Genomic DNA, 108,169 nt, shown 5'->3' on the forward strand with positions numbered 1-108,169 from the left:
TTCTAACTTTTAAGACCCGATTTGAATATCGACAATTCCCTAATATATTGGTCTGTAATTCGATTTTTCAATCATGACACCGCCTGATGGATTAGAAAAGGGAATCGAATCAAACACGGGTTGTATTCAACTCGGGCGTTTTATTAGTCTCTTAGAGTTATTTATGGGGTGAAAAGGTGGTGTTCAACAAGTGCCCCGCGTTCGGTTTTTTTTTAAGGTGTCATAGATTATTCAATGGTTTTGGCTATTTGTCCGAAAAATTGACGTACACGAGGGAAGAAATATTCCGGTTGTATTTAAAATGAACAGGAAAGATAATGATCAATTATTTATAAAAGTGATCTATTCAAAGTTTATATATTATCAATTATTTCAGGATAGAAATATAATTTCACAAACTTTAGACATTGAAATAATTTAATTTAAAATTGTTTACATTTGTTAGATAAGAGTTTCCAAAGTAATTGGCTAACAACAAAATCCAAACTCCATCAATGTATTAATTAAGCGTAAATTGTTATCGAAACTTTTCGTGACAAAAATAAATTCATATTACACACTCAATGGTTGCATACAATTATTATTAAACATAAATAAGTTTAGTAAAGTTTTGTTATGTTATTTTCTATTATGATTATTGTCAAAATTTTATGTTATACATTTTACATTGAGTTTTTTCAACTTTTTAGTTTAGTTGTGCTAAATTGTTTTAAGTTTTTACTCTCTGAAATCATTACTTTTAATAAAAAATGGTTGATGTAAAGAATGTTCATTTTAAAAGACGAGATACTTTAAGTAGCAGAAGATTTTAAAAATAATTATTCAGAAATCGTGAGATGCGGTCTGGTGTGATGTATGTTTCAGAAAAACATTTTCTTTATCGTGCCAACGTTTCGATCTTTATTGAGATCATCTTCAGGGCCTGAGATTTACAAACATTGTTTACATTTAACCAATACTTTTAGGATGTGGAAAAGTGAATTTATACAATGCAAAATATATTTTTTATATTCAATCATAAAAATTTCTACTCACTCAAACTGTTTGTCTTCTGTGTAGTTGTGCCATTCTTGCGTGTTGTGTTGAGAGTGCCAGTGAGATTTTGCTGTTTTATATACGTTGGATTTTGAAGGGTTTTGGAAAGGAAGTCGGTATAGAAAAGACATTTTTGTATAAGGCGTCGGCTTCTTTCAGGTGAAAAGAGCAGACGAAGGGAAACAATGTGTTGGCAATGGTTCGGCCAGATAATCCTTTCAGGATTATATAGAAAGGGATAAATAGGAAAATGAAATGTAAATTATTAGACAGTTAGACTATGTGAAAAGTATTTGATGTGTGGAATGTAATGTGATGGTATAGGTATGTTATCTGTATTGAATTTGATTAATGATATTGGCGTAGCTGCGACTGAGTTTACATGTGTCTGTTCTGTAATTGATGCTGTGTTTAACTCTGTTGATATAAACCATTTCTAAGAAATTACGTTTATGTTTGTTTTGTTCTATATGTAATATTTTTGTTGTTGGTGAAGTCGAAATTGTGTTGGTGTTCAAAATGGTGGGTAGCGAGTGCTGTAGGATATTGCTTGGGTTTTTTGCAATCATAGATATGTTGCTTTACTCTCTTGTCCAGCCGATTTCTGAATAATTATCGATTAACGGTCACTAATCACCACACATTTTAAAAATATAACAAAACTTGATAACTTAACCCTGACATTAAACACATTTTTGAAGATTGGCGATGATCGACTGAAATGGATCAAAAATATTATTTACTTTCGTGTATCTAGATCATAAACTTAAATCTATAACACATCAATAACAAATACTCAAAGAGATTTAAGCCATTTAAACCAAGTTCCGAGTTTTTAATAAAAATTCGAAATTAATTCTCAGTAAAAAAAAGCTTATTTCTAGTCTCCATTTAAGACCTATTTTTACGCATGCTGCTCTCTATTGGTCATGCACCTGTGCCACAAATCCAGTCACTGTTCACAATGACGGTCCAAAATATTTACCTATTGATCATTAGTTGCTTTTCAACATTGACAGGCTTCATCCATTGCACACTAAGATATCCCTGGTATAGTGAGCAATGTTTAAAAAAAACGTCTATTTCCCAAGTCCAAAATAGGCAAATAGATTATATTGAAAATGTTTACTATCAAAAATACGAAATTAAAGATTTTAAAATTATTTTGACGCATAAATTGCACTGACTATTATGTAAATTCTTGTGTATGAAAAACACACAGGTTTAATAGTTTTTGAAAATTTCTTCTAAAGAGGGTTTTCCCTTGTCTGTTTTTAGTATTATAACAATCAAAATTGTATCTCATTTTTAAAATATACAAAACATTTATTGTGTAGGAGGCATAACGTTTTAGGTTTTGCTTAGCTTAAACCTCAATCCTAGAATAGCAATATTCAAAACAAGTATTTCACCAACAAAGGCTCTCTTTGGTTTGTATATACCTACCGTCTCTATGAAAAGGCAAGTCTCCACAGTTCTATTTGGTGTTTTCTATCTGTTAGAGACTTGTAAATAAACATATACACGAAAGAAAAACGAATAGAGGAAGCAACGATAATATAGAGAAAAGTATCAGTACAATTTTCGTACACATATACCCAGTATCCAAGGAAATTATTAGTTTAGATTTGAATTCCGATTGCGATTTCCTTGAGTCACGAACCTTGAAAAAGTATTGTCATAGTGATCAGCCCTGCTAAGAACTGTCCGTGAAGACATGGTAGTGTATTTAATCCGAAATTTCATGCTGATGGAGCCAAGACCATAGTATCTGGAGAAAATAGCTTCCAGCAAACTTAATATCTCGTAAAAATTGTAAAACGGTGTAATTGATATGTGCTAGAGATTGCGAAATGGAAACACGGTCCATCAAAAGTGATAGGCATCTTTCTTATCTCTACAAAACTTAACGATATAAGACAGCAACATATTCTATTATTATACTAAAAACAAGAATGAAAATGTAGAAACTTGAAAATGTAGAAACTTGAAAATGTAATATTGACCTTCTGGATGATGCACTGGTTGATGGCAGGCATTCTACTCTTACGATGAAAGGCGTCTGACAGACAAAACCAACGAGAATTGGCATAGATCAGAACTGTCGGATAAAATCAATCCAGTAGTTAATGCCCTCTCATATTTTAAAATAACATATATATCATAATATTGTTATAATTTATATCAAATATTGAGGATTTTCGTTTAAGTAAAACGTTGAAACCTCAATCTTTAATGTAACTAATACACATAAAATACGATAAATCGAATGATATGATGAGTTTTTATAGACAAAAGTAATTTGATTTTTTTACTAGATTTTTAATAGAGAACAAGGCCATTTTATAAACTATTCTAATGATATATTTGCCAGTTAAATAGATTAAGCAGATCTGCGATTCTGTCTGTATCAGCAAATTGACTTTGACATGTTGTAGTTAAGATTAATTAAATATGTGCTTGCTTAATTTCCCACCCTATCTATCTACTTGTGTCCAATATTTTTCTTAATTGATATCTTACGTTATTTATTGAAACATTTTATCGCAATGAAGAGTGCGCGGAAATTGAAATTAATTGAAAACCGCGAATCTGGACTTAAACACAATCCGTCAACCAGATTTGACGTTTCATCCATTTGTCAGCTCTCGTGCATAGATTAATCACAATGACGTCGATACTTCTAAAAAGTCGATTTCTTATTTGCATTTGTTACAAGGGTTGTCAATCTGTTTTATTTCAAGGTAGGTTGTGACCAACGTTTTAATGATTTATTGCCATTTTCGATTCAATAAATCCGGATTAATTCAGAACCCTTCACAACTCTCACTAGGAGTATACGGGCTACTATAAAACAAAAAATAAAATATAACTATTGCAATTTATTAATAATTTACTAACACGATAACACATTTCAACCGGAAAAATTTTTCCATATGTATTTACGTTTTTGAATTTTCTTGGATCCTAGTGAGCAGTTTTTACAAAATCACCGAAATGTTTTAACTAATTTGGAAAAAGGTAAATAAACACGAGAATAGCAAAATGACATTTCTTTCATTTTGTTTATGCAGAATTAATATGTTATGTAATAAAAAAACACTAAACTAATGAATTAGATGGCTNACGAAAACTTGGAAGATTAGAAAGACACACATTTAACATAAAAAATTATTGATATATTTAAGAATAATGGGGACCCACTTGTCTCTAGTCAATACATTATTGAACCAACCATTTGCATCAACACACCACGAAACACTGCCATCACATACAAAACATACTTACCGAAGAAATACTTTACTTTTGCTAGCCATCAATTTAAAACGCTTCCTGGAATCCAAATGTGAGAACATAAGTGTAGTGTATAAATTTAACAACAACATTAATAATGTAGTAGATTTTGATCTACCTCCCATTTTCAATATGTGCATAAATATTATTAAACGTCCAAATAATTAAATTAATTAGTTTAATTGTGATTATTTTTATAATAATTTAATAATACTAAGATATTATTCTAATTTTTTTTTAAATCTTATATCTTTAATCACTAATGTACAATTAATTTCTTACAGCATTTACTATTACAATAATTATTTGTGTTATAATTCCCGCTTTTCGCACGTTCAAATTGAGCGCCATTAAAACTCAGCTCCTCATTGGAACGTCGCTTGGCGGGGGTATCGCGGGTTCACTTTTGCAATTCATGACGAGAGACGTGGTTGTAGAAGTCCTTCAACCTGACGATGAACTAAGGGCTCGAAATCCGGATAGTTGGAAAACAACTTACTGTGAGTAGGAACTATATCTAAAAAAAACGTATTTATCAACAGCTACTCATAACTAAAAAGCACATAAAAACATAACATAACATAACATAGGTTAGACACATAGTTCACATTGGTAATGGTGTCCATTTTATCTTGTGAGAAACAGTGAACAAAACTTCTCCTCTTTTCTTTTTTCTTTTTTGATATTGAAGCTGGCAAAATTATCCCCTACTATAGTGCGTAGTGTGGTGCGTACCTTTTTCGTAGAATCCGTCCAGTAAGACACCTGGCCACTTCCAGTTGAACTGAAATAATGTTAGTAGACGTATTTCAATAACTTTATTAAAGTTATGTGCCAATATCAAGCAAATAAAAAAAGTTGAGGTAATATTTTATTTTAACTTTTCTGCCGTTATAACTTTTTGTACACCAATCATGTTGTCATTGAAATAGAACTGCTGTTGGGCAGTACTATGCACTTTTCCTGAGGTTTAGAATATCTTCTGGCCACTTTGACTTTTTCCTAAAAAAAATTTAATAGCTTTAGCCCTGTTTCCCATTGCAAGGAGAACGCGTTTTCTGCGCAGTGGTAGTATATATGTTTATCTCCTTTCATGTTTGTAATATGATTTTGGGCATTTGTTTTTCATTACTACGGCTAGTACCACTATCATAATGTTGTTGTAAGATCTCTGCTAAAAGCTTAGAATTGTTCAAACGTGTGTTGAAGTTCTTCTCTATACTTAAGACCTGACCGACAGGTTAATCATGACTTAATTCTTCCAATACAAATTTAACGTTTTACTTTAACATTAGATTGGTAAAAGTAGCCCTTGTCGGCACCACAATTTTAAACCGCACTTTATATTTTTCATGCAAATTGCTACATCCCCCAGTGTCCTCTGAACTTTATCAACCAAAGTTAGTCAACCTTTTCTACACATGACATGAATCCCGATGGATCGTTTTATGTACCAAGTTGGTCTCGAAACCAGAAGCGACTCAACCTCCCAGAGAGATTATGGTCGGTGGTAAGTATGGTCGGTTAAAGTAGTCGCAGATGGGAAAATTGAATTGCAGATATAGTTTGGAGTCAGTGCCACCCAATCTGCTAGTTATGTATGATGCCAGTGATTGCTATTTATTCTTCAATTCTACTGATGATAACACTCTCAAAAATCTTATTGACCCTGTACTATCTACTTATCGTGTATTTTGCCGGCTTCAATTTAAATATGAGTAGTAAAAATTTTAGTATTTTTATATTGAGGAGTTTGTAAGTAATTATGTACTATATTTGCAATTTCAAAATGTTTATATTGAGGAGTTTGCAAGTAATTATATATTATATTTGCAATTTCAAACATACAATTTTATATCATTTTCTTTTCTAGCAAATTAGTCAGTTCGATAATTTGACAGTCTCTGGAATTCACATTTTACTTAACCAATAATAATAAATTTATTTAAAAGCGGATTCTGACTTTTCAATTTTGACATTATCTAATTTTTTTGATAAACCTACACACCAATTACCACATCATTGATTCTCAAGTATTAGCAGTTTATTAAGATCTAAAAATAACTATTAAATGTTCATATGAAAGACAAAAGCAGACCCTAATGGTTGTAATCATCAAATTTTAAGTATGTTTGTTGAATTCAGAAAACGAAACCAAATTTAACTAGCTAAATGTGCATAATTAAAAATAAAGATAACCCGAAAAATAAATAAAATTAGTTTGTTAAAATCTGTACTTTGTAATGAAATCTTGATTTGATGAAATTGAATTTTTAGTTAGCATTATTTTCCGGACAACCCAATACTAACACGATAACACATTTCAACCGGAAAAATTTTTCCATATGTATTTACGTTTTTGAATTTTCTTGGATCCTAGTGAGCAGTTTTTACAAAATCACCGNAGGACCTCAGTCGTGCACCTGTACTCTGAGCCCTGCCAACTGTAGATTAGGTAATAATTTTCTTAGCGTGAGTGGGTATTGTTAGTGAGCCTGTAAATATTGAAGTATTTTTAACAAACCACGTGTGGGATGTTAGGAACGAGCAACAAGACACTCCTCTGTTTGGTCTGTAGGAAACAAAATTTAAAAAAAAAGAAGAGATATAGTGAATGAGATAAAGTTGAAATGAAACGACGAAAAATGCGAGAAGTTTATGTACGAGAGGTGCCGGCAATGAACCTAGTAGCCGGTCGAAAAATAAAAATAAAATAACAGTTTTGTTTTAACTTAAACAACTACAAAAATAAATGAATTCAAACCTTCAGAAATAGCAAATATTTGTCGAACTTAATGAACAATGTCGATTTATCCGGTCAAGCTTTCCACCGTGTATCTAAATTTTGCAGTTAGGAACGTAAAGGTAAGTTTCTCTCTACATTTTACCTCAGAAGTTGTCTTTGATGTTCCATTCAACGAGGCGGATCTGGAAAGTGTGCTTGTGCAAATTAAGGATAATAAGGTTCCGACCTAGCAGGTTGTAACATCTGCCAGTTCTGTAATTATCGCTTCTAAATTCTCTTCTTGTGCCGGTTTTTAATGCGATCGTAAAATTTCCATGACCGGTAAACTCCATCATTTCACATGTGGACTGTTCGCAGAGCATATTCTAGATACTCGTCTGTTATATAACATTGAGTAACTGAATTGCTGTATAAAATATATTTATGTTACAAGTCGATATTAGCAATGAAAAATTGGGCACTCTCGACACGACACGCAAGAATGACCCAATTACACAGAAGACAAAAACTTTGAGCCCTGAAGATGATCTCAATAATGATCGAAACGTTGGCACGATAAAGAAAATGTTTTTCTGAATCCTACATCACATCAGACCGCATCTCACGATTTCTAAATAAATAATAAAAAATATTTTTTCCATTATAAATTAGTTATTTGAAGCAAGTACTGACTATTACAAATATACTAGGGATATCCTTTTTCGTGCCCTACAGTTTATAATTAAGTTTTTAATTATTTGATTTACCTAATACAAAGCGTATTTCTTTAAATATAATTTTTTGAAAGGACGATATTACATATTTGTGCCAGGTGCCACCATCTCAAGGATCAATAATTTTGTAACAATGTTTTAACATTGAACCCAAACTTATAGCAAAAGATAAAGTGTTGGTTGTCAGCAAAGTTGACTTATTATCTTAAATGACACAAACTGAGGGAAAGAGGAAGGAACTGGTAAATAAGGGGAAATATACAGTTATTTCACGAAAATAATATCATCAAGGGACAGATGTGATTTGGGTATACTATAAATTTTAACCATAATATACAAACGCCAGGAAAAGGGAAACCAGGTGACCCATGGGATATATATAAGTTATTTCACGAAGCTAACTGCTTCAGGTAAAAAAATGTGTTACCCATTTATCACGAAACACTTATAGGCGCCAAGTTTAGGTTTATATACTTTAGGATAAAATAATATCAATCATAAAAAAGAGACATAAAGTATATTTAAAGATTATATTCTAACAACTTAATGAATTAAGCATGAGTTTTCCCTCCTTTTTGCCATTTTTCAATGTGGGGGGGCCAAATCAAAGTGGGGTTAAGATAGGAAGTTGATGTCCGAGTGGATCGGGGTCACGATAGCTCAAGTGGTAGAGCAGCGGCGTAACTAGCCGAAGATCGTGGGTTCGAATCCCGCTCGTGCCATTAACTTTTTTCATCTCAACTAAAAACCTTAATTAATTGTAATGTATTAATTGGTTAAGCGGACCACGAAATTAGTGAATTTAAACACCAATGTTGGCATTGAACGTTATTTGTAAAATGCTATTTATGAAAGTTATAATGATGATATAATTGTGTTTTGTTTATTCCAAAATCATCATGCATAAAAATATTTAATTTAGTAGGGTTTTTATAATTTGTTTGTGTGTTGAAAACAAGTCCAACTCGTTATAACAGGAATGATGCCAATAGTTCGGCAGGATGTAAAAAAATTAGAAATGGGTCCGACAAGGATAAGATTACTCCGAGTATTGTTCTCTGGCCGCAGGAGTACCGCAGGGCAGTATGCTAGGGCCAATCCTCTACATCCTAAATACTGCAGATATTCCCACTAAAACTACCACCCTACTTGCATCCTTCGCCGATGACACAGCTGTACTATCCTCCAATTCCGATCCTGTGGTTGCTTCGGAAGATCTGTAGGAACATATCTCTTGTATAGCAAATTGGTGTGGTTTCATGGAAAATGAAGATAAACGAAAGCAAGAGCGTCCATGTCATATTTACACTTCGAAGCAAACCTCCTCCCACGATATACTACAAAACGTTCCTATCCCCAAATCCGACTGCGTTCGCTACCTTGGGTTTCACCTAGACTCACGACTAACGTGGAATCAACATACACGACTGACACGACAAAACATAAACAGATGGCATGGTCTACTGCAAAGTCTTATAGGACGACAGTCTAAACTATCGACAAAAAACAAACTTACAATTTACAAAAAACCACTACAACCGATCTGGACATACGGAATAGAACTGTGGGGAACCGCTAAACCTTCCATTATCCATCGTCTCCAATCCTTTCAATCTAAAGTCCTCAGATCTATTGTAAATGCTCTTTATTATGTCGCAAATGCTATACTCCACAACGACCTTCAAATTTCTTACATCCAAAAATGTATTACCCAAAAATTTACCAAGTTCCACAAAAAACTCTTCCACCATCCAAATAGTCTTGCCCAAGCCTGTCCAATAGAATCCATCCCTACAACCACATAAGGCGTCTCAAGAGGAAATGGTCCAGCGTCCTCCTTTCTGAGTTAACAGTAAAACAACATAAACAAAGTGAAGAGGTCGGATAACATTGATTATTTGTTACCCTCAATGTAAATAGTTGTATATAAGTTCATGTATCCGCAAATTACATATTGTAAATAATAATTTCAGATTGTAATAAAAAAATTGATTTAAAAAAATGCATTCCTTGTGACCTCTCCATCGGGTAAGAGGATAAGAATTCCTAGAATTGTTGCCTCCTAAAAAACTTTCTTTTTTCTTTCGCTTCACAATCAAATTATATAAATAGGGTTTGAATATTTCAGGTTTTTATTAGTTACAATTACGATTAGTTCAAACAATGAAACTTACCTTTTTTGGGAATGTTATTTGAAACTACCATGCGAGCATTCTTCACAAGAAGTCTTAATATGGAAGGTTCATTGGAAGGTTGCTAATGAATTTAACTCGCTCTTGATACAATTATTAAAGTTTAAAAATTATGACAATAGAGACACAAGGCAGTCAATCAAACGCTCCGAGGAAGAACATAAAACATTCATCCTCTCCAACAAACTTCCTATTCCTCCCTCAAATAATTTATGTGAAAATGCCTTAAATCATTACTCCTAGCAGCTACTGGAATATTGTTTTACTATTTGTTTTACAACCGAAAGAAACATCAATCTTTATCATATAATTTATCACTAATTCAATGAAATACACTTATTTCTCTGCACAAAAATATAAATAGTCTGATGTGTTTTTGAAGTAATTAAATATGAAAAAAACCGAAGCCATACTTTTATAATAAAATATTCCAAGCTTGCCTCACAAAGTGAAATGCTCTTTGTTGTTCGCCTCTATTGAGGGTAAGTACAATTAAAGCGGGAAATTATTGGAAAAAGAGGCCAAGTGAAGAATGTAATTAAATGAATTCAATAAGTTTTATTCAGGGTTAAATGTAAAGAAATTTTATTATATTATTACATAAATTTAGACAATTTGTGTAAGAATCAACTTTGGATAGCTACATTGCTAATATAATCAAAACTCATGCAAATAAGGAATAAAGAATAATCCTTAAGAACCGACAAACTAATTTATAATAATGCTTTGCAAAATACTGCACCACATTCTCACGATGAACGTTTCATTAAATTAAAACTCGGATTCAAGGTGGTTTGGTAAAAAAGAAATTTATAACAACATGAAACTAGGAGGCATCCCGATCTATACATCTACATCTTCATCTATGAAACTAGAAGGGAGAAACATGTACGAAATAATGAATAGAAGGAGAATATTTTTATTTTATTATGTGAAACCAATCTCAGATATTTTATTTTCCCATTCGTATTAAGACTTCACTAATTTTGGAGAGATAAGGACTCACTAGCAAATAATGAGTGAAATAATGTACATTATAATAACAATGAAGATGAAGGCTATCGTGGGTTATAGAATAACAAAAAGTGGACAAAAGACTGTGAGAGAGAAGAAGATACATATATAAATAGAGAGAAAGTGTGTGAATGAGAGGGAAGGAGAGAGAGAGAAAGGAGAAAAAGAGAGAGAGTGAGTGAGAGGTAGGAGAGAAATAAAGCAAGGTAATACACTAATTTTCATGAACGGCGTCGCGTACTACAGTCCTGAAGGACATGGCGGTCGAGACGGTTTACTCTACTCTCTGCATTAAAACTGATACTTATATGAGAATTTTAAAGTAATAGTTATAACTAATCTCTGATGTGTAAAAAAAGTGTGTGTATGCATATATACAAAGATAGATACAACAGTTGATGAAATGAAAGAGGGTGGCAAAAAGGTCCGTTAAATTTTTTTCAGCAGAATGTAAACCTACATCTGGCCAACTTTATGTTAAAACATGATATGTAAGGTTGTAAATCAAAAGGAGGCTTCTAAGAGCGTTTGATATCGCTTCTGTCCATCAATAATTCCATCTAAAACGACATGACCTCTTTTACATTTTGGAGAGACAACACTTTCCGGCGATCTAAAATTCAAAGGGGGGTTATACATATTTTACTTTATTTTCCAGAAATACAATTCAGTTAAATAATATCACAAAATTGTTTTTTTTATTAAGTGAATGTGTATTAAAAAAAATACCTTTTTATATCTAAAAAGTACGCTTTGTAAGAAAAAGTTTACATAACAGCATTCAGTTTAGTTTATTATTAGAATATATATTCTAATAATAAACTAAACTGAACTATATATATATGTACGTACACTTACGCAGAGGAGGTTTTAGGTTCCATTTTAAAATTAAGCATAACTGGGGAAATTCAGCCGCAAATAATTAAGATAAGATAATCACTCAGGAATGAGTCAAAAAGCATAAATTATTCAAACTTTAATGAAATACCAGAGGTTTTCGACGGTTGGATTCTTATCCCGATTAAATTCCGCTTTTCTTTCATTTACGGTTTGCGTTCACGGGGGCATCCGTGGCATGCCAATCACCTTTAGACCTTAACCTCGCCATCTTTTCAACCTCCAAACAAATATCACATGAGGTTATCGAAAATAGAAAGAAATTTCAAAGGGAATTCCATTCCATTGTGGAAATCCAGTAAGGATAAATGATAAATTTATGGTATACATTAATTAAATTGTTTAAAGATTTTTTTATTGACAGCTGTAAATTGTTTCCATGGATCACATCATTTTGGCCAAATTCTATGAAAGATGTAAAAGAATTACGGATAATATGATGGTTTTTATGATTGCAAATGACTCAGAAAAATGTATCCTGTCTTCGGTATTTAACATGTAAATGGCGAATTACACAATAAATTGTGTTGTACTGATAATGCTCCAATTTAACAGCTAATATTTATTTTATTGGATGCTTATTACAATAATTCCCATTTTAAATATGTTAACAAATTGACGTCGGAAGGAAGCGTTCAATTGAGCCTTGAATCTGATATTTTATCCCAAACGGATTTTACCTACATTCAAATTTAATTGAATACTATACATTTAAATGCAAACAGATATAGCAGCTTCATATGATATCTACTTCCAGATATTTGACCTCACATACATCATAATAGCAGACACGTTTAAAACAAAATTTAACATAAAAATTAAAAACTTATGTTGTTCCAAGAGAAAAAAATCTGAAATATATCATTATTTAACTTATGCTATTTATATCTCGGGTGTAAATGTTGACCTGTTCAATATTGAAAAAAAAAAACATGATTAAACCAGTTTTCTTTATAAACGTCCCCAAAGTGTAGACTGTTTTAGTCCGTGTTGGGAATTTAATACCCTTGGAACTGATGCTATAAAACATGGCTTGGTTTACACCGTTCCCAGTAACGACCCTCGATCTCTAGTCGACATTTTATGCCCTTTGGGACGACTAAAGCAAAAAGGGCGATACGCAGGGCAAACATGCCTACGGTTCCGTAGATTGACGTCGAATGAACAAAAGTTACCACTTTCATCATGGTGAATAAAACCTAAAGTGAAAAAATTTGTAGGTCCCTATAAATAAAACTGCTATATAAATGATGTATGATTATCATCTATATAAAAAATTAAATTTAATATACTTAAATGATGGTCTGTTTTGAACGGTTTAAATAATTTCGTTTAACCAAAGATACCAAGCATCCACTTCAAAACAACAAACATGTTAATAATAAATTAAATATAAACATTACTATAATAAAAGTTACACTAATTTGTAATTTTAAGTAACAAGACTGAAAAAGGAGGAAAGTCCCCCGAAATCTATATTGAGAAAATAAAAATAAAGATTTTAATAACAGATGGGAGTAAAAATTTTGGAAGAAAAAACTACTACATCTCGTATAAGTGAAACCAACGTATAATACGTTCTTAATATTGTTCTGTAAAAATAAAAAAGGATGAAGAACATCAAATATAAAATTATCCAAAAAATAAATTTGCCAATTAAATATTAAATGAATTTCCAAATTACGTAAATGATACTGTGATAAAAATATGTTCGAACATTCCAGCTAAATTATTCAGAAATCGGGAGATGCGGTCTGGTATGATGTAGGTTTCAGAAAAACATTTTCTTTATCATGCCAACGTTTCGATCTTTATTGAGATCATCTTCAGGGCCTGGGATTTACAAACATTATTTACATTTAACTTTCTATATAATCCTGAAAGGGTAATCTGGCCGAACCATTACCAACACATTGTTTCCCTTCGTCGACTCTTTTCACCTCAAAGGAACCGACGCCTTATACAAAAATGTCTTTTTTCTATACCGACTTCCTTCCCCACTCCTTCAAAATCAAACGGATATAAACATAAACCAGCAAAATCTCACTGGCACTCTCAACACGACACGCAAGAATGGCAAAATTAAACAGAAGACAAACACTTTGAGTGAGTAGAAATACTTTGATTGAATATAAAAAATATATTTTGCATTGTATAAATTCACTTTTCCACATCCTAAATGTAGTTGTTAAATGTAAACAATGTTTGTAAATCCCAGCCCCTGAAGATGATCTCTATAAAAATCGAAACGTTGGCACGATAAAGAAAATGTTTTTCTGAAACCTACATCACACCAGACGGCATCTCACGATTTCTGAATAATTATCGATTAACGGTCACTAATCACCACACATTCCAGTTAAAATCGTTTCTTTAAAAAATTTTAAGTATGTAATTATTATGTCTAATTATTAATAATTATTAAATTCACTATTTTTCGTGGTCCGCTTGACCAATTAATATCATTCAATTAACTAAGATTTTTTAGTTGAGATAAACAGTCAGTGTCCCGAACGGGATTCGAACCCACGGCCTTCGGCTTGATACGCCGCTACTCTACCACTTGAACTATCGTGACTTCGATCCTCTTGGGCACTAACATCCCATCTCAATTTAAAATTCAAAAAATGGGGTTGGTAAATGAATGATTAATAATTCTGTTTCACTTAATTTTGCCTTTTTTTAAAACGGTGTAATTAGAGGCAGTATGATTTTTGTAGAATGAATTCACAAGAATCATTGTTTCTTAATTGCGGAGCAGTCTGTTTCCGAAGAATTACGACCTTGCAATACGTTGTTAAAATATTTTCCTAGTATATATTACGAAACTAAGGACTACTGCATCAGTGTAAGAATTAGAAATGTATATACCGTAACACCACCACAAAATCCCAGAACCTTTCCGCTTCTGAGCAATTTGTCTGTCTAAGAGATTGTACAAATAAAGTCTTTTCTTTCCTTAAACTTAGCACATGCACATAATATCAAGGCTTTTCACGATTAACCACACTTAGTCAACTTATCCTTCAGAAAACTTACTGTTTCCAGATTTGCTCAATTTTTTGTTATATTGCCTTGCTTACTGAACCCCACGATTAATCTCGATATCATCGGGGTCCAAATGAAAAACAAATTCAATTCTTTTTTTTCCCTTGGATACCAGGGACTAGAGGAGTTTTCTCCTGAGCACTGCAGCTGAGCTGTACAGCTTATTGTACTTTATCCATGGCTCCATATTTTGGGGGAGGGCTCGCAACACAAATGTGAACTCGAGTCCCCGTTGTACCGGTGTTCTTCCATCGAAGAAACTCATTTTTGAAGGGGGTTGGGATTAAATTCAGGGTCTCTGAGATCCGATCCCGCCCCTTCCATTGATGAGTGCCGTGTCAATATCTTTCAATTGCGGCCACCGGTCCGCTTAGGCGTCAGAAAAAGTCCAGAGGCAACGGTGGGGATCGAACCCACGACCGCGGGATCTACTAGCCGAGAGTCTGACGCCCTAACCAGTCGGCTACTGTACATGAAAATGATTTAATTAGAAAAACGAAACTTACCGTGAAATTTGTAACGTGAAAGCTGACAAGGGCAATTGAAAAGTTAATAAAAAAATATAAAAAAGAAAACAAAAGAAAGTTGCTAAACCTAAGAAGTAATGAAAAGAATTTACGAAGGATCCCACACTCATTGTGGAAAGGAATAACAACAGATTGGTCGATAAACACGCGGAATGTGCTTACATTGACAAGAGTGAAAACATAAACTTACAAACAACTCGGTTTCCCTTGTAAATGGACCACCAGTCTATGGAATCCAATCAACGTTCTGCAATCTGTCGAAATGGGTTAATACCAAATGTCAGGCTTTGTGCGAAGACAAATACAATGTCAAGAATTTGATTTCAGTCGTTTGATTTCAAATAGACAGAAAATATATTAATGTAAATGAAAAAAATCTTTTGGTTTTCTTCAATGCTAAATCCCTTATATATTTCCATTTCCTTGAATATAATAATGTACCTTATGTACTATGCCTGGCAAACTGTATGAAAATTTAACAATTTTGATCTGTTCATTGATTTCAGGAATCAACTTTAAAAATGATTAATTAAGGTTTTTAGATGAAATTCGAGCGGGATTCGAACCCACGACCTTCGGCTAGATACGATTTATATCAACTAAAAACCTTAATTACTTGAAAGTTATTAAGTGGTCAAGCGGACCACGAAATTAGTGAATTTAATAAGTTAAAATGAAGTGTATCTTCACTAAAGCTCTCCGTGGCCATTTTATTTGTCGCCGAGAATCAAGTAGATTACACGACATTTGGAAAATGGCAAAAAGGAGGGAAAATTCAAAAGGTGGGATTGAGATGGGAAGTTCGTGTCCGAGTGGATCGAAGTCACGATTGTCCAATTGGTAGAGCATCGGCGTATCAAGCCGAAGGTCGTGTGTTCGAATCCCGCTCGTGACACTGACTTTTTATTTCAACTAAAAACCTTAATTAATTGAATGATATTAATTGGTCAAGTGGACCACGAAAAATAATGAATTTAAAAATAATAACAAACTTTACATGTCCCCCATTATTGCAAGTATAGTAATAAGTGATTTGATTGATTGGGCTTAGTTCGGATCGCTGAAATATTATGCTCAATTGCAAGTATGTGGATGACTTTTTCTGATATTTTTCAATGGCTAATTTAGACAACCTCCTAAACTTTCTTAATTGTTATCACAGGAATATAGAAGTTATGAATGAAGTTAAAAATAATGGTTCATTCCCTATCTCTAAGCGGAACTAATAAGACGTCCCGGCATATCGATGTATTCGATATATTCAAAAGATATTAACTCGTACACATATTTTAATTTTTTTTCTTCTCACTCATTTGGTTAAAAACTGAATTGTGCCGATTATTTGATACAGAGAGTTTTTGGCAGTAAGCAGATCGTTGTTCTGGAGTGAGGTTAAAGAGCGAAGTTTCCGAATTATAGGAATTATAGATTGTTAAATATTCATTCAAGGAAATTAAAAACAGTAACAAACCAATAGAAATACGAACAACCTTTCATTTTTATATCCGAAGTTATATAACGTATTCTAGCTCAAGTTAAAATATTTGATAAAGAAATATAAAGTCGAGATCAATTATTGTTACAGGTATAAGAATAAAATGAATTTTTTTCATAATGAACTCAAGAATAAAGAAAAAAGTCAAACAAAACAGACGAATGAAAATTACAATTTATGATCGTGTTTCTAATAGAACATGCGGTGTTATTGTTTTCCCATCATCAGAAGAAAGCCCGAAACGTGAAGAAAATAAAATACAAAATAAAAACACCACTTGTTTTCTTGCAATATTCCTAACCTTTAAAAATTTTACAAAAGAAGGAAAAAAGTAAATATATTTAATTTACTACAGACGTGGAATTATTACAATCATTCAAGTATGATCATGTTTCGGTTTGGAGTAACCGATCTAGAAATGGCACCAACAGCCGCCATGCACTACTCAAATGTCAGGTAATCGCTCTACTAAATATCGTGGCTACGATTTCTCCAATTGGCTACAACGTCAAAGGAGGGAGCGAGAGTTAGTTAGAGGGGTAAAATCTGTTCATATAGCACAACGACAGCCTCCACGATCTACCGTCTACCCACCTCTTCAGAAAACTAGACAACAATCCAGCTGGTCAGCCCTTCCTCTAGACTACCCGGCTGTTCTAGTTGTTCTTAGTATCAGCATCACAATCACTACACTATCAGACGCCATCCTATGCACAGGAAATGAGGGTGTGTGAACTTCTTTCCGTCTGTCCTGATAAATTCCTCTACTTTATGCATACCCCTCTGGAATGGTAATGGGTTTAACTTTCACAGAGAAGAAGTTGACATACTATGATATGACAAACATATTGACATGGTCTTATAACAGCAATATACTTTACTACCCGACAACGCTCTTAAATGACTGAAACTATACAAAATTCTATCCTAGAGCCGACAACAATACGAATAACATATACATATAATAATTAGGACACACCATTGATGACTAAATGATTCCAAAGCCTAAAAAACCACATAATTGGTTATATTTAATGGAGAAAAGTCTAGAAAAAGTTTTGCTTAAAAACATTCTCCCCATCCTTCATTCTTATAACCCTATCCTTGCCCACCAGTTGGGATTCAGACGTTCTCATTCCATTGTTCAGCAGTGCCATCGCATTATACACATCTTCGCTATGCTCCTGTGTATGTGGAAAATCCTACCTATCTGACAGATACAGCAGATACACAGTGGCCACTTTCAATCAGCCGGGTATCGCGTAGATGCAGAGGTACCGGAAGCAAGTGTCAGGACCCATCCTCTACATGGGTATGTATATGCTCGCCCTCCCATAAACGATCCATACTACCTATGCGAATGATACCGCCATTCTTTGCTCCCAGACGCTGCCTTTTCAACCAGAAACCATGTCACATCCCTTGAACAGAAATTCAAGCGGTGGAAGCTGACGATAAACAACAAAAACTGTCACTTTCACCCTATGGAGAATTACCACTGCTACTATCTTTTCAAGGATCTGGGCACGATGTGAGAGTACTTTGTTCAAAATTTTAATGTGCTGTTATGAACATGAGTTGTAAGTAACAATAACTTGTTTCTAAAAAAAATATGTCTTGAAGTGTTGAAAGGAATATGAAGAATACGCTTGTAATATTTTTCTTTCACTCTTTCGATTTATCTCCAAAGTTTTAGCCCCCTCCACATCAGAACTATGAAAACAAGCTGAAAATGTCAAAGAATTGAACTGCGCGATTTTGGAAGGTAAGAGTTAGAATTGGATGAGACAAAGTTTTGCATAATTTTGGGTTTTGACATGTTGCATTTATTCGCAAAATAGGAAGCCACTTGATTAAATTTTCCAGAGGACGAGAGAGGAACCCACGAATAAACATATGACTTATAAACCGGTAATGGCATATTCTCACAAACAAAACTGTTGACTCTTATTCGTTATGATTTTTGAAATGACACAACAGTAGTTTTAATTATATTTACCTTGAAGCCGGTTATCTTGCAATATTCACTTAGAATTGACCCTCGCTTATTAAACAAAATAATGTTTGAAGTTATTTTATTAAAATTTTGCAGTCCCATGAACAATTTTATAGTTCACTATTTCTTTGCAGGCATAGTGTTCCTTTTTAACATAATTACAACCCATTTAAAATAGTGAAGTCATAAATCATTATTGATGTAATCTGGCTATTTAGAAAATCTTCTACTTTTGGACCTTGTGAAAAAGGTTCAGCAGTTTGATTTTTTTTACATTGCGGCAAGTTATTATACCGGAAATAACAAGACACGCCTTGTAATTTTTTATTGTTCTTTTGTCAAACCTGTCTCGGTTTAACAACTTTTTTAAAAGTTGGTCCGCGATATAACGATTATTCTCCTCGTTATTGTGTGTATGTCATCGTTACAGAATTTCATTGATCCTTAAGGCGAAAAGAGTTTAACAATAGGCCAAAAGCGTGATCAATTTTGATCGAAATTGCTGTCAACCGTTCTTCTTCTCAGGATCTGCCTTACGTATATAATCCTTTGCCTTATAACTTATTTCATTATCACTTGGGGATTTTTTCTATTCTATTGTAAGAATAATTACCCAACTCGCTCTCTCTCTCTCTCTCACTCTCTCTCTCTCTCTCTCTCTCTCTCTCTCTCTCTGTCTCTCTCTCTCCCTCTTTCTTTCTTTTTCTCTTGCGATCACTCCCTTTTTCTCTTGCATCCCTTCTCTCTCACTCTCTCTTTCTTTCTTTCTCTCTCATCTTCTTATTATTCTTTATATTCTTAAATTAAATGGAAAAAAAATTTAAACATCAATGTAACCTGAAATAATTTGTGTAGTTACAATAACAGTAATGTTTTAATAATAATAATAATAAAATTACTACATCAATTTATTCAACATAATAATAAATGAGTTATGTACTTATTTATTTTTTCAAATCCTTAATTTGTAAAACAATTAGTTGTAAAATGTTTCGTTGTTTAATATTCTTAGCGTTAAACTGAAGACGTTAATGAACATTCGCAAATGAAGGAAAGAGTCAACAAAGTGTCGTGTAAAGAAAACAGAAAATTAGATTGTGAGAAGATAATTTCATTTATTCAACTTAAACAATTTTATCTTAACTAATTGGGTTTAATTGCTAAAAGTTAAAATTATTTTGGAGACTTCTGACTGCTAGAAGTCTCGAAATCCTCTCTCTCTCACTCTCTCTCTCTCTCCACCCCTCAGGGTCGCGGGGAAAACTTTGTTCAAAATCAAACTAAGCCTTTATAGAGGATTAAAGAACTGAGTTGTTTAATATTCGAGGTATAAATACAGAATTTGGGCCGCGTATAAACTTCGGACTGGGAACAAATCGCCCGTTCGAAAATAGATTGCCAATGGTTGTCCATTGCTTTCGATACCTAAACCAGAATTAACCAGTTTTAACCATTAGTTGTTCATTATGTTTCATGTAGCAAAGAATATATAAAAAATTTTTTTCCTCGATTCTTGATAATAGATGAAATCTGTTGGTTGACAAATCATTTTAAAAAGGCAGAAACTACCTATTAAAAATGCGATAATAATGATAATTATGATATTCGATTAATATGATGATACTAATTAAACGACTTATAAAATAAATAATTATTTATTTTTGTTTATTAGTTACAAACAACGTAAAAAATAATATTCAATTATCCTAAATGATTAAACACGACATTTGCAATACAATAAGTCGTTATCAAAAACATCAATTAAGTACACAAAAGAATAGAGACCAAAATTATAATAATTTATTTTTGACGGTGTTATACTTGTGTTATACTTTATTGATATATTGATTGATGTAGTGATTTTGTCAAATCCTGATTTTATATAAACTTTTTTTTTGGGGGGGGGGTGTCCGCCAGCTTGGTAATTTCAGCCCCGAGTGCAGGCGAAATATAACAACACATATTCAATACGCATTCACGCAAATAAATGCATTCACACGTATATACATTGCATTAATCCAATTTAGTAGATGGAGTACTCAATATTTATTGAAACTGTTGATTATTATGTTGTACTTATGCACTGGCAAATGCGACTATGGTATCTATTGATATTTGAATAAAAAATCAATTTTCGTCGTTTTTTTTAATCCACCAAGAATAATTATAGTAAGAATAAAATGTTAAAGTAAGAATTAGAATGAGAATAATTTTGTAGAGTTCAAATCTTTTTTAAGGTCTTTACTACGTGAAAGAAAGACAAAAGTGTTGGGATCACCAAGCTTTCGGCAACATTACGTTACCATCATCAGGGCCTATTTATTAAGACCAAAAATATACATAAATAATATAAATTCAACAATCAACAATTAAAACAATAATGCATACTTTCCCAAGAGAGAAGAGAAAAATTCTTATCGGAAAAAACTATTATAAAAGTGCTTTGGTTTAGGTTATGAAGTTGTCTTGTTCACTATGTATAACTGAATGCTGTCCATGTGCTTCATAACCTAAACCAAAGCACTTTTATAATAGTTTTTTCCGATGAGAATTTTTCTCTTCTCTCTTGGGAAAGTATGCATTATTGTTTTAATTGTTGATTGTTGAATTTTTAATAATTATGTGTATTTTTGATCTTAATAAATAGGCCCTGATGATGGCAACGTAATGTTGCCGAAAGCTTGGTGATCCCAACACTTTTGTCTTTCTTTCACCTAGTAAAACCTTAAAGAAGATTTGAACTCTACATTGATTATCTGCAGGTCGATCTACAAACATAATTTCTTGAGAATAATTTTATTAAGAATAATTATTAAATAGCATAAGTTTGTGGTTACGTTCATATATAAATGGCACATAACTTTTTCTATATGTACATATATATAATTATAAATAGATACATTGTAACAAATGACGAAAGGCCACATACATATCCGGATTATAAAGAACGGTTTTTCGAAGCGTTCCTCTTAACTGAAGGGTTTCATTTCTTTGGTTAGACAGAGGTAGGTAGATAGATAAATAGAGAGAGAAAGAAGGAGAGGGGAGTTGGTGGAGCAAGGGCTAGAGAGAAGAAAAAGAGACATACAGAAATACAATCAAAGAGAGAGAGAGAGAGAGAGAGAGTGAGAGAGAGAGAAACAGACAGGGACAGACAAACAGAGGGACAGAGCGAGAAAGTATATAAAAAAGAGGGAAAGCATGAGAATATCTCTAAACATCTAGAGTTAGATATTAATAATAGTTTTAAACTTTAAGTTTAAAATGGAGACGTTATTTGAAATATTATGAATATTTTATTAAACAAATTAAATTAATTTTGGTTTCTATTTACTGTGACATTTGCTGTCTCATGAGTTTACACATAGAGATGAAATTTTTCAAGCATAATTTTTATTGTTTGATTTATCGTTTTATCGGGAACACAGGCATCTCAACGGGTATTGTTTGGAAAGTTCACTTTTGATTATGTGGTCGTGTGGAATTGTCAGCCCCAATAGTTCATATTATTGACTTAATCGTTCCAACACCGTTCCCATCCTTCAGCTCGAATATTCCACATATTTGACGTTTTGCGTATTCAGTAGAAGTCAAACATCTTCCCTATGCCCAAATTAAACGGGGGAAACTCGACGGGAGTGGGCGACACCAAGCCCAGATAATATCGAAACGAAACTTTCTGCTCCGCTTCACGTAGTTTCACTTTCTTGACATTGAATGCGGCGTTGTATCAGAAGATATTATTTACATACCTCTTCTCTAACCAAAAAATGTCAAGTTTACCCTATAGCTAAATATCCTCTACTAAAAAATTGAAAAAGACTTGTCAAAAGAGAATAAGAAACAAATGCGACAAAAGAAAAATAGTCATGTTTTCCAAAAGACCTTTTTCTAAAAATTTAATCTGTTTGGTTCAACAGCGAGTAAAGTTTTCTGATAAACTGCGTTGATTTTATCCATTCTTGTAAGAAAAGTAGTTACATCTCCCTTAAACATCGGATTGAAACTTTCACCAACGTAAACCAGAAGGGATTTCAGATCCGAGTACATGTAATTGAACCCTGTTTAACATTTTGTAAAAAGTCCGTACCAATACAACATTAGAAATTCTTGCAGTAAATGTTATTTTAGTGTGACAAAGGCAAATCGGATTTATACATGTTACAATTATGAAAAGAAAGTATAACTAATGTATAAAATTTATTAGGACAATGAAATAAATTTTCTTCTTCAGAAATAATACTGGAACTAAACACCTATTTCATTGCCTTAATAGCTATGGGGTTTTGAAGCAAAGAAGTGTCATATGAAGACAATCTTATTTAAAAATTGATAACTTGACCAGTAAATACCATTATAAATTTTTACATGCTTGCAATCAAATTAATATTACTAAGATAGAGTAAAATGAGTAAACAAAAGAATATACAGAAATACAGTAATTTAGATAAAAAGGCGGAAGAAAGGTAGAGTTTTTTAATGTATGTTTCGACATGCTGTAATCATGGAATGACTGCATGCTTTGTAATTGCTGCACAATTCTAATTACGATTGAGTCGCTGTTTTATTTTTTTAATTGTTTTTGACATTGCATTTTTTGTGCATACTGTTGGTAATAGTTTTATGTTTGTTCCCCTAAACAGTAAATAATTTTTGATTAATTGAAACGTTTTTCCAAAACATTCAATATCATGTGATGTAGATTAGCGTAGTAAAAGCGCCATTAGAGAGCCATTGTTTTTCTCTTTTTTGTACCTATAGCACACCGGTACTTACTAATTCATCAGTTGGGTTATTAGGCCAGTGGTTAGCTGTTAAAACTTAAAAATTAATATACAACATTTTCGTTTCGTATAATATTAATACAACTTGAACAATTATCTTAAAAGTTCATAAAACAACCAAGAAAAACGTAGCAATTTTAGAAAGCGATCCTCTACAGCCAGCATTCATTATTTGAAACAAAACGCTGAGGCAATCGGGCAAACTTTGAATTCTCCGCTAATTAGGTATAGCTTAATTGAACGCTAAAATCGAGGAACGAGTTCGTAAGCACTTTGTCATTATTTCTACCTTCCCTTGAAGACAACTTTCAATTTAAATATTGTTTTCTTTATTTGTAGTAATAATATACTTGGATACATAAGGTAAAATAATAATTAAATTATGTTAATCCCAAAGTTGAACCATTCAGTTGTACATTACGAGGTTATTCAACAATATTTAACAAAACTCCCAAGGAATGAGGTAATTTTGAATTGTTTAAGAATAGATGCTAATAGAAAACAATTCCAGCAATAATAACGTTTTATGACTAATGTAAACAGCAAAGATATACAAATGAAGGTCTTAGAGAAATTGAAAAATTACACAAGTGATTTATTTACTGCTCAATGAATGAAATAATGTTTATACTCAAGTGAGGCAGTGTTCAGCCTTTCAAGAGGGAAAACAGCGTAGATTTTATAACAATACTGTAATCCAACAAAAGTTCACCTATGCATAATGCAATCTTTCCGATATGAATAGTTTAAAGCAGTTTATCAATTGCTTTTTGTTTGTTTTATCATCAAAACACGATGGGTGTATTTTATTTACATATATTAATTGGTAATAATTTATTGTTATAAACAAGATGTGATGATAAATTATAAAAGCAAGTACAATCGCGCTATTCGTAATAACTAAGTTAATTAAAATTTATAATCGCTGATAAAATATTAAACGATTTATAAATGCATATTACTGTATTACATGTTAAACCTCTTTATTATTTATACACATTAATTTTTCTGTTTTAATATTTTATTAATTTTTCTAATTTAGCTTTCCACTCTAAGATACAATGAGCATTTTTCTTTAATTTTATCCCAGATCATCTTTTATGCTTATTAATTTTTTGAAGTAATATTTTTTAAATTAATTAACGTTTTGAATTGAGATAAAAAAGTGTCACGAGCGGGATTCGGCCGCTACTCTACCACTTGAGCTATCGTGACTTCGATCCACTCGGACACTAACTTCCCATCTCAACCCCACCTTTTGAATTTTCCCTCTGGGCTTGAGATGGGAAGTTCTAGCCGAAGGTCGTGAGTTCGGATCCCGCTCTTGACACTGTCTTTTTTATCTCAACTAAAAACCTTAATTAATTGCAAGATATTAATTGGTCAAACGGACCACGAAAACTAGTGAATTTTTTTAAGTCTTTTACACTCGTAATTTTAAAGTCGAAATTAAATTGATAACTGATTAATATATAACCAATATTTATCCTTACTAATTAATTATTAGTTATCTAAATTAGTTTTAGTATAATGTAGAGAAGGCTGAGATGAAATATTAGTGCTCACGACCGGGACTCGAACCCACGATCATTACCCCGGCGCTTCTACATTTTAGCCAGTCACTTAGGTCCTCGAAACACCAACTCAGCAACCGACTACTTTTAAAAATTTTCCCTCTTTTTAGGCCAAATATCGTACCATCATATAACTGCTCATGACGTTATAAATTAGATAAGGAAATTATTAATAGCTAAATAATATTTAGTGATTAAAATCTTTCCTAATAAAAATATTTTTATTACATGTGGGGTAATTAGTGACCGTTACTCGATGATTATTTGGAGGTCGTGAGATGCGATCTGGTGTGACATAGGTGACGTAGGTTTTAGAAAAATATTTTTTTTATCATGCCAACGTTTCGATCTTTATTGAGATCATCTTAAGGGCCAAGTTTCTACGTATTAAAACCTACGTTACACCAGACCGCATCTCACGACCTCCAAATAATCATCAAGTAACGGTCACTAAACACCACACATTTCTACACGAGAAGAACGAAGGACATGGAATGCTATAAACAAATTTCAACTACATCTGGACACCAAACAAAGAGCATTCTGAAGGACATCGCCAACAATGAGAAAAAACTCCCATCGGCTATCAATCAGAGAATTTTTTGTTGAAATGCAGACAACACAAGATGATCTCAATAAAGGATAAAGAAAATGTTTTTCTAAAACCTACGTCACACCAGATCGCATCTCACGACTTCCAAATAATCATTTATATTACAATTAAACGTATTTGTTTAAGATTTGTATAGCTAACACTTACTTAAGACAATGCCAGTCACATGGCAAATAAAATTAGTTTAAATAAAATTACTTTGAAAAGTCGTTCACAAAATAGAGTATTTTCTCGACCTCATCCCTTCTCCATATTCTTGTGAATGGTATGAGGAAAACGTGCGTGTAAGCCCTCGGAAAGGCTCTTAGTTAGAAAGACCTTCCCTCCTCACGAAGCGTCCTCATAAATTATGCGATTCCGCTGGGACTTTATATGTCTTTATCAAGTTGAATGAAGCCACCACTCAGAGGGGCCCAACCGTCCGGAATCTAAGTCGGCCCACCTGGGTAAGCAGAGAAATGGCAATTTTATAACGATTCCCATCATTCTAAAAGATGTTATAAGCAATAAAGCGTTTGTCCTTTTTGGTTTTCTAAAACTAACTCTTGTATTAAATTGTTTCAACTGGGCATAAATAGGGTTAACTTTTTAAAGAAAATATGTTCAAATCTTTTAATTTAATACATATATTAATTCAAACAAAATTTAATTTTTTTAATTTTTATTGCATATTCACAGTGAACAATCATATTTATTGACGTTTCTAGAATTTAGTGTTTATTGCTGTTCCTTCAAATGCATTTAATGATAAATATTCTTTTTTTTTTTAAAGAAAAAAGGAAAGATCAAGAATAATCAGGAATTTGTTTTATGACACAAAGATTACCCATTGTTCGTTTATTTATAAAACACTAGACATCGGTGGGCCTCATCCATACTAGCTCCACTCTTGGCCTGTTTCGCCATGCTCATTACACTTGTGTCCTGATTGCCCGGTAACCCAGACAAGACATTATAATCACTGATTTCCCCCCAAGGATTTCATGCAACTACATACACAATTTGACTTCACCGCTCATGGGGTAAAATTTTGAGACATTGACTGCCAGACCATCAGACACTCTTCCTAGTGTCAGTGGATTTTCTTTCACTGGTGCAGGGTTTAATTGCAATAATTTACTACTCAAAAAGCGTACTGCCAAGGTTTATGGTTATTCAGTATTTCAGTTCATTCCTTATCTGGTCCTCTTTCTTTTGTGTCGTTAGTGAACCATTTAAAATAATTCTTAAAGAATATTCCTCTGGTTCAGTCTTCCATTTCAGTTATAAATGGCATACTTAATTTTTCAGCCTGTAACGTCTTCCTCAGATTTAGCTGTTCATTGACCCAGTTTTGTGAATAGTTTTCTATGTAAAAACGTATGAGCAGTTGCTGTAGCTACTCGTTGAATGAATTTGTGTAGAGGTGAAATATTGGTTCAAATGTTTTGTTTTTGTAGTTTCAGTAGCACGTACATTTAATTTTCACAGAGCCTGAGATTTCAACATACTTGTGATTCATTAAAGTCGGATTTATTGTTCGTAGTGAATAGGCTTCTCATGCGCTATCGCACTGGGTAGTAAATCTTTGAGACTGTGGATCGCCAAAAGGCCATTCACCTGATGCCGAACTCTTCAAAACCTCCAAACTCAGGTGCCTAATCTCACTGCCAAACACAATTCAGTAATCTGAACCCAGAATCATCAATCGTTCTTACTTTCTGGTTCAGACCAATCTTATACACTTGCTCGGTCAAGTGTTGAACCTTGGATGGCTAGCCCTTGGAAAGCGTGCATGTTTGACCACTCATTGGCCAGGCATCAGGTTGTGCATTTATCTGATGATAAGCCCTAGGGTAATTTTAAGGTTTAATACTTCGCACAGAGGCTTATACACCTTATCTAGGCAATCTTGGTTCTTTATACTATTGCATTTAGATGCTGATTCCATATAAGCCGTTTAGTTTGTCAATCATTTTATGTTGTTTAATTAAACGTCTAATGAGCACCTTTATATCATCGTTTTTAATTAAAATTATACCGCAAGATTAAATAATGCTTCGAGTTAAGACATTACAAATTTACAATCTTATTGGCATGTATTGTGTATGTGTTTGTACGTAGAATGTTAATATTAGCCTTGCCTTAACTATACGGTGATAATATTTTGATAAATGTATCCTAATGCTGGCTGCAGACGGAATTAGATATTGAACAATGTGCCTTACCTGTTCATGAATATTCAAAACTAGCCTTGTTGCGTTTATCTCGAAGCACTCAGAGTACAATTTCAATCAACGCGCTAAAACAATTTAAATATTAATAAAAATAACATCACGCAATTAACAATAATCCTTGTTCATGTTTAATACGATCTTCCTGTTTTAGAAAAGCACGAAATAATGGAGGGTGTTAGAATGTTGATTGGACTTCATATTTCAAGTTCTAATCATCTAAGGAAGCCGCTTTTTACATTGTTTAAAATCTAATTAGCTACTTTATCGAATAATAAATTGAGTTTTGTTTGCGATTATTTATTCTTAAAGATTAGCATCACTTTTATAGTATCAAATTCTTCAATATAGTTCAAGCTTACGTTACGAAAAAATTACAACTAGTCTTTATAAAAAGCAAAGTAATTAAAGCAGTTTTTGCGTTTGGTCGTTTTGCAAGATACGGCATTCATATTTTCAAAATTATTTAAATTCAAAATTAAGAACTAAAAACATAACAACTGTAATTGCTGACAAAGCACTATTAACCATTTACTCCTTTTTTATTATTAAAATCAAAACGTAATTTAAAAATATTTCAGTATTAAAAAGCTCTATTTCTTATAGAAAATAAATACTTTTTTCAATGATGTTGCGATTGCAAATTCATCTTTTCTTGTTTAAAAATTTAAACATACTCATTTAATCAGGTTTATATTTTCATAAGTTTCCTTTCAATATTTGAAATGTCAATAATTTCACGAATCAGCTTTCCAGCTGCCTTTTTTCAAATCTAAGTTCTTGCCATAGAGACTTATATACATGAAGTCAATTTAAAAAAAAATCTTATGTGTGCATCAATAATATCACATAGTCAGGCATCTTTAAATGTTTCCAAACCTATAAGATCAATTTTAAAAACTAGGTAAAAACTGTTTGAATGTTCAATATGATTTTTACCGAACATTTTGATCCGATCCTCGTTCGGTCCGTCTGTCATACACGTTTCGTCATTTCGCTATTTTCAGTGTAGCTGTGAAGTCGAGCTCGTTTGTAAGGTCTAGAAGTATGAGGTTCGGCTTTATCTTTATTTGTCGGTGTGGTCTCATTTTGACCGTTTTGTCACCCAGACCATAGTGAAATACCGAAAGTCCGACAGACCAACTGTAAGGCAAGGGAGATAGACATTCTAAAATTATCAGTAATTACAAAATTGATGCAAATTGATTTGCTGATGTGGTCTTGCAAAAAGACAACATTAAGCCGGAAAAGGTTAATTCAAGATGAAAGCCTGAACAACTGCGATGTTTGTAAGGTGATGTAGCAAAAGGGCGAGACACGATTGTCAAAAAACACACAGACTGAACTACTTGACATAATAAAATGCCACCTTGCATATCAAATATGCCGTAACTTTCATTTCTTTATGTTGAAACAGTAATCTCATGGGTAAAGCATGAAAGATCGTCATAATTTATTTCTTAAAAATAGTTAAAATGATATAATTTTTTCTAGATTTGTAATTGAACGATAATGCGTTCAACGTCTTCACTTAAAATGTATGCTGTGGCATTTCTGGAAAACACTCCCAAAAATTCTGGGATGTATAAATGGCTTTGCGATAAGGCGAGTCCCAGGTCATAAGGGAATTCCAAGCAATGATTCTGAAGACATCCCAGCTATAAAAAAAAGAAACCTCGGAACAACACTTAGGCCCAGGTCCATTTTCTGTCATAAACTATTTCGACATTAAAAAATAATTGAAATCTTACGTAATTAAAGGACAAATGAAATATTGGTTACGTATGCCAGGCTGAGAAGCAAAACTCGGAGAAGAGTCCAATGGAAGAGGAAGGATATTCTCAAAGGAAAGGAACTAAAAATCCTGACAAGTATATTACCAGGGCGTTTTACAATAAAATGTCACTTTACAAAAATTGGACTATAAGCAATGTCTACTGTCAAATATATCAAGTGGAGAGAGAGAGAGAGAGAGAGAAAGAGAGAGAGAGAGAGAGGGAGAGAGAGAGAGAGAGAGAGAAAGAGAGAGGGGCAAGGCAATGGAGTATGCTAATTACAATAGTACTGAACTATGAATACAAAATACAAAAGTAGGTCTTGAAAGCTAGAATTGATTTTAAAAAAAAATACAACTAACGGAAAATATCAAGTAGAGAGGAAAATGAGTGAAATTAAAACTCTTATTTCCCTGCGTGGAGTGTGTAAATTAAATAAAGTATTGATAATATATGTCGAATAACGCAAAGTCTGAAAAATTTAAGTTACAAATGTCGATTGAATTGTGTGAATGCTTTAATTATTTGCTGCTTTCTCGGTGCTGGCGTTTAAATACAAATGGGAAAAAATAAACAACCATTGGCTAGATTAATGAGCTTCATCCTAAATACAATTACAGCAATGAAAAGAAAGCGTGAGAGTGATGCTTTTTCGGATGTTTTTGCTTTCACATAAAACGTTTGTATTATTTAAACGGACGATTTTAACGTCTATCTGAGATATTAAAAAACAAAAGACTTTATTTAGTACAACATGTAAATGTTTGATTTTTTCCTTTAAAATTTTAAAGTGCTGTTTGTTTATTAATATTACTAATTGTCCTTTCATTTGATTGTCTGTTTTTAAATAATATTCGTTATTTTCTTAATTACTTTTAATTAAATATTAACTTATTTATACTTTTAAACTTCCTTATATTGTTTAAATACATTTAAACTGATGCTGTCTTATCTTGGTAAATAAAACAAATATTATTAACATAGTTGAAATGAGTTTTAAAATTAAATAATCAAACTGTTTTACTACTTTGTACAAAAAAATGTTTATTAGATATGGAACAATATTAAAAAATAAAAATAAAAATGTGAAATAAATATTTGTTCGGTTTATTGTGTTAAAATTTTCTATTAATTTCTCCCAAAAGTAACAATTGCATATTAATTGTCTTGGACGTTCCAACTTTTTCAAGTATGAAAACTGGGGGCACTATGAAGCCTTTACTGTCAACATCTTGGTGAACTTCTTGTCTCAACTTGGTTTACCATTAGTGGACAAATCATATCAACTCGGTTCCTCCCAGTGGCGCTCCCCAGCCTCCTCGGTTGCTTACCAATCCCAAATTCAATTTTCTATCTGACTTCCATGGAGTTTTCTCTATGTACTACAATCATTGTCCCATCACTTCCGATTCTGCTTCGAACCGTCTTTTGGGATTAAGTCAATATTTGATACGCCCTTGGGTCACGATAACAAGAGAAGCGTACCCAAGATGGTGTCCCAAGTTATTAACTAAACAATTTATCAGTTTGTTTAATGATAGCAGAACAATTTGTTAATTGTGAATTCTCTTTAAAATCATTTGATTACAGTTATTCTAACTTTCTTATTTAATTTGTGATTCTATTACTGATGAACAAAACAATACTTATAATACAATACAATCTATTTTCCTAACTTTGACTACTTTATAAGTAATTATTACGTAACTGAAAATAAAGAAAAATTTACTCACCGCGAATTCAGTCATAATTTTTGTATTGTGATAAAAATGCGCATTTTAGGATTTTGATTGAGGAATTTTCTCTTTGATAGCTATATTAGCTTGATTGATAGCTAGATATATTTGTATTGCAGTCTACGTAGAAAATGATGTAAAATGATATATTCACATAGCTGATGTAAGTAGAACGGCTATATAAAACTATGAAAAACCGGAAAATTTCAACTTTAATTTTTTTTTCGGCGAAAGCGAGACCTATTAAAATCAGCTTAATTATAAGATTAATATACGCAACGTTTCAACAAAATATCTAACTATTAAATTCAAATAGATTACACGACATTTGAAAAATGGCAAAAAGGAGGGAAAATTCAAAGGGTTGAGATGGGAAGTTGGTGCCCGAGTGGATCGTAGTCCCGGTAGCTCAAGCGGTAGTGTAGCGGCGTACCTAGCCGAAGGTCGTGGGTTCGAACCCCGCTCGTGATTCCTTTTTTATCTCAACTAAAAACCTTACTTAATATCGAAATATTATTCACTTACTTTATAAATAGAAGTAGAACGTCCCGACTTTGTATTCACTTAGTTAAATAAAACTCTTTTTTAAAAACACTTTACATAATCTCATTTATAATGATATGATAATATATTATGATTTCATTCATTAGATAAATCGTAAAATCGTACTTTTGAAAAACTATTTAAAAATATTATTTAAATTACATAATCTTTCCGGTCTCCAAGAGCCAGCCCATTGGGGAGGAAGATTTTTCGTTAAACATGATTATTCCAAGTCTTTTAAAATTAATAAAATCTGGATTATTATAATGTAAGGAGATAACCAAAAATATGTACGTGCAAAATATAATTTTACTTGTACAAAATATTCCCCAAATTCCTCCATTGGAAAAAGAGGATGGTACTAAAAAGCTTTGCTAGTTACCTTGCTGAAATCATCAAACCAAATGAAATCATCAATGGCAGCTTAGTTGAAGTAACAACCACGCCACGAGAAGCAAATATAAAGCTAGTTTCACCTAAAGAAGTAGCACAAGTAATTAAAAATTTACCTGCTAAAAAGACTCCAGGATATGACCTTATCACTGGAGAAATAGTAAAACAATTGCCAAAAAATGGTATAGTTAAACTTACATACCTATTTAATGCTGCAATCAGACTGAAATATGTTCCCATCATCTGGAAATTCGCAGAAGTCATTATGATAAAAAAAAATAATTTAAAAAAACAGGAAAACCGGCGAACGAGGTCAAATCATATAGACCAATATCGCTACTACCAACAGTGTCTAAACTCTTCGAAAAGTTATTATTAAAAAGAATAAAACACATCGTTGAAAAAAGAAAATCATTCCTGACCACCAATTTGGATTCCGAACAAGACATTCAACAATAGACCAAATTCACCGACGTAACGGTCTTAATAAAAAAATCTCTTGAAGAAAAACAAATTTGTTCTGCTATATTCCTTCATGTCTTACAAGCTTTTGACAAGGTCTGGCAAGAAGGACTCATCAATAAACTAAAAGTTATGCTACCAAAGCAGTATGTCGATATTATCCGTTCCTACCTAACTGACAGGCTGTTTAGATGAAAAAGATGAATATTCAAAATTAAAAACAATAAATGCAGGAGTGCCACAACGTAGCATATTAGGTCCACTGCTTTACTTGTTATACACCAGTGATTTAAGATAAACGAATGAACAAAAAAATGGAAAATCAAGCTAAATCAGCATAAACCAATTCATCTAATCTTTAAAAACAAAAAGGTGGACCATGTTCCGTCGCTCACAATCGATTGAACTACTATACCATACAGCAATACAGCCAAATATCTAGGGATGACTTTAGATGCCAAGCTGAGGTGGAAAGAACACTTGAAGAAAAAAAGGACAGAAATAGGTTTAAGATATAGACAACTGTACTGGTTAATAGGACGTGGCTCCAATCGTGCTATACAAAATAAAATATTATTATATAAACAAGACCTAAAGCCTATGTTGACATATGGTATTCAACTATGGGGTTTTAACACAGCAATAACAAAATCATACTTAACATGGTCAATGCACCTTAATACATAAGGAATAAGGACTTACATATGGATATTAAGATCCCTAAAGTCACGGCGGAAATACACCGATTTGCCACCAAACACCAGGCTCGTCTCAGCCAGCACGAGAATGTGGAAGCGACCAAACTCTTACATAAACGAAACATGGTTAGAAGATTAAAAAGAACAAACCCATATAAACTTGTGTACTTAAAAATGAATACTAAAAAGTGAAATGTAAATCTTATTGTACCAATGGGTTTATAAGAATGTAAACGTTTATTTATTCTATAATATTATTGTAAAATTAATGGTTGGTCTAATAAGACCAGTTTTAATAAATAAATTTAATTTAAAAAAAACTTGTACAAAATGATTTCTCTAGATTCCGTTGGTTTGATACGAATCTCTTTCCAAGTGTGAAAAAGTACTTTATTCTAATATTTAAGTGATAGGAAACGTTATTCGGTGGAAGTGTCCCAAGCCGATGGGCATTAATGGGAAATTTCCGAGTTAAAATTAGTAAGAAAAAAATTGTTTGTGTAACAAATTCAATTTAAGTGTCAAACTCTCTAAGCAATTTGAAGTTTCTAAGAGGCAGTCGACAACAGGTGAAATTGTAAAGAAATCGCTTTCTTATCACTCTTGACCAATCTCTGGCTAATTAGTTTTCCTTTCAAAAAATTTTTACATTCGGTTTCGTGTTAGCAATTGAAAATAAATTTATACAAAAATGGATAGAAATTATTGTAATTTAACAAATTGATATTTTTCAAAAGAAAAAATTACAAAGCGTATTATTTGTATAATTTATTGTTCTTAAATACTATTAATTAAAAAAACTAAAAAAATGCATAATTTTAAAAGAAGCACGCACAAATTAAATCTCGCGTCTGACTCATTTCCCTATGATAAAATTTGCTGTAATAAATCATGTAGCTCGAATGAATTATTGTAGAAATAAGTGCACTCTGAATATTTCAATTGAGCGAACATTTCAACAGCTACACACCGGAGATACATAATCAAATCAATTTTCCTCGCGATATTCGGAATATAGAATTACACCGTCAGCCCTCACCCTTTCAACATAAATCTCAATTTCTTGAGAAAAATCTTTCCATCCTATTTAACTAAAGGATTCCTTCGTTTGACGCCGATTCCGCAGGAAAGCAATGGAATAACGGGCCATAGTCCACACTGGTGAGGGACAATAATTCAATAAATATTACCTCCAAATCGAAAATATAGTACGTAATATTATACTACGCATAAAATATCAGTACAAAGAGAACTTAAAAAGAAATCGTTGGAAATAACACATTTTTAATTTTAACGTTTAAGTACAGTTACTTTATTATTTATAAACCACTGGGAAGACCAGAAATTCTAGGTTCTGCATCCACCTGTATATTTGCATTATATAAACACATAAAATATTATTATTTTATTCGACTACTTGAAACAATAGTTCTTTTTTTTACTTCCAGCTTGTTCAGGTTCGTCAGTTTTATGAACTAAAAATTGGATAGTTGCAGATAAATGAACTAATTTTTTTTTTTTTTATAACGAAAATGACGACCCAACATAACTAGCATGATCCGGTCCCCTGACGCTAAAAATGCAATAAAAACATAACTACAAGGAAGTGGCAGCGTCGTTGGGCCGGATTGGCAAAGCACCTCTCGAGTAAAAACGAGCACTATCTGCTCTCCGAGGATCTGACCCGTAAAAAAGAGTCATCCCTGATTGACAAACGAACACATAATTTTGGGCCAAGCCAAAGCCCGCATATGTGTCCGGCACGTAGAGAAAAATTGCTCGGTGAGCCAAGCAATTGAAGGGTGTAATTATTTGGTTCTATATAGAGAGCGCGTAGGAACGTCACCCGATCGTGTTTGAGAACGACAGCGAATATCTGGGTCCATTGTTTCGATTTTGGAGGTAACAGGTTTGTTGATATAATGCTTAGTTTTGTGTCCCTAGCGTGTGTTGACAGTGAAAGGATTTATTGCTGTGAATGTTAATCCATTGACCCTCCCCCATAGTTTGTTATATAATAGGTGTAAAGGGGCAGTGTTGGGCAAAAATTAGTCATGTCTAATGATTAATGCTAGATCACTCAGACCGTTAGTCATGATTGGTAGTAAGTGGCTAATTTAGTCATTAGTCACATATGTGATTGATGGCTAAATTAGTCATGACTAGTAATTAAATACGAGGCATGACTAATTTAGTCACAATATAGTTATTCATGACCAAATTTCGATAAATCATGTTCAAATGGGTGCTCAAAAAATGAAAAATACAGAACTTCATCACTTTTAAAATATTTTCCAACAGAAATTTATTTCATCAAAACGAAAATCCTTCAACACCTTATTTAACAAAAATCAATCTTCAATCAATAAGTAAAACTACGTCGATATGAAAAGCCAAAAAATAATGACAATAATAATAATAAAATTAAATTAAATTTAAAAAAAGCCTAGAACAAGCTACGCTTTGAAAAGTAAATATGTTTACATAACCGATCAATGGAAAATATATTTCTTTGGATTAAAATTTATTCCACTTGAAAGGAGAGATTTCTACATTATTTGGAAAAACACCAACTAGGGGTCTTGATTGTAATAAAATAGACATGTAGAATAATTATGTAACTTTGGTTTTCGTTTATGATAACACTTTTTGAAGGTTGACCTTGAGCACGATTCTCATATCCGGAGTCTGTTGGATTTTGGTAAGTTGTTCATTGTAGCCAGAGTTGGGCAAAATCGAACTAACTCAGGCCCAACTCTGTAAAGGGGGATGGAGTAATATCTAGTACCCCATCACCCTGAATGAATGGAATCTAAATAAGAAAAACTTATTGAAGTGATTGAGAGTGTAAACGGGTTTGGGATTAGGAACGGATTATTTTGGGAGATGAAATGACCTAGCAGTTAGTTGGCAGTCACTAGGCTCAACCACGGTGTCCGGTCGGATACGACGAGGTTTGTTCACACCCTGGGTAGGTGGTTCTCAAGGCTCGCCTGTACTTCATTGGAAATTAAAATAGCTGATGTTGTAGACTGCAAGAAGTGATAGGTTCAATTCTGTAGGCGTGTTTAATATTTCTGCTGTCAACACCTTCTAATACAGAAATTACTGCGGAAACAAAAAGGAGGTCGCTGAAGTCCTTGTTTTGAAAGGTTTCAAATTGTACATAGAACAGTTCTTTCCACAAACTGAAAATAAATATGACAAACTGCCTTAAAAAAAGTGTAGCAATTGAATCTTGACAAACTGGCAGATTTTTTAATCCGAGTCATTGCGAGTTGCATTCAATAAAAGCTGGTTACTAAAGAAAACTGCAATAGGTTATAACACAATTATTCAGTTGCACTGTAATGTTTAAACAATTTACTTACTTCCAATATAATAAATTATTTGAATTCAATTAAACCTAGTTAAAATGTACATTTGACCCTTTTGAAGGGAATTTAATTCCCCACTGGTCCCAGAGGGACATGACGACCAATTAGCATTCCATTATATCTTCTCTAGTGACAACCCTATGCTTCTGATGAGAGTACACGAACCAAACAGGAAATTCGTTTTGCATCACTGACACACAGGAATATTTTCCCGATTTGATGAATATGATTACAAAAGGTCTTTTAAAAATCAAATTCGGATATTCAATATTCTACCGTTCCATATCTGCCTTTAAAATCTTGGACGATTGTGCAACGTTTTGAGTCGGAACAATGTTTCTCACAAGGAAAAGCCTTGGGTCATCGGGGATATTACAAGTAGCATAAAAGAGGAAGATGTCTGAATAAATTTCTTTCTCTCAGCAGAAAACTGATTGCATAATTTCCGACTGGGATTCACCCCAAACTGGCATACAAAAACTGATATTCACACATGGACGACTACTAAATCCGACAAGTAAACGCTTGAACTATGTCTACAAATATACTAATTTTTTATGGATGAATAAAAATTAAAATAAATCCAGTCAACAACTTCAAACCCTTAATATTTACATAAGCTGATAAATGAACGCTTGAATTATGCCTACAAATATACAAATTTTGTAATGGATAAATATATATGAATAAAAATTAAAATAAAATGCAATCATAAAACTTAAGTCATCATCTACACATAAACTGATAAATAAAAGCTTGAACTACTCTTACAAATATAAAAATTTTCTTACGCATGAATAAATATGAATACAAAAGTGAAATAAAATCCACTCACAAACTTAAAACCCATAATTTTTTTATATAAGCTACACCTATACAACAAAATATAATTTATTTCCGTTATAATTAGCCCATTCATTGGCGATCTACTATATTTGTGTTAAATCTGGGATACATCATACATAGCGCACGCGCACAAGCATACACAGTAGGGCACAGGCACGTTCATACACACTAAGCCACTCACGCAAATAAATACATTCTTCCAAGTAGAACCTTTCCTACTCCACGTATTAAAAATTAGAGAGAGACACCGAGGTATTTTATATTACGACAAGGATGAAAATAAATACATATATATGTACTGTATGATCATCATCGATTTTAAATATCCAACAAGATTATCTTCATAAAAACTGTTGTGTTTTAACACTTTTATTATCGTTGCACCGAATCTTGTAGGACTAAAAATTCACATTTTTACAAAATTTACTCAAATTCGCTCGAGTGTCAATCGGTGTGTCGTATTCCTAATTTTGTGAGAATAATTCCATCTTTTTTTATATTCTCGGGTCCAAAGTTTCACTGATTTTAGCTTTTCTGTCACGGCAGTCAGCGAATTTCCAAGTCCTTCAGCGCTTATTCGTTGTGAACATGACTGAAGTTAATTGATATTAAGTACAAGTAATCATTAAAGAAATTACAGCATAAACTTTTTATTTTTAACTGTCTAAGCTGGACTTACTTGGGTGTTGATTTTGTTATGATTTGTACTAAAGTACTGCATATTATGTATCTATATGTAACTCTTTAGTAAAATGACTTTAGTCGATTGCTAAAACAATTGTTTTTTTATTAATCACAGCACTCTGTACAATTAAAGAATCCGAAAGAACCAATAAAAATGAATTCATAGCTAAATCAATAGAATTTAAAGTCCATATGTTAGAGTTAATTCACTGTTTCAGTCTTGTCACATTAACCAAGATCCATCACATGTTCGAAACTTCCACAAAAAATGTATATTAATTCATCAATTTAGGAGAATATGCGAGTCTTACATTACTAATAAAATAAAAACCTTGTTTCACGTTTTGGCTATTAACCTAATTTTTAAATTGATTTACTTGAAAAGGGAGTGCCAGATGGTAAACTTTGTGAATTCCAGAAGCAGAAAGAAATCAGGTTTAGTGTTGAAAGTACCACCCATTTATCAGATACCTGTCCAATGCCGTTGATATTTCTTTAAAAAGAAAACTTAACTCATCAATTATTTTTTTGCTGTCAGCCGGGTTCAATATTTAAATTTTACGCGTCTGGAAAGATAAATTGAATTATTTTAAATGATTTTTTGCTATTTTCTGACTTTTTTATATTTTGTTTGTTAAATATCTTCTATTGTAATTAAAACATATAATTTAAATATTAAATTAAAATTAAAATAAGAAATTGACAGGTAATGAAAATAATCATATTGAATAGGGTTTTAAAAAATAATTAGCCATTCTGAATGTAAAAATAACCACTTTATTGAACATGTATAATAATATATATTTATGATAATAAAACTTGTTTGAAAGTTGGGTGAGTACAACTAACTACAGCGGTGTTCAGATCTTCGGATTATATTTTCTTCAGTCGTCCTCAGCATCAGACAGCAACTCATTTCCCTGCAGATCCCAGCCAATCTCCTGAACACAGAGAAAAAAAACACATGAGTTTAAAAACAAATGTTTGTTAATTTCCCAGAGGGGTTTTAACATGGTATGAAAATTGAAACGTTTTCAACCTAGCAATTTTACGAAATAGGCGGGGTTGTTGCTGTTAAAAAGGTGAGAATACCAGGACTAACAAATAATTTGAAATCGTGCTAATAGGTTACATTCCTAATATGTGACCTTCATACCCTTTGTAATATGATTATATAACATGGCGATTAGGTAATGATAATAATTATTCTCAACTTACGATTAGAGCACAACTTACAATTAAAATATTTTCAAGAAGAAGGGGTATCATAACTAATAAAGCAATTTATAGATTAACAATTAATCCATTAAGATTAATTGAAATCATTTAACTGTTGTCAGTCGAATGATGATTTGGACCTATCACTCAGAAACTTGATTCTAATCAAACTGTTGAATTGAAGCTTTGGAACTCAATTAACTTATGACTCGCTCTTCGAACCTATGTAAGTGTACACAAATAACGGGCATAACGTTTAAACAATTCCGAACTGCAATTATGATTAAACCTGATATTGCATTACTTCAAAGAACAGAGCTGGTAATGAATTTCTTGATCGGTTTCATCATGGGATAGTGGTAAACGATTTAAACACGATTCAACCGGTTGGAAATATATTAACATGCCTGCGGCTACAATCATTACAACCCGACCTTCCTCGGGCGAAAATATTTTTGAAAAATAATGAATTTAACAATTATCTGTACAGAAATAAAATGAATTGCACCGCGTTTTGTTTTCGTGAGCGTAAGTTTCATGTAGGGATAGGTAGCATTGCCCGAGGGCGATGAGGTTCTTCTGCGACCACACCTGGCACGTGGTTTTCATTTGTTCCTCAAGGGAAACGACACACTACTTTGTACCGACTACAACATACTAACTACTAAACAACAAATTGCTAAACCCATAAGTTCACGCCTAGAAAAACTAACTAAACTACCTAAATTCCGGATCCCTAAGGACCAAAACGAGTTTTTTCCCACTCGCCCTTCCGAATGGGTGAGTCGACATCAATGCGTCCGACAGTGAGCTCAAAGGGCTGAAACGAGTTCTACTGAACCTCCGTAGATGGAGCTGGAATTTTATCCTGACTAGATCGGCTAGCATAAGGACTTCCGGATAATCTTCCGGCCACGTTTGCGGAAGTAAGTGGAATTGCCAACCATCCCTAGAGTAGCGATGAACGGAACAACCTGATCGATAGCGTCACCCTAAGAACTTGCCAGGAGTTTAACCACGTACCACAAATCCAATCGCCATTGCAAGCAATTGAGACTGGAAAACGTAGTTCCGTCCATCTGTCTCCTTTTCCCATCATTTCAGACAAGATCGGGTTCACCAGTTCGCTCTGTGACTGATGACAAACGCGCTGGATCCGTGGACCGACTGAGTGCCACTCGACTTGTCCTTCAGAGTGCTTACCACACACTCTAGGCTACACCATTATTTGTTCCTAGAAACGTCACTTCCATCTGAAGATTGGGAATAGGATTAAGGGTAAGATCCAGAAAAGAATTTAAACAATATATTTTTTGTTTTCAAAAGAGAGCCACGAAAAGAGCTTTGGGCAAGGGGATCGCCAACAACTACGTCGCAATTTTTATGAGCATTTCGAAAACTATAATCAATCCTTTATATGGCCAAATAACTAAAAAATGAAAACAATTTTAAAATATATAAAACCATATCATGCTGATAGATACTTTCGATTTTGAGGCGAATTTTCTCCCAAAAGGTCGATACAAGTGTTTGAAAGGGTGCGCCAGGGTTCATTGAAATATAGTGAATACACTATTTTGCACAATCTGATTGCCTAATATGCGAGATATTTCACTTTCCGTGTTACTTCAATCTTTCATAAATATTTCTCGTATATGACATTTTTATTCCTCATGCCGCGCCTGATCGACTGTTCTTTAATCTGGAAACAAGGTCGAACGGATAAGAAAGCGACCGTTGTCGGAGGTAACATATATCGATTATTAGTACAGTCCAATCTGATAAGAAAGTTTTTTCACAATGTCCTCAAAATATATGTATATGCATTATAATATATACATATATATACATAATATATATGTACATATATTATAATATATACATCATATGTATGTATACGTATGTATGTATACGTATGTATGTATGTATGTATGTGTGTATATATACGGGTATAGTGAATATTTGGTGATTATGTACAAAGACCGGGTAATACGAATAATGACCAAAACTACTAGATAAAGTGACAAATATACATAATTTGTTCATACTGATCTACATGTATATAATACTAGTTAATTTTTTCGTACAGATAACGCTCTCATATTTGCTCTATGGAAACGGTCTCATTTTTGCTAAAATGCATTTTTTTGTTATTAACCGTCATCCTCACATCAATAGCTTCATCAAACGGATGCATTTGTCACTATCTTAAATCTTTGGTCAATTTTGATATTAGTAGTTGATTTGCTTATTAAATACAAATTTATATAAAATAGTAATTTTCTTATAGAATGTACATTTTTTATAAATTTTTCACCGGGTTTGTTGCCGGAATTCTCTTTTTGAAGAAAATTGTTCAAAATACTCCTTATTCGGATAAAATTTGAAAAATAGGATATCATTTTATTCATTTGTTTAGAATCAGTGGGTAACAGAAAAAATATAATAACATGAAATTTACTGAATACGGCGATCATTTTCAAAATTAATATAAATTAAATTCACTACTTTCGTGCTCCGCTTGACTAAAGCTCTCCGTGGCCATTTCATTTGTCGCCGAGAATCAAATAGATTACACGACATTTGAAAAAAAATGGCAAAAAGGAGGGAAAATTCAAAAGGTGTGGTTGAGATAGGAAGTTAGTGTCCGAGTGGATTGAAGTCACGATAGCTCAAGTGGTAGAGCAGCGGCGTATCAAGCTATATCAAGATCGTGGGTTCGAATCCCGCTCGTGCCATTGACTTTTTATCTCAACTAAAAACCTTAATTAATTGATTTATATAATATGATGTAAAATACAATAGAGCTATGCGAACTTACGTGCTAATAAATTTAGATATGACATAAATGTGTACTAATAACAAGAATAGAAATACTTTGGTTGAATATAAAAAATATATTTTGCATTGTATAAATTCACTTTTCTGCACATCCTACATCAAAATCTAATGGTCAATCAATTGAAACCTTTTTATTCAAATACAGCTGATCTTTCATATAAAATGTACGTATTCAACGTTATTGTTGATTATTTAATAATTTGATTTCTTCTTTGGACATGTGTAAATATTGATTAGATAAAATTACATAATAAAGTTTTTATTGGCAAACAATGGATAATAGAATTTTCTACCGATCGCAATTGTAGCGGTTAAATGAATTTGCGACGTGCCGGAGGTTCAAAGGACGACCTGAGTGGTCTTCTACCAAGCAAAACAAGCTTATAACAAAATAACTTGTGGAGGACCTGCCACTTTATGTGCTTACAATAATAGCTTTAGAGTTATGTTAGATAACAAAAACAACTATAGTGACTTGCTTTCTATTTTTTTGTGCCCATATTACAACAAAAATAGCAAAAACTGCGCGATAATAAATATATAATCTTTGCATAGAAATTCAAAACCCTACATTAGATCAAACTTAATGTATGAGTATATTTTTAGTATTTAAATCTTTCTACATATTTGTTTTTCTATTCAGCTCATCTTCAATTAAAGTTATTACACGGCGCTACCCGCATACTAAACCATCATGTCTTACAGGTCTTGCAAAACAGATATACTGTGCCCCTTGAAATGTATAAATTACCATTATTAAATTATAACGTATTACAAATATTAATGCAATTTTAAATTTTAAATTTATTTCTTACATGAAGATAAAATAAACATTTATATTAAAGTATTAACGGGAACTCCTATTAATGAGGTAAAATTACTATCTTCTTCGGACTATATAATTAAAGCATATGGTATACAAATTATAGAGTGTTACCCGTAAATTTACTAAAATTCAAAGTCATTTAGGTTTTACATTGTAATAAAAATTTAATGCATTGACGGGAAGGAGTAATGAAGCCCACTGAGTGGCCATAAAAGTTAATTGTGAATTCGCAACTCATTAAATCACCGATAAATACTCGAAAGTTGCACGCAATTCATTTCAGGTGAAATTGTTCAAACACCGCGGTTTTAAATGAAATTTCTCTAGAAGCTTGAAAACAATTAACTCTGTTGTAGACGTGGTTATACTGAAATTTTCCATTGTTCACTTTTAGACGTTGGTCAGAGCACAAACCTTTTCTGATTTATATAACGACCCCTGCCAGGAAGCGTTTATAAAACGAACGGTGGCTTTTACAAAAGTCAAAAGACACCGGGGTTAATAAGCGGGTGCGAAACTAAAACAAACACGATCTTCTTTGTACATAGACTTTATTTGATGCGAGCTTTTTACAAACCTGATCTATGGTCGAGGGCTATGTAATTGAGAATTAAAGACATATATAATTTTTATAATAGAATCACTCAGTTTCAAGCTGGTTCGTTATGATTGCCTTTTATACGAAAAAAGTGTCATTAAGTTTTCAATTATGGCTCCTATAAACAACGCATTGAAAACGAATAGTATAAATATTACCTTATTCAAAAATGTGCAACCACATTAACAATATACTAATCAATAAACAAACCTTGGTTTTTTTGCTAAGTCGTATAATATTAATTTTTTTTGTAAAAGTAATACTTTTTCATCCCTTAGTGTACTTTGTAATCGAACCAAAGGCCACTGTCGCCCCATTTTTCATGCTGTAAAGTAAGAGTAAATATTGGAAGCTCAATTTCTTGATGGTTCTCCCGGCGTGAACCAGTTTTCGACTAAAACATTATCTGAATTATTGCAGCTATATTCATCGTTTGGAAATAATGTTTATAACATTTCTAAAACAATAATTTAAAAATAATCTTTGTTACATAAATGAAACATCATTAAGAACCCAAAACTTTTTAATTAACTATGTACTTTTCTGACATATTTTTTGATTTTTGAAATAATTTTATTAGCCATAAACATTTTTGAAAACGTTTATTGCGATTGTACATAAGAAACCGTTTGTCAAAATATTTATTTCAAAGTGAGAATGGTAAAATAACTTTAAATGTTTTTAATATTAAGATTTCCAAAATAATTACATAAAAAGCCAAATCTTAAATTTTTAACGCAATCTCTGTCAAATTTAAACAATTACTATTCTTTTTCTGGTTTCTCCAACTGCAGGTATTTAGGTCAAACTGAAGCCCCGTCTTAAGGAATTTAACGGTGGCAAAGCATACTTATTTCACAGATTATAGCATAAATTATTATGTGTAACAGCATCTACTTCTACTCACTATTTGTTGCTGTTAGCTCCGTAGGGCGATCGACTGTTGGCCAAAAAATGAAAATATTTTGTGATTGGGTTTGGGGTTTATGATGTAAAAATTATATAAATTATATAATAAACATGTGTAATATTTTCTGTTGTAAACTGGAGAATTTCGTACCTTGTTTTAGAACGAGGTCTGTTACTTTGTACCAGCACCCACGAGTGTCTGTTGATTTCACGTTTCCAAAAACAACTTTCACAACACAATTCACGAAAGTTGGACAATAAAATAAAAAATATGTTAACATAGTTGGTTTATATTCTAAATACAACGTATATGTATAAAGAACAATACAAATCCAAATGATTTTAAAAAATAAAAATTTGTTTCGAGGATTAAAAATGCCTGTAAATATTTGTGTATTCAGTCTGTCGTAATTTATTTTTTAAATGATGTATATAAATATCCCCAAAAAGTCAAACTTTTTAATGGCGCTTCAGTTATTATTAATTTACTCTTATCAGATTTGTTTGTTGCTTCCGCCAATAGATGAAGTATAAAAGATGAAATTATAATTATTTACATTAAATTACATATAGTTTCTAGAGGACTCGTGCCTCGTATAAAACAGCACAGAAAATATGTCTTCAAGATTTTAAAATATCATTCAATTAATTAAGGTTTATTGTGGGTCCTTTAAGGAATGAGTATATTCCGTCTTTTAAGGTAAACCTTAACCCCCTTGAGGCAGGTGATCTGCCTCAAAATCAAAGGAATTTTGATTTGGAATAAATTACGAACACAATTGCAGAGGGACATCTCTATTTTGTTTCTTTTAAAACAAAAAATGTATTTCCTTATGAATCGAGATACGTTTTATAAAAAATATAAAACAGCAAAACATGAACCTTTGCTTACAAACTAACAATATAAGAATAATTAGATACTATGGGAATAATATGGGCCTGAGGGGCAAAATTAAAATTATCAACCTTGATAACCAAAATGGAAAATACCAAACAAAAAAACCATACATGAAAATGGGCCACACAACAGAAATAATTTATACTAATAAAAATGAAAGTGGATACAAATCTGATTTGACTGGCTTTCAGCTGGATTTTTTCTTATTGTTTTTCTTCCAACGCCTAGGCTAGACTGAACTATCCGTTCTCGCTTTCCTGCCTCCAGCATGGAGGGGAGAGCCTAGACACAATTTGTTGTTATAGGTTTTTAGTTGAGATAATTTTCATGATTTTAAAATATGATGTTTCCCACTTTACTAAAATTACAACGGTAGGGTTATTAGTGAAGAATGATTCTCCTTTTCCAAATGGAACTGTCCCGCGAGTGATCCGGCCTGAATTTTTCTTTTGGCAACTGAAGCATGGCCCTAATAAGTCTTTGAGTTAAAAAGGCCAGGTAGAGAGTGGCATAAAAATGAAACCTTTTCAGTGTGCAACTCCAAGTCAATTTAGAACCTTTTCCATTAGCTCACTTTGTTTTCGTTCTTGAAACGATCGGTTCTTGTGGGAGTATGCGTGCTATGCGTGACAATACCGATATGAGCTGAGGCAGGATTTTTCTTCTTCTTCTACTTCTTTTTCTTCTTCTATAAACCTTTAATATTTTAATATAACGATTTTGTTCAGTCGTATTCAAAGTTGTGTTGCTCGTCAAGAACATCATCTCCTTAAACCGGCTAATAGAGTTTTTTATTGATTTTGGCATTCAAGCAGGTAAAACCTAAAAAAGCTAGCTAAACTTTGTTTGTATAAAAAAGAGATTGGAAAAATGTATTAGACCACAGTGGTTTACTGGATCCTGAAATAACACACATTTTGGAGATATTCTCTCTTTCTGATCTTCATGTTTGTAAAAAAATAGACAATTTTTTTAATGGACGACAATCGTAAACGTTCTATTTGCTCTTCTCTGAACAACTTGTTGAAGTTCTATCCGAATCGGGCCAGGTCGTTTTCATGTGGGTTTCGCGGTTAAATCCAGCTAATCCATAATTGATGCTCTCTTTGATCCCTCTGATTACTAATTTCGTAAGTCAACAACTAATTAATCTCTGAATAAAGCGGTTCTTGAGAGAAGTGACATTCAAAAAGTCAAATGCTCCAGTCAGTTCTAGTGATATTTGCTGTCACAGATTAATTGCATTTTATTACATTATATTACAACCACATTCAATTGGCTAAAAAGAAACAGTAAGTGTACAAAATAAAATAAATGAAGAAGAGTGGATATATTACCCATTGGTACTCCTAAGGATCATAGGTGTTCTCTCCTCAATTGAGGTAGTTTCACTATCACCCGTTGCCACGTCTGTTTAGTCGGTGAGGAGGGTTGGAGTGAATTTTCCGGAATGAGAACTTTTGCATTTGAGGATTTATAGTGGCTGGGAAGTTTGTATAAAATTGGTGGTAACTGTAGTGGATTACATCATAGACAAAAGGAACATTTAGGCCTTTATGGGTAGTTTCCTTGGGCATATAAAAGAAAGAATCAAGGATTTTTCTAATGATTATTTATGGATTGAGTTATTTGGATATGGATGACATTGGAATGTTTGGATGAAGTTACACTTCCCGCCCGTAAGTCCATGTCAGTTTCACGCTGGTGGTATAAAGCAGCATTTTGTTTAAGATAGGTAAGTTAGAGCTTTTATCAAAAAGTCGTTACACAACTCTGTAAAGTTTCATTACTTCTTATCGTTACGTCGTCTGTATCGCTTTATTCCGCCAATATATATAGCGCCAATATATCCTAGAACCCGCACCTCGTCCGCAGTTGAGAGGGGCAGTAGATTGAAGGTTATCGTTTTACGAAGAGTGAAGGTTATGTAAGTGGATTTTTCTGGGCCACACTTTTTCTTTTTTTTAAACCATGTCTTCTCTAGTATGAGGTGTTTTCTGAAGATGTTCATTCATTCATATCATCAAAGATTCATACACTGCTCAAAAACTAAAGAAATATCGCCATTTTTGTAGAATTTACTTTCCCTAGCATTTTTATTTTATTTTTATTATAAATTGCATAAAAATTTATTATAAATTATTATGTTTTTTCTGAAGGAAAATTTAATTAAGAAATTTTGAAAAATAACAAAATAAAAGGTTTTAATTCTATAGATTTGTTATTGGATACAATTTTTTTAAACAATTAATACGGTGCATAATGTCCTCTTTTAGATAAAACCTCTGTTCACCTGTTAGGCATACGCGTTGTACTTTTTTTTAAATTTCATAAGGAATTTCACTTGATAGATGTTACCACGCTGACTCAGTTGTTACAAGTCAATTGGCTGCGGATGGTGATAGAAAAGCCTTTTCTGCAACATATCCCAAATGTGCTCAATAGGATTGAGGTGTGGAGGCTATGAAGGTAAACGCAGATTGGAAATTCCCAGGTTTTTTGGAATATTGATGAACAAGCTTCTATGAAGTCTGACATTATCATCCAGAAATCGAAAATCCCTGCCAATGAGAACCCTGGTTTGACGATGTATTCCTCAATAATTTCTTAGAGTGCGGTGAGATTGCTTTCAACAATGTGGAGTACACTTCGTCCTCCAGTGTAAATCCCAGCCCAGACCATTACACCACCTCTTCAAAAATGCACTGAAAGGAGCACTAACTAGGGCATTGTACGCATCCCTTGTTCTCTGTACAAAGGCGCCTTCTGTCACTATATCAGACAGAAACATGACTCATCAGTAAACATAACAGAATTTCATTTGGTGTTGCACCAAAGCAGCACCATACTCTGCTTAGTTGCTGGTGGCGAGCTGTTGTTGCAGGTCGACTCAAAGAGGCATGCGATGTGAGGCCAACTTTCTAAAACGATTACAAATCGTTTGTGTTAATAAAGGTCTTACCAAAACCTTTTGAATTTCATGTATCTAGCAGGCACTCATTAATGGGTTTGGTCTTGCAGCAATTACAATATTTCTGTCCCCTTCGCCTTGTAATGCGCGGAGATCTACTTCCAGATCTCCTATTGGCACTTCCAGTCTCTCGGAATCTGGCTAAAACCCGGGAGACCGCGATCTGACAAACGCCAACTGCCTCCTCTGATTTCCTCTTGCCGATGACCTCGATGACTAATTTTCACAGAAATTTTGCGGCGAACTTCTGGTATAAGATGATTTCTTTTCATGGTTAAAGAGTATACAACTGGTTTAAATTAGAGATAAACGAGAAAAGCTGTTTGTTTACAAAATGAGTAACCTTCATGTTTATTCTTAAGTAAGTCCGTTATTAAAAATGAGGATTAACATTTGTTTATTTTTGGTTTGTATTATCCAACTAACAAAAATATATCAGATAATTTCATTTAAATTAATGTGTAGAGATTAGTGACCGTTAATCGATAGTTATTCAGATATCGTGAGATGCGGTCGGGTGTGATGTAGGTTTCAGAAAAACATTTTCTTTATCGTTTCTATTTAAATTAATAGAAAAATAATAAATTGCAAATATCCCTATTCGTTTTTGAGAAGTTTACAAGAGAGAGATCAGAGTTACTTAAAAATATCGCTGTATCATTTGCAAATGATAGGGTGGTTTGAGGATGTAAGGGAATGTCAGCACCTGGTACGGAGCTAAAACACTGCGTGTGGTACACCGGCAAACGTAGGGTAGTTTGGGGTTAATGAGGTAGCTTTGAAGACTAAGATAGGAGGTAAAGGTAAGAATATCCTTGTAGATCGAAAACCGAGACCACGTCAAGGAAAGGAATTAAAATTGGAGTAATAACATCTTAATGTGTACTTTGTAGGTTTCTACTAATCTTTCCTCCCTCTCTGTCTGTCTCTCTGTTTCTCTGTATCTATATCACTCTCTCTCTCTCTCTCTCTCTCTCTCTCTCTCTCTCTCTCTCTCTCTCTTCCTCCCATTCATTCCTTTCACATCAGCTCACCCTCTCTCCAGAGATAGACATATTATCTGACTTGCTTATTTACAAGCCGATTTTCCATTCGCACAAGCACAACGCACAAATCCCCTTCTCGAACTTTCCAATTACGAGTTGCAGTCCAGTTCTGTCTGGTAACTGGATTTAACATAAATCATTTATCTCGGTACAGTAAAGTTAGTTCAACCCAAGTTGCGGCTGTCCCATGGCCTGTGTGTTAATCACTTTTGCAGGTGTTTTGTGACAATGGAAGTTAATTTTCGCGGCAAAATAACAACCAAGGTTGCCATAATGTGAAGGGACTATTTCTCAAAATTAACGGAACACGGTTTAGTTTAAACCCGCTATAAAGGCTTCAATCCATTTGGTGAGCCGTCTCTCATATATAATCACATAGATTGTGAAGTTAATAAAAGCTCATGTTTCAAGGATCCATTTCACATTCTTCACGCATTAAAGGCTAAAGTGGGTTGCTTTAGCCCATGACACTCCATTCTCTATCAAAAAACCGTTAACCATTATCAATTTTCTAGATAAATTTTTTTTTATCAGTCAATAATTACTTATTTTTTATGTTTTATCAAGCTTGTACTGAAAAGAAATTATATTACGGACGTTATTAATAACCCAGTGGCTCTTCTGGCTTAGTTTGTGAGATTTCCTGTTGGTGTCTGCGTGGTGATGAACCTATACTTTAGCGGTTCGCACTCTTCCTTGTACTTGCTGGGTTGGTGACTTATTATCGAAAAGAAACTACTGTCAGATCCATTGCTCCTTAGCCGTGAGGAACAATCTGCATTTTCCGGAGTTTAAAAATGTATCAATGATATAAAAAAAAGCATGCATACTTATTACAGTTTTCTTAATTTCATTTTAGCGACTATTGAAGTTTTTATGTTAAGGCCGGTTTATTGTAATATGTAATATATATCGTTGCAAGCTTCACACTTAAAAGTTTACATTGAATTAAAGTATTTTCAACATTTACACCGTGTAAATTCAATTAATCATTAATCGTTGTGGCTAACAATGTTATTTTGTTTACTTCCGCTTCTAATGAATGGATGTTAATTTTGATGCACGATGAATTTTCAAGTGCGTCTGTACTATTGGGGTAAGCAGCAACTCTAAAATTTTACAGTATTTTTCAACGAAATTTAGTTGCTTATAGAGAGCTGAAACATTTTCCACTTTCGGTGCTATTTTGTAAGTAAAACAGCTGACCATTGCTGAGCCGTTGTATATCATTTTTGGATGTATGGTGGCATTATGTAATAGAAAATAACGACCAAAATATTAACCTATAATAAATTCTGTCAATAAATTAAAAATCCTACTCAGGAAACTGCATGTATAAAAACATTTTAAAATTTGATCAAAGAAATATTGTGCTTGAGTTTTGCCTTGAGAAAAGAAATAAACTTTCAAAACCGTCGGCCAAATGAGATAGAATTTTTTTTATTACCCAAAATGATTAAACTTCCCAAATAAATTAATTAGAAAACGTACTATTTTCTTAATATCTAGTTTGATAAAACAAATATTTTTTGTTTTATTTTTATATACTGAAAATTCTTAGCCAGCGATTTACCAAAACAGCAAATCGTTATTTATTAGCAACAACTTAGAATTCTGACAAAATTTTACACGTTGTAGTTAATAATAAAATAATAATTATTTGCTACTGGGTATTTTTCTTTTCAAAATTGCTCGCTACGATTTTTTGGCTATCATTTTCTTACAAAATCCAAAAGATTCGTATCAATATGGCGTAATGGTTTGGAGAAAATTGTAAAACCGAAAGGGGATAAAATGCAATTTTTCAGAAGAGGCTATTTTCCTATCGAGGTCGAATCTTTCCCTTTGCTGAGCTATTTACGATTAAATACATCGATTCCACTTGCGAGGAAAAGTTGATTGAAGTGGTTTTAGAAGAGAAGATAATTTTTGACACACAATATACAAAAAATACGTGTCTTCAGAAAGTGTAAATGATAGTGACTTACAAGTTCAGTAAGGCATGATACACCTGAGCCCTTGATTGGCAGCTTTCAAAGAAATATTTGACTCATCAGTGAGTCCCCCTCCACGGAAATCTTTAGTAAAAGGCGAAAGATTTATTCGTTATGAAGGGAGACCAGAGTGAAATATTTGAACCACTTTAAAGCCTGGAATCTCATAGGAATAGATTTATTCAGTGTACCCAAGTTTGTAAAAGTAAACGGTGTATGTCTGTGAGTCGTGAACACAAATTGAATCATTGAACCGGCACTTGGTCAATTACTGGGTCCGTCTACACTCGCGATTTTCTATGTTGCTCAAACGAGTTTCCGCTCTATGCTGTCTTCAGTGAGGAACTCTCCTCAAGTGTTTCGAATGTAGTCGGGGCCAATCAATAAAAAATATATAAAAAAATGTATTTCTTGGTTCCAAAAGCAGTCGCTTCCTAACATTGTAAAGTAAGGAAAAAGAAATATAGCTTTCTTTTCAATCTCCAATAACAAAGCACAAAGTGGATTTTGGCATTTGGCTTGATGCTACAATCTAATCAATCAAAAATAATAAGACTTAAGATATTGTACAACAACAGAAGGGAAGTCTTTTCAAAAGTATTCTGTTCTTACCGTCAAAATTCAACTAACTCTATACGAGACATAACAGCGAAAAGTTTGGGCATATAGAGTGAAACTGTGGAATTCCACCAAGCCAATCTGTCCAATCAACAGTCGTCGGACTAATTTTCAAAGCTCCTAACTACGTCACTAACTTTACTATCCGCAACGACCTCAACATTCCTTTTGTCAAAGATCCGATTCACCTTCTACAAGTTCCGCGCCAAGCTCTCAAACAATCCTAACCCTATGGCACAAGCTTTATCTACAATTTCTTTCAAAATCTACTCAAGACATTCTCGCCCTTAATCTGGGCGTCGCGGCTTAAAAGGCGGGAAAAAATCGTTTTCCTTAAACTTAAATTTTGATAATCAAATTTACTTTTCTTATTAGAAGTAGTATTTGAGCCAGAGAATAAGGCTGTAATAATGGTTTTACGGTAAAAAAAAAACCTGAAAATTATAAATTTTGCAAAATATACGTCTATTTTCTGAATATTACCCCTCCCAGCGATTCCTTGTAAAATCTCTGTACCCTAATTTCCTTTTACGTACATACCCAAGTATGAGATAAAAACGAAAATGGGTTACTTAAAGGAAATCCAGCAATATTGGAGGAATATTTGGTTTTTTAGAGGTTCAAAAAAACCTTTGTTGCTCTTTGTTTTGGCACCATTTTTTCTCTTCTATTCACATCGAAGTACTACCTCTGTAGTTTTCAGCTGCCAATTACTGCCTATCTGATTGCAGCAATATTTTAAATAGAGCTATTTATCCTAAAATCTCAAAATACAATAAATTTTGCCAATTTCTATTTCGTTGAAGGATTGTGCTTTAACTGCTACTGTTTTGTTCGGTATAGAATGCGAATCAGGTATCAGAAATATCGTATCATAAACCGTTTTCTTTAATAAAAAGGTCTATTTATAAAAAAAGTAATTTAATGACTTTTTCATGTATTCGTGATCAGCATTAAATTTCCTACAAGGATAGAAGTTTTCAGAATTTCTTCTTTTCTTCTTTACACTTTGGGTTTCAACAGTCTGCGAATAATTGTGTGTGAGTTCATCTGAGTTTATACGCCCGATTACCTTTTGCAACGTGTAGCAGTCATTCGTCTGCCGTCCACAGTTTTGGACGATTTGCTATGATCCAATCGATTCGAGAACAGTTTCATTGAATTCAGCGTATAGGAAAATATTAAAAATGATACACACGATGATTATTGGTGATATTTGTTCCATTTTTCAAGTTTATGGATCACAGTTTTGGACTGTTTATAGTGATCCAATCAATTCGAAAAACGTTTCATTCCAGCGTACCAAAAAACTTAAACATACAAAATTTGGGAAACAAACCTCAAATAGCCTGGTTGTCACTGAATTTTTTCCGCTTTTTGCGCTTTGGCCCAACTGTGCTTCGTAGTGCTAGCGTTGAGAAAATAAGATATGCGCAAATATTTATAATATCTATTTTGATATGTACATCCTACAAAGATTTATTTAAATTGTTGTGTTAAAAAATACTCATTATTTTTATGACACTTAAAAAAAATGTTTTGGATAGCAATTTGATATAACATATATTGTTGATAATTTGATTTCTTCCGGGGCACTGGAATCAGTGTTAATGCTGTGAGAAAAAAAATCATTAATGTAAATTCGTAATATTTTATTTTTGCAAACAGACTACAAACAAACTGTTTATTTTAAACAATCGATAAATCGTTTAAAAGAAAGTAAATACTATTGAGTATGTATACTTTTCTTTCGGTTTTACAAAATGATTTAATTTCTTAAAATTATGTAAAAAAAGAAAAAAAGGAATGTAATAACTGAATATTTTTAAATTAAGTAGAAAGGAAGACTTGTATGATTAATTTAATACTAATAAATTGCAGTTATTAGTATTAAATATATAACCCCCGGTACTTTCTGGGATAAAATTCTGCTTTATTATATTTTTAATATTCGTCTTGGATCCTTCCGCCAAAATCTTTCTTTCCATTTCTGGTACTACAACATGTCCATTGCAAATTTTTATTAGATATTTATTTTTTTATTTTCTATTTATACACATATTTGGTCGCAAAAGTGAGATTTTATATTGCTTCTACATAACTGCATACCAAACTGATCCGTGCTTTTGCAATTTTTTATGTTTTTATAAGTAAAAATTTAATTGTTTATTTCAATCAAAAAAGAAACAAGATATTATTTCCCAAATTGTTTTAACGGTCTTAAACAATAAATAAACAATCTTTATTTATTACATTATGTGTTTTCATTGTTTCTGTTATGTGTCCATGCATTTTGTAGCATGTCACTCGGAATCAGTTAGCTCTGTTTGAGGGCAAAACGGATTTAACTGAAGAGACAACAGTCCTTGAATTTTTCACAGACTTACTCGTAAAGAAAAAATAAGGCTTCAATTACTGTCTTTCTAAAGAGAAGATTAATGGATAGTTAATCTAATTCCTTGGTAGTTTGTATTGATTATTCTTTAGGCAATTATTTATTATTATATCCTTGATAATCTCTTAACCGAAACGGATATAATCATGGTAGATAAATATTTAAAATGTGATTTAAAAATAGCAATAATCCTAAAGAAAACCAGCTAGCAACATTAGCACAAACAAAGTTAATAATAGTTTAACTATACTGCTGAGTTAATATGTAAAAACGAACTCTTGGAAACAAATCTCTCAAAAAATTTAGGTGAAATTGAGTCTATTGTGCTAAATCCCAACAAGAAAGATTAGAGCTCCATTGCTCTAATTGGAATTACTTGCCGGCAGCACGCGTGTTATGGAAATAAATCGTTTTTACATGTGATTACTCGCAAAAATATCCGGATTGAATAAATTTTTTCATTAACACGATGCTTGGGCCGTGTATTCGTTAACGATCGGCCCGTGGCGTTTGCCGAGAAAAACTCACATCATTTCCCAGTACGGTTCACGTATCGCTTGTAATTGGTTGATACGATTATTGACAATGCTCTGGGGACAAATACCTCCTAAATTGCTGTACATACCAACTGAATGCTGGCTCGTAAATCGTCAGAACATAATTAACAATTGGTATGCCAGATAGTTGGAATTACTTATGGAGAAAACGCAATACACTATTATACTAATGAAAACGGTTATAGGAGAATATTAGAACGTAAATAATACACGAAACCATAAAAATAATCACAAGAGAATTTGTATAAATTCTATTTTATTTATTTTGACTCTTTCTTCCCTTCTCTCTCTCTCTTACCCTCTCTCCTTCTCACTCTCTCTCTCTCTTTCTCTCTCTCTCATTCTCTCTCTCTCACTCTCTCTCTCTTTCGCTCTTTCTGTCTCTCTCTCTTTCTTTCTCTCTCTCTCTCCCTCTCTAGCTCTCTCTCTCTTTTTTTTCTCTCTCTCTGCCTATATCTAACCTACATTTATTTTTGTCGTTCTCCCTTTTGTATTCGTTTGTCTACCAACACCATATTTCTTACATAGGTCTCTCTCTCTGAATTAATCATCATTTGTAGTTTGTAGTATTAATTTTCTTCCTTCACATATACATTATAATAATGTTAATGCATGTGCGTTATGATTTTAAGTTCCCTCCGAAATAACGTTACGTGTTAGCTCAAACACATTGTTTGTTAATTCCTAGCCTTCCTATTTCTTTGCTAAATATAGAATTAGCTCACTGATCTAGTCACATTTAACATACAAACTTATTATTTTTGTAAAATTGTCATTGTTCAATACCTTGAAAAGGTTAAAAATTACTGGGCCAGAACAACTTTTGTAACGACGAAGAGCTAAGCGACCAATTAGATGACAATACAAATTCCGGAAATAAGTAGAGGGCTGGAAATGAGTAAAGAATGAAGCGTCCTTAGGAAATGGATAAAAGGGGGAAGTTGCAAAAGAATTTCGTCCGAAGGGACGGGGTAAAATGAAATGCGGAGCTTTATTTCCTTTTTTATAAACTGCAACGTTAAAGCGAGCATTTTAATATTTCCAGGTAGATTTCCATTCTATTTTCCATTTCCGCTTACATAGCATTATTTGTTAATTGTTAAACGTCTTAAAAACAATGAAAAAATAACCGCAATGTTAGCCGCTTCCACGCTCACTATGCAACACCAGACGACAATACAAGCATACTTTCTAAATATAGTTTTCAAAGATCGCCAAAAATTTGATATGATTCGATGGAAATATTTCATTTTTATCTAAATCTAAAACGGCAGTGTCAATATTTATCAAAATCCAAACATGACCTCCTCTGTGTAGCAAATAAAAATAACATTGGTATAAAAAAGAGCGTGAATAAAGTCGTTTTCTTTTGCGACAATTCTAGCCGTACAGCCTCAATTTTTACGTGCAGAAATTGCTCAACTAGCACTGACTTTCCTCATCCACACCATTTCCCTTAAAATTTCAATTTGCGTTAAAAATGTTTTATTAAAATCTTAATTAAAACTGTTTTAGACAGNTCTATCTATCTATCTATCTATCAATATATATATATGTCCCTCCCTTTCTCCCTCCCTCTCACTCTCTCTCTCCCTCTCCAAACAGTAGTAAATTAGTTGTTATCCCCAAATGACTGTCAGGGCCTTAATGCAGCCCCAAAAACCTTTGACCGATGGGATAGTAGTCCCTATATTGCCTAACTATCCGAGTATATGGTAATTTTTTTTGTTGATAGTACCCAGCCTTATGGGCACAGTCTCCGCCTTAATACAGTGAGGCATTGTCCAAGACTTGTATGATTTCCAATTTTTGGTTCGCTCCCATATATACCAACTCGTGAACCATATTTCGTCTTAGAGCCTCCTGTAAACCAGATATAATCAACATTAACTGGGTACCCTTTCTCTCTGTTTGCCTTATCGTGCATTTTGTTTGGAAATTTATTTTAAAATCTGAATTTTGGGATCATCAACAGGATCTCCAGATTCTTGTCTACTTGACATTCCTCCCCATGTTTTAACTGCTAAGCAGTAAAGGATAATCAAATGAACAATAAAAATGTATTAAAGACAATTTTTTAAACTTTTACGTAAAAGGTCAATAACGATTATACAGTAATAATCAAAATAAAGGAGTAAATTTGTTGTATGTTAAAAAAATAAATAAACATAAAAACAACCACAGACTTAACCAGAATTTATGCAATATTGCTGCATTACACGTTGACAAAACTGACCTAAAAAAGAGAAACCAGCACGGGTACATATTTTTTTCTTTCACATGTTAATCATGAATAATGTCAAAGGCAGTGAGGATCCACGACCGGCGCTTAAAGCTCCTCTCTGAATCAGAGCCTCATCTTTATCCAGGCTGATGGGCGAGGGGGTGGAAGAAGGAGAATAAGAGGGCATTTATTGTGTCTGCCCTCCCTCGTTTTGAAATAGAATATGCAGATCTTTTTCGACTATCCCTTCTTCTTATGATAATCCACCCCTGTCGCAGACTCTTTTACTATGCCGGGCTTGCTGTTTCCATCGTTTTTAGAGAAAGCATACGTTCTTTTAATAACGTTTATTTATCCGCACTCATTCGATTCGTAAACGAATCCTCCTCTTTTAAATTCAGATAAGAGACACCCTCCTATTCTCATGTTTTATCCAACTGGTTATTACCCTAAATGGACTTGAAATGGATTTGTTTAAAATTCGGTTATAGAAATCCTGCCATTATTCACAGTGGTCTATCTGTTCAATATATACATGTTTTTACATTAACATTATTAAAAAATGCGCTCCCTCTCTCTCTCTCTCTCTCTCTCTCTCTCTCTCTCTCTCTCTCTCTCTCTCTCTCTCTCTCTCTCTCTCTCTCTCTCTCTCTCTGTTCTTAATTTCTTAATTGTTCCTATGTTTTGTGATATTTTTATTTGTAGGGATATTGATTTTCGGACTGGGTGTCACGTAATTGAAGTTTTCTAAAGAGAAAACAAATAAAAGTAAATTATATTTCACTGCGATGACATTTCGCTAAACAAATATTGGGGCAAGATGGGATGGATATTGCGAGACCCAATAGTTGGTAATGCACTTTTTGTAATACAAACAAGAAACAAAAAAAATGGTAAGAAGGATCTAACTAAAACATCGTCTTTCCGTAATTGTGACGTTATATTAAATATGAAGGCTATATCGGGTAACACCCTTACACGATGCAACGCTATGCAACTCTACCCGATGCTACCCGACGCCTTGTCTCGTTTTGGTAAGGTGTGCACCTCTATGCGAGTCAAGCGCACGCCACGTACAGTCACACAGCGTGTATCACAATAATCAGTATCGCGATCGCAACGCCTCTTTTGTTCTTAATGCATTATTTTGAGCAAAACCTTGTAATAAATTGTTAGTTAAAGTTTATGAGCACAACCATATAATAAATCGTTGTAAATAATAAACTTAATTGTTTTAAATAAAGTTATTCCGATGTTTTGATAAATTTTCTTCCTAGCCATCATAATTAAATAATTTTTATAAAACTTATAAATTTTTGAGCTCGTTTAATTTGGTTTTCATTAAAATAGGAATGTTGTAATTAACACAACGACAAAATTACATACACGTAGTTTGAAATATACTACAAAAAATATGATTGTCCTGTTATGAAGCTACTCGACGAAAATGGTGTAATTTTATGAGCAAAACGATGAAATAAATTGTTAGTTAAATTTTATAAGCAAAACCGTGTAATAAATTGCTACTTAAATGCATTATATGAAAAAATGGTATTCCGGTGTTTTGATCAATTTTTTACCAAACCATTAAAATTAATTTTTTTAAATTCAAACTAATGAATTTTTGATCTGGTTTATACTAAAACAAGTATGTTGTAATTAATATAACGACAATAATACATATAGTCGGGTTCTTGTGCTTTCGATTGTACTCGATGTTACCGGACGAAAATCTGGACAGTGGGGATCGCGGAGCGTATAGTAGCCTCGCATAGCATCGGGCAGATGTGCACGGGGGTAATACAATCTTATGGAACATTGGACTTTGGATTTTTATTCAGACATCTTCCTCTTTTATGCTACATGTAATATCCCCGATGACCCAAGGGTTTTCCTTGTGAGAAACGTTGTTCCGCCTCAAAACGTTGCACAATCGTCCAAGATTTTAAAGGCAGATATGGAACTGTAGAATATTGGATAACCGAATTTGAATTTTAAAAGACCTTTTGTAATCATATTCATAAAATCGGGAAAATATTCCTGTGTATCAGTGATGCAAAACGAATTTCCTGTTTGGTTCGTGTCCTCTCATCAGAAGCATAGGGTTGTCACTAGAGAAGACATAATGGAATGTTAATTGGTCGTCATGTCCCTCTGGGACCAGTGGGGAATTAAATTCCCTTCAAAAGGATCAAATGGTCATTTTAACTAGGTTTAATTGAATTCTAATAATTTATTATATTGGAAGTAAGTAAATTGTTTAAACATTACAGTGCAACTGAATAATTGTTTTATAACCTATGCGTTTTTCTTTAGAAACCAGCTTTTATTGAATGCAACTCGCAATGACTCGGGTGATTAAAAAATCTGCCAGTTTTGCAAGATTCAATTGCTACACTTTTTTAAGGCAGTTTGTCATATTTATTTTCAGTTTGTGGAAAGAACTGTTCTATGTACAATTTGAAACCTTTCAAAACAAGGACTTCAGCGATCTCCTTTCTGTTTCCGCAGTAATTTCTGTATTATTGGGTTGTCCGGAAAATAATGCAGGATTTTGGTATTAAACAAAAAAAAAGAAACTAGTTACTTTAAAGCAATGTTCTTTAATCAAAATAATTTCCCATACTCTCAATACATTTCTCCCAACGTGTTGGTAACTTATTAATTCCGTCTGAGTAGAATTCAGAATTTTTAGAATTGATAAAGTCAATAAATGCATTTTCCAGTNAACATCAGCTATTTTAATTTCCAATGAAGTACAGGCGAGCCTTGAGAACCACCTACCCAGGGTGTGAACAAACCTCGTCGTATCCGACCGGACACCGTGGTTGAGCCTAGTGACTGCCAACTAACTGCTAGGTCATTTCATCTCCCAAAATAATCCGTTCCTAATCCCAAACCCGTTTACACTCTCAATCACTTCAATAAGTTTTTCTTATTTAGATTCCATTCATTCAGGGTGATGGGGTACTAGATATTACTCCATCCCCCTTTACAGAGTTGGGCCTGAGTTAGTTCGATTTTGCCCAACTCTGGCTACAATGAACAACTTACCAAAATCCAACAGACTCCGGATATGAGAATCGTGCTCAAGGTCAACCTTCAAAAAGTGTTATCATAAACGAAAACCAAAGTTACATAATTATTCTACATGTCTATTTTATTACAATCAAGACCCCTAGTTGGTGTTTTTCCAAATAATGTAGAAATCTCTCCTTTCAAGTGGAATAAATTTTAATCCAAAGAAATATATTTTCCATTGATCGGTTATGTAAACATATTTACTTTTCAAAGCGTAGCTTGTTCTAGGCTTTTTTTAAATTTAATTTAATTTTATTATTATTATTGTCATTATTTTTTGGCTTTTCATATCGACGTAGTTTTACTTATTGATTGAAGATTGATTTTTGTTAAATAAGGTGTTGAAGGATTTTCGTTTTGATGAAATAAATTTCTGTTGGAAAATATTTTAAAAGTGATGAAGTTCTGTATTTTTCATTTTTTGAGCACCCATTTGAAAATGATTTATCGAAATTTGGTCATGAATAACTATATTGTGACTAAATTAGTCATGCCTCGTATTTAATTACTAGTCATGACTAATTTAGCCATCAATCACATATGTGACTAATGACTAAATTAGCCACTTACTACCAATCATGACTAACGGTCTGAGTGATCTGGCATTAATCATTAGACATGACTAATTTTTGCCCAACACTGCTGCCAACATCTGGGGTGGGTGATTCTCGAGGACTGCATGTCATTTATTGTAAATTGCAAAAGCTGGAATTGCCGGTGGACTGAGAGAAGTATTAGGCTCAACTCTGTGCATGTGTATATATGTACACGGATGTGCACATTTGATCTTATATAAATCCAAATCCCAATTCCTCCATTTTAAATTCCAGAGAGTAATTGAAATATGGCCAATTTCAACACGTAGAGCTTTCCCTTACCCGGGGTCAATACACATAAGAAATAATTATTTATTCCAATCTACTGTCAGTTCTGTGAATTAAAAAATAGAATTAAGCACGACAGGGTGTTAGGAAGAAATTTATGCAGTATAATACGAGGGATATTCATTGTGATACTGCATTTTGGTTCTGACGTCTCACCACCTTCCAAATGAGCATCGATTAGATGGCCTTTCACTGGAATATGATCATAAATCACTCAATGATTCATCCGTTGATAATCTCCAACCCAATTAGATCTTAAATTAATATCGAAAATTTAATTTAGTAGTTAAACTTATCTTAAGTGAACATGAGCTTGCTTTTTTTAAGACCATACCAAGCTTATATGTATATTTATGAGATAAATTCGTTCAGATTGAATATAATCCCGTCACCAAATTGAGTCGTGCTAGTCGTGCGGAACATATGAGGAACTCGAACACATCACAATGGACTGCAAGACGCACACAAAAAAACGCAGAGATTTGTTCGACAGACACTTCAACTACCATGTGGGTACAGAAATCATATAACACCCCATAAGCCATGGTTGCTTCTGGTTTAGACTCAGATTGCTTTTTTTGTCACTGTTATTCCTTTACCGGAATATTCTTTGGTTTCGAACTTGGCTTCCCTCTCATTATCATAAGACAACGACTATCATAAGGGGACCACTCGCGGCGGACATTTTTTTTCCTTTGGTCGCCTACAGGACAACCAAATTTATTACAGAAAATAGACTAAATAAATTAAAGAATTAATTTTCAAAATAGAGTGTATCTAGCAAAATAAATTGTACCTGTGTGTTGTTGTGAAAAGGATTAGTGCCGGCTCTCTTAGATAAGCGAAGTATACCGTGCGAAGGTCGCGGACTAACTGCGGGAAAAAAGGTTCAACCAGTAAATTTGTGTATGATAAAACTTTTAGTTCAACAAGCTGATATTCCAAAAAATTTATTTACATTTTCAAAATTTACGCAGTGGGTTATTGATGAAGTGTCTTGTATGCCAAATATNACGACACGCAAGAATGGCACAATTACACAGAAGACAAACACTTTGAGCCCTGAAGATGATCTCAATAAAGATCGAAACGTTGGCACGAGAAAGAAAATGTTTTTCTGAAACCTACATCACACCAGACCGAATCTCACGATCTCTGAATAATTATCGATTAACGGTCACTAATCACCACACATTAATACACACTCCGCAAAATCTGCATTTGGCAATATATTTTTAGAAAATAGACCAAAAAACTTAATCAGTCACAGACTGCGAAGTCTGTATAAATATACTTTCCGAAAAGTCGCCCTATTCATATGGAAGTTTTTCTCTTATAAATAACTGACCGATATTGAAACACTAAATAGAAAATAATTTATTCCAACAGTCATAATTTAATCCTAATAACTCGCTTCATTGATTGAATGGTACGGAAAACCCAAACTGATGGACTGGGAAAAGGTTATGTGAGTTTAATTTTGGTAATATTCTTTTTGAAAAATGTATGTTTTATAAAATTATTTTTAGTAATAAATTTTCTTTACATGGTTGCAGAAACGCATGAATTCCAGCACAATCATTTATATATTCAAAACACATAAAAATAATATTTCATTAAAATTTCATTTAAGGTTGTTTTATTTTCAATAAGGAATTATTAACGGATTAATAATTAAATAATTAATAATGGATTAATAAGGGAGGAATCATTTTTAACATGGAATTATTAAAATTTAAAATGGAATAATACACAGAAGGCAAAACAAAATTTATACATATCTGATTAATATATATCGTGAAATATGTACCATTAAAATATTAACAAAAATATGCAGTTATTTTTCTCAAACGTACCATTTACTATTAGACTATTTAATATTAGAATCTATTACAAATAAAATATGTCCGACTAACGATCAATGAAATGCTGATCTGATCCTTTCAAGAGATAAAAATATGGGCTTCGTGGAAATCTTTATCCTTTCCATAAAATAAGAGATGCTATACTTCTCGTATTATGCCTAAGTTCAATGATTTTTTAAATGTACGTTTTTAAAGTATGTAGTGTTCAAAACATTTTTGCATTAACAACAATATATAAATATTTTAATCGGATATAAAAATCTACACTTTTTCTCATCATCTTCATGGAGAGAATGTTATTTAAAAATGATTAATTACTAACTTATCTGCACACCAATAATCATACATTCACGCGTGTACGAAGTTGAATCTATCACTTTTTAATTCCAGTTTTTGTAATTTACAATAAATCACAGGCAGGCATTCAGAAACACCCACCTCGTGTGTTTCCAGTCGGGGGTCAGACTTCCAGCACCAAGGTTGGGCCCTAGGGGTACAAACAGCTAGGTCATTTCAGCCCCCAACGCAATCAATTCCTAAAACCCAACTCCATTCAAAACTCACTTTTAAACACATTCTTCCTTATTTAAATACCATTCACTCAGATAGGGTGGTGGAGTACTCGATATTCCTCGTCGCCCTTACACCTTACATATTTATCCAATTGATGATCGATGGTATACTCAATATTTTGCCATCGGCCATTTCACATTCATACCAATAAATACATTCACTTTCAACACTAGTGATACAAATCAAGTAGTATTACACAAAACTCTCTCCAAAAATCGGACCATACCCAGACACTTTCTGTCGTGCGCAGCAAGATTCTTATCTCCAATGGCGTACCTACACGCTCTCTACAAGGAGTTGAGGAATTGCACCCTTCAACAAGGTGAGACGCATCGACCAACTTTTTTCTACATGCCAGGCACGTACGTGAGCAATTGCTCGAAAATAAACATCCGTCTATCAACCTCGTATGACCTACTCTTAATCGGGAGAGGAGGCCCCTCTTCTACGAGTCAGATCCTTCAAGGGCAACTCATCGACAGTACAAATTATTATTTGATTTTTCTATTTTGTTAATTATTAACAATTAAATTTGTTTATTTGGTCTAATTTTATGTAAAAGAACTGTTTATATATATATTGGGTTGTCCGGAAAATAATGCAGGATTTTAAGTTTTCATTAACAAAAATCTATATAAAATATTCTGTTTACGTTTACAGGATTACTCATTTGTATGAATGTCAACACTTATTAATCCTCTTCCAAATGATATTGTTTGTTTACCNGTTGAGAATCGGACCATGGACAATATGAACTTTTTTGTTCATTTTAGGGTGAAGAATCTACTGGAGAAGTTTGTAGCACGAGTAGCAATTCACCCTGTATATATATATATAAATTGTAAATTACCGTAAATTTTAAGTACATCACGTTAATCATAGTTTAACCTTAAATATATTAGCTGCATTTAAAAAAATATATATTTTAGCCCTTCGTAAAAACTAAACTTTGATGCCATTGCAAAAAATGCCACCAGTCTAATGAAAGAAAATTATTCAGTCGATTTTCCAACTTACTTGGTCATCTCTATGCCTCGTTCTCCTTTTGACGATAACAATGAAAATAATGAGGATCACCACCACAGAGACGGCAATAATGACTAGCTTGTAGACTCCGACCGCCTGAAACACACAAACAGACGTCAAACTCCTTTACCTCTTTATGTACACAGTGTATCCCTCCCAGGTTATGAACTCATTTATTCCGTTCTAAATGCAAACAAACCGATGCGAGTTGTCGAGCCTCTCATCAAATCATAACACTATACAAATTTCTTATTCAACGTGTTGACTGTCGTTTCAAAGAGAAAAACAAACAACGGGAGGTACCTTAAGCAAATACAATAATTTGTCGTGTTTTAGTTAACCTGGATTTGTTTTATTTAATCAACTCTTAGAAACATAAGTAATATGAATATTTACATTTATCTCCTTAAATGAATACGGTATTTTGGGTGAGCTTTTTACATTATTTTAATATACGCATTTAACTTTCCCAATAAAGCAGTTATTGCCAAAATCGTTTTATATTGAAAACTTTAACTGTATTTTTACATATACTGAATATACACAAGGATCAGAATTGCAAGATGAAATATTCCAAAGAAAAATTCACTATTTGGTTTTGACTGATCGATTTTGCTGTTATCATCAGTAATACCGACAGAATTCAATAGTAGTCAGTACATGCAAGTATGTATTGAAATAATATTGCTTATGACAAGTCAAAAATACTTATAGAAATAAACTACAAAATCAAAACTTTCTTTGAAACATATCCGGCAAAATATTTACGTTAAATCTGCGTTCAATGATCAATAATGGTACAAGGTTCATTCTGTTAGAACGATACACCTGGGAGATATTAAAACGCAAGCAAAGTGAATGGCTGTGCTATAACTTATCTAGGTAAAATATATTTTCTTCATGGATAAAATATTTACTATGTTTATATTCAAAAATGTATACTATAAACATAACAAAAAGTAGGGAAGTAGAACAAAATTAAGAGAAAAAATCGAACATGGCAAAAATATATTTAATGGTCGAGAAAATGTAAAATAACAAAAAACCGAGTTCATGAATACGGCTTAATACTACCTTCTAGGAAACCCGACCAAACGTAGTAAAGACAATGATCGCATTCTACATAAAAGAGATCCAGCTAGATTGGGATGTGTCACTTTAATTTCCTTCCAATAATATTCGTAAATATTTAATAAAAGATGATTATTCTGAGATCGTGAGATGCCGTCTGGTGTGACGTAGGTTTTAGAAAAAGATCGCATCTCACGATTTTGAAATAATTATCGATTAACGGTCACTAACCACCACACATTTTAGAAAAACATTTTATTTTTCGTGCCAACGTTTCGATCTTTATTGAGATCATCTTCAGGGCCTGGGATTTACAAATATTGTTTAAAAACATTTTATGTTATTGATATTGAATTTGATTAATGATATTAGCGTAGCTGCGACTGAGTTTACATGTGTCCGTTCTGTAATTGATGCTGTATTTATCACTTTGATGTAAACCATTTCTAAAAAGTTACGTTTATGTTTGTTTTATTCTGTGCGTAATATTTCTGGATTGTTGAAGTCGAAATTGTGTTTGTGTTTGTGTTCAAGATGGTGCGTAGCCAGTAGGATTTTGCTTGGGTTTTTTGCAATCATAGATATGTTGCTTTTCTCTCTTATCCAGATATTGGGATGTAATACCGATGTAAGTGGCTGGACAATTTAAACACTTGCTTTTGCAAATTATGTCAGAGTTATTTGTTATTGGTGTGAAATAATTTGACTGAATATAAAAAATATTTTGGTGATAGTCGATGATTATTCAGAAATCATGAAATTTAAACAATGTTTGTAAATCCCAGGCCCTGAAGAAGATCTCAATAAAGATCAAAAACTTTGGCACGATAAGGAAAATGTTTTTCTGAAACCTACATCACACCAGACCGCAACTCAAGATTTTTGAAAAATCATAAAAAAATATTTTCTTTTGCATTATATAAATTCACTTTTTTTTCCACATCCTACATGTATTTGCTCAATTTAAACAATGTTTGTAAATCCCAGGCCCTGAAGATGATCTCAATAAAGATCGAAACGTCGGCACGATAAAGAAAATGTTTTTCTGAAATCTACATCACACCAGACCGCAACTCACGATTATTGAATAATCATAAAAAATATTTTATTTTTGCATTGTATAAATTCACTTTTTTTTCCACATCCTACATGTATTTGTTCAATTTAAATAATGTTTGTAAATCCCAGGCCCTGAAGATGATCCCAATAAAGATCGAAACGTTGGCACGATAAGGAAAATGTTTTTTTTGAAACCTACGTCACCCAGATCGCATCTCACGATCTCCGAATAATCATCAACTGACGGCACTAATCACCACACATTTAATAAAAGAATAATTATGTATATTTTTACCCATAGGGTCGATTTCGTTTTAATAGTCTGAATGACTCTAATAAATTAACAAAATTTATTTACATTCTTGCACAAAATAATTAATGATGAGAAATGATCAATTTCAATTCAGTGAGTACGAAAGTATGTACATTCCGTACCAATTTTTTCGGTAAATTAGTTTCTAATGGTATTAACATTATTATATGTGATGATTAAAGTTAAGGACTGGCACATGGAATATGGAAAAAACGTCTAAGAGACACATACAGCGAGGATAGGCAGCCCGAGTGAAAAGTAATGATCAAATTACAGGTTCATCTACCAGCTAACCAACAGAAATTTCTAGATATAAATTTATGGTAAAGTCTAAATAAAATATAGCATTAATGTAAGGTCAAAGATAACTAGTTTTTAGACTTAAAAAGCAATTAAATTTAATTGAAACCTAACATTACGACTTATTAACATGGAATTAATTGAAGTGTGTTTAATTAAACATATTTTAACTAAATTATGAAAAAGTTAACGTTTTACACATGCATGACTCTAATAAATACGTTTCACTTTTGCTCCAATAGGTTTCCTTTGTTGGTTTTACTCAAAATATGGCGTAGAATTAGTCAAAGCAAATTAACAAAATACTAAATTTAATAAATGATTGAATTAACATTTTAATTAAATCTTTTTAAAAAAAACTTTTTATGAATGTATCCTTTTATCGCTCTATAACAAAGTTTCAATATTCATTTTTATTACTCAAAAACAGTAGCTAATCTCAAACAGCATCGCCTATGGTTTTGCGTTAAAAACAAAAACTACCGATACCTATACGAGTAAAATGCAAATTCACTCAAAATAAATACTCTATACGCTGTACTTAGAAAATAGATTGGCGTGAAATCCTCACATAAGACTCAACCAACAATAGACAACGTTGACAATTATAAATACTACTAGCACTGAAATGATCCCATGTTATTCTTAATCACTAATTCGGCTTTAGTCACTACTCGAGCTGAAACAGTATTGCCCAAACAGTCCAAAACACTTCTTTATTCTTCATTTACCCGATTCTAGTTTGGATTCCACAGGGGAGCGTTCTCGCTCCCCTTCTTTACACAATCTACACGGCTGATCTACCCTCATTACATTTTTACCTTTGCCGATCAACACTCACCTCCGATAAGGATCACGTTCACACATTCGAATACTGGATCCTCCAATAGAGAATCAAGGGTGATGAAACTAAATCTAAATACATTGTTTTCATTCTTAACAAAAAAAACTCTCCCTCCTTTATATTTCAATAATCTTCCCATCCCCTTTGCGAACGACGATACTTGGTCTGTTTCTCGTCAAACATTGAATTCCCCATACGAGATTCAAACGTAAAAATTTAGAGCTTCACTTAGTTAGTGAAAGTAATATCCGACCTTGCCTAATTTCGTTCCAAAAATTGTCATTCTACATTACCCGATCACTCAAACCCTTACATGCTCTTTTTTGTGTCTGTGCACACAACCTTTTGTGCACATTCACACAATATAATAACAATTTTTATATTTCTGATTGTTTCATATTTAAAGTGTATTTGCAAATAAATAAATGAGGTTAACAAAAAGAACTGAAATGAGACATGACTGTAATGCGAAAACTAACACTTTACAAAATATTACTTCGACCGATTTGAACACAAGGAGCTGTGGGGTACCGTCAAGCCATCTAATACCCAACTAATCCAAGCATTCCAATCAAAAGTCCTAAAAAGAATTCTTCAGATTCCTTACTACCTCTCTAACCTTATTGTCCAAAATAGAATTAACATCCTTTGTTAAAGAATTGTTACGTACCCGCTCTTTAATTTACACTATAATTAATCCATTTATGTTAAGTGGCATAATTTACCATATTAATTATTTACATTAATTATTCTTTTTACGCAAGGTTTTGGCAGAGACGAAAAAGTTAGTGTCACGAGCAGGATTCGAACCCACGACCTAACTTGAACTATCGTAACTTCGATTACTCGGACACCAACTTCCCATCTCAACTTACAACCTTTCGAATTTTCCCTCTTCTTTGCCAGTTTTCAAATGTCGTGTAATCAGGATTAGATTCTCAGCGACTTATGAAAACGGCCACGGCGTGCTGTTAGTGAAGTGATTACTTCTTTACTTATTACATTAATCCATTTATGTTGAGTGGTATAACTGACCATATTAATTATTTCAATTAATTATTTTTTTATGTAAAATTTTGGCTGAGGTCACTACAATCTTTCAAACCACTCTAACCATAAAGCTCAAGCCCTCTCCACTAAATCCCATCATAAAAACACGTGTCCTCCGGGCGCACTGCTGGTTATAGTGTTATTGTTGTGTTCGGGATTTTTTATAGCATATAGAACAATTAACATTGTGTGTAATTCATGTACAGGATAAAAATAACTATTAAAAAAATAATTATCTACTGTTTACATTATTTAGCTTATAAGTATCGTAAAAGTAAATTGTCTATCAAGTATATAACATAATGGCAAGAATAAGTCAAACACACCTGGAAAAAGAGAGTTCAAATGTTCGCTCCCTTTTGATAAAGCGTGTTGGCTCTCCCTGCTTATATCTTAGAGGCCACGATATGCATTTTGTAAATTCTACTCACAAATTTGTTGTTTACAACGTGCTGTTTTCGAGCAATGGAAGCTCATCAATCATCAGGTTGAAGTTACAATCAAGTCTCTTCTAGATATTCTAATATTCCAATGGGAAGCAGGTTTTTAATGCGGCTCAATTTTAAACGTTCGAAAAACGTTAATTACAACAGAGCTAAATATTATTCTAATAAATACTGTAAAAAATAATTTTAAATTAATGTTTAATTTGTATTAAAATTCAATAATACAAAATAAACAGACGATGTAAGGGAGTGAGTGTGTGTGAGAGAGAAAGAGAGGTAGAAAAATTATTCATGAGAAAAGAATAAAGAGGAAATACAGAGACAGTCCTTTATCATCTTTATTTTCATTACATTCTGATGAACGGTGATAAAAGAAGAAGAGGGCATTACTGTAGGGGTGAAAGTACTGAAGGTTCATTAAATCGGTCCAAGAGACGGGGTAAACAACCCCTGATGGTGCCATGAACTTGATCGCCAGTATCGTAATTCGTTAGGGTTTTGTGGGGGATAATGTAATAAAATAACAAATCGGCCTGTTTATGGAGAAAGGGAACAGCAAGTGGCTTTTCCCAGAGCTATTCAAGAGTTAAAGACTGTCTAGGAGGAAGTAAATAAAACCGAAATAACAGTATTCACTCAAATCATCCTACAATAAAAACAAAATAGAATCGCAAAATTAATTTAGTAGGATAACACAAATTTCTAGTTTAGGTAATTTTCATAGTCTGGAGTCATTCAGGGAGACATAAATGAACTAAACGATGAGTGCGAGATAATTAAGCAATCAAATCGTAGACAACATTTGATAATTAGTTAACAAAATTTATTAGAATATTAAGAAAACAAAAGTATTTTCTCCTAGTATAATTTTATTGTTTACTACTTTGTTAAATTTATTCCGGGAAGTATTTCATGAATATTGAAACAGCCAGTTCGATATGAAAATTATTTTTAATTTCGTTGCGTTTTCAGCTTTAAATCATGACCACTCTTCGGTTCAGGTACATTATCAATTATTTGTATGTAATTGTTAGTAATATAAAAACATATAAATATATAAGTATTATAATAATATGTATTTGCTAAGTGGATATCCTAAAAAGTGCAATCTTTCATCCTGTAATTTGTCTCTAAGTTTATCAATTATGACATCGCAACTTTATTTTACTTAAATTTTTACATTTTGTTATACAGGGGTGTCATTTTTAGATGGCCCTGCTGAATTTCTCTTGAACCAACGACGCTATAAAAAAAATACGTGTGTAATATTTTTTAATTTAGTTTCAAATATTTACCATTTTTGGAGAAAAATTATACAGAGTATCTCAGGCCCGGTTCAACATTAAAATTGCAAATACGACTGGCACATTTTAAACACTTTTTATTCTGGGGATCAGGAAATTTGCACGACGGACAACCACTATCAAAAAAAGCAGTCGTACTTATTGCCTCGCTTTCGGTCGGAAAACTGTGCTGTACGCGTCATTGTGAATGGAATACTAAATTTAGCGAACGCGAGTTTGACAAACAATGACAGAATGTAAACAATAAAGACAATTAATGTTTACTTTAGTGAAGAAGCAAATTATTGGAATTAACAACGAAACAAACGAAACGCATTTATTCAAACATTTTGTCAAAACTGTGTCATATTTGACCAATTTAAAATCCGATTGCACCATTGTTTTCAGCGTAAAAGAACGTTTAAAATTATGTGTCAGGAAGTACAGGGTCATAATTTTGAAGTTGAACTGGGCCTGAGATACCCTGTATAGTTTTTCTCCAAAAAAAAAGGTAAAAATACTAAAAAATTTTAAAAAGTATTTTGGTTTTTTTATAGGGTCATTGGTTCAAGAGAAATTTAGCCGGGCCATCTAAAAAGAACACCCTGTATATATCTATAACTTTGCACATAATTTTATTTTTGTATATTGACATTTAATTGTTCTCCTACAATTAATATAATTAATAGAGTACTGTCTCAGGGATAATAAAAAATTTGAAGGGTGGCCACTTTTATCGGCCTCTTAGTAATATTTAAATATTCTCTTTCTAACCAATTTAATCCATCTGGTCTTATATTCTTTAAAATATTTGTACATTTCTAAAATGAATATCATTTTGTTAATGTTTTATGTATTGTGCAAGACCTGTGCCGGTATTATTCCTTTTTTTAACTCACTTTTTACTTTTTTCTTTTTTACAGCTCACACTTACATTACGTTTTGTGTAGTGAGACTATTTATCACGGAAGACGTTAAATGACGGTTCCGTAGTGCAGTAAAAGCAATAAAATGATCGTCTCTACCCGTCGTAACCAGGCAAATGTATATGCCCGAGCAAGATCTCGATTTAAAACCATGCTTTCAAGAAAATTTTTAATTCTTTACGCAAATTTATTGTTTCATCAAAGAAAACAATTTTTAAAAATTTACTCAATCAACAAGTTAGCTCTGGGAAGGATGAAATTGAAGGAATATTTTTTATTTTTAATCTGAAGACTGTAGAATGATCAGTAAGACTCTATAAACGTAAAGAACACGTTAATGTTGTATTTAGGTAATCAAATTTATTGTTTCTGGTATAGGTACAAAAGTTAACATTTATGTGTGGTGATTAGTGACCGTTAGTCGATGATTATTCAAAAATCGTGTGATGCGGTCTGGTGTCATGTAGGTTTCACAAAAACATTTTCTTTATCTTACCAACGTTTCGATCTTTATTGAGATCATCTTCGGGGCCTGGGATTTACAAACATTGTTTAAATTTTGTAGGATATGCACAAAAGTGAATTTATATAATGCAAAATATATTTTTTATATTCAATTAAAGTATTTCTACTCACTCAAAGTTTTTGTTTTCTGCGTAATTGTGCTATTCTTGTGTGTCGTGATGAGAGTGGCAGTGAGATTTTGCTGTTTTATGTTTATATACGTTGGATTTTGAAGGGGTGAGAGAGGAAGTCGGTATAGAAGACATTTTTGTATAAGAAGTCGGCTTCTTGGAGGTGAAAAGAGCCGACGAAGGCAACGTTCGGCAAGATTATATTAGTAAGATTAATAAACATTTATGTCATATCTAAATTTATTAGCATTTTCGCATAGCTCTATTGTATTTTACATCATATTATATACATCAATTAAATAAGGGTTTTAGTTGAGATAAGAAAGTCAGTGTCACGAGCGGGATTCGAACCCACGACCTTCGGCACGACACACCGGTACTCAACTAATTGAGCTATCGTGACTTCGATCCACTCGGACACTAATTTCCCATCTCAACCACACCTTTTGAATTTTCCCTCCTTTGTGCCATTCCTTTTTTTTATCTCAACTAAAAATCTCAATTAATCGAAAGATATTAATTGGTCAAGCGGACCACGAAAACTAGTGAATTTAATGTTAAAATGAAGTATATCTTCCCTAAAGCTCTCCGTGGCCATTACTTTTTTCGCCGAGAATCAAATAGATTACACGGCATTTGAAAAATGGCACAAAGGAAGGAAAATTCAAAAGGTGGGGTTGAGATGGGAAGTTATTGCCCGAGTGGATCGAAGTCCACGATAGCTCAATTGGTAGAGTAGAGGCGTGTCGAGCCGAAGGTCGTAGGTTCGAATCCCGCTCTTGACACTGACGTTTTTATCTCAACTAAAAACCTTAATTAATTGGTCAAGCGGACCACGAAAACTAGTGAATATTATATAAATTTGATATGCTAATATGCTAGTTCACTTCCTTCAATTAATTCACCAATAATAATAATTGGTGGTACGCTGTCTAATATTTCGCCTAAATCTACCATGTTTCAAAATTCGAAATGTATGAATAATGGATCTCCTAACTCCGGTACATTAGGGTCTCCATCCGTTAAAAGGGTATTCTCATTTGTCCTTTAATCTCGGACCAATTCTACGACTTGGCGATTTCATACCCCATGGGGAGGGGACAAAAACCGATTTAGGAGAAAATATCAAAATGAGGAATAAAAATCAAATTAGGGCTGAACAATGGGACGATGTCCTTCCGAGGATCGATTTAGCCCCGAGTTAACCATGAAGTCATTCGGGAGCGCTTTTGTAACCGAGTTACCCTCATAACAAGATTATTGAAAGATTACATCGTTACCTCAGTCGTAACTGGTTTCCTAATAAAAAAATTTATACTGTTGATAATTTGATTATTTCCATTTCATTGAGAGAATATTAATAATTTCAAAACACAATGAACAAGTGGATCTAACTGAACATATTTCGTATTTTAAAGGCACGAACTTTATTTTTTAGATAGACCTTTAACTTTATTTTATTATTACTTAAAATATAATTGATAACCTTGTAAATACACAATATAAATTGAAATAATGTTCAATAATTCTCTTTTTACAAGTGGAAAGGAAAATCATTTTTATTCACAATAGCATTGGACACTTTGGCTTTTCATTTAAGTGTTTGCGCAAAGCAATTGTAAATACGATTCAAAATTGATTGAATAGCAAACAAATCGACGTCTTTAATATCAGAATCCATTTGTTCCCCAGCGGAGAAAATAAGAAATTACACAAGGAGATAAATCAGAAAATTGCTTCTCGCCTGTGAAAGAATGGAGATGAACTGGTCTGGAAAGGGAGAGGGGAAATGTAAGAATGAATAAAAAAGAGAAAAGCCGACAGAATAAATTCTGTATTATGAGACGAAATGTCCCGCATCTAAAATCACTAGCCAGCATGTTAAACCGTGCATGTAAGTCGAATTTCAGGCAATCTTCCCTACAAGATGAAAATCACGGTAATTCTCTGTTATATTCAAATTTAACTTTGTACATTTTTCGCTAGGGAGATTCCCCACTAATTTACACACAGTGTAATATGAATATTCAATTCCTAGCGGGCGGCTTTACTCCGGTCTTTTTTTCTGTTTTTACGCAATGAACCATTTTTTCTCCCTTGGGATTAGAATTGTTCATAACGATATACATTCTGACCGGCAAACCCCTCATTTAAGAACCAAATTCACTCCAACGCGAGAGGCCTCCTTAGCCCATTCCCAATTTGTAGAATTCATACCTAAGCAGAAAAAAATAGACAAGCACCTCCTTAGTGACAATAAATGCAAGGTTCTCTTAAATCTCATCACTTCTTGTTCCAATACAAACTTCCTGCCTTTGGCTTCATCTCAAAATTTAGATAGCAGTTCAAAATCGTGAGTTTAACAACAAAGCCTAAACCCAAGTAAAACACGCATCCGTTTGTTATGCCAATGGACGCCGTTTTGTATGTTGCAAGGAAGAAATTCGGGTCCGAAACGAGTAAAAAAATAGATAACAACACTATCATAAATGTGACCTCTAGTTTTTATCTTTCTACCCTTACTAACAATGTATTCTATATTTTTTGTTATCTCTCATTCTCAAGCTCTCTAGATTACGCGAATATGAAACTGTACACTTATTTGTCAGACTGTTTGACGCCATCATACATAGACTCTCTCTTTCACCCTCACTCTCTCACTCTCTCTCTCTCTCTCCTCTCTTTCTCTCTCTCTATCTCTCTCTCTTCTCTTCTCTCTCTATCTCTCTCTCTTCTCTTCTCTCTCTCTCTCTCTCTCTCTCTCTCTCTCTCTCTCTCTCTCTCTCTCTATCTATCTATCTATCTATCTATCTATCTATCTATCTCCCTCTCCCTCTCACTCTCTCTCTCCCTCCCTCTCCCTATCTCTCTCTATCTCTTTCTCTCATCTCCCTCTTACTTTCTCTTACTCTTCCTCTCACTCTATCTCTCTCCTTCGACGTTAAGAAACTTACGAGAAAGTATACGAGAAGAGTTGTTCAAAGAACAAGAAACAAAAGGGAACGCGCGGACGAGGCGGCGAAAGTCGGTACGTCCCACCCTCCGGATCGAACCAACGCGATCAGGCCCCTTGACGCTAAACACGCAGTAAAAAATATGATAAAAGAAAGATGGCAGCGTCAGTGGGCGGGGTCATCGGAGAGGCTCTTCCGAGTCAAGAGCACGACCGGTAGATGGCCCTCAGAGAACCTGAGCAGGAGACGAGGTATCGTACTCACCCGACTGAGGATTGGCCATACGCGGTTGACACATGGGCACCTGCTTTTGTGCCAAAGCCCACGCAGGTGCCCCTTATGCAGAGAAAGGATGCTCGATGTGTCCCACATAATAGAGGTGTGTCATGCCTTTGCTCCATACAGAGTGCGTGTAGGCATGCCGCCGGACTTAAGAAGGGTTCTCGAGCACGGTAGCGAGTTTCAGAGTCCCCTGTTCCGCTTTTTAGAGGAAATTGGGTTTTTTTATTGTATATAGTATGTCTTATGTGCTGTGTCTATATGTTTTATCTGAGTGCATGTATTTATTAGCGTGAATGGCGAGGGGTGAGGGTGAAATATAACGCCATCATCGCCCCTCGAACGATGAAAGCGAGCGAGTGTTTGTTCGGGGTCGATGGCGGAATATTTATAAAAGTACCCCATCGACCCCAATCTAGTTTAGTTTAAGTATATTTCGGTGGAGGAATATCAAGTACTCCACCGACCAAACGGAATGAGTGTGTTGTATGGATGTATTTAAGTGTATGTAAGTATTTATTTGTATGAATGTAGTGTTTGAACGGGTATAGAATATAGAATTAGTTAGGGGCTGAAATGACCTAGATGTCGGAAGCCCCAGCAAAAAAAAAATCTTAATTAGAATGCATTGGCATTTATAATTATTCATTTTCTTGCTCTTCTGAACTGATAAAATGTTGTCAAAAGATTAAACCCCCAATGAAACACGTCCTAACAGAGAATATGGCAGACAAAGAATTCCTAAAACCACTTTATACACCCACCTTGTTAAAAATAACAGGACATCTCAACATGATGGCCCTTTTCAGAAAAATTGCCCTTAGAAAAAGACGAGCAAGAGGAAACTTGAAACTATGTAAACCTACTGAAGTTACCAGTTAATATAAATAAATATAAATATATTCAAATTAGGGGAAAAGAGAATTGCTTCAACAAAAATTGTAGAGGCAACCTCTAGGGTTCCAGATTATACAATGTTCGATGTCTTGATATTCTCCGATACTATATATATATTTGATTTGCCTGTAGTTCAGGTAACCAAATCAACCGTAATGTCATAATTAAAAACAAAAATCTTCGCTATTGGTAAATTACTAACTAAATATCAATCTTGGCCATTGTTCAGTAGCAGTTTTTAAAGAGGTAAAATTGTGTCTCACTTTCTTGGCATTGTAATAACGAATGTGTTTAGAAATCTGAATATTACATCGATGCATGAATATTTAAAAATTAGATAGATCATTGATATTAGATAGAAAGATGGATGAGATAGCATGTTTAAATTGATTGTTTTTACTATACGCACACACACAAAAATACATGTAGAGGTTGCAAATGTGCAGTACGAACTGGATAATAATCCAACTAGAAGAACGAAGTATTCCTATGTCACACACCAAATGTGTTGTTTTACAGTGTAATTCATTATGCCAAATGTACGCATAGAAATGTAATGTTTTATTTAAAGAAAACATATAAAAGAAGGATGGGAAGAGAGAAAGAGAGACAGAGAGAGAGAGAAAGAGAGAGAGAGAGAGAGAAAGAAACAACAAACATACAGACATAAAAGAGAAAGAAATAAACAAGTTAGAGAGGTAAATATTCAGTAGGTAGAGAGAGTATGGAGTGAAGAGCATGAAAATGTGATAGCAATAAAAGTGACCGACGAACGAACGGATATTTTATTACCGTTAGCATTCAGATAAGTGTAGAATTATTTGGAAAAATCGAATAAAATTTTATTGATGCACTGGATCAAACGATGTGAAGATAAGAATTGCTTGTAGGGTTCATATTTTTCCCCTATCGAAAAACGTAGGTCAAGCGTGTCGCTTACCAACCTGATTCGATATAAGTGATATATTGACTAAATCCCTTTAATAAAACCCGCTTTTATCAGTGTTGATGGTCTGTTACTAAAAAAATAGGCACATCCTCCATACTGTAACTACATTTCCATAATATTTTTATCGAATAATTAAGATTACCATTGACAGGATACAGATGAATAGTAACATGAAAAACAATACACAACACGAACATGAAATTACATATTAATTGTATATTAATTTTAATTTCTGACTGTTTAACCCTTTCATATNAGAGGCACAAAATAATCGTGCAGCCTTGAGAATGTGACGAACTCTCACGAGCTGGCTCGTGCTTCTTGGCGCGCATGGTCACCTTAAGCATCCTCTGATGCACTTGGAAGACAGGACCAAGAAGCGTATAGAGTGCGGGGATGCTGAGACTACGCCTACCTAGTCCCTCGAGATGGGTTAAGGGAGTTGCTGGCTTGAGAGCTGGCCGCGAACGGCGGGTGCTTTAGCAGAGGAACACGCGGGTTAGGGTACCACATCCTGTCTAAATATATATTTTGAATATATATACGGACGGAGGAGGGTGCATAACCATTATTTTCGTTCCAGGTTCAGGCCAGCTGCTTGGGCAAGGACTGGCACTGACTGAGTGGTGAGAACCCTGGCGGGTACCTAGAGAAGAGGCTGTGTTTCATTCGTGGCCGTGGACGGTAGTATGTACTTGCGTATGACCTCCGAATTACCCCTCGACCTCATGGGAATCGGATGGATCGGATTGCCTATAGCGTATAGCCAGCGAGAAGCTATGACTACGCCGCTGGCCTCACTCCAAGTGTGAGAGGAATGGTGAACGAGGGCGGGTTCTTGTCGGTAGCAGTCGACAGAGCTGCCTTTACCGTAGGCATGGTCTCTTCTAGGGGGTGGTTTGAGAATCCACTAAAATCGAAACCGCGGCCGAGCGTATCCGGAGGTTTCGTAGCTAGCGGAGCCCCTACGCCCATGGAGGTAGAGTTGTCATTTTGACCACCTTTTGGGTATGCCTTTATGCGCGGCACTAGTTAAGTGCACAACGTTAACCCACCCCCTCGGAAGGGGCAAGCGGGAAAAGTCGATTTGTCGACAGTTTGCTGCAGGATAATGTGGGCTTCTACACCGAACCTGCTCAGTGGTGAGTCGCTCCTAACTTGAGACTCTAAAACGTGTGATAAGGCCTAATCGGCGAGGTGCGCACGCTAAAGAACCTCAACGTTACATGACATTGCGACCACAGTGGGTATAAGGATCTTCCAGACTCAATTGCACTTGGATTCGACATGGTTCGTACCTGGAGGGTACTTACGGCCATGCGGTAGTGCAGGTTGTTCATCGGAAAACATTTAACCGGCGGCTACTCTCCCCTAGGAGTGGTTGTCATTTCCACTTTAACCTAAAGTCGTGGCTGGAAGGTTATCCGAAGTCCTTATGCTAGAAAGGCTTCTCCACTCAGGGGTAATGTCTATTCCATCTACAGAAATACACCGAGAGCTTTGGGCAGAACTCGTTTCAGCCCTATGAGCTTCTCGGCGTCAGCATTGATGTTAACCAATCCCTTCGAAGTGGCAACTAGGGAAGAAACTCGTATAGGTCCTTTAGGATCCAGGTGTTTTTCTGCAGCGGACTTACGATTTTGATACTAACCACCCGTAATTAGAAGAGCAGTGGCTTCCACCTTGAGAAACTGATACGGCCAAGTGCCAGGTGCGGTCGCAAAAGAACTTCAACCCCCTCGGGGAAGAGACCCCTGTTTGTCCGGTTACGTTTTGTTTGTGTGCCCTTATTCATTGATTGTGTTTGTGTTATTTATGTTTTTAGTTCACTCTTGAATTTCTTTTACATGAAAAGTACTTTTTAGTGTTTTTAGTTTGTTCGTTATATACTTGATTGCTGTCATTTTGCGATGGATTAGGGTTGTTTGAGTCAGAGCTATCAGTTTTTGATCGAACTATAGTTTGTTATCAATTTATGCAATTCGATGAAATGAAGGTCAAGGTCTATGGATTTATTTGTAGAGTTTATTTATTGTTGTGGTATGTGGTTTGATCGGAAATGGCCAACAGGTTCATAACTCGCAAAGTCCAACAGGAAATTTCAAAAAGAAACCATACAAGGCAAATAAAAAATCTCTAGAGCTTGTTTGTAAATACGCGTAAGTAGTATGTAAAATAAATTAATACTACATTACTTGATCAGAAGAAGAATAAAAGAAATTGATATCTGTCGATACATAAAGTCACAATTATTTGTTAAATTACAAAAAATGCTTACCATAATCACTTCTTTGTGTCAACGTTGATGAAAGATTTATAAAAAAACAAAAGCATTGTTTTTGTCGTAAAAACATGCGGATTAGTGTCTTTTGAGAACCGACGACGATTGCTAAGCTTAACTAAAGGAAAATTGGCGTTGAGAATTGTAGTGGTAAGAGCGAGAGGCTTCAGTGGGAAAGCTAATGAGTCGTTCTAAGGGTACACCCCTTAATGAGGACAACACCACCCTTATCGTTACCGGACGAGACAGACTCAGACGTGGCACCATTGTACCTACCCTCAACCTTATACCGCAAAATCTGCAACCGCACACCGCAACCGTTATCCGTAATGTGGTGAAACGTGCTAAAGATGTTTAATTGCGTTTACTTCCCAGTGTTATCTTAATGGGATAAATGCTTTGTAACAAATTTATTATTACATAAAAACAAAGGCGTTTAATTACATTTTTTAAATTTAAGTTAAATTTGTATATATTACAAACGAATAGGCTATAGTGTTAATTACCTATAAACATGAAAAATAATTTATTTGACATCAATTTTACGTGCTAACATGTTTTCTAGAGAAAAATTTCTTTCTATAAATGCATTTTGTGCATTACAAAAATTGTTTGTAAATATATCTTAATAAATTTGCGAAGATATTCTAACGAACTAAAAATATCAAAAAACCAATGAACAAAATAAATATGCACTTTTGCAATATGAAATATCACGTATAAACAACTTCTTGCAGGCCAAAAGCATAATAAATAAAAGCAAATAAATAATAATAATAATAGAAATAATAAATAAATTAATACTAGTAATAATAATAATAGTAATTATTTCTTTCTTTTGCAGCAATTTTGGAGGCTGCCGGAACGGAAAAATGAAATACAAGTAAATAAAAATTGCGGGGTAATATACTACAATGCCCAAAATCGCTATTAATATAAGAAAAGGTAGCTCCCACAGAATAAAAGAGGATAANCTCAATAAAGATCGAAACGTTGGCACGATAAAGAAAATGTTTTTCTGAAACCTACATCGCACTAGACCGCATCTCACGATTTCTAAATAATTATGGACTAACAGTCACTAATCACCACACATTTATTTATAGTATTTGAATGAAAGAATAAAATGATAACGATGAGCCAATACTCGTGCTGAGAGACTGTTGAATAGTCTGACTCCAACATTATTATTACTGGCCGCACAAGCCTATGAGAAATCCTTTTCAATTAATAAACCTTTAATTAAGGCTTTGGTCGAGATAAAAAAGTCAGTGTCACGAGCGGGATTCGAACCCACGACCTTCGGCTAAATACGCCGCTCCTCTTTCGAACTCGAGCTATCGTGACTTCGACCACGCGGACACCAACTTTTATCTCGACTTAATTAAAGATTATTTAATTGAAAAGAATTTATTTGGTCAATCGGACCACGAAAGTTAATAGATGTAACAAGCAAAATGAAGTATACTTCACTAAAGCTCTCCGTAGCCATTTCATTTGTCGCCGAGAATCAATCATTGCACGACATTTGAACAATGGAAACAAGGAGAGAAAATTCAAAAGGTGGGGTTGAGATGGGAAGTTGGTGCCCAAGTGGATCGGAGTCACGATAGCTCAAGTTGGGAAGAGGAGCGGCGTATTTAGCCGAAGGTCGTGGGTTCAAATCCCGCTCGTGACACTGACTTTTTTATCTCGACCAAAATCTTAATTAAAGATTAATTAATTGAAAATAATTTATTTGGTCAATCGGACCACGAAACCTAATAGACCTATGAGAAATGTTTAACATTACCCAAATTCGAAATTATAAAGGAAGGAGCAAATTTTGTAATTTAAAATGGGATTTTGCATACACTTGGCCTTCCAAATTAGGTATTTTAAAACCATAAATTAAAGCTTTGGATGGCAGTAGGATAGATTAGTTTATGAGTGAGTTTTGGAGTCAGAACTTCATAGTACTCAGAAGGGATGCAGCTAACCTAAGATAGAGGGCATGAATGATATGACCTTAGCCGTTAAAACGTCCTTAAAATTAATAGTAATAACAAAAGTAATAATACATTAAAAAATAATAATAATGATAAGTTTTTCTAAAAAGCATATTAACAGTTCAATTATCTCCATCAATAACCCGTTTAAACAAATGAAAACGTTTCAAAAATGAAATAGACGTCCACACCTACCGAATTACCGATGTACCATTTCTTAGACACTTAGGATAGCAGATGAAGGCCTCCCAGACATTTCTAAAACAAAAATGTCATATTTCTGACTTCTTTATTTAATGCAATATTGAGAAAACACACTTTCCGATAAAATGAAACTCTATTACATAAATATGATCCCAAGTCAAATAAAAATTAAACCCATCATCCTACCGCGTTATTAGCTTGTTACCCGTTCCTTATCTACTATGTGCAAAATTAATTCTCCAAATAATTATCTCTATTGCTACATCTTACAGACCATCAATTCGGTTTTCGAGTTCATCATTACACTCCTCAATATCTTCAGAGAGTTTCACATTATATTACCTACTGTCTAGAGCGCACAACGGACCCGGAATGGTAGGTCTTTAGGTTCTTCGACAGACAAACGCCATGAGGAAGTTTTATAAAAAATAAAATTATTTCTACCCCAGACCTATTATTTAATTATTTAATTGATGTGATGCATTAAGTCAAGGAAAGATTTTTCGCACTATACCAGGAATCAGACTTCTGAGATAAAAGAAGTGCTAGTCGCTGTGCCTCAGCGGTCATTACTCGCTCCGCTGTTGTGCTTAGTTTAAACTTCTGACATACCACATGAAAATGCTCTTACCACTACACATGTAACCCATCTTCTACACTAACAATCCTTATGTTCTTATGTTACCCTTAAAAATGGACGGTTTTTTTGGAATATAAAGTTTAACTCTGAAAGTCACAACTCATCACTTTTAAACTCCGACTTGGGGCGTCGTATCATAAAACACGAACCTGTTCTTCAATTCCACAAAGAATATGTGTCTATGAGTTACATTTGATAGGAGGCCTTGGAAACCGGACACACAATTAAAATCATAAAATCATGTACACATTAAAAAACGATTTAAAAAGCTTATTTGTGTCGTTGTACCAAAACAATTATTTTAGTTGTATTGTACAATAAATTAATAAATACAAATAGGGTCAAAAAATGTAAGACAACAGAAAGTCAATAAAGTTTTATTTCTACGAAATTTAGATTCACGGCAAACTTAAATTGAACCTCGTGTTGTGTTTTTGTTATATTATTATTGTAAAAATGGGCGAGAGTAAACTTTGGATGAAATGTCAGGCTTAACTTTCATCTCGCTAACGTGACGGTGACGTATTTCCAAAAATTCCAGAATAAACTTTTTACCGGGAAACTCAGATATAACACAAATATTTTAAATTAAAAATCATTATTTATATTCCAAACTATGATTGAGAGAAAATTTCTCAAAATAAAATTGAACGAATCAAAAAAAAAAAATGTTGTGTATTTGCTCATGGAAGGTAAAACATATGGGGTTAATTTCCTTTCTGTTTGTATTAGGATTTTTCAATTACGCAATGAAAATCATTTGTAAGTACTCTGGCTTTAAATAAATAGTCGCTCAGAGTCGAACCCTGGATCTTCACAGTAATAAGTCATCGTGTGAACACTGAAAAAAATAAAATGAGAAATTATTGGAGTTTCAAACAATTTAAGGGAGAGATTTCTCCAGTTGGACCATTCATATCTTAAGAATTAATGTAAAAAGACATCATATTCTTTAATATTTTTGCTTTTTGACAAATTTATTTTGTGGTTAAGTTACAAACTTCATTTTAAGAAAAGTTCGAAATATATCATCTACCTACCGATTATATTGATATTCTTCTTTTACAAGTTTGCCGAAATAATGTAATAGTAGGTAAAAAACCTGACAATAGCTTGGGTGCTAGGGCACAAAGGAATTTTGGGTAATGAACTAGCAGACAAACTGGCCAGAGGAAGAGCAAGACCGACAATAGTCCATGAAATTATACATGGGATAACAAGATCAAAAATTGACCCCTCAATCTCAGAATGAGTCCACACAATCGAAAGAAAAAATGGTCGAATCTAGAGCTGCCTGGAATCACATTGCTACAGTTAGACGGGGTAAATCGCATAGGAGTGATAAAGTTATGTGACAGTCAAGGGGACCTGAGATATCTGTTACACAAGTGGGTAGTTTCAATGATGACCCCACTTGTAAGTTATGCAGTCAGGAGTATGAAATTTCCACCCATAATCATGCTTAGCAACCGCCCAAAGGAGACAAAGCCAAGCGTATTTTACCAGAGAAAAAAAATTACAAGGTACTACTTATTGAAAGATAGATCGAGTCAACTGAACTAAAGAACTAGAAAAAATAGAATAAGCTAAAAGGCTACAGTACTTAGTATGAAATGCAAAGCCCGCATTTTCTATTGCCCTTGGAATCATCAACATCAATATCATTATCACACTCATCCTATACAATCATATTAATTTAATAATTTAAGAAACATCTCTCTCCCTCACTCTCTCTTCTCTCTTTCTCTCTCTCTCTCTCTCTCTCTCTCTCTCTCTCTCTCTCTCTCTCTGTGTGTCTGTGTTTTCTATTTTCTTAGACCACTGTCATCAACAATTCATCGAAGAAATGCATGAAAAAAAAGTGTTTTATCAATAGCGGCATCCAATTTTCCTGTACAGTAGACGTACTTATCTGCTTTTCCCGATTTTCGCATCGCACGGCAATCTTGCCTTCGATATATCGCTAACCTTATTTATCTCCAGATTGGCTTGAAAAAGCTACAAGATAAACTGGTAAATATAAGAAAAATAGAAAACCCAACTGAGACAGAAGTTTATATTATATTCTCTTATAATTTCGCGAATTGTACGAAATAGCAATAATTAAAGTTTTTCCTACGCATCTTTTTACAACCATCATAAATAAATCTACTGTTTCTAAATATCTTGCTTCAATAAATAAAAAAATCTCGTTATTTATAATTATTTATTGCATATAATGATTTGGCAAGTGTATTTTGTGATATATTGAATCAATTAATTTGCAGATCTTTCTTTTACAAGAATTATGTGATATAAATTACAATAAATAAATCTGAACATTTGAAAATAATAAAAATACGATTTTTTTTTAAGTAAAAAGAGTGCTGACAAGTTTTATATTGCATTCATTCCACATCAATAAATCTACTACCCATTTTTGGAAAGTTGTAGGTAAGCACCTATTAGAAAGAATTCTTTCAATCCTTAATTTTCAAAATATAACTCTAGGCCATACATTTGATTTATACTACTACCGCTCAACTGTCAAACAGTCATCTCGCCAAACACATCATCTCCACCTTCCTTGAGTTGAGGTTGTACATTTGTCCGGCTTTTGTTGATCGAAAGCAAGTTTTTATCGAGGCATCCAGGATTGCAGTTCATACTCGAGGGAATCCTTCCCACCACCTTCATACTTCACTGTTACCTCACTGATATTACAGACAATTCCCTCTCTGCATATTTCTCTAAAAAGTTTGGTGTTCCTCTGACCTCCACACTTTATTTTGTTTTGTATGATATGTTTTGTATGTATATGTTGAAACAACTGTACAAATATATGTTCATAATGTGTCATTATTGTAGACCCTGATGATGGCCTTAATGGGTCGAAAACATGGCAGTAACAATTGAATTTGTTTTTTCATTATGGCCATACCGTGATCCAGATTATTCGTGAGAAAAAAATGGTCAATACACTATTTACCAGTTCACAGCTGACATGCCATACCATCTCCAAACTAACAGTCATACATCAGTAGATATAGAGATAAATCGAATAAATCTGATCCTGTTATTTCCACCCGAAATCAACAACAAGGTCTCTCACGCTATTGGAATCTTAGTGTGAATAGAAAACAATAAAATTTATCTCAGAAAAATCCTCATTCACTCTTCGAAAGGGTGCATACGTAGGTCTGTGCATCGACAAACTTTTGACATGGACCATGTGAGAACATGTAACCAAAAGGTAGCTCACTCAGAATAAAAGAGGATAAAGGAAAATAAATGTCATTATGCTTTGGTTTTTTATTATTAAGTAGCATTAGTTTATTTATAAGTATTTGAATGGAAGAATAAAAGGATATTGATGAGCCTATACTTGTGCTGAGACTGTTGCTAGTCTGACTCCATTATTATTATTGGACATACAAGTCTATGGGAAAGGTTTAAATTATGGAAGCAAAATTCGAAATTATAAATAAAGAACAGGATTAAATTGTATAATTTAAAATGGGTTTTTGCATGCACTTGGCCTTCCAAATTAAGTATTTTAAAAGGATAAATAATAAGGCTTTGGATGGCAGTAGGATAGATTAGTTTATGAGTGAATATTGGAAATCCAAATGATTTCCTTCAAACCTTCCTCGCCGACAAAAAGGCGATTGACGGGGAACCTCCTATTCAATGACAGTTACTCAAGTCTTAAATATATAACATTTGAGTACATTGGAATATTGCCAAAGAGTAGTTTCTCCAATTTTTCTTTTAATTTTAAAGTGGGTATAATGAACAATACTGCAAATTATCAAAACTAGATTTTCAACACTGATTAGGAAAGCATCAAGTAATTACGAGAAAGAAATTTTTTGGCGCGAAAAAACTTTTTAACTACCGTAAAAAAAATAGATATGATTGGTAATGTGTGAGATTTAATGAAATAAAATTAAAAAAAGATTTAACATAAATGAATTTTAAATTAAATTGTTTTATATATATAATATTAAGAATTGAGTTGAAGTTATTAACGGTATAGGCAGAATAATATTTATTTATTTAGGAATTGACAGATAAGTCATAGCCAAGACCCATAAAGCTTGGGGTGTAGTTGACGAGAGTGTGGTTTAGCAGACTTCCATTAAAATTTATCAATTTACTTACATGGCAAAAGTGGTCACCACTGGCTAGAGGGAGCAACACAAATGGCCCAGACACTGTTCTTCTGCCCGAGCTCAACTTCCACTAGGTGGTGGGAAGAGGTATTCGGCTGATGCTACACTTTTGAAAAACTGTAACATTATGGCCATATTTTGTTGCCTAACAGATTTCGCCCTCTTCCTGGGTCTTTTTCTATCTTTAGCGCCGGGCCCACATATCACCTTGTAGCCTAATTACCCGGCGATAAGCCATGCGCGTTTTCCCATTTACAATGTGGGAAATGGGCTTTACAAAGGTGTGTTATCTCGAATGATGGAATATGTTTTATCACAAATCCAAATATTTCATTTTATTTGTTTGTATATTATTTATTTAATCCATTATATTTCTTGGTCCGGTTGACCAAATAACTTCTTTCAATTAATTAATCTTTATGTAAGGTATTGGTTGAAATGAAAAAGTTAGTGTCACGCTCGGGATTCGAACCCAATCGAAGATCTTTGGTTCGAATCCCGCTCCTGACACTAACTTTTTCATTTCAACCTATACCTTACATAAGGATTAATTAATTGAAAGAAATTATTTATTTATTTATTCATGTATTTATGTACTTATTTATTCTATGTTTTGATATAAATATATGTAAGTATGTGCGTACATATATATATATATATATATATATATATATATATCTGGAAGTGTAGCAGAATCGATTGGGGCCACCCTGTATGTATATGTATATAGTATATATATATATATATATATATATATATATATATACTATATACTATAACCGATCCAGCTACACTTCCAGATCTTATAGGAAATTAAACGCTGAGTAAAAAAGGTCCTATGAACCTGTGTCCGAAAAACCCTTCAGTTCATAGATACAGGCAAAAAACCATGAAAAACCACTTTTTTTACCTTATTCATGAAATTGTTAGTAAACCGTTAGCCTGACCGTAAAACAGCTCGAAATAATATCTGTAGAGGATTAATTTCTGTGTCGAATGAGATTAGAACCACCCTGATCGGCCGAAAATTTCATTTTTGGCGATTTTTCGAAGTTAGGAAGTGAAGGGGTACACAAAATTCACCATTTTTTGACGTTTTTTAATCGAAAATTCACAACTTGAACACCCTATCAAAAAATTCTCCGTTACAAACCTCGTTTGTTGGTGATCGAATTCTCCGTTACATTAGACCAACCCCAGTCCGATTCATGAAACATTCGAATTTTGGCTAATTTATTGCTTTTTCACCCAATTCACCCAAATCGAATGCTACTGTTTTCTGATGGGTACCCCTACTGAATGAAATAATGTACGAAAAATCTTAACGGCTTATTTAACAATTTTAGATAGAACAAGTTACGCATTTTTTAATGTACATTACATTTTATTTATTGTAAAAAACCATTACAATAACTTGAGTGAAAAATAGCCACAATTTTCTGCATTGCCAGTGCGATAATGAGCGGAATTTGGAGTTTTGTAACGGAGAATTGTTTGATAGGGTGTTCAAGTTGTGATTTTTCGATTAAAAAACGTCAAAAAATGGTGAATTTTGTGTACCCCTTCACCTCCTAACTTCGAAATATCGCCAAAAATGAAATTTTCGGCCGATCAGGGTAGTTTTAATCTCATCCGATGCAGAAATTAATCCTCTACACATGTGGTTTTTCATGATTTTTCGCCTGTAGCTCGGAAGTGAAGGGTTTGCGGACACAGGTTCATAGGACCTTTTTTACTCATCGTTCACCAAGTTGCCAATTAATTACATAAAGGGATTGTCCTGGACGTCACTGTCCATACAAGAGTATTTGTTTTTTAAAGTAAAAGACTAAAAATCACAAATCCTAACTCTCAAGACAACAAGCCTATTTCATGACAACATACTTCGAGCAGAAACGGTGAAATGAAAATTTAAAAAAACATTAAAAACCATTTACTAACCAATTAATTTATTACTAAGTAAAGGAGTCAAGGTTATTAAAACAAGTAGCATTAGAAATTAAGGTATATTAAAGACTTTACAAGCAAACTTCTAACATGATACATTTATTGTTACTTTTGTAAAAGTGTTTAACAAGACAATTACAATTTTATTTACATTTTTAATAATATGATTATGGTCTTCAAATCATTATGTATGTAAACTCTTGAGGTGCAATAGAAAGCATAAGCTACACATGTAGGAAAATATAATTTATGTAATTATAGAAAATCACTGGGAGCAAATGTTGAAATATTTGAATCGAAGAATAGCGAGGAAATAAACTTTATGAAAATGTGATTGAACAGTAGCGATACGTCGTTGTGATCGTGTTTGAGTCAGCCAATAGGGGAGAGTCAATTTCCATCAATGGGGTACGTGCCTCGTCTCGACTGCTACAAATCCTTAAGAACCACCTTATATTCTTCGTTTCGCTTTATGCCTTTCAACCGATTCCTTCGGCATTCCTCGAAACCCTAACCACTTTTTTACTCCTGAAAGCATCGAATGGCTTTTCACGAATAAAAAATACTTCACGCAATTCGGAAAAGGTTAATTGTTATAATAATTTTTTTAAACGCTTCGCAGCGATAAAAAACTTTATTCCGTCCGACAGAATAACAATTGTTTGAAGAAGTCTTGAGTCTCAAGATCCTGTCAAAGGTTCAGCGTCAGGAGGAATCGAAGTCTAGGAGCGCTCTTCGTGTAATTGAAATCGACCCAGTAGACTAGTCTATCTGTCATTTCAGGCGCACCAGACCACAAAGAAAAACACTGGCTCGACCAATTTAAAAAAAAAACCGAAGGCCTTAGCGATCCTTGGCCAAATCGAGATGTCCCTCAGATTGAATTGTATCTTTTCGCAGGTTTGGAACTATTTGGGTTGAAAACGAATCAGAAATAGGGACAGTAATAACACAATGAAGCGTATCATTCTTCACTTTTAAAAATTTGACAGTATTACCGAGAAACATTTTTCCTCCAAAACTCTTAATCCAATATCAAAAAAAAATGTTTAATTAACAATATTTTTTTTTAATTATATTCAACCAAAGTATTTCTACTCACTCAAAGTGTTACGCAGAAAACAAACAATTTGAGTGAGTAGAAATAATTTGATTGAATATAATTTTTAAAAAAAATATTTTTTTGCATTTTATAAATTCACTTTTGTCCACATCCTACATGTTTTTGTTAAATTTAAACAATGTTTGTAAATCCCAGGCCCTGAAGATGATTTCAATAAAGATCGAAACGTTGGCACGATAAAGAAAATGTTTTTCTGAAACCTACATCACACCAGACCACATCTCACGATTTCTGAATAATAATCAACATAATACTAATCGGCCAAAGCAATTAGTCCAATTGCAATTAAAATAATTATTTACATTTATAAGTTTTGAAGCATATTAAACCTCCTTTAAGAAGTAAATTACTGAGTAGCACTGAAATTTAACCGTTACTGGGTATAATTCGTCAGATAAAAAAGAAACTAACAAGGGTATGCTACTAATTTGCGATCACCTATTTCAATTAAACTCTTTTTTGGTGAAAATGGTTCGAAAAATATCAAACACGTGCTCAAGTTCTTGCCAATGCGTCTAAAGATGCGAGAATTTTTTTTAAAGTAATTTACTTAATTTTGTTTTAAAAAATTTTTTCTTTGATGTGAAGGTATTTCAACTTTATTTAATATCAGTCAATTTATTTTTTAAGCGCGATGAGAAAATAATAAACAGGATCGTATTAAATAAAATATTTAAAATAACTTAAAGACTTTTTCAGTACAACAGTTTATAAAAAGTTTCTTTTTAACAATTCAGATTGATTTTAAGAATCTTTTAACAAAATTAAATGCTAATTTGCACAGTAACAAAAAATAGACATTTTTGGAGAAGATTCTCAGGGGTTCTTCTTTAAATTTCAGAATTCCTTTGGATTTTCTGCACTCTCAACATTATTACAACCATTAGAAAGCAAAATGACTTCGCTTTATAAATAACGATCAAATAAAAAGAACTCTTTAAGTATTTTATTTCATTTATCTTGTTCTTAGTTATCAATAAAGGTGTCGTTTCTGTCATTAGTACATTTATTGTCTCGTAATCTCTGTAAGTTTTCGTTGAATCGGTGGAGTTGTTTCAAATTTATTATTATTTCGTGTCTGTCCAAAAAAAAGGATGCATTCAAAATGCGAAAAATTTAAGTCGATTTTTCTCCAAAAATTTATACTCAGACTTTTGGTTGTACTAAAAACGAAGAACGTTTTTGTTTTTTGCTAAAAAAAAATGTACTAAACTACATATACGATATTCGCATGGAATTTTGACGTTGTGACACTGATGTAGCACAGTTGATATTTTTTCCGATTTTGCCAATTATTTGTTTATTCTATATAAAAAACTAATACATAAGGACTTTGTCACTTGCACAGCAAAGGCAGAAAGCATATTTTAAAAATTACTTAAATTATCTGTATTTTATCTTGGTTTAATATTTGGTTTGGTTTAATATTTTCCGACTTAGTATGACCATAAAACGTTTCATTAAAAGCTGTGATACCACGTTCATATTCTACAATATAAGTTTTAAAGTGTACAATTTCAAAACGTGATAAAAAATAATTAACTTTCAAAGTATTTAGTCTAATAGTAATGAAATTGTTTTTAAATTTTATAGTTTTGGCATACATTACTAAAAGTTTAAGATGGAAATTTCTGATTACCCATGAGATTTTATGCCGGCAGTAAAATGAATGGTTTAAGAACTGAAAGCCTGCCAAGTCCGGGGATAGCGTTTTAAAACTCTTTAGATCGTGTAATGCCAGTAGACGTGAACAAGCTGAGCATAATTGAAAAATCCATAAACCAAAAGGGTGAAATTGGGTAGAAACGGATAGCATTAAATCTCTTTGTGTTTAATTATTTTAACTTTAACGACTGAATAAAAACCCGAGCTCATTAAAGTTAACCCTCGCCTGCCTTTGAAATTGAAATTATCTCTTCATACATTAATGATGTCCACAGTTTGCGATGTACACGTTTGTAAAAGGTTTTCTTAAAGTGTAATTAATTATATGCTAAACAGGTGGTAAAAAATTGATTTAAGTATATTGTACGTACACACAAAATATTACGCTTATTAATTTTTTTTTCTTTTTTGCTGTATTAAACCAAAAGAAAATATGTTCAAACTTAAGATAAATCTTTCATTTAATTAATCTTTATGAAAGGTATTGATTGAGATGAAAAGCCCGTGTCACGAGCGGGATTCGAACCCACGACCTTCAGCTAAACACTGCTGCTATATCACTTGAGCTATCGTGATTCGTGACTTCCATCCAATCGGTCACCAACTTCCCATCTCACGCCAGCATTCGAATTTTCCCCTACTTTTTTATCTCAACCAATACTTTACATAAAGATTAATTAATTGAAATATGTTATTTGGTCAAAAGGACCACGAAATCTAATGAACTTAAGATAAATATATATTTATATATCATAAAAATATGAAACTTTGAAAAGCTTCAAACAAAAATTGTTTTTATGTTAGTGATGTTAACTACTAAATGGACAAAATTGTCTAAATGTTTAAACTAATTACTGTTAATAATTAATCCGTATATGTTTAGCGGTCGTAATTGACCACATTAATTTTTTCAATTAATTCTTTTCTTCTAAGGTCTTGGTCGAGATGAAAAAGCTTAGTCGAAGGACGTGGGTTCGAATCCCGCTCATGACACTAGCTTGTTCATCTCAACCAACGGCTTATATAAAAAGGATAATTGAAAGATTTAATATTTAAATTAATTGTTTATTTAATTAATTAAATTACTGTGTTAAAATGTCACATCCATTTATTTACAAATAATTAATTGTTTTTGGTAGATGAGTAATATTTATGAACCAGTATTTAGTGTTTAGTAAATATTTATCTCATTCCTCTACAACGCTGCTCTTAAAATCACCAAATTTTCTATACTGTACGTAGCCTTCTCCCTAAGCTCGGCAAAGCTCCTGAAAAGCTTCTTCATATTCGCCTACACACACCATCATCGAACCCCCAAATATTATCCCCAATCGCCAATATGGATATCGCGGATACCAAAGCCCATCGACTCCATCGCCACCACACTAGAGCTTAACCTCCCCGAGTTAATATATTCCTTAACATATTCCAGACCTTTGATCTAGTATGGCAAAAACCGTTACGTCCAACATTCAACATTTAACACGTAACATTCACTTGTGCCAATGATATGGCACAGGGTCCATATCTATATCCTCAACATCCAATCCTATCATTACATCCTTAGAACCCTGGCTTCTTCTTCATTATACTTTATCAATCATTCCATCGAATAGAATTCTTTCCAAACTGTCTTATCATTGCAATCCACTAACTGCAACTTACCCAGCTCAACACTTCCTACAACGTTTATTCGGAGATCATGGTTAGGTTTTACAAAAACATTTTCTTTATCATGTACAATGTTTATAAATCCCAGGCCCTTAAGATGATCTCAATAAAGATCGAAACGTTGGCACGATAAAGAAAATGTTTTTCTAAACACAAATTACACCAGACCGCATCTCACGATCTCCGAATAATCATTGACTAATGGTCACTAAACACCACAGACTTCCTCTAACTTTTTTCTCCCCGAGGGTAGTTAACGATGAAGAACCTCGGGGGGACTTATTTTTTAAAATCGCTCATTTGTAAACAAGTCCAACAACAAGGGCAATGACACTGTATTAGAATCCGGGACCTTCACCTATGTAATGAGCGACTTGTCAACACCTAAACAATGACGCCCCACCTTACAACCCTTGTAGGAGGCTATAACCTCTGGGGTCTGCTCGTCTTGACTTCACTCCAAAATGGCCATACTTCTGGACTCTTTAAGCGTCAGAAAAAAAGTCCACAGGAAACGATGGGAATCGAACATACAACCGCCGGCCTGACGCCTTAACCACTCGGCTAACGTGGTCCCCTAGTCCCTATTTATTTGAACACATCACAAAAAGATCATTTTTTTTAATATTGCCGTTAAGAAAAAAATATAAAGGTATGTTTCTTCTTTAGGAAAAAAGAAATAATCGTTCAGTAAAATTATTTTTTGTTTTTTCATTATGTTAAATCTGAACGAAAGACAACAACTTTTAGAGATATAAAAAATTATACTATTCATTAGTTTCCTATTCATTAGTAATTAATTAAAATGAAGTATACTTCACTAAAACTCTCCGCGGCCATTTCATTTGTCGCCGTGAATCCAATCCGATAACACGACATTTGAAAAATGGCAAAAAGGAGGGAAAATTCAAAAGGTGGGGTTGAGATTGGAAGTTAGTGTCCGAGTGGATCGAGGTCATGTAGCTCAAGTGGTAGAGCAGCGGCGTATCTAGCCGAAGATCGTGGGTTCGAATCCCGCTCGTGCCATTGAATTTTTTATCTCAACTAAAAATCTTAATTAATTGTACTATTCATTAGTATTTTAACGTAATGACAAAAAGAATTATATGGCTTAGTACGAGGTCAAAAATAAAAATTACTTAGTTTTTTTATTGTACTTGATTAACAGACAAAAATATCAATGTTTTATAATCATAGTTAGGTGTTACATTTAATTTAAAAATATTCTCGGCTGTTCCTATATTCCTGCTTATTCATAAAAGTGAAAGTAAGTAATAAGTAAAAATATTCGTTACGTATATAATTATATGTGTTTTATTTTCTACAAATGCTAATAATGACATTAATTTATATAAAAAGTAAACAACTAACATAATAAACAAATAACTGTATCGTCACATTAAAAATATGTATGTTGCATTTGTTTGTCATTTTGCGCTTTTATCGATTTATGGACCTTTACATAACCGCACCATAAAATTTGCACACTCATTCAGTGGCGTATTACATCATAAAATTTTACGTAATTCGTTATGCCATTCAAATATTGGTGCTTTCTGTCTCTTCTCTTAATCACTACTGAATTTTTTTACAACGATTTATGTATTTTACGAGCGATAAGCTACATATACGGGAAAAAATGTCACTTTAATTTTCTTTCAAATCATGAATAATGCCAAAAGAATCGATAATTTATAAAAAGTATTTTCTCAAACTAATCCCTTGTCTGAGTCCTTCCTGTATAAACTAACCTAAGCACCTTAGATTTACAATTAACCAATAAAAGCTTCTATAAGAAAACAAGTGTTAAACCTAGGTCGGACTTACCCAAAAGGACTCTGAGGTCCCTTTTATTGGCCTCACTCGGAAATACCTCTCTCTTGGCTTTCCTAAAGAAACAATCGAAGGCCTTGATAAAAAGCAATTCCTTAAAGATTGGAATTTACTACTTGCCAAAAGGCAATATAGAGAATATATTAAAAGCTTAAATCCTTTTAAATTTAAAACGTAAAGCAAGAAATTTAAAATTGTCAAGCAATTATTTCAATGCAATAAGTATTTGTTATACTTTCTACTTAATGATATTACTTTAAAATACTGTGGTAATGGAAGAAGCAAAATCATGAATAAAATAAATTTGAAAGAAATAACACTTAGTTCCTTCGTAAAGCTTTCGAAAAATCAATCCATTCCATAAGGACTTTATACCGTTTTCTAACGATCTGCAATTTTAGAAAATGGTATTTATCTTTTTATATTTTTTTATATTTTTTATATTTTTATATTATTTAGTAATTTGATACCAGAACAACTAGAGGATAGCAAGGTAAGAAAGCACGTGAAAAATATGAAAAATTCAGGGAGAAAGATGTGAGAAAGAAAAATAAAACAGATAATTTTCCGTTTTGTGGGCAAGGTCTAGGCGATGATCATTAGAAGTTTGTCAGCCCATAATATATTCTACTACAACTTTCTGCATAAATAAAACTTACCTAATCAACGTAAGATTTTATTTTTTGGCAGAATCAACCATAAAATATTTGATATATTTACCAAACATAGTAATAAACAGCAGTATGTTTAAACTGTTTTGTAAATTCTATAATCTGTATGAGATCATGGAATTTTTTATCCGATTTCTTGACATACAAGGTACTTTTATACTACTAATTAGATTCAAAATTTATTACTTATATTGTTTTCAAATGGCCTATTAAAATGAAAACAAAAAAATTATGCAAGCTTTGAAAATTGCAGTTTGAATATTGAAAATTTATGTGAATTTGAACATGTGATGTTATTTACGAAGTGATTCATTTTAATTTCAAGAGCTTAATTCTCCTCTCCTACATATTAAATGAAGAGTAATGGGTGTTTTGAAATTAATAATACATTTAATACTTAAACCTAATCGTTACCACGTCAGTAAGCATAAAGAAAATTAATTTAAAATGTATGTCCATTAAAAATTATTTTTAACCATTTATCACAATTTATTAGTGATTACAAATAAAATCAATTGTTTGAACTTAAACTGACTTACATAATTAACTTTTTTCAAAATATGCCATAGGTTTATTCACTTTTTTCATTAATATCATTATTAATCTGTATCTTGCAGGTGAAACGGCGAGTGAAGTAAAGTGTTTTAGTTATTCAAATTCGATCTCTCAACATATTTCTGTCACGCTTTTATTGACTTATATTTGTTAACAGCTTTGATTCTGTTAATGCTAATAAACGGGACAAAACGAAAACAAACAGAAAGAAGAAACACAACATAAACAATAAAGAGCAGATTTTCTCTGTTTTGATGACCAATAACAGACGTTAACTGATATTTGCATAAAAAAATGGTTATATGGATTATTCGATAGTTCAGTCGGATGGTACTATTCACAACCCGTTTCAAGCTGTAATGGCTCATCATCAGTTTACGCAAGTTTACAAGTACATTTTCCACACAAATTGTAGATAGCGAATTGCGGATCCCCGCGAAGGACAAACTGGTCGAAAAACAAAAGTTACAAAACAAAATCAAACAACAACAAACAAAATCTCTGAATTCAATGATCATTTAAATGATATTAATGACCACCTCAATATAAATTCACAAAACTTCTAAAGATTTACAATAAAAGAACAAATTTAAATTAGTTTGAGAAATTTGAAACAGAGAGATTTGTAGTTAAACAAAAAGATAAATACGTAAATAATATGATTATTTGGATTTGTACCCAAAACTTATTGTTAACGCTTTTTTCTTTCGGTATAGCGGTTATATTTACAATATATCACATGTTGTTAATTTGTTTATGTCGTAATCCGAGCTTTTCACAAGTTCTAATTGAGCGACATTGAATCAGTTGTTTTGTGGGACTTTATAACTTGCAGTCTCATCATGTGTACTTTAAAACCAATTTGTGAGTAGAACCATTATTTTCATGATTAATGAAAATTATTTGACGAAATTAGATCCTAAATACATAGAAATGCTTGTAGAATTAAGGAAATTTTTGGAAACCATTAGACATCAAAAAGCTTTCTGAACATACTCATTAGCAATGGATAGTAAAATAATTCTTATTGTTAAGAAGCAATGCAATGAGCTGGCAATTTTTTTAAAAACTCAAATGACAAAAGATTTTATGTTTTTACAACTAACATTGTTGTTCAATGTAGTTCTGAACTTAAGCGGAGTCTCTTGTCAAGTCCATTAATTCTCTCAGTCCTGCCTACACCTGAATTTCTAGATCAGGTTGGTGACGAAGAAAAACGACTAAATAACTCTTCTTTTTTCTTAAAAAAAACACAACAAATGAATATATTTTTGTTGTTTGAATATACTAAACCAAATCGGTAAAATTAAGTGAAAATTAAGTTCTAAAAATGAAAAAAGTTTAGATAAGCAACGTTTGTCAATTTATTGTATGCAAATTTGCATGTACATACCACGATCTTACTTATTGGATTTGTTATAAATAATTATAAACGAAGTGTGATGCAGTCAGCGATAAACTTTGTAGCTGGAAAAGCCAAGGAAACTGGATTCGCTTCCTCTGCGTTGAAAACCGTGTGGACCCAATTTTGCAGACTCAGGAGGGACACAGCCCTCCGCATCTTTGACTTAGGGGCGCTGCGATAAAGAACGTGGAGTCGACCTCACGTTTAATAAAAAACCAAGATGGCAGCTGCACATTGACGCGATCAAGCGAATGAAAGGAAAATGATAATACTACTGAAATTCGTTGGTCACTTCAAGTAGGGAGCGGATATGGTGACTCTCCTGAAAATGTTTGACTGATGTGCTCGACCTTATTTTATGTTCGTGCAACCGTATGCTTTCGAACAGACTTCGGCGCGTTTAGAAAAGCTCTTAGCCAAGCCTAGTTTTTTTTAACTTCGAAAATGCGATCCATAGGTGCAATAAGAGCAGAATATGAGCAAAATCAGTTCCTTACGCGACCCACGAGAAAACGCTTCAGCGTAGTTAGGGTTAGCAGGGATGACACTGGGAACGGTACTCCAGCGTACTCGTCCGGAATGTTCTTGCCGTTTTGGCCAAATTTACTCCATCTAGGTTTACCAAGTTGGTTCTTGGAACTTGGATCGGCGTACGCTGGTTTTCGCCTCGTCTTCACAGTCATGACTAAGACGGGCGAGGTTATGGCGTGTGCCGAATATAGAGAGGGGTCCGTCATCTTTGATTTTGGGAGAGAACAAGGTTTTTTTATTGTATATAAACTTAGTCCACTCCCGGGGCAACTATTGTACTTTTATCGTTATATTAATCACAACGTACTTATTTTAATATAAACCAAATCAAACCAGATCAGAAATTCATGTGATTTCATCAAAATTAGTTAATTATGATGGTTTGACAGAAAAGTCCATTTCCAAAAAAACCATTTAGTGATAGAATAAATTGTTAGTCAAATTATAACCTTTCTCAAAATGATTTTCCGGTGATTTGGTGAAGTTTTATTTAAACCATCATAATTAAATATTTTTTATTAAAACTCATTTAATTTGGCTTACATAACAATATACAGGGTGAGGCATTTTTTGACGCACCATTGGAAAATCAACGGGGATACGTTTAAATCTGACTCGAGGCTTATTTCCTTTGATTAATACGTTAATAAAAGAAAGTGAGTCAATTTTCGGTGCACCATAGGAAAATCAACGTAGGTGCGTTTAAATCTGACTCAAGGCCTATTTCTTTTGATTTTAATATTAAAAAAAGGAAGTGAGTCAATTTTCGGTGCACCATAGGAAAATCAACTTGATGCGTCTAATTATGACTCGGCATATTTTATTTTGTTAGTCTCGTACCAAAAAATAGGCGAGTCACTTTTGACGCACCATTCGTTACAAATTAGTTTTAGTAGGTTGGAAGGAAAATAAACAAAACCATATTATTAAAACATTATTCAAACACAATGTAAAAATTTAAAAAAAATTCTTCACAAATTAATTTGATTAAGGTTTATATAATATACATCCTTTTTTTTAAACTCTTGACAAAATTAAATATTTAAATTTTGACACGGCCAATTTTATTTATAAACAATTGATAAACTGTGATAAGCTGTGTATGTACATAGGTAAAACAACGAATAAAATTATTCATTACCTAACTTATCATTAATTATTCTACCTAATTGTATTATATTTGGAATTAACGACGTTTTTTCTTTGTCTATTTGGTCGGTTTTTAAAGTTTGTCTTTATGTTGTTAATTTCTGATTGGTTTGAACATATAGAACTGTTAAGTCGAACGTGTAAGCAAAGCCAAACAACTTTACAATGTTCCAACTTGGTAAATACCACCTTGAGAATTAGAGTCACGTTTCACCAAAACAACGACAACTTTTCTAAAGTGTGTTGATTTATGTCTTCTGCCACCTAGGACAACTTGGCATTCGGCAATGTCAAATTTTAATAAATATCTCGTATCTAAAATGAATATTTCCACGTTTGTTAAGCCGTTTGTATACTGACAAATAATATAAAATATGCTCGAGTTACATCCCTGTTTTCTCCGAGTTTTTCCACAAAACTTTCCGCGGGTGAGTTACGGCGATGATTTTGTTTTCGCGTTTTTCCAGGGTCGACGACCACAAATGTTGAAAGTCAATCAGACTTTCTTGGGCGCAAATGTTTGCTTCTTTGTCAAAACTGCGGTACAACTCACATCCCCCTATATTCATCAGATAAGCTGAAATAGATATTTTCCGTCAAAAAGTTTTGTCTATCAAATATTACAAAGTCATTTCATTTAAACAATAATCTAAACCCATCATGTTTAGTGGTCTAACTGACCAAATTACTTCTTTCAATCAATTAATCTTTTTACGAAAATTATTGGTAGGAGATGAAAAAGTTGATGTCACTATAGCCCAAGTGGTTAGAGTAGTGACGTATTGAGCCGAAGGTCGTGGGTTCGAATCCCGCTCGTGACACTAACTTTTTCATCTAAATCAAGACTTTTCATAAAAAGAATAAATAATTGAAAGAAATAATCCAAACGTTATTTAAATTTTCCAAACAAACCAGAAAATTAACACCTTTCTGAAGATCTTTTAAATGAACTAGATTCGTTTAAATGTGCAATTTACAAAATCCTCTTTTTATTAATCATTTATTTATTGATTAACCAGTATATTTTGAATGCCAAAATTATACAATTTCTATTATTGAATTAAGTACATGGATTCCTTTAAGAAATAAATCTTTGATAAAACCATCCAGATTATGAAAATCATTATTTCACCCTTCCTCAGAGTCATTTATATCTGGAAGTTTCCAAAAAGTTTTTTTTTTCTCTTCTAAGTTTCCTGCTTCCTTGATAATAAAATATAATACTTTGAAACTGTGGATTGTTATTTACCAACAGTGGATGTATTGTGCAAAACACCCGTTTGTTTTGATGTTGTTTCATTTGTTCACTAATCAATAACTGTATTATTTGAAGTTGGTGTATTCATTGAAGCGGTTGTTTCATTTATTTATGGCAAATTCAATGCTTCTTGTTTATATGTGACGTGAGGACTTCATACCACTAACAGTGATCAGTTTTCATTGTTGCCTTGTCTTGTCAAAGCGAGTTTCGTGCCAAGTCTTGTGTATACCTTTTTCTCTCTTCTATCTACCAATTTCTATTTATCTGTTTATCTTTTTAACAACTCTCTCTCTCTCTCTCTCTCTCTCTCTCTCTCTCTCTCTCTCTTTTCTCTCTCTCTCTCTTCTCTCTCGCTCTCTCTCTCTCTCTCTCGCTCTCTCTCTCTTTCTCTCTCTCTCTCTTCTCTCTCTCTTTTCTCTCTCTCTTTTCTCTCTCTCTCTCTTTTCTCTCTCTCTCTCTTCTCTCTCTCTTCTCTCTCTCTTTTCTCTCTCTCTCTCTTCTCTCTCTCTTCTCTCTCTCTTTTCTCTCTCTCTTTTCTCTACCTCTCTCTCTCTCTTTTCTCTCTCTCTCTCTCTCTCTCTCTTCTCTCTCTCTCTTTTCTCTCTCTCTCTTTTCTCTCTCTCTCTCTCTCTCTCTCTCTCTCTCTCTCTCTCTCTCTGCCGTCTCTCATCTACTCTTTCTAGGGAACTCTTTCATTTACTCTTTGTACTATTTTTACAACGCTTTTTTAAAAAAATTATTGTATAATAAATTATTACACAAAAAATAAAATCTTAATCAATGTGTACAACAAAAAAATACCTTGTGGCAGGTATATAAATATGTTTTAACATGGAAAGTCTCCACTAAATCTAAATTACTTTGAAAAAACATTAAATCGTCAAATTTAATAACAGTCAGAGCAAATACAAGGATAAAATTATCAAGTTATTTTTTCCTTATAACATGTAAGAATCATTATATCATTATAAGTACTAGTTAGTTTACTACTTAGTTTTCATAAACTGATTTTTTTTCATTTTCAATTTATTTAATACCTTAAAAAAGTTGTTTTGGTACAATATAAAATGGGTTTAAAAAATTTAAATTCTCAATTCAGTTGTTTCTATGTAACAAGGGATGAAATTGCCTTTGAAGACCTTTAAAAAAATTCTAATAGACTAAAATAGTTAGAATGCAAATGTGATTGCAACGATACATAAACATCACTGGGTAAATTCAGATGGTAATTAGTTTATGAAAACTCGTGTGTTAGTTTTTCCCCCGAGATTTTGCCTAAATGTAATTTACATTTTAAAAAGGTTCACGCTATGTAAAATACATTTCTAAACACGCAATTTCGTTTATTTTTACCAAACAACTTTTAGTTACTGTTTAAAACGCTATTTACGTCAAAAAATGAAGATAAATTCCCTTTGATTATAAACAAATTAAAAAAAGAATTATATAAAACTCAATAATGAAAATATCAATATCAATCAGTGGACTCCTATTTACTGTTTTCTTTCAGAATATCATAAAATAATACTTTGTACATGGCGCCAGTATATTGATGGAAAAATAATTTATGTTTATGTATTAAAATAGGTTATATTTTTATCTTAGTTATTTTGGTAAAAAATATATTTTACTCAAATTCTTATTATATGAAACCTAAATTAATTGTTTCAACAGTTGAACATAATTTACAATCATTTAATATCGAAAATAAAAACCTTTATTTCAGTGTTTTATTTAATAATAATATTCTTGAAAGAAAATTGCCCTTGAAAAAACATTACCAACAAACCAAACATTTATTAATTAGACTAAAATAAATCATATAAAAATAAATCAAAAACAAACAGACGTTATTTGTACATATGTGTTTATTTTTTATTTTCAAACATTACCCGACTATACATATGCATATCAAAATAAAGCATTTCTGCTATAAATAAACGTTCCATGATTTAGACAATATCTATTGAGTTAACATAGTTCAACGAGTTAAAAACGCCATTTACGTTTTAAAAAACACGCATAACTTAAAGTTGTTATGAACAAATTAAAAAAACCTCAGATGAAATTGCACATAGAAGATTTATACAAACAAATTTTATGACTTTTTTTATTTCGAAATTATCCTTTAAAAAAAGCTAAATGAGAATTTGTATAAAGAGTAACTATTATAATTTTTTCTAGAAAAGAAATACCTCCTTTTTTGTTCTTCGAATTAGTCAGTACAAAATCTTTATTTTTAGATATCCGTGTTAAGCTATTCTTTTTTTTATTTTAATTATATGTGAATTGTTGTTTACTTTATTTCTTATCTAAAATATACTTTATTAGAACATATTATATTCCTGAAAACAATAACAATAATTAGTTTATACAATACGTTTGTTTGGCCTTAATTTAATCTATTAAGGATACAAACAAATTTTACGACTTTTTTATTCGAAATTATTCTTTAAAAAGAAACTAAATGAGAATTTGTATAAAGGGTATGAAAAATTATTATAATTCTTTCTAAAAGAGCATTATCTCCTTTTATGTTCTTAGAATTAGTCAGTACAAAATCTTTATTTTTAGATATTCATGTTAAGCTATTCTTTTTTTTTTAATTTTAATTATTTGTATTTCTTTGTTGTTTACTTTATTTCTTATCTAAAATATACTTTATTAGAACATATTACATTCTTGAAAACAATAACAATATTTTGTTTATTCAATACGTTTGTTTGGACTTAATTTAATCTATTAAATCTATGATGCCTCGTACGTCAAAGTAATCAATTACAAATAAATTGCAATTATCATAAATAAATTTAAGACAAGTCAGAACAATTACAAGGACGTTAAACCTTTGTAGAATGTTTAAAAAGAAAGTAATTAGAAATTTGCGTAAGTAATTGTTTATGTTTAGTTATGTTCTTATAAATTACCTTCATAATAACGTTTTGTATTTTTACATAGCTAAAGTTAATTTTTGTATTCCGTAAGAACGTTGTTTTGTTCTTAAAATAATCTGGTCTTATATGTACTCAGTGAGAAAACTCAATGTCAACAAGTAGTTAGAGTGTTTTTCCAGTATGAGAAAAAATAATAATGGAAAAATCATTTTACGGAATAGTGGAATTTGACGTTTGGCTCTTAGACTAAAATTGTCTGGAAGGAACAAGTGTTACTGTAATGTTTTTGCCAAAGGTTGTATCGAGGTTTGGATTTGTCAGGTATCGTGTTGTTACACTAGGGATAAACATGTCATCGAAATGATATTGAGAAAAGAACTTACTTTCCAGGCGGGTAAGCTTGGCCAATCCTCTTTTCCAGAAAGAAGTAGGGCCCTAGCTTTTTCTGTTTGGTTAGCACCGCGGTGGCTGGTTTCCGACGCCTGAAATATCTTGATCTCTTTGAAATGTGCCTCTTTGACCGGTAGGATGGCTATGAATTGAGTACCGGGAATATTGTATTTGCCGTGTTTCGTCGAAAAGGCGAAAGTCTGGTATTTCGCAGGAAGCGCGACGATGTTCGTCGTCAACAGTATCGGTATAATGACAGCTGCCGCAACAGTCACGCAGCCGATAATAAGACTGACGATTAGTACGCAGGCTATCCTATTTCTTTTCAGCCGCCTGTGTCTTTCTATTTTTACGGAATTGTCTTCCTGAGGAAGGATTCTGTATTGGAGAGAAGACTCTCCTTGCCTTACTATCTTGTACATCTTCAGGGGAGAACGAGTACCGCTATCATTTTTCCGACTTACGTCAGTCCGGTTTCGACCCTATTCGACGTGAAGAATGACGCCAAATGTAAAAGGGAGAAAGGCATTGCAGCTCGACATGACGCTTGAGAGTGAACTGGCCCCGATCCCCCACAAACCGACTTATAACCAACCCCCAACCCTTTCAACTCTGGCGACGAGCCTTCCAACTACTACGTTCGTCAAAAACACCCCCACGTCTTTCACAATAGCAAAATTAACAAATAAGCGACTCCTTACGATTAAATTAATGAGTACTAGTCTCAACTAAATAATTGGGTCTAGACTTGAAATATCTATACATGAAGGAATGATTAATACGAGGACACAACGCGTTAATATCCGTATTTATGGTTTCATAACTTCCATTTTCTCATCTCTAGGGGGATCTTAATTGATGTGACCACTGAACTCAGCCTAACATTCATATATAAAGCAAAGTTACACATGCACATAAACAAACTTGACTAATGTTTAAGTATGCATTAATAATATCCTCGATTAAAAGATAAAAACAACAGACATAATAGACGTCGTGCACAGCATAATTACAATAGTAGTATGAAATTGTAGCTACAGTAGCAATTAATTTCATCGAAATGAATATGCTAATATTCCTCTGGAGTGATGATATAATTATTACTTTTAGTTAATTTACCAAAGGATGACCTAATTTTTATCACTACATATAAATTAATCACTAACTTAAAATTATTTTTTTATTATTATTATTCACGTTTTTCGCACGTTCAAAATTGAGCGGCAATAAAAACTCAAAGGTTTTCACTGGAACGTCGCGTTGGCGGGTTACTATTACTTTACTATTCTTGTCGAGAGACGTGATTGTAACTATTCAATATGATAAACATTAAGCTTGAAATACGTATAATATACAACAAACAAACAAAATTAAAAACAACGAACTATGACTAAGAACTATCTTTTCACAAAAGCTTAAACAACATACCCATCTCACCTTTATCTTTTCTATAGTCTTTATAACCTATTTTAGGTTTTGGTGTGTATAAACATCATTATTTCACCAAAATAAATGTAGCTGTTGCACAAAATAATAAAAGTACTGTTTTCTTATCAACCTATTTATAATTACGTTTTAAACATAACAATCAAAATTTTGATTTGCATGTCTCAATTATGTGCTGACTTGATTACAAGATGCCTGTATAAATCTTGGAAACTTGGATGGGTCGCTTTTTTAATGTGTGGTAGAAGTTTGTATTTTATTAACCTACAAAATTTAAATTATTTTAAATATAAATAAATTATAATTTATAATATGTGATTCTGACAAACTTCAAGAAGAAATCTCACATTATACATAATTGTTATTGAATTCTTAGGTGAATACTGACCACTGACTGCTACTTTTTATGAATAGCAAACAAAAATAACCTTGTCAGTATGCTTACATGCAACGACCCTTCAATAAAAACAACAAACATTTTCAATTTGCACATTTATAGTTTAAAAAATTAAAATGTTAAGCATAATTATATTGAATACAAAGATACATTTTTTAGAAATTTAATACTCATTTTGATGACAAAACAAGTACATTTGAAGGATATCAAAAAACCTTAAACGATATTCTTATTTGTGATAGATATCAACTTTGTTTCGCAACTATTAAAAATGATTTAAATTATATTAATTTCTAATGAAGACTTCTTTCATCTAAAAAATACCAACATTAATAAAATTATAAAAAAATTTAATTTGACAATGTATCGAATGCAATTGGATACCGGTGTGTGCTGGTTTCCCATATTATGTGTGCTCCTGGTTCAGGGCTGTCCACAGTAATATTGTGACCAGTAGAAAAGGTATTACCAAAAAAAATTGTAATATGTACATGATATTATGCTTGTTTTTAATGTACTGGAGTAATACTACTTTTAAATATACTTGTTTCCAACTTTCTCATACATGTTATACTATACCAAGGCATAGTCCAACACCCAACATCAACTTTAACTTCATCGTAGTAACCATTTTCATAAACAACATAGAATAAATGAATAAATTGTTGCTTACAGTCATATTATTGTTTGTATATCTTCTTATTAATCAGATGTGAGTTAATGCTCTTTGTACTTTGTAGAGTGTGTTTGTCAGTTTCACAATTGCATTTTATTTCTTAGAGAGATATTGACTGAGAATGCAATGAAATTAAAATTCTTATTTGTCTCGTCAAAAGTAATATGGTATAATGAGTAGGTCCAATTTATTTACCCTCTTAATTTTCTGTTTATGAACCACCATCACACAAATGCCATCTTAATCTTACATGTCATCAGTAAAGTACTGCTGCAAGTATTATTATTATTTCCTTTCTTATATTTAAAATGTAATTGATTTTGCCTATTCATCGAAGGATCACTTTTTCATGAAAAAAATACAAACCTTCATAGTTTACAATGTCATAAACGTTAAACTTAAGTCAACTAAGAACACTTCATCTGTAATATTATCTCATTTCTTCAGACAAACTGATTATCATAAATTTATTAGTTGTAGTTACCATTTTTGTTTTTTCTTCAAAGGATGTCTTTCAGAGAATCATGCTAACCATCATCTGTTGTAATTTTGTTTTTATCTTATATAACATGTAATAAATATTGTTGGCCATCAAAAATTAACTACCATTTGTTAACCTTTATAGCCTTCTATTCAAGATATCAACATTTAATGAAACGTCAACCCTCATGACTCACAATCACATTTTCAATTTATTTGCCATGTCAGTAAAGTAGTGCTTCTCTGTATAGTAGGTATTTAATTTATTCTACAATATTTAAAATAAAACTGATTATCAAAAATTTATCATCATCTTTATCCATTTCTCATCCTTGTTTTGTCGTTACCTTTCAGCAAAGCATATGGACAATTCTCAATATTATCATTTTATTGTAGTTGTATTAGTCAGGGTGTCTGTTATACTGTGGCCTTTAAAGTGTTGTATATCCTGTTCTATGCTCACAGCATATAACCTGATCTCAATGACCTGGTCAATATCAATCCCAGCATTCTCTATGGAAGTTGTCTATAGGTGATGGTATCTCTACAGAGACTTGCTTGCTTTTTGTAGGGAGGTGATAGGGATGGAAGTGTGGGATTTCTCCCTTTTTGTATCCTCCTCC

At 33.0% G+C, this 108,169-nt stretch overlaps 1 protein-coding gene and 1 non-coding gene across 2 annotated transcripts; both read right to left on the reverse strand.

Moving 5' to 3' along the window:
• Positions 1-39,433: 39,433 nt before the first annotated feature.
• LOC106661038 lies at positions 39,434-105,101 on the reverse strand. Its single transcript, XM_014384139.2, has 3 exons — positions 104,541-105,101; positions 65,171-65,275; positions 39,434-39,596 (listed from the first exon to the last, which is right to left on the reverse strand). Exons 1-3 carry the CDS (start codon positions 104,967-104,969, stop codon positions 39,540-39,542), a joined length of 591 nt encoding a protein of 196 aa, XP_014239625.1. The 5' UTR covers positions 104,970-105,101; the 3' UTR covers positions 39,434-39,539.
• On the reverse strand, positions 51,977-52,090 carry LOC112127058. Its single transcript, XR_002910369.1, has one exon. It is a non-coding gene; the product is annotated as a U5 spliceosomal RNA (small nuclear RNA).
• Positions 105,102-108,169: the final 3,068 nt, after the last annotated feature.

Source organism: Cimex lectularius, unplaced genomic scaffold (assembly GCF_000648675.2).
Source record: "Cimex lectularius strain Harlan isolate CLEC.00 unplaced genomic scaffold, Clec_2.1 scaffold75, whole genome shotgun sequence".
NCBI classification, from domain to species: domain Eukaryota; kingdom Metazoa; phylum Arthropoda; class Insecta; order Hemiptera; family Cimicidae; genus Cimex; species Cimex lectularius.

Bases quoted from the DNA above. Each gene is read 5' to 3' on its own strand.
- LOC106661038 (XM_014384139.2), bottom strand. From the start codon at position 104,969: ATGTACAAGATAGTAAGGCAAGGAGAGTCTTCTCTCCAATACAGAATC. The intron at 65,276-104,540 runs GTAAGTTCTTTT...TGTGTGTTTCAG, and splicing joins CAAGCTTACCCGCCTGGAAA to GCGGTCGGAGTCTACAAGCT. The intron at 39,597-65,170 runs GTAAGTTGGAAA...CTCTGTGTTCAG, and splicing joins CGAGGCATAGAGATGACCAA to GAGATTGGCTGGGATCTGCA.